The 144,179-nt window shown below is 47.7% G+C and overlaps 1 protein-coding gene across 4 annotated transcripts; it reads right to left on the bottom strand.

The window, feature by feature from the left end:
• Positions 1–68,169: 68,169 nt before the first annotated feature.
• UAP1 (UDP-N-acetylglucosamine pyrophosphorylase 1) lies at positions 68,170–96,826 on the bottom strand. 4 transcript variants are annotated; one of them, XM_063940032.1, is made up of 11 exons: positions 96,641–96,825; positions 95,783–96,079; positions 94,378–94,582; positions 91,739–91,914; positions 91,473–91,645; positions 91,060–91,253; positions 90,806–90,946; positions 89,117–89,305; positions 82,181–82,228; positions 81,227–81,293; positions 68,170–68,642 (listed from the first exon to the last, which is right to left on the bottom strand). In XM_063940032.1, the coding sequence occupies exons 2-11, from the start codon at positions 96,060–96,062 to the stop codon at positions 68,544–68,546; spliced, it is 1,572 nt and encodes a 523-aa protein (XP_063796102.1). In that variant the 5' UTR covers positions 96,063–96,079; positions 96,641–96,825; the 3' UTR covers positions 68,170–68,543. The 4 variants fall into 4 exon arrangements, with proteins under 4 accessions (XP_063796102.1, XP_063796103.1, XP_063796104.1 ...); XM_063940033.1 differs by lacking the exon at positions 96,641–96,825 and adding an exon at positions 96,451–96,634; XM_063940034.1 differs by lacking the exon at positions 82,181–82,228 and having other exon boundaries at positions 96,641–96,824.
• Positions 96,827–144,179: the final 47,353 nt, after the last annotated feature.

Genomic DNA, 144,179 nt, shown 5'->3' with positions numbered 1-144,179 from the left:
ACACGTGAAGTTTGGTAGGGTTCGGTTCTCGGAGAACCGAACCCGCTCATCTCTAATTAGTACAGTCAAAAGACTTATCATAACACACTAATAAGTATTTTTTTATGCCACTCACAAATACCAGACACCCATTCTTTTTATCAGCGACATCATCAGCTTTTATTTATAAAAGATAAAGTACCGACATATTATGTATCAGTCTACATAGAGGGGATTATGACAAACATTACATACAGTGACACAACACATAAGGCAACGATAGCCCTAGCCAAATAAGCTTACAATCTAAGAGTTGTGAGAAACATTTGATACATAAGGCTGCAACTGCAGCTGGTGGTATGTTATTGTAAGACAGCAGCACTATGTGCCACCAATAATGGAGCAGTCTGTGGCAACTGACCTTTCTGCGTAGCAACCACTGATATAGTATAGTTGGAAAGAGGTGAGACAATAGAAGGTGCTGACATTACCCAGTCACTGCATACATCTAAAAGACAGGCATCCGCTGTCAATAATAGGTGTCCCCATTTATTTTACCTAGTCTGCTTTCCCATTCTGGCCCTAGAAAAAGGGATTTTGCCTTCATTCTGCACAGGTACGCTCGTGGTTATCCGCCAGCTTGGAATTGCCAAGACAGTTCACCATATCCATCAGCTGCTGTGACCAAAGAGGATGCAGAGATCACCAGAGGAGGGATAGATATGGCATCAACAATGAAGGCTGAACTCCCTTTGTCCAGTAACTGAACTGGTAGCAGCAGCTGTTCTAATCACCGGCACTGGTGCGATGACACCACGATCCCGACACTTCCCACTGCCTTTACCTTTGTGTGAAAATCATGACGTGGAAGATAAGGACAGATCTCATCAACAGTAGAATTATCACCAACTGCCATCCAGGAAATCCGATGGGTACCGCACCTGTGTGTATATACACGTGTTTGCAAACTTTTACACACTAAATCACACATTTACCAACAGATGATGGACTTTTTTTTTAAAAATGTAAACAATGTCAAAAATCACCTGTTGGTAAATGTGTAATTTAGACCCTGAAACACAAATCAACCAGTCCAACATCGACCAAAAAACGAGAATTATGGTAAGAACTTACCGTTGTTAAATCTCTTTCTGCGAGGTACACTAGGCTCCACAGGGAATGACATTGGGGGTGTAGCGTAGGATCTTGATCCAAGACACCAATAGGCTCAAAGCTTTGACTGTTCCCAGAATGCATAGCGCCGCCTCCTCTATAACCCCGCCTCCATGCACAGGAGCTCAGTTTTTGTTAACCAGTCCAATGCAGTAGCAGGCAAAAGAGACGACAACTGTTAGTAGCCACATACACCACATTCTCACAACAGGAGAAAGTGTCAGCGGCTAATGCCAAACCCTCTCGGCGTCCCAGGTGACTTGGCCGCGCCAAACCTCTTTTTTGCTCAAAATGTGCATCTTATTCACACAAATAAAACAACTGAAAGTGACAAAACTACTTTACTAGATTGCACTGATCCATTTAATGGGATACGTCTGATTTGCTGGCTGACAGGATGCCGGCTGTCATGATCCAGACTGCGGGATCCCATCCGCTAGAATTCCAGCAGTGGGGTGAGCACTCGCTGCGCTCGCCACAGGTTATATTCTCCCGCTATGGGTGTTGTGGAAACCCACATAGGGAGAATAGCCTGTGTCGCCAGTATTCCAGCAGCGGCAATTCACCCGTCGGGATTCAGGTGTCGGTATTGTGACCGCCGGGATCCCGACTGGCGGTATTTTAACCGCTTCCCCATTTAATATGTGACATTTGTACAGATGAGTACAACCAAGTCTGACTCTGTGTACGTGCTATGAGTTGGTGGTGTGGTTTGAAGGAGCTTGGGAAGAAGGGATTTCGTTGTCAGTGGACTGCTTCTGCTGTCACCCAAAGTTTTTGAACTTGTCAATGACTTCTGATGAATGCGCTCCAGGTGACGTATAAGGGAGGATGTTCCTAGGTGGTTAACGACCTTACCCCTACTTATTACAGCCTGACAAAGGCAACACACGACACCAGTTGTCCACATTTCTGTTTAAATAATTCCACACCGAAGAGGTGATTTTTTTTTTTTTGTATTTTGACCAGGCATGTCAATGGCCTTATACATCCCACGGACAACAGGTGTCTCCCCGGGTGCCTGACTTAAACAAACCACCTCTCCATCAGAATCCTCCTCGTCAATTTCCTCCTCAGCGCCAGCAACACCCATGTCCTCATCCTGGTGTACTTCAACAGTGACATCTTCAATTTGAATATCAGGAACTGGACTGTGGGTGCTCCTTCCAGCACTTGCAGGGAGCGTGCAAATGGTGGAAGGAGCCACCTCTTCCCGTCCAGTGTTGGGAAGGTCAGGCATCGCAACCGACACAATTGGACTCTCCTTGGGGATTTGTGATTTAGAAGAACGCACAGTTCTTTACTGTGCTTTTGCCAGCTTAACTCTTTTCATTTTTCTAGCGGGAGGATGAGTGCTTCCATCGTGATGTGAAGCTGAACCACTAGTCATGAGGAACATAGGAGAGGGCCTTAGCCGTTCCTTGCCACTCCGGGTTGTAAATGGCATATTGGCAAGTTTACGCTTCTCCTCAGACGATTTTAATTTAGATTTTTGGGTCATTTTACTAAACCTTTTGCTTTGTGGATTTTACATGCTCTCTACTATGACATTGGGCATCAGCCTTGGCAGACGATGTTGATGGCATTTCATCGTCTCTGCCATGACTAGTGGCAGCAGCTTCAGCACTAGGTTGAAGTGGATCTTGAGCTTTCCCTATTTTACCCTCCAAATTTTTTGTTCTCCATTTTTTAATGTGTGGAATTATATGCCAGTAATATATCAGGAATAAGACGTCAGTAATGTCTGGAATTAGATACCACTAGAAAGATACCAGATACCACTGTGACTGGAATGATGATGACCTATGCACAGTGACAGGACACTACCACAGCACCCTACAGCAGAAAGATGCAGCACAAGACACTGTACTAGTATTAGTAATGTAGTATTACTGAGCAGCACAAGACAATGAGCAGTGTTACTGAGCACTGATGATACTACGGAGTACTGACACTGAGCAGCACGATTAGCACAAGACACTGTACTAGTATTGGTAATGTAGTATTACTGAGCACCACAAGACAATGAGCAGTGATACTGAGCACTGATGATACTACGGAGTACTGACACTGAGCAGCACGATTAGCACAAGACACTGTACTAGTATTGGTAATGTAGTATTACTGAGCACCACAAGACAATGAGCAGTGATACTGAGCACTGATGATACTGAGCACTGATGATACTACGAAGAACTGACACTGAGCAGCACAAGACACTGTACTAGTATTAGTAATGTAGTATTACTGAGCACCACAAGACAATGAGCAGTGATACTGAGCACTGATGATACTGAGCACTGATGATACTACGGAGAACTGACACTGAGCAGCACGATTAGCACAAGACACTGTACTAGTATTAGTAATGTAGTATTACTGAGCACCACAAGACAATGAGCAGTGATACTGAGCACTGATGATACTACGGAGAACTGACACTGAGCAGCACAAGACACTGTACTAGTATTACTGAGCAGCTCAAAAGCACTCTGGAATTGTCACCCCCCTCCCCCAGATACCACTGTGACTGGAATGATGATGACCGATGCAGTCACAGGACACTACTACCGCAGCACCCTACAGCAGCAAGATGCAGCACAAGAGAGACACTGTACTAGTATTACTGAGTAGCAATTAGCACTGATACTGAGATTTGACACTGAGAGAACGTAGCCACGTCCTCTCTGTACCCTCTACAATGCACGAGTGAAAATGGCGGCGACGCGCAGCTCTTTATATGGAATCCGAACATCGCGAGAATCCGACAGCGGGATGATGACGTTTTGCCTTGTTCGGGTTTTCCGAGTCAGGCTGCAACAACCGAGCCTGGCTCGGACCCGTGTTTGACACGTGAAGTTTGGTAGGGTTCGGTTCTCGGAGAACCGAACCCGCTCATCTGTAATTAGTACAGTCAAAAGACTTATTATAACACACTAAAATGTATTCTTTTATGCCACTCACAAATACCCGACACCCATTCTTTTTATCAGCGACATCATCAGATTTTATTTATAAAAGATAAAGTACCGAAATATTATGTATCAGTCTACATAGAGGGGATTATGACAAACATTACATACAGTGACAACACAGAAGGTAACGATAGCCCTAGCCAAATAAGCTTACAATCTAAGAGTTGTGGTAAACATTTGATACATAAGGCTGCAACTGCAGCTGGTGGTATGTTATTGTAAGACAGCAGCATTATGTGCCACCAATAATGGAGCAGTCTGTGGCAACTGACCTTTCTGCGTAGCAACCACCAGGGGCGGATCCAGGAAAAAATGACAGGGGGGGCACCTTGTGCATGCCGAAGGTGTGCGGTCCCATGAAGGTGTGCGTGGCCTCACAACAAGGGCATGACCTAGCAACAAGGGTCATGGCCTCTAAGGGAACGTCGTATTCGTAAAACGGGAAGAAGGTGACACTTTGGAGAGGCAGCGGGTGACAGGAGAGAGAGGGTGATGGGTTTATAGTGACACAGGGGAGAGTCAGTGGATGAAGGAGACATAGTGGGAGACGGAGAGGCAGTGGGTGACAGAGAGAGGGTGACAGTGAGAGGCAGAGTGGGTAACACTAGGGAAAGGGTGACAAGGAAAAAGTGGGTGATGCCAGGGGGAGGTGGCAGTGGCTAACAAGGAGAGGGGGTCAGGGAGAGGCAGTGGGTACCTAAGGTCTCTGTAGGAGTAGGAGGGAGTATTGCACTTTCATTATTGCTGCATGCAGTTGTCACAAGGAAACATTAAATCATGGGGCATAACCAGGCAGCACAGAATGTACCGGCCAGGTAGGCAGCTGACAGGCGAGTGAATGTAGGATGCACCGATGTATATGCTATGACACAGCACATGCAGGAAGGAACTTAATGTAAAGCAATGTGATATTTCCTGATAATGCAGAAGCAAAATGTGTGGTAAGACGATAACGTCTGCAGCCTGCAACCCCAAACTAGGCAGGTAGGTAGGCAGGTAGCTGGGTGTGTTTTATATATATTACTACAATTTATAAGGCACAACAAATTTACTAAGCGATATACATAGCAAAAGATAGAGTAAGAAAAGTAACTAATATATTTACATCATTGCTAGTGTAAGTATAGTTACAGTGGTGTGCAGTATATATATATCTGCAGACATATGTTTCTGTAGTTAGACACACAGCTGTACATGACTCTACTCTGTGGAAACATATACCAATAAAGAGAAGCCAACTCCTGGTGCCCAGGCATGGCCACCTGGCATCTTACATGAATTAGGGGCAATGCCACCCGCACAGACATCAGAAACAGCTGTTAGGTCCCCGTCGGACTTCCAGGTGGAAATAGTGCCCCCCACCCACAGAGAGAGCCGTGACGCGTACGCTGCAGGCAGCAGTGATACAGCGCTGCCGGCTCTATCGTGGCCAGAGCACACTCTGCGACTACGAGTGGAGGAGAGAAGGGGAATGCCTCTCCTCCGAGTCTTCCGGCTTTACTACAGCGGCTGCAGCGCACTGTAATGAGTCAGTCTGACTCATTAGTACTAGAGATGAGCGGGTTCGGTTTCTCCGAATCCGAACCCGCCAGAACTTCATGTTTTTTTTCACGGGTCCGAGCGACTCGGATCTTCCCGCCTTGCTCGGTTAACCCGAGCGCGCCCGAACGTCATCATGACGCTGTCGGATTCTCGCGAGGCTCGGATTCTATCGCGAGACTCGGATTCTATATAAGGAGCCGCGCGTCGCCGCCATTTTCTCACGTGCATTGAGATTGATAGGGAGAGGACGTGGCTGGCGTCCTCTCCGTTTAGAATTAGAATAGATTAGAGAGACACTTGATTTACTAATTTTGGGGAGCATTAGGAGTACTCAGTAGTGTACAGTGCAGAGTTTTGCTGATAGTGACCAGTGACCACCACTTTTATTTATAATCCGTTCTCTGCCTGAAAAAAGCGATACACAGCACACAGTGACTCAGTCACATACCATATCTGTGTGCACTGCTCAGGCTCAGGCCAGTGTGCTGCATCATCTATTATCTATATATAATATTATATATATCTGTCTGACTGCTCAGCTCACACAGCTTATAATTGTGGGGGAGACTGGGGAGCACTACTGCAGTGCCAGTTATAGGTTATAGCAGGAGCCAGGAGTACATAATATATTATATAGTGAGTGACCACCAGACACACAGTGCAGTTTATTTAATATATCCGTTCTCTGCCTGAAAAAAGCGATACACACAGTGACTCAGTCAGTCACATACCATATCTGTGTGCACTGCTCAGGCTCAGGCCAGTGTGCTGCATCATCTATATATATATTATATATCTGTCTGACTGCTCAGCTCACACAGCTTATAATTGTGGGGGAGACTGGGGAGCACTACTGCAGTGCCAGTTATAGGTTATAGCAGGAGCCAGGAGTACATAATATTATATTAAAATTAAACAGTGCACACTTTTGCTGCAGGAGTGCCACTGCCAGTGTGACTAGTGACCAGTGACCTGACCACCAGTATATAATATTAGTAGTATACTATCTCTTTATCAACCAGTCTATATTAGCAGCAGACACAGTACAGTGCGGTAGTTCACGGCTGTGGCTACCTCTGTGTCGGCACTCGGCAGCCCGTCCATAATTGTATATACCACCTAACCGTGGTTTTTTTTTCTTTCTTTATACATACATACTAGTTACGAGTATACTATCTCTTTATCAACCAGTCTATATATTAGCAGCAGACACAGTACAGTGCGGTAGTTCACGGCTGTGGCTACCTCTGTGTCGGCACTCGGCAGCCCGTCCATAATTGTATATACCACCTAACCGTGGTTTTTTTTTCTTTCTTTATACATACATACTAGTTACGAGTATACTATCTCTTTATCAACCAGTCTATATTAGCAGCAGACACAGTACAGTGCGGTAGTTCACGGCTGTGGCTACCTCTGTGTCGGCACTCGGCAGCCCGTCCATAATTGTATATACCACCTAACCGTGGTTTTTTTTTCTTTCTTTATACATACATACTAGTTACGAGTATACTATCTCTTTATCAACCAGTCTATATATTAGCAGCAGACACAGTACAGTGCGGTAGTTCACGGCTGTGGCTACCTCTGTGTCGGCACTCGGCAGCCCGTCCATAATTGTATATACCACCTAACCGTGGTTTTTTTTTCTTTCTTTATACATACATACTAGTTACGAGTATACTATCTCTTTATCAACCAGTCTATATTAGCAGCAGACACAGTACAGTGCGGTAGTTCACGGCTGTGGCTACCTCTGTGTCGGCACTCGGCAGCCCGTCCATAATTGTATATACCACCTAACCGTGGTTTTTTTTTCTTTCTTTATACATACATACTAGTTACGAGTATACTATCTCTTTTTCTTTGCGTCATGTGCTGTTTGGGGAGGGTTTTTTGGAAGGGACATCCTACGTGACACTGCAGTGCCACTCCTAAATGGGCCCGGTGTTTGTGTCGGCCACTACGGTCGCTAATCTTACTCACACAGCTACCTCATTGCGCCTCTTTTTTTCTTTGCGTCATGTGCTGTTTGGGGAGGGTTTTTTGGAAGGGACATCCTACGTGACACTGCAGTGCCACTCCTAGATGGGCCCGGTGTTTGTGTCGGCCACTAGGGTCGCTAATCTTACTCACACAGCTACCTCATTGCGCCTCTTTTTTTCTTTGCGTCATGTGCTGTTTGGGGAGGGTTTTTTGGAAGGGCCATCCTGCGTGACACTGCAGTGCCACTCCTAGATGGGCCCGGTGTTTGTGTCGGCCACTAGGGTCGCTAATCTTACTCACACAGCTACCTCATTGCGCCTCTTTTTTTCTTTGCGTCATGTGCTGTTTGGGGAGGGTTTTTTGGAAGGGACATCCTGCGTGACACTGCAGTGCCACTCCTAGATGGGCCCGGTGTTTGTGTCGGCCACTAGGGTCGCTAATCTTACTCACACAGCTACCTCATTGCGCCTCTTTTTTTCTTTGCGTCATGTGCTGTTTGGGGAGTGTTTTTTGGAAGGGACATCCTGCGTGACACTGCAGTGCCACTCCTAGATGGGCCCGGTGTTTGTGTCGGCCACTAGGGTCGCTTATCTTACTCACACAGCGACCTCGGTGCAAATTTTAGGACTAAAAATAATATTGTGAGGTGTGAGGTATTCAGAATAGACTGAAAATGAGTGTAAATTATGGTTTTTGAGGTTAATAATACTTTGGGATCAAAATGACCCCCAAATTCTATGATTTAAGCTGTTTTTTAGTGTTTTTTGAAAAAAACACCCGAATCCAAAACACACCCGAATCCGACAAAAAAAATTCGGTGAGGTTTTGCCAAAACGCGGTCGAACCCAAAACACGGCCGCGGAACCGAACCCAAAACCAAAACACAAAACCCGAAAAATTTCAGGCGCTCATCTCTAATTAGTACTGCTGCCGCCGTAACGAGATCCTTCATCGCGGCGGGCGCCGTCTGCACCGCCGCTTCTTTTTTAAAGGGACTGCTGTGTGTTGTTCTTTTTTTAAAGTGCCAGACATGACAGGAAGAGGGGCATGATATAGTATAGTTGGAAAGAGGCAAGACAATAGAAGGTGCTGACATTACCCAGTCACTGCATACATCTAAAAGACAGGCATCCGCTGTCAATAAGTGTCCCCATTTATTTTACCTAGTCTGCTTTCCCATTCTGGCCCTCGAAAAAGGGATTTTACCTTCATTCTGCACAGGTACGCTTGTGGTTATTCGCCAGCTTGGAATTGCCAAGACAGTTCACCATATCCATCAGCTGCTGTGACCAAAGAGGATGCAGAGATCACCAGAGGAGGGATAGATATGGCATCAACAATGACGGCTGAACTCCCTTTGTCCAGTAACTGAACTGGTAGCAGCAGCTGTTCTAATCACCGGCACTGGTGCGATGACATCACGATCCCGACACTTCCCATTGCCTTTACCTTTGTGTGAAAATCATGACATGGAAGATAAGGACAGATCTCATCAACAGTAGAATTATCACCAACTGCCATCCAGGAAATCCGATGGGTACCGCACCTGTGTGTATATACACGTGTTTGCAAACTTTTACACACTAAATCACACATTTACCAACAGATGATGGATTTTTATTTTATTTTTTAAACAATGTCAAAAATCACCTGTTGGTAAATGTGTGATTTAGACCCTGAAACAAAAATCAACCAGTCCAACATCGACCCAAAAAACGAGAATTATGGTAAGAACTTACCGTTGTTAAATCTCTTTCTGCGAGGTACACTAGGCTCCACAGGGAATTACATTGGAGGTGTAGAGTAGGATCTTGGTCCAAGACACCAATAGGCTCAAAGCTTTGACTGTTCCCAGAATGCATAGCGCCGCCTCCTCTATAACCCCGCCTCCATGCACAGGAGCTCAGTTTTTGTTAACCAGTCCAATGCAGTAGCAGGCAAAAGAGACGACAACTGTTAGTAGCCACATACACCACATTCTCACAACAGGAGAAAGTGTCAGCGGCTAATGCCAAACCCTCTCGGCGTCCCAGGTGACTTGGCCGCGCCAAACCTCTTTTTTGCTCAAAATGTGCATCTTATTCACACAAATAAAACAACTGAAAGTGACAAAACTACTTTACTAGATTGCACTGATCCATTTAATGGGATACGTCTGATTTGCTGGCTGACAGGATGCCGGCTGTCATGATCCAGACTGCGGGATCCCATCCGCTAGAATTCCAGCAGTGGGGTGAGCACTCGCTGCGCTCGCCACAGGTTATATTCTCCCGCTATGGGTGTTGTGGAAACTCACATAGGGAGAATAGCCTGTGTCGCCAGTATTCCAGCAGCGGCAATTCACCAGTCAGGATTCAGGTGTCGGTATTGTGACCGCCGGGATCCCGACTGGCGATATTTTAACCGCTTCCCCATTTAATATGTGACATTTGTACATGTGAGTCCAACCAAGTCTGAATCTGTGTATGTGCTATGATGCAGCGGCCACAGCTTTTATCACTCCAAGTTCACTTGGCTTCCTCTTTGACATCAAATTTAAAACTACAGTAATTCCTGTGCAGTTACTGCCGCAGCCCAGCATCTGTAGTACACTGTGAGAGATGTTTTGCTGTGTCTGAGATGCGAATAAGATGCAAAATGTAAAGAAAAAGATGATACGCTGTATCTCTCGGAGCAACTGAATCTCATCTGGCATCTCATACCATATGTCGTATTTAGGCTAGGTGTATGAGGACACACCTGTATTTCTCAACGACTGCTCACCACCGCTGTAACAAATGGATTACAGTAATTTATGTTGGCTTCCAAGTAATCAGACATTTTGGCTACATATAATCTTGTCCCCGATTTGTTGACATAGGGGTTTGTTCAGGCCTGCTAGCAAACCAAAAAAAGTACATAACTGTGCAAAACCATGTTGCACTGCAGTTGGGGAAGATGTAACATGTGCAGAGAGTGTTAGATTTGGGCGGGGTGTGTTCAAACTGAAATCTAATTGCAATGTAAAAATTAAGCATGCCCCACCTACAGTGCAACATGGTTTTGCCTAGTTGTGTGCTTTTTTGGTTTGCTAACAACTCTGACTAATCCCCACAATCAACTTCTCCCTGACCTTAATAGGTCTTTAAAATTAAATTGAATATAAAAAGGTCCAAACTGGCTCCATACATTAATTACAGCTAAAAAGCCAAACATATATGTAGCCTCCTGTCACTGTGTATGTGGTCTGAGGTAAATGGGAGGACAGATCACCTCATCTCTGACACTTGCCTCTGCCCTGACCATGGGGTCCACACGCCTGCAGGTTTTACATTGAGTCTTACAAGTGTGGTCACAGGCTTTGTTACTTGATGACGTAGTGTTGCACAATGGATCTGAATAAGTTATACACCAGACTTTCTCTTTTTCAACATATAAAGGAGATTTATGGTAGACTTACCATGGTTAAATATCTTTCTGCGAGGTTCACTGGATTCCACAGGGAATACATCGAGGTGTAGAGTTGGATCGTGATCCGAGGCACCAACAGGCTAAAGCTTTGACTGTTCCCAGGATGCATTGCACCACCTCCTCTATAACCCTGTCTCCAGGCACTGGAGCTCAGTTTTGTTAACCAGTCCAATGCAGTAGCAGGTAAAAGAGACGGTAGATGTTAGTCACATAGAACCACATTCTCACGACAGGAGAAGGGACTAGCGGCTAATGCCATACAAACCCAAAGAAACTAAGTGCGTCAGGGTGGGCATCCTGTGGAATCCAGTGTACCTTGCAGAAAGAGATTTAACCATGGTAAGTTTACCATAAATCTCCTTTTCTGCAACGGGGTACACTGGGATTCCACAGGGAATACATCGGGGATGTCCTAAAGCAGTTCCTCATGGAAGGGAATGCACCGTATCGGGCACAGGAACCCGGCGTCCAAAGGAAGCATCCTGGGAGGCGGAAGTATCAAAGGCATAGAACCTGATGAAAGTGTTCACTGAGGACCACGTAGCCGCCTTGCACAACTGTTAAGCAGACCTGCCTCGGCGGGCCGCCTAAGAAGGTCCAACAGACCAAGTAGTATGGGCTTTAATAGCAGCAGGAGCTGGAAGACCAGCCTGTGCATTGACTTGTGCAATCACCATTCTAATCCATCTGGCCAAGATTTGCTTATTCGCAGGCCAGCCATGTTTGTGAAAACCAAAAAGTACAAAAAGGGTATCTGAACTCCTGAGGGAGGCAGTCCTCTCTACGTAAATACGGAGAGCCCGTACCACATCCAAAGACCGCTCTTTGGAGGACAAACCAGAAGAGATAAAGGCGGGAACCACAATCTCTTGGTTAAGATGAAAAGATGATACCACCTTAGGTAGATAACCAGGGCGAGTTCGAAGAACTGCCCGGTCCCGGTGAAAATCCAGAAAGGGTGGACGACAGGACAAAGCGCCTAAGTCCAACACCCTCCTAGCAGAGGCAATAGCCAGTAAAAACACGACCTTAAGCGTAAGACATTTAAGGTCCACAGACTCAAGAGGTTCAAATTGAGTGAGGCCAGACGAAGGCCTAAATCTAGGCCTTGTTGCAGAAAAGCCAAAAGCCTAGAAGTTCTGAACGAATAGGCATCATAATTCTTAGCAGCACATCATGTAAAGTAAGAGTTCCAGACCCTGTAATAAATCCATGCAGAATCCGGTTTGCGGGCCTTCAACATAGTTTGAATAACCGCCTCAGAGAATCCCTTGGCCCTCAGAAGTGAAGCTTCAAGATCCAAGCCATCAAAGCCAGTCTGGACAGGTCTGGATAGACACAAGGGCCCTGAACGAGGAGCGTTGAGGAAGTAGAAGAGGATGCTCTATTGATAGACCCTGCAGGTCTGAGAAACAATGCCATCTTTCTTGTTTGAACTTCCGTAGTACCCTGGAAGGAACACGTAGGGCAGCCAAAAGTTCCATGGAATTGCCAGTGCGTCCACAAATGCTGCTTGAGGATCCCTTGTTCTTGATCCGAAGACCGGAATCTTGTGATTGTGTCGATACGCCATCAGGTCTACATCTGGTAGGCCCCACTTGTCCACTAGGAGTTGAAAGACTTCCGGATGAAGACTCTACTCTCCGGCATGAACGTCCGGACGACTGAGGAAATCTGCTTCCCAGTTGAGGACTCCGGGGATGAACACTGCTGATACTGCTGGCAGACGGCGTTCCGCCCAACTGAGGATTTTTGATACTTCCAGCAATGCCATGTGGCTTCGAGTGCCGCCTTGATGATTTATGTACGCCACCGTGGTACGTACATAAATACGTACTTGAACAAGCCTGTTCTGTACGAAAGGCAGGGCCAGTGTCAACGCACTGAACACCGCTCGCAATTCAAGAATGTTTATCGGGAGGAGAGACTCCTCCTTGGTCCACAGACCCGGAGAGAGTGTTGCTCCAACACCGTGCCCTAATCCCTCAGACTGGCATCCGTAGTCAGGAGGACACAGTTGGAGATCCAGAAGGGACGGCCCCTGCTCAATTGTTGGTCCTGTAGCCACCAGCTCAGTGACAGACGAACCTCCGGAGTCAAGGAGATCATTTAAGACCTGATCCAATGAGGCAGGCCGTCCCACTTGGAAAGGATTAACTTCTGCACAGGGCGGGAATGAAATTGAGCGTACTCTACCATGTCGAAATCTGACACCATGAGGCCTAGTACTTGCATCGCTGAGTGTATCGACACTCTTGGGCGAGAGAGGAAATATCTGATCCTGTCCTGACGTTTCAATACTTTCTCTGGAGACAAAAACAATCGTTGGCTGTGTGTCCAGTAGTGCCCCCAGGTGCACCATGCTCCGAGCAGTGACCAGTGAGGACTTTTTCCAGTTGATGAGCCACCCGTGGGCTTGTAGGAATTGGACCATCAGTTCCAGATGACTGAGGAGAACTTCTTGGGAGTACGCCAGGATCAGCAAGTCGTCCAGATACAGCAGGATCCTGATTCCCTGACGGCGGAGAAGAGCCGTCATCATGGCCATGACCTTGGTGAAGATCCGAGGGGCCGTGGCGAATCCAAAAGGCAGTGCCTGGAATTGATAATGTAGGTTGCCAATAGCAAACCGCAGATATTGCTGATGCGACATGGCAATAGGTATGTGCAGATAAGCATTCTGTATGTCCAGGGATACCATATAGTCTTCGGGTTCCATGGCCAGCACTATAGAGCAAAGAGTTTCCATACGGAATTTGGATACTCTCACAAACTTGTTCAATGATTTGACGTTGAGTATAGGCCGGAAGGACCCATTTGGCTTCGGAACTAGAAACAGGGTCGAATAGTATCCCCTGCCTCTCTGAGACAGAGGTACCGGCACTACCACTCCTGTATCCAGGAGGGATTGCACAACCAAGTGTAGAGCTTGCGCTTTTAACGGATCCGCAGGGATAACCATTGTGCAAAACTGGCGAGGGGGACGTCTCTTGAAAGAGATTGCGTACCCGTGAGAGACAACTTCCGGCACCCAGGCATCTGAAGTGGTCTTTATCCAGGCCTGGGCGAACTGTAGAAGTCGGCCTCCCACCCTGGGATCCCCCAGGGGGAGGCCCGCCCCGTCATGCGGCAGGCTTGTCTTGTTTGGAAGCATGCTGACGGGCGGCCCAGGAATGTTTAGATTTAGGATTAGTGGTTTTTGAAGCACGAGCTTGTTGCGAATACGCCTGACCCTTTGCTTTCCCTTTAGGTCGAAAGGAATGAAAGATGGTACTCTTAGCCTTCGGAGCAGAAGGATTAGTATTTGGGAGAAACGCAGTCTTAGCAGTAGCCAAGTCAGTTACAATCTTGTTCTGGTCCTCCCCAAATAGGATGTCTCCCTTAAAAGGGAGCACCTCCAAGGTCTTTTTGGAGTCCAGGTCCACCTTCCAGGGCCTCAACCGCATAATTCGACGAGCCAGGATAGACGTAGTAGATGCATCGGCCGCCATTACACCTGCATCAGAGGCCGCCTCCTGAATATAGTGGGAGGCTGTGGTAATATAAGACAGATATTGTCTGGCAGTGTCAGAAAAATCCTGAGGCAGCTCATCCTCAATTGCCTGAACCCATGCTTCAATTCCTTTTGCAGCCCAGGAGGCTGCCATAGTGGGTCTATGTACCGCACCAGTAAGAGAGTAAAGAGACTTCAGGCATCCCTCCACATGCTTATGCGTCGGTTCCTTCAGTGAGGTGACAGTGGTGACAGGCAGAGTAGATGACACCACAATACAGGTGACATGAGACTCCACCAGCGGTGGAGTTTCCCACTCAACTCCGCAGGGATAGGATAACGAGCTAGCATCTTTTTACACTGGGAAAAAATCTTTCCTGGCGATGACCAGGATTCCTGACGTATGTCAATTAAGTGGTCAGAATATGGTAAGACTACCAGTAGTGGATCTTGCCATGGGCAAGCAGGACTTTTGCCCGGGGCGCCACCCTTCGGAGGGCGCCGGGCAAGATTCGCTACTGCTGTGCCCCCCGCTGCCCACTGTGTCCCCCTGGTTCCCCGCTGTGAAGGGAACTAGACGCTATGCATCTAGTTTCCCTTTGTGGAGAGGACCTTTGCTGTGCGGTGCGCGATGACACACAGCATTGTGGGACTGACAGACGCTAGGGGTCATAATTGACTTCTAGTGTGTCTATGGCAGATCCGAGGAGAGGAGCGGCGCCGGCGGAGGTCTGCAGCGGTCAGGAGCGGAGATAGTAAGTTTTCTTTTATTTATTTTTTCATTTTCTGCGGCGTTACTCTACTGTACAGGGGGCGTAACTGACCACGCCCCCTGTATGAAGCCATGCCCCTATTTTCCGCTCGGGGCGCCAAAAGGGCAAGAACCGACCCTGAAGACTACTTTAGCAACCTTCTCACGTTTGAACTTATCAGGTTTCTTAGACACAGTAGTAGGCTCAATGTCATCATCTATTTGAAGAATTAGCTTAATAGCCTCCATTAGGTCAGGAACATCAACCTGAGTTGTAGATTCCTCATCAGAAGCAACTGTATTAGTGTCTGACGGATCAGTATATTACCCATCCTCATCGGAAGAATTATCTGAAATATTAGTGGATTGTGAGGAAGAAATGGCCCGTTTAGATGACCCCTTAGCCCCAGAGGGGCATGGGGTAGACTTTTGTCTAACCAAGGATTAACTACAGGGCCAATATGTGGCTGCAATGGCATTGGAGGTCCCACAGGGGGCGTAAGATGTGTCACAAGTGTACTCAGCATACTTGAGAATGCTGCCCAAGGTTGGTCCTGATTGGCCACAGGCGCTGCAGGTTAACTGGTTGTATGGCACTCAGCGCCTGAGGCAGCAGCTAAAACTTCTCCCTCAGGTAAATCCGTGGCACCAGTACTGCAGGATGCAGGAAGCGTCCGCGGATTTCCCGCCCTGTGTGGCAGACATTATAAGGAATGTAGCCTTAGGGCGTAACAGTACAATATAGCCAGACAAATACGATACCTGCAAAAAACCCCTATGTTATGTGACAGTAAACACAGGACACAATATATAATAAGAATTTACTTACCGATAATTCTATTTCTCATAGTCCGTAGTGGATGCTGGGGACTCCGTAAGGACCATGGGGAATAGCGGCTCCGCAGGAGACTGGGCACAAAAGTAAAGCTTTAGAACTACCTGGTGTGCACTGGCTCCTCCCACTATGACCCTCCTCCAAGCCTCAGTTAGGATACTGTGCCCGGACGAGCGTACACAATAAGGAAGGATTTTGAATCCCGGGTAAGACTCATACCAGCCACACCAATCACACCATATAACTTGTGATCTAAACCCAGTTAATAGCATGATAACAGAGGAGCCTCTAGAAAAGATGGCTCACTACAGCAATAACCCGATTTTTCTGGTAACAATAACTATGTACAAGTATTGCGGACAATCCGCACTTGGGATGGGCGCCCAGCATCCACTACGGACTATGAGAAATAGAATTATCGGTAAGTAAATTCTTATTTTCTCTGACGTCCTAGTGGATGCTGGGGACTCCGTAAGGACCATGGGGATTATACCAAAGCTCCCAAACGGGCGGGAGAGTGCGGATGACTCTGCAGCACCAAATGAGAGAACTCCAGGTCCTCCTCAGCCAGGGTATCAATTTTGTAGAATTTTACAAACGTATTTGCTCCTGACCAAGTAGCTGCTCGGCAAAGTTGTAAAGCCGAGACCCCTCGGGCAGCCGCCCTAGATGAGCCCACCTTACTTGTGGAATGGGCTTTTACAGATTTTTGGCTGTGGCAGGCCCGCCACAGAATGTGCAAGCTGAATTGTACTACAAATCCAACGAGCAATAGTCTGCATAGAAGCAGGAGCACCCAGCTTGTTGGGTGCATACAGAATAAACAACGAGTCAGATTTTCTGACTCCAGCCGTCTTGGAAACCTATATTTCCAGGGCTCTGACAACGTCTAGCAACTTGGAGTCCTCCAAGTCCCTAGTAGCCGCAGGCACCACAATAGGTTGATTCAGGTGAAACGCTGAAAACCACCTTAGGGAGAAACTGAGGACAAGTCCTCAATTCCGCCCTGTCCGAATGGAAAATCAGATGAGGGCTTTTACAGGATAAAGCCGCCAATTCTGACACGCACCTGGCCCAGGCCAGGGCCAACAGCATGACCACTTTCCATGTGAGATATTTTAACTCCACATATTTAAGTGGTTCAAACCAATGTGACTTTTGGAACCCAAAAACTACATTTAGATCCCAAGGTGCCACTGGAGGCACAAAAGGAGGCTGTATATACAGTACCCCTTTCACAAACGTCTGAACTTCAGGGACTGAAGCTAGTTCTTTTTGGAAGAAAATTGACAGGGCCGAAATTTGAACCTTAATGGACCCCCATTTCAGGCCCATAGACACTCCTGTTTGCAGGAAATGTAGGAATCGACCTAGCTGAAAATTCCTCCGTCGGGGCCTTACTGGCCTCGCACCCCGCAACATATTTTCGCCAAATGCGGTGATAATGTTTTGCGGTTATATCTTTCCTGGCTTTGATCAGGATAGGAATGACTTCATCCGGAATGCCTTTCTCCTTCAGGATCCGGCGTTCAACCGCCATGCCGTCAACCGCAGCCGCGGTAAGTCTTGGAACAGACAGGGTCCTTGCTGGAGCAGGTCCCTTCTTAGAGGTAGAGGCCACGGATCCTCCGTGAGCATCTCTTGAAGTTCCGGTTACCAAGTCCATCTTGGCCAATCCATCTTATAATTCTCAGTACCTTGGTATGAGAGGCAGAGGAGGGAACACATACACTGACTGGTACACCCACTGTGTTACCAGAGCGTCTACAGCTATTGCCTGAGGGTCCCTTGACCTGGCGCAATACTTGTCGAGTTTTATAAACTTGTGGAAGACTTCTGGGTGAAGTCCCCACTCTCCCGGGTGGAGGTCGTGTCTGCTGAGGAAGTCTGCTTCCCAGTTGTCCACTCCCGGAATGAATACTGCTGACAGTGCTATCACATGATTTTCCGCCCAGCGAAGAATCCTTGCAGCTTCTGCCATTGCCCTCCTGCTTCTTGTGTCACCCTGTCTGTTTACGTGGGTGACTGCCGTGATGTTGTCCGAATGGATCAACTCCGGGTGACCTTGAAGCAGAGGTCTTGCTGAGCTTAGAGCATTGTAAATGGCCCTTAGCTTCAGGATATTTATGTGAAGTGATGTCTCCAGGCTTGACCATAAGCTCTGGAAATTCCTTCCCTGTGTGACTGCTCCCCAGCCTCGCAGGCTGGCATCCGTGGTCACCAGGACCCAGTCCTGAATATGCGGCCCTCTAGAAGATGAGCACTCTGCAACCACCACAGGAGAGACACCCTTGTGCTTGGTGACAGGGTTATCCGCTGATGCATCTGAAGATGCGACCCGGACCATTTGTCCAGCAGGTCCCACTGGAAAATTCTTGCGTGGAATCTGCCGAATGGGATTGCTTCGTAGGAAGCCACCATTTTTCCCAGAACCATTTTATTGATGTACTGAGACTTGGCTCGGTTATAGGAGGTTCCCGACTAGCTCGGATAACTCCCTGACTTTCTCCTCCGGGAGAAACACCTTTTTCTGGACTGTGTCCACGATCATCCCTAGGAACAGAAGACGAGTCGTCGGAATCAGCTGCGATTTTGGAATATTGAGAATCCAATCGTGCTGCCGCAACACTACCTGAGATAGTGCTACACCGACCTCCAACTGTTCCCTGGATCTTACCCTTATCAGGGAATCGTCCAAGTAAGGGATAACTAAAATTCCCTTCCTTCGAAGGAGTATCATCATTTCGGCCATTACCTTGGTAAAGACCCGGGGTGCCGTGGACCATCCATACGGCAGCGTCTGAAACTGATAGTGACAGTTCTGTACCATAAACCTGAGGTACCCTTGGTGAGAAGGGTAAATTGGGACATGAAGGTAAGCATCCTTGATGTCCCGAGACATCATGTAGTCCCCTTCTTCCAGGTTCGCAATCACTGCTCTGAGTGACTCAATCTTGAATTTGAACCTCCGTATGTAAGTGTTCAAGATTTTAGATTTAGAATCGGTCTCACCGAGCCGTCCGGCTTCGGTACCCCAACAGTGTGGAATAATACCCCGTTCCCTGTTGCAGGAGGGGTACCTTGATTATCACCTGCTGGGAATACAGCTTGTGAATGGCTTCCAAAACTGCCTCCCTGTCAGAAGGAGACATCGGTAAAGCCGACTTTAGGAAACGGCGAGGGGGAGACGTCTCAAATTTCAATTTGTACCCCTGAGATATCACCTGAAGGATCCAGGGGTCTACTTGCGAGTGAGCCCACTGCGCGCTGAAATTCATTGAGACGGGCCCCCACCGTGCCTGATTCTGCTTGTAAAGCCCCAGCGTCATACTGAGGGCTTGGCAGAGGCGGGAGAGGGCTTCTGTTCCTGGGAACTGGCTGATTTCTGCAGCCTTTTTTCCTCTCCCTCTGTCACGGGGCAGAAATGAGGAACCTTTTGCCCGCTTGCCCACGAAAAGACTGCGCCTGATAATACGGCGTCTTCTTATGTTGAGAGGCGACCTGGGGTACAAACGTGGATTTCCCAGCTGTTGCCGTGGCCACCAGGTCTGAAAGACCGACCCCAAATAACTCCTCCCCTTAATAAGGCAATACTTCCAAATGCCGTTTGGAATCCGCATCACCTGACCACTGTCGTGTCCATAACCCTCTACTGGTAGAAATGGACAACGCACTTAGACTTGATGCCAGTCAGCAAATATTCCGCTGTGCATCACGCATATATAGAAATGCATCTTTTAAATGCTCTATAGGCAATAATATACTGTCCCTATCTAGGGTATCAATATTTTCAGTCAGGGAATCCGACCACGCCAACCCAGCACTGCACATCCAGGCTGAGGCGATTGCTGGTCGCAGTATAACACCAGTATGTGTGTAAATACATTTTAGGATACCCTCCTGCTTTCTATCAGCAGGATCCTTAAGGGCGGCCATCTCAGGAGAGGGTAGAGCCCTTGTTCTTACAAGCGTGTGAGCGCTTTATCCACCCTAGGGGGTGTTTCCCAACGCACCCTAACCTCTGGCGGGAAAGGATATAATGCCAATAACATTTTAGAAATTATCAGTTGTTATCGGGGGAAACCCACGCTTCATCACACACCTCATTTAATTTCTCAGATTCAGGAAAAACTACAGGTAGTTTTTCCTCACCGAACATAATACCCCTTTTTGGTGGTACTCGTATTATCAGAAATGTGTAAAACATTTTTCATTGCCTCAATCATGTAAAGTGTGGCCCTACTGGAAGTCACATTTGTCTCTTCACCGTCGACACTGGAGTCAGTATCCGTGTCGGCGTCTATATCTGCCATCTGAGGTAACGGGCGCTTTAGAGCCCCTGGCGGCCTATGAGACGTCTGGACAGGCACAAGCTGAGTAGCCGGCTGTCTCATGTCAACCACTGTCTTTTATACAGAGCTGACACTCCTTCCAACAGTTCATCCACTCAGGTGTCGACCCCCTAGGGGGTGACATCACTATTACAGGCAATCTGCTCCGTCTCCACATCATTTTTCTCCTCATACATGTCGACACAAACGTACCGACATACAGCACACACACAGGGAATGCTCTGATAGAGGTCAGGACCCCACTAGCCCTTTGGGGAGACAGAGGGAGAGTTTACCAGCACACACCAGAGCGCTATATATATACAGGGATAACCTTATATAAGTGTTTTTCCCCTTATAGCTGCTGTATCTTTTAATACTGCGCGTAATTAGTGCCCCCCTCTCTTTTTTAACCCTTTCTGTAGTGTAGTGACTGCAGGGGAGAGCCAGGGAGCTTCCCTCCAACGGAGCTGTGAGGGAAAATGGCGCCAGTGTGCTGAGGAGATAGGCTCCGCCCCCTTATCGGCGGCCTTATCTCCCGTTTTTCTATGTATTCTGGCAGGGGTTAAATTCATCCATATAGCCCAGGAGCTATATGTGATGCATTTTTTGCCATCCAAGGTGTTTTTATTGCGTCTCAGGGCGCCCCCCCCCAGCGCCCTGCACCCTCAGTGACCGGAGTGTGAAGTGTGCTGAGAGCAATGGCGCACAGCTGCAGTGCTGTGCGCTACCTTGTTGAAGACAGGACGTCTTCTGCCGCCAATTTTCTGGACCTCTTCTGTCTTCTAGCTCTGTAAGGGGGCCGGCGGCGCGGCTCTGGGACCCATCCATGGCTGGGCCTGTGATCGTCCCTCTGGAGCTAATGTCCAGTAGCCTAAGAAGCCCAATCCACTCTGCACGCAGGTGAGTTCGCTTCTTCTCCCCTTAGTCCCTCGATGCAGTGAGCCTGTTGCCAGCAGGTCTCACTGAAAATAAAAAACCTAAAACTAAACTTTTCACTAAGCAGCTCAGGAGAGCCACCTAGTGTGCACCCTTCTCGTTCGGGCACAAAAATCTAACTAACTGAGGCTTGGAGGAGGGTCATAGGGGGAGGAGCCAGTGCACACCAGGTAGTTCTAAAGCTTTACTTTTGTGCCCAGTCTCCTGCGGAGCCGCTATTCCCCATGGTCCTTACGGAGTCCCCAGCATCCACTAGGACGTCAGAGAATATATATATATATATATATATATATATATATATATATATATATATATATATATGGGACCCTGACGCACCTAGCCCCTCAAGGTACAGATTATAGTGATAGCGATAGGTGAAACAGGAGAATGGAATCCCACACAACACCTAGAGGCACACTCAGTCCAGGGCCGGATCTTGCCCTTGTGGCGCCCCGGGCAAAAATGGGGGCGTGGCTTCATATGGGGGCGTGGTCAGTTACGCCCCCTTTTGTGCCCCCTGTAGCGCAGCTGGAAAAAAATAAAAAATAAATAAAAGTATACTTACAATCCCCGCTCCTGATTCCAGACCTCCTCCTCCGCCGGCGCCGCTCTTCTCCTGGACTCGGATGGTTGTGTCTGTCCTCGGATCTATGGGAGAGACGTCATTACGTCTCTCCCATAGCACAGCATAGACACTAGAGGTCAATTATGACCCCTAGTGTCTCTGCCACTATGCTGTGAGGTGCGCAATGACGTCATCGCGCACCGCACAGCAAAGGTCCTCTCCATGAAGGGAAACTAGACGCTTCGTCTAGTTTCCCTTCATGGAGAGGACCTTTGCTGTGCGGTGCGCGATGACGTCATCGCGCACCGCACAGCACAGTCCTCTCCATGAAGGGAAACTAGACGCTTAGCGTCTGGTTCCCTTCAAAGCGGGGGACCAGCGGCGGGCACAGCGGGGGGCACTGCAGAGGGCATAGTGGCGGATCTTGCCATGGTGCGGCGCCCTCCGGAGGGCGCCGGCGCCCTCCGGAAGGCGGCGCCCCGGGCAAAAGTACTGCTTGCCCGTGGCAAGATCCGGTACTGACTCAGTCACATGTACAATGCAGGAGTTATTACATATAAACAATAAAACTGCACTGGACTAGTAAATTTACAATATAAATATGTATGAGTATAGATATAACAATGCACAGTAGATACTAGGGATGTGCACTTGAAATTTTTCGGGTTTTGGGTTCGGTTCCGCGGCCGTGTTTTGGGTTCGACCGCGTTTTGGCAAAACCTCACCGAATTTTTTTTGTCGGATTCGGGTGTGTTTTGGATTCGGGTGTTTTTTTCAAAAAACCCTAAAAAACAGCTTAAATCATAGAATTTGGGGGTCATTTTGATCCCAAAGTATTATTAACCTCAAAAACCATAATTTCCACTCATTTTCAGTCTATTCTGAATACCTCACACCTCACAATATTATTTTTAGTCCTAAAATTTGCACCAAGGTCGCTGGATGACTAAGCTAAGCGACCCTAGTGGCCGACACAAACACCTGGCCCATCTAGGAGTGGCACTGCAGTGTCACGCAGGATGGCCCTTCCAAAAAACACTCCCCAAACAGCACATGACGCAAAGAAGAAAAAAAGAGGCGCAATGAGGTAGCTGTGTGAGTAAGCTAAGCGACCCTAGTGGCCGACACAAACACCTGGCCCATCTAGGAGTGGCACTGCAGTGTCACGCAGGATGGCCCTTCCAAAAAACACTCCCCAAACAGCACATGACGCAAAGAAGAAAAAAAGAGGCGCAATGAGGTAGCTGTGTGAGTAAGCTAAGCGACCCTAGTGGCCGACACAAACACCTGGCCCATCTAGGAGTGGCACTGCAGTGTCACGCAGGATGGCCCTTCCAAAAAACACTCCCCAAACAGCACATGACGCAAAGAAGAAAAAAAGAGGCGCAATGAGGTAGCTGTGTGAGTAAGATAAGCGACCCTAGTGGCCGACACAAACACCTGGCCCATCTAGGAGTGGCACTGCAGTGTCACGCAGGATGGCCCTTCCAAAAAACACTCCCCAAACAGCACATGACGCAAAGTAGAAAAAAAGAGGCGCAATGAGGTAGCTGTGTGAGTAAGCTAAGCGACCCTAGTGGCCGACACAAACACCTGGCCCATCTAGGAGTGGCACTGCAGTGTCACGCAGGATGGCCCTTCCAAAAAACACTCCCCAAACAGCACATGATGCAAAGAAGAAAAAAAGAGGCGCAATGAGGTAGCTGTGTGAGTAAGATAAGCGACCCTAGTGGTCGACACAAACACCTGGCCCATCTAGGAGTGGCACTGCAGTGTCACGCAGGATGGCCCTTCCAAAAAACACTCCCCAAACAGCACATGACGCAAAGAAGAAAAAAAGAGGCGCAATGAGGTAGCTGTGTGAGTAAGCTAAGCGACCCTAGTGGCTGACACAAACACCTGGCCCATCTAGGAGTGGCACTGCAGTGTCACGCAGGATGGCCCTTCCAAAAAACACTCCCCAAACAGCACATGACGCAAAGAAGAAAAAAAGAGGCGCAATGAGGTAGCTGTGTGAGTAAGATAAGCGACCCTAGTGGCCGACACAAACACCTGGCCCATCTAGGAGTGGCACTGCAGTGTCACGCAGGATGGCCCTTCCAAAAAACACTCCCCAAACAGCACATGACGCAAAGAAGAAAAAAAGAGGCGCAATGAGGTAGCTGTGTGAGTAAGCTAAGCGACCCTAGTGGCCGACACAAACACCTGGCCCATCTAGGAGTGGCACTGCAGTGTCACGCAGGATGGCCCTTCCAAAAAACACTGCCCAAACAGCACATGACGCAAATAAAAATGAAAGAAAAAAGAGGTGCAAGATTGAATTGTCCTTGGGCCCTCCCACCCACCCTTATGTTGTATAAACAGGACATGCACACTTTAACCAACCCATCATTTCAGTGACAGGGTCTGCCACACGACTGTGACTGAAATGACGGGTTGGTTTGGACCCCTACCGAAAAAGAAGCAATTAATCTCTCCTTGCACAAACTGGCTCTACAGAGGCAAGATGTCCACCTCATCATCATCCTCCGATATATCACCGTGTACATCCCGCTCCTCACAGATTATCAATTCGTCCCCACTGGAATCCACCATCTCAGCTCCCTGTGTACTTTGTGGAGGCAATTGCTGCTGGTCAATGTCTCCACGGAGGAATTGATTATAATTCATTTTAATGAACATCATCTTCTCCACATTTTCTGGAAGTAACCTCGTACGCAGATTGCTGACAAGGTGAGCGGCGGCACTAAACACTCTTTCGGAGTACACACTTGTGGGAGGGCAACTTAGGTAGAATAAAGCAAGTTTGTGCAAGGGCCTCCAAATTGCCTCTTTTTCCTGCCAGTATAAGTACGGACTGTCTGACGTGCCTACTTGGATGCGGTCACTCATATAATCCTCCACCATTCTTTCAATGGTGAGAGAATCATATGCAGTGACAGTAGACGACATGTCCGTAATCGTTGTCAGGTCCTTCAGTCCGGACCAGATGTCAGCATCAGCAGTCGCTCCAGACTGCCCTGCATCACCGCCAGCGGGTGGGCTCGGAATTCTGAGCCTTTTCCTCGCACCCCCAGTTGCGGGAGAATGTGAAGGAGGAGATGTTGACAGGTCGCGTTCCGCTTGACTTGACAATTTTCTCACCAGCAGGTCTTTGAACCCCAGCAGACTTGTGTCTGCCGGAAAGAGAGATCCAAGGTAGGTTTTAAATCTAGGATCGAGCACGGTGGCCAAAATGTAGTGCTCTGATTTCAACAGATTGACCACCCGTGAATCCTTGTTAAGCGAATTAAGGGCTCCATCCACAAGTCCCACATGCCTAGCGGAATCGCTCCCTTTTAGCTCCTCCTTCAATGCCTCCAGCTTCTTCTGCAAAAGCCTGATGAGGGGAATGACCTGACTCAGGCTGGCAGTGTCTGAACTGACTTCATGTGTGGCAAGTTCAAAAGGTTGCAGAACCTTGCACAACGTTGAAATCATTCTCCACTGCGCTTGAGACAGGTACATTCCACCTCCTATATCGTGCTCAATTGTATAGGCTTGAATGGCCTTTTGCTGCTCCTCCAACCTCTGAAGCATATAGAGGGTTGAATTCCACCTCGTTACCACTTCTTGCTTCAGATGATGGCAGGGTAGGTTCAGGCGTTTTTGGTGGTGCTCCAGTCTTCTGTACGTGGTGCCTGTACGCCGAAAGTGTCCCGCAATTCTTCTGGCCACCGACAGCATCTCTTGCACGCCCCTGTCGTTTTTTAAAAAATTCTGCACCACCAAATTCAAGGTATGTGCAAAACATGGGACGTGCTGGAATTTGCCCATATTTAATGCACACACAATATTGCTGGCGTTGTCCGATGCCACAAATCCACAGGAGAGTCCAATTGGGGTAAGCCATTCCGCGATGATCTTCCTCAGTTGCCGTAAGAGGTTTTCAGCTGTGTGCGTATTCTGGAAACAGGTGATACAAAGCGTAGCCTGCCTAGGAAAGAGTTGGCGTTTGCGAGATGCTGCTACTGGTGCCGCCGCTGCTGTTCTTGCGGCGGGAGTCCATACATCTACCCAGTGGGCTGTCACAGTCATATAGTCCTGACCCTGCCCTGCTCCACTTGTCCACATGTCCGTGGTTAAGTGGACATTGGGTACAACTGCATTTTTTAGGACACTGGTGAGTCTTTTTCTGAAGTCTGTGTACATTCTCGGTATCGCCTGCCTAGAGAAGTGGAACCTAGATGGTATTTGGTAACGGGGGCACACTGCCTCAAGAAATTGTCTAGTTCCCTGTGAACTAACGGCGGATACCGGACGCACATCTAACACCAACATAGTTGTCAAGGCCTCAGTTATCCGCTTTGCAACAGGATGACTGCTGTGATATTTCATCTTCCTCGCAAAGGACTGTTGGACAGTCAATTGCTTGGTGGAAGTAGTAAAAGTGGGCTTACGACTTCCCCTCTGGGATGACCATCGACTCCCAGCAGCAACAACAGCAGCGCCAGCAGCAGTAGGCGTTACACGCAAGGATGCATCGGAGGAATCCCAGGCAGGAGAGGACTCGTCAGAATTGCCAGTGACATGGCATGCAGGACTATTGGCATTCCTGGGGAAGGAGGAAATTGACACTGAGGGAGTTGGTGGGGTGGTTTGCGTGAGCTTGGTTACAAGAGGAAGGGATTTACTGGTCAGTGGACTGCTTCCGCTGTCGCCCAAAGTTTTTGAACTTGTCACTGACTTATTATGAATGCGCTGCAGGTGACATATAAGGGAGGATGTTCCGAGGTGGTTAACGTCCTTACCCCTACTTATTACAGCTTGACAAAGGCAACACACGGCTTGACAAATGTTGTCCGCATTTCTGGTGAAATACTTCCACACCGAAGAGCTGATTTTTTTGGTATTTTCACCAGGCATGTCAACGGCCCTATTCCTCCCACGGACAACAGGTGTCTCCCCGGGTGCCTGACTTAAACAAACCACCTCACCATCAGAATCCTCCTTGTCAATTTCCTCCCCAGCGCCAGCAACACCCATATCCTCCTCATCCTGGTGTACTTCAACACTGACATCTTCAATCTGACTATCAGGAACTGGACTGCGGGTGCTCCTTCCAGCACTTGCAGGGGGCGTGCAAATGGTGGAAGGCGCATGCTCTTCACGTCCAGTGTTGGGAAGGTCAGGCATCGCAACCGACACAATTGGACTCTCCTTGTGGATTTGGAATTTGAAGAACGCACAGTTCTTTGCGGTGCTTTTGCCAGCTTGAGTCTTTTCAGTTTTCTAGCGAGAGGCTGAGTGCTTCCATCCTCATGTGAAGCTGAACCACTAGCCATGAACATAGGCCAGGGCCTCAGCCGTTCCTTGCCACTCCGTGTGGTAAATGGCATATTGGCAAGTTTACGCTTCTCCTCCGACAATTTTATTTTAGATTTTGGAGTCCTTTTTTTACTGATATTTGGTGTTTTGGATTTTACATGCTCTGTACTATGACATTGGGCATCGGCCTTGGCAGACGACGTTGCTGGCATTTCATCGTCTCGGCCATGACTAGTGGCAGCAGCTTCAGCACGAGGTGGAAGTGGATCTTGATCTTTCCCTAATTTTGGAACCTCAACATTTTTGTTCTCCATATTTTAATAGGCACAACTAAAAGGCACCTCAGGTAAACAATGGAGATGGATGGATACTAGTATACTTATGGATGGACGAGCGACTGCCGACACAGAGGTAGCTACAGCCGTGGACTACCGTACTGTGTCTGCTGCTAATATAGACTGGATGATAATGAGATGAAATCAATATATATATATATATAATATCACTAGTACTGCAGCCGGACAGGTATATATATTTATTATGTAATGACTGATGACGGACCTGCTGGACACTGTCAGCTCAGCAGCACCGCAGATTGCTACAGTAAGCTACTATAGTAGTATGTATAAAGAAGAAAAAAAAAAAAACCACGGGTAGGTGGTATACAATTATGGATGGACGAGCGACTGCCGACACAGAGGTAGCTACAGCCGTGGACTACCGTACTATGTCTGCTGCTAATATAGACTGGATGATAATGAGATGAAATCAATATATATATATATATATATATATAATATCACTAGTACTGCAGCCGGACAGGTATATATATTTATTATGTAATGACTGATGACGGACCTGCTGGACACTGTCAGCTCAGCAGCACCGCAGACTGCTACAGTAAGCTACTATAGTAGTATGTATAAAGAAGAAAGAAAAAAAAAACCACGGGTAGGTGGTATACAATTATGGATGGACGAGCGACTGCCAACACAGAGGTAGCTACAGCCGTGGACTACCGTACTGTGTCTGCTGCCAATATAGACTGGATGATAATGAGATGAAATCAATATATATATATATATAATATCACTAGTACTGCAGCCGGACAGGTATATATATTTATTATGTAATGACTGATGACGGACCTGCTGGACACTGTCAGCTCAGCAGCACCGCAGACTGCTACAGTAAGCTGCTATAGTAGTATGTATAAAGAAGAAAAAAAAAAAAAAAAACACGGGTAGGTGGTATACAATTATGGATGGACGAGCGACTGCCGACACAGAGGTAGCTACAGCCGTGGACTACCGTACTGTGTCTGCTGCTAATATAGACTGGATGATAATGAGATGAAATCAATATATATATATATATAATATCACTAGTACTGCAGCCGGACAGGTATATATATTTATTATGTAATGACTGATGACGGACCTGCTGGACACTGTCAGCTCAGCAGCACCGCAGACTGCTACAGTAAGCTACTATAGTAGTATGTATAAAGAAGAAAGAAAAAAAAAACCACGGGTAGGTGGTATACAATTATGGATGGACGAGCGACTGCCGACACAGAGGTAGCTACAGCTGTGGACTACCGTACTGTGTCTGCTGCTAATATAGACTGGATGATAATGAGATGAAATCAATATATATATATATATATATATATAATATCACTAGTACTGCAGCCGGACAGGTATATATATTTATTATGTAATGACTGATGACGGACCTGCTGGACACTGTCAGCTCAGCAGCACCGCAGACTGCTACAGTAAGCTACTATAGTAGTATGTATAAAGAAGAAAAAAAAAAAAAACACGGGTAGGTGGTATACAATTATGGATGGACGAGCGACTGCCGACACAGAGGTAGCTACAGCCGTGGACTACCGTACTGTGTCTGCTGCTAATATAGACTGGATGATAATGAGATGAAATCAATATATATTATATCACACTAGTACTGCAGCCGGACAGGTAGATATATTTATTATGTAATGACTGATGACGGACCTGCTGGACACTGTCAGCTCAGCAGCACCGCAGACTGCTACAGTAAGCTACTATAGTAGTATGTATAAAGAAGAAAAAAGAAAAAAAAAACCACGGGTAGGTGGTATACAATTATGGATGGACGAGCGACTGCCGACACAGAGGTAGCTACAGCCGTGGACTACCGTACTGTGTCTGCTGCTAATATAGACTGGATGATAATGAGATGAAATCAATATATATATATATAATATCACTAGTACTGCAGCCGGACAGGTATATATATTTATTATGTAATGACTGATGACGGACCTGCTGGACACTGTCAGCTCAGCAGCACCGCAGACTGCTACAGTAAGCTACTATAGTAGTATGTATAAAGAAGAAAGAAAAAAAAAAAACACGGGTAGGTGGTATACAATTATGGATGGACGAGCGACTGCCGACACAGAGGTAGCTACAGCCGTGGACTACCGTACTGTGTCTGCTGCTAATATAGACTGGATGATAATGAGATGAAATCAATATATATATATATATAATATCACTAGTACTGCAGCCGGACAGGTATATATATTTATTATGTAATGACTGATGACGGACCTGCTGGACACAGTCAGCTCAGCAGCACCGCAGACTGCTACAGTAAGCTACTATAGTAGTATGTATAAAGAAGAAAGAAAAAAAAAAACACGGGTAGGTGGTATACAATATTATATATATATTATATACAATTATATATATATATATATATATATATATATATATATATTAAACTGGTGGTGACTGGTGGTCAGGACACTGGTCACACTATCAGCAACTTGCAAGTAGTACTCCTAAGCAGACAATCACAATATATATTATACTGGTGGTCAGTGTGGTCACAATGGCAGTGTGGCACTCTGGCAGCAAAAGTGTGCACTGTACGTTATATGTACTCCTGAGTCCTGCTCTCAGACTCTAACTGCTCCCCACTGTCAGTGTCTCCCCCACAAGTCAGATAATATACAGTCAAACTATCTATCACTTCAGCAAGTAACTAGTACTCCTCCTAATGCTCCCCAAAATTACTACTGTGTCTCTCTCTACTGTCTCAGTCTCTTCTCTATAAACGGAGAGGACGCCAGCCACGTCCTCTCATTATGAATCTCAATGCACGTGTGAAAATGGCGGCGACGCGCGGCTCCTTATATAGAATCCGAGTCTCGCGATAGAATCCGAGCCTCGCGAGAATCCGACAGCGGGATGATGACGTTCGGGCGCGCTCGGGTTAACCGAGCAAGGCGGGAAGATCCGAGTCGCTCGGCCCCGTGTAAAAAAACATGAAGTTCGGGCGGGTTCGGATTCCGAGGAACCGAACCCGCTCATCCCTAGTAGATACTGGATGTATATCACAGAATACTTGAACTAAATATTCAGATAGCAGTACACTTGTTCTTAACTAACACTGCCTAAAATGATATGTAGAATACTTAAGTGCCTGTAAATGCACAGCGCTGATGAGACAGGCGGCTTTACAGAGAAGACAGAGCCCTGCAGTCCCGGAGATTAGTCCAGCTAGCCGTGCCAAAATCTCTGTCAGGGAATGAGGGAGAGTGACATGCAGCTCCAGGGTGGGAACACCAGCAGTAGATGGCGCCCGGAGCTGGTGTAGAGGCTACATGTCAGCGCCTTATCCCCTATGCCGGTCCTCCCCACCGGGTACTGTGGAGCCTATATAAAATGGATTTTAGTAAATCCGACCTGTGCTCCCTTGCCCTGGTGGGGTCCCTATGCAGCACAGTGTTCACGCCAGCGGTGCGGTCCATCTGCTGGGACCGCGATTAACTGGCAGGTCCCCACCTGGGGGACCGTCGTACCTCCTCCCTGATGTGCAGCCACGCGATCCCGGAGAGTAGTGTGCCTGATGAACGGTGCGCCTCCGCTGCAAGTACCCAGGATCCCAGCCGCGGTAGTATGCAGCGCTGCTGGAGATGTGACGGAGCCGCAGCACAGAATGTCAGACTGACATAAGCAGCGTGCACCGTAGAGTCTGACACCTCAGTTCAGAGGGAGCAGACCGAGAAGCGGCTGTGGGAGAGATTAGCGCTGGAGGCAGCGCCGGCACCGAAGCTTGGAAGCGGTGTGTGGTCCGGGGGAGAGGATGAGGTGAGCACTTCATTATATACCTCATACAAATGGAATTATTGCTGCACAGCTCTCCCATTACCAAGTAAAACCATCACTTGCATAAAAAAGGAAAATTGTGCCTCCCCTGCACCTTAACAAATAAGAGACTGCCTTATAGTGAACTATACTGGGTATATTAATATTCAGTTTGAGTATTGCACACAAGACAGCTCATTATCTGAATATACCTCATTTCCAGATAGGTCCGCATTAAAAGGAACTGCTACCAGCGGACGGGAAGAGGGACTATTATCATTGAGCTGGGTATATACATCGGTGCAATAGATCTCAAGTGCCTCGATATTTGTCTGCTATAAAGGACATTCTGACAAATAATTTTTTTTTTTTTTATATAGGAATGAATTTGTTTTATATTTTAAGGATTGTATAAATCATGTAATGCATTTCAATATACTTACCGGCCGGTATTAATATAAATAATCGTTTTTATTGCTTAAAATAAAATATTATTAATTATATATATTGTCATAGTACGTGTGTATTAATAATATTCTCATATCAGCGCCTCTACCCTCTTTCCACTTGTGGAAAGAAATTTTCTAGTTTTTTTGTCATTTTGTGGGAAGAGCATACCCACTTTAGAGGCTGCAGATATTGGAATATTATCAGCTTGCGCTGGGTTATCTTTCTTTTTGACATAAATAGTGCTGCGGCCCTTGAGTTCTTCTTAAAAAGCTCTTTTCAGGGCTGCCTAGTGCATCCCCACCTGTTAGTGACCTGCACTGCAGGCACAAACTGAGCTCCAGTGCCTGGTGGCGGGGTTATAGAGGAGGCGGTGCAATGCATCCTGGGAACAGTCAAAGCTTTAGCCTGTTGGTGCCTCGGATCAAGATCCAACTCTACACCCCAATGTATTCCATGTGGAATCCCAGTGTACCCTGTATACTATATACGCAAATCCTCCAGCTCATTTTGTGGCTACAAAATGACAAAGCCAGCCGATGGTGTCAGAGATGATCCGATACTGCGTCCTAGGATATAGCTCAGATCAAGTAATGCATGCAGAAAGCCTCCTGCTGAATTATCATATTAGAGCTATTGCTGCTGCTTCTATATAAACAACAGCTATAGCAACTCCAACCACATCTGAATGAGAGATAATAATAATAATAATAATAATAATAATAATAATGAGTTTTATGGTAAGAACTTACCTTTGTTAAAACTCTTTCTGCGAGGTACACTGGGCTCCACAAGGAATGGACAATGGGGTGTAGAGTAGGATCTTGATCCGAGGCACCAACAAGCTTAAAGCTTTGACTGTTCCCAGAATGCATAGCGCCGCCTCCTATATCACCCCGCCTCCCTGCACAGGATCTCAGTTTTTAGTTAACCAGTCCAATGCAGTAGCAGGAAAAGAGACGACAACGGTTAGTAGCCACAACACCGCATTCTCACGACAGGAGACGTGTCAGCGGCTAATGCCATACCAACCCAAAGAAGCTAAGTGCATCAGGGTGGGCGCCTTGTGGAGCCCAGTGTACCTCGCAGAAAGAGTTTTAACAAAGGTAAGTTCTTACCATAAAACTCGTTTTCTGCTGCGGGGTACACTGGGCTCCACAAGGAATGGACAGTGGGGATGTCCTAAAGCAGTTTCTTATGGGAGGGGATGCACTGTAGCGGGCACAAGAACCCGGCGTCCAAAGGAAGCATCCTGGGAAGCGGCAGTATCGAAGGCATAGAACCTTATGAACGTGTTCACAGAGGACCACGTAGCCGGCCTTGCACAATTGTTCAAGGGTCGCACCACGTTGGGCCGCTCAAGAAGGTCCAACAGACCGAGTAGAATGGGCCTTAATGTGATCAGGAGCAGAGAGACCAGCCTTCACATAAGCATGTGCAATCACCATTCTAATCCATCTGGCCAGAGTTTGCTTGTGAGCAGGCCAGCCACGTTTGTGAAACCCAAACACAACAAAAAGAGAATCAGATTTCCTAATAGGAGCAGTTCTCTTCACATATATACAGAGAGCCCCGTACCACACCCAAAGACCGCTCTTTGGGAGACAGATCAGGAGAAACAAGTGCCGGAACTACAATCTCCTGATTAAGGTGGAACGAAGAAACCACCTTAGGTAGATAGCCGGGACGAGTCCTAAGAACTGCCCGGTCACGGTGAAATATCAGATATGGGGAACTACAGGACAAGGCACCCAAATCCGACACTCTTCTAGCTGAAGCAATAGCTAGCAGAAACACCACCTTAAGGGAAAGCCACTTAAGGTCAGCTGAACCAAGAGGTTCAAACGGAGACTCTTGTAACGCCTCCAAAACCACTGACAAGTCCCAAGGAGCCACAGGGGAGGTTGGATACGCAACACACCCTGAGTAAAGGTATGCACATCCGGTAAGGTCGCAATTTTTCTCTGAAACCACACCGACAAGGCAGATATTTGAACCTTCAGGGAGGCCAGACGCAGGCCTAAGTCCAGGCCCTGCTGAAGAAAAGCCAACAACTTGGCTATACTAAACTTGGAAGCGTCATAATCGTTAGATGCGCACCAAACAAAGTAAGAATGTCAGACCCTATAGTAAATCCAAGCCGAAGCCGGATTCCGGGCCCGCAACATAGTTTGAATGACCGCCTCAGAAAACCCTTTAGCCCTTAAGACGGAAGCTTCAAGAGCCACGCCGTCAAAGACAGCCGGGCTAGGTCCTGGTAGACACAGGGGCCCTGAACGAGGAGGTCTGGGTGTTGTGGAAGTAGAATTGGACACTCTGACGATAGGCCTTGCTGGTCTGAGAACCAGTGCCGTCTGGGCCACGCTGGAGCTATGAGAAGCAGAATTCTTTTTTCTTGCTTGAACTTCCGAATTACCCTGGGCAGGAGTGACACCGGAGGGAACACGTACGGCAGCCGAAACCTCCACGGTACCGTCAGCGCATCCATGAATGCTGCTTGAGGATCCCTTGTCCTTGCTCCGAAGACCGGAACCTTGTGATTGTGTTGAGACGCCATCAGATCTACGTCTGGAAGGCCCCACCTTTCCATGAGGAGTTGAAACACTTCTGGATGGAGGCCCCACTCGCCGGCATGCACGTCCTGACGACTGAGAAAGTCCGCTTCCCAATTCAGGACTCCCGGAATGAATATTGCCGATATGGCCGGTAGATGGCGTTCTGCCCACTGTAGAATCCGTGAGACTTCCTTCATTGCTAGGCGGCTTCGAGTGCCGCCTTGATGATTTATGTAAGCCACTGTGGTGGCGTTGTCCGACTGTACTTGAACAGGACGGTTCTGAATTAAATGCTGGGCTAGGTTCAAGGCATGGAAGACCGCCCGCAACTCCAGAATATTGATCGAGAGGACGGACTCCTCCTTGGTCCACTGCCCCTGAAGGGAGTGTAGCTCCAGCACCGCGCCCCAACCTCTTAGACTGGCATCTGTCGTCAACAGGACCCAGTCGGATATCCAGAACGGACGGCCCCTGCACAGTTGTTGGTGCCGGAGCCACCAGAGCAGCGACAGACGGACCATTCGGAGTCAATGAGATCATTTGAGACCTGATCCGGTGAGGCAGGCCGTCCCATTTGGCTAGAATCAGCCTCTGGAGAGGGCGAGAGTGAAATTGAGCGTACTCCACCATGTCGAATGCTGACACCATGAGGCCCAGCACCTGCATCCCCGAATGTATCGACACTTGCGGACGAGATAGGAAGCAACGAATCCTGTATGAAGTTTCAGGACTTTCTCCTGAGACAGGAACAACCGCTGGTTGTGAGTGTCCAATAGTGCTCCCAGATGCACCATGCTCTGAGCAGGAATCAGGGATGACTTCTTCCAGTTGATGAGCCACCCGTGGGCTTGCAGAAACCGGACCGTCACATCTAGATGACGCAGGAGAAGTTCTGGGGAATTTGCAAGGATTAACAAGTTGTCCAAATATGGCAGTATCCTGACCCCTTGACGGCGGAGTACCACCGTCATTACCGCCATGACTTTTGTAAAGACTCACGGAGCCGTTGTTAAACCAAAAGGAAACGCCCAAAACTGGTAATGGCAGTTGCCAATCGCAAATCTCAGGTATTGCTGATGAGACACTGCCTTAGGAATATGCAGGTAAGCATCCTGTATATCCAGGAAGACCATGTAGTCCCCAGGTTCCAAGGCCAGAACTATAGAGCGAAGGGTTTCCATCCAGAACTTGGAAACCTTCACAAACCTGTTCAATGCCTTGAGGTTGAGAATGGGCCGGGAGGACCCATTCGGTTTCGGGACTAGAAACAGCGGAGAATAGTACCCCCGGCCCCTCTGCGCAAGAGGCACCTGTACTACGACTCTTGTATCCAGGAGGGTCTGTACCACCGAATGTAGAGTGTTTGCCTTTGTCTTGTCCAACGGGACATCTGTCTGGCAAAATCGATGAGGGGGTCGGTTTTTGAAGGCTATGGCGTAACCTCGAGTGACGACTTCCCGTACCCAGGCATCTGAAGTGGTCTTCAACCATTCCTGGGTATACCCTAGAAGCCGGCCCCCCACCCTGGGATCCCCCAGAGGGAGGCCCGCCCCGTCATGCAGCAGGCTTATCTTTCTTGGAAGCTGGCAAACGGGCCGCCCAGGCTCTTTTGGGCTTTGGCTTACCAGGTTTGGAAGTGCGGGCCTGCTTGTTGTACGCCTGACCTTTTGCTTTACCTGAAGGACGAAAGGGGCGAAAGGAAGTACCTTTAGCCTTCGACACAGAAGGAGCAGTACTTGGCAGACAGGCAGTTTTGGCAGTAGCCAAGTCAGCCACAATCTTATTTAAATCCTCCTCAAACAGAATATCTCCCTTAAAGGGGAGTACCTCCAGGGTTTTTCTAGAGTCCAGATCCACAGACCAGGATCTCAGCCACAGTATCCGGCGAGCCAGGACTGACGTAGTAGAGGCCTTGGCTGCCAGGATACCGGCATCAGAAGCCGCCTCTTTAATATAACGAGAAGCTGTGACAATATAAGACAAGCATTGTCTAGCATGGTCAGGGGAGATTTCAGCATCTAACTCCAAGGCCCATGCTTCAATGGCCTCTGCAGCCCAAGTAGCTGCAATAGTGGGCCTCTGTGCAGCACCCGTGAGGGTGTAAATCGCTTTCAGACAACCCTCCACACGTTTATCCGTAGGCTCTTTTAGAGACGTGACGGTGGTGACCGGCAGAGCTGAGGAAACCACCATCCTAGCCGCATGTGAGTCCACTGGAGGAGGCGTTTCCCAATTCTTAGACAGCTCCGGCGCGAGGGGATAGCGAGCCAGCATCTTCTTTTGAGGCACAAACTTCGTACCCGAGTTTTCCCAGGGTTCCTGACGTATATCAATTAGGTGGTCAGAGTGAGGTAAAACTTGTTTAATCACCTTCTGATGCTTGAACCTATCTGGTTTCTTAGGAGGAACGGATGGCTCGGGATCATCCGTAATCTGTAAAATTAACTTAATAGCCTCCAAAAGATCAGGAACATCCACATGTGAACCACCCTCCCCATCAACCGTATCTGAGTCAGAACCTGTGGGGTCAGTGTAAGTGCCATCTTCATCCTACAACGTGTCAGTGACAGCAGTGGATTGTGAGTAGACAAGCGCTCGCTTAGCGGACCCCTTGGACGTAGGCGAGCGACGGTCAGACTTTTTAGTAGTCAGGGACTGGTTCAACTTCTTTATTTGAGCAGATACAAATTGTCCGCCCACGGCGGGTTAGCTGCAGGGACCACAAACTGTTGTACCGGCTTTGGGGGTCCCATAGGGGGTGTTAGTTTATGAACTAGCGTATGCAGAAGCGTGGAAAAAGCGGCCCACGGCGGGTCATTATTTGCCTCCGTTACCACCGTCCCACTGGGGGGCAAGGAGCCCCCAGAACCAGAGCCCAAAGCTGCTATATTCTCTTCATAGGTATCTGCGGCTTCACCAACACCGGCAGTGTGTTCAGCCCCAGAACCGTTACCCTCAGAAGCAGACATGATATATCTTGCAGTATCAGGTAACACAGTACAGTTTGTCAGCAGCACAATACCTCTAGCCCAAACCCCTGCGCAGTGTAGTCAGTACCAGCAGAGATAAAGGAGAGATATGGTGACTAAATCACAAAGAAAAATACGTAATACAGTATATCTTTGTGAAAAACCTATATAGATAAAACCTGACGCACCAAGCCCCCTCAGGTTATAGAATAAAGGGATAGCAGGTTGAGTGAAAGACACGAAAGGGATACCACCCAGCTATCAAATGCACACACAAATAGTCACAGTTTGAACAATGCAGAGGTTATTACTAACAATGTTTTAAAGTCAGAAAAATATCATGCTACACGTTGCCATATATTCACCTCATGCGCTTGCCCGCTGCACATGCACTTTCTCTGGCGTGCGTGCACATATTCGCAAGTTGCGTGACGGCGCCCCTACGGGCGTGCGCTTGAGCGCATGGTATGTGCATTTACGGTAGAGTTTGTGTGCGTCTAGCGGGCGACTCAATCATTTAATAATAAAACCAAATAGTATGTTTTATAGATAATGTTCCCCTTAGTGATAACTGTAAGTTTGTTTAATTGACTTGTTCACGGACTTGGGAATCCCTCTTTACGTGGTACAAAGGGTCTGATTAAGGTTGAACAGTGGTGTCTGGTACCTAACCGAAGAGTATTTTAATAGCAATAATCCGGTGTTGGTTAGGTAAAGATTAATCGCTCCTGCGTGTAGTTATGGCCATTAGTAGTTTCTGGACATTTCATATATTTGCAGTTCATTATCCATGCGGCGGGAATCCGGCGATTCCCTCCCACCTGAGCAGTTTGTAATAGCCACAGCCCACCTGTTCAAATCCACCTATGACCTTTTGTTACAGTGCAGAGAGACATTCCTGTGTCCAATGAACAATAAGATTGTAGGGCCCTTTGTAGTACACTGTATGTTGTGTATATAAGGGTCACTGTCCCCAGACCGGCCAGTACTCTCACTCTTCAACATTTATCTCAGATAATTGGAGGACTGGATTCCGGTTGCGCTTGCGAGTGTTCCCCGTATGGTATGTTTCTCTGTGGCCACTTTGTTACCCGTTTAAATGTTAGTCATTCATTCTTATTTGTTGTATTAGTGTTTGCGATCGTTCGCTATTGTGTATATTTCTGTTTAGTTATTCTGTTAGATTTTAATGTTAGCCTGTAGTGTATGAACTGTTCACGGTTTTCTTTTCCCATTTACTTAGTTAAATATTGTTAGTAAAGGTGTTGGAACCTTAGCCAGGTATTGTGTGTTTATTACATTACTGAGGGTAATCGGAGCATCTCAATCGCTCAAACAACTAGCTTACAAACCAAGGTTAAACAGCATTATATCATTACAGTATCTAACACTAAGATTTACAGTATAAGCATACTCTGTGTAAGGTATAAAAGGTTATTATCTGTGTGTACGCTAGCTGTGTGTTCAGTACACCCAGCGCAGCGTGTGTACGTGACTTGCGTACCACGTGCAAGGTATTCTTACGCAAATAGCGTACGGAGTGCGTAGCATGTGCACGAGGTTCAGTGGCCATTACGGCTTCACGGTATAGATTTAATAGCTTGTGTTGTAGAGTATAAGAATCAGCTTTATCAATTGGGGGCTCGTCCGTCCTCCACATATCCGCACTAACGAAAACAAACGTTATCTGCCAGCAAGGGCGGGAAGGCAGTAGTGCTGGATAGATAAGCGTCTGTTTCGCTACGTTGTAGGAGTGCTGGTGGAATCCGGAACCGGAGGTAAGAACAATACGCTATTATCTTTTAAAACTGTTCATTTCTGTTTTTTGCGTACGCACACACGCACGCACGCACACACCTGCATTGTTGCGGCTCACTCTCTTGTTGCCATTAGAAACGTGCTGAGGAAATCTGGTGCTATTTAGTTGAGATTATAAAGGATAATTTTTTTAAGGAAATAATTGTAAAGGACACGCACACAGCATAGCAAATACTGTGTGGTGTACGGTAAGCGATTACAGTTGAACATCGTTTACATTGATAGAAACGTGATGGTTGCGTTGCTGTGAGCATATCTGGACTTTGTGCATACGTGTCTCGGGCAACGTGCGAGATTACATACGCAACACAAAGGCATACGCACGTGGCGTGTTTACGCAGCGGAGCGTACGGATACGCCCACCGAGACTCAAATCACACGATAACATTGTTTTAGTGGGGGCGGTATAGTATAGCCACCTGAATAATAGCACAGGTTTGTTCAGTTTTCCAAAAAAGCTTAGTTAAAAGAGAACCTTTTTCCATTGCAATACTCAGGGATTGAACTACTGCCTGTATGAAAGGAATTTCTGTACAGAAAGATCAGTGTGTATATGAGTGAGTAGGAGTGAGTGTGGAAATAAAGGTATTATTTTCTGTGAACCCACAAATCGAGATCCCGTCGGAGACCACATCAGGTGAGTGGACACTTGGTGGCGTGGGACTGGCTTGCCCGCGTTAACATTATTCAAGGTAAAAGGAGCAAGTAGTATCCGCAGACAAAACGACTGCGAAGGTTTAAGCGCAGCCCGGGGGGTTTTGCGTATTACCCATATAGATTGAGCTCCGGCTGAAGGTTTTGCAGCCTAAACAACTGATTCCGTTGGTCGTACAGCGTATAAATATTAAGTTACTTATGCGCAGTGCGACTGGACCGCACGTAATTGTGTGCATTAGTTTGTTACCTTGATACCCTTTAAAATTTACTGTGGGATCATAAACGCTATTTGTACATTCTAACGTGATTTGTGTAGGTTTTTGTTATTTTAAGGGAGTTTCGCTGTTCACTCAGGAAATCTCCAACAACCAATACTTACTGGGGAGGGTAGCATACTCCCACGCGCCCCAGTAAATAGAGGTTACAAAAGATCCCACGGATTGGATTGGCCAATTGGGGCGCAGAGTGAGTGAAGGCACTAGTGGAACTTTCACCGTCGCCTTACCGCGGGCAACTTGGTTTGTTTTGTAAGAATTTGCTGAGACAGCAATATCTGCAAACAATGGGGGCCAGTTGTTCAAAGAAGGGACGTCCAACAAGGGTTCACGTTGGTAGTTGTTGGCCCAAAGGGTCAGCACGGTATATAATGTGTGAAAAATACGGATCACATACACAGGTATTTTGCAAAGAATGGGAACGAATGACAGAGGATGATGGGGAGCAGTTTCCCCGGGTAGGCAGTTTGAACCCTGAGGTATTGCAGAATCTAAGAAAAAGGATAGGTCTAATAAAATCTGCAAAGCAGAGGATTAGACATTATGATTGCTTACAGGTATGGCAACAGGAAAGTGAAATACAACAGGAATTAGCTCAGAAAGCAAATTCAAATCCTGGTAGGAGTCTGATAGCAACGGCACCACCACCGTATATAGTAGGGGACAAAGTGGCTGCAGAGAATGACATGCGGGTGTACGACAAGGGTGCACTTAACCAATGTAGTAATGATAAGAGTAAAATGAAAGTTAATGCAAATGTTGAGACTAACGCTAACCCATGCAAGTTGTATCCCATTTTAAACCTCCCCCAGGAATACAACCAGGAAGATGAGCCCACTACGATTTCAGCTCTCTCTTTAGCGGCCACCATAAACGATACTTCAGTGGGCATCACCCAACCAGTAAGATTGGTATCAAAGGCACATAGTTCAGGGACAGGTGAGGTTGTATCTAAAGGTAAGTACGGCACTGTACAATATGCTGAAACTGTTGCACCACCCACTGTAGAATCAACCCAGAGTGAAGTAATTAATATTAATCCTGTTAGAGTGATAGCGGTCCCCAATGGGAAGACCGACACAAATGGGGTCACACCCATCAGGAATATTGCAATGCACTGTCCCTGGTCCCGAGCAGAATTAAGAACAATTTTGTCTGAATTTCCTGATCCCAGAAAAGATTTAGCCGCATGTCAGAGGTTCATTAAGGACCTGGGTAACTCCACTGAACCAAATAACAAATATTGGCGGACACTACTGAGGGCATGCCTGCCCTCTAGTATTGACCCTGTGAAATTTTTAGCTGACTGTAAATTAGATGAAGAAGTACCCCTTACGGATGAGTATAATCAAGATAATGTAACCAGGATCAATCTGCAGCTGGGAGTATACTTCCCAGCTGTGGTAAAATGGAACAAAATCTTCTCCATCAAACAAATGGAAGGAGAAACTGCCGCTGACTATTTCCACCGGGCACTGGAGGAAATAGCTAAATATACTGGGATCGTGGAAATTGAGGCAAATGTACACCATAGAGAGGTAGCGGTGTCCGTCTTGATGGACGGTTTAAAGGAGGTATTAAGGAATAGGGTACAAACCACTCAACCTAACTGGAGAGGTATGTCGGTGGCCGCCTTAAGAGAGACTGCTGTTGGGCACGACAGGAACATCACAAGACGCAGGGAGTCACAGAGTGATAAACTGATGGCTATAAGTATCCAAGCCCTTACAACAAGGCAGCCTCAGTCTAAATCTCAGACCCCTGGTGGTAAGTTACATACGGTAAAATGTTACAATTGTAATAGGGAAGGTCATTTTGCACGTAACTGCACCAGTAATCCACACAATGCATATAAAAACCCTAGACAACGACATGACATACGAGATTGGGATCAAGGACCGCAGAGTTGGAGTTATGAGACACACGCAGGGGAAACAAGAAGGTATCCCCCAAGAAGAGACTGGCAAGTCTCTGATAATTCCCATTTACCTCCTTCACAGGTAATAGCTGCCAGTGTGATGCAGGGAGGTCACCACGCACCATAGGGGCGGGGCCACACCTGTAGTCTGCAGCCAGTGAAATTAATTGCGAGCCTTGGAAGCGAACCCGAGGTCACAATTGATGTAGCTGGTAAATCTCTAAATTTCCTTGTAGATACGGGGGCGGCCAAGTCAGTGATAAATTCGACCGTGGGCATGAGAACCACTGGTAAAACCATTCCAGCCATGGGAGTAACAGGAGTAGTGCGACAATACCCTTTAAGCAAACCAACAGAGGTTACGATAGGGCCTTTGCAGACCAAGCATTCTTTTCTGCTGGCTGCATCGGCTCCGACTAATCTCTTAGGGAGAGATTTACTGTGCAAAATGGGATGCGTCATATACTGTACTCCTGAAGGTGTGTTCTTGGACATACCCGAAAACCACGCTCAGGAAGCGCAGGATATGCTAGACTCCCCAACAAGATTAATGTCACACACTGTTGTTGTAAATAGGTGTCCGTCCAAGGTAGAGGAAGTGATTTCCCAGATACCGGAATCACTTTGGACCAAGGATGGACAAGACACTGGATTGATGGCAAACGTAGCCCCAGTAGTTGTGCAAGTAAAAGAGGGTAGGATAGCTCCAAAAATCCCACAATATCCTCTGAAGCCAGAGGTGGAGTTAGGAGTTTTCCCTGTAATAGAGCGCTTGCTACAACAGGGCATTCTGGTAAGAACGTCCAGCACTGCCAATAGTCCCATCTTCCCTGTTAAAAAGAGTGGGGGGAGGGGTTACAGATTAGTGCAGGATCTAAGAGGGATCAACAAAATAGTTGAGAGTCAATTCCCCGTAGTACCAAATCCAGCTGTCATCCTTATGCAAATCCCTCCCACTGCTCCGCTTTCTTCTCGGTACCTCTGCACCCTGACAGTCAATACTTATTCGCATTCACATACAGAGGAGTTCAATACACATGGACTCGCTTACCACAAGGTTTCATAGACAGTCCAAGTATTTTCTCACAAGCCCTGCATGATTGTTTACAGTCTTTCCAACCAGAGAGTGGATCAGTATTGATCCAGTACATGGACGATTTACTACTGTGTTCAGATTCACTGGAAGCGTCCCTGAGAGATACGAAACAACTCCTGTTTCATCTTTCAGACACAGGACATAAAGTTTCCAAAGATAAATTACAATTATGCCAGGCCCGGGTGAAGTATTTGGGACACTGTCTGACACAAGGACTGAGACACCTCACCGCTGATAGAATTCAAGCAATTCGTGACATGACTCTGCCACAAACCCAGCAACAGATTAGAACATTTTTAGGAATGTGTGGGTATTGCCGTAACTGGATCCCAGGTTTTTCCATACTGGCCTTACCTTTGCAGGAAATGGTTTCATCAAGTAAACCTGATCGGATTTTGCATACAGACGAATCTGAGATGGCATTTGAGAAACTTAAACAGTGCCTAACGCAGGCACCGGCATTGGGTATGCCAGACTATGGGAAACCCTTTGAGCTGTACGGAACAGAGAGTGCTGGGTGCGCAGCAGGTGTCTTAACCCAGAAGCATGGTGATGCCAGCAGGCCGGTAGCCTACTATAGCGCTCAGCTAGATACGGTAGCGCGATCCCTCCCCACATGCTTGCGAAGCGTTGCAGCAATAGCACTGCTAGTTACAAAAAGCGAAGATGTAGTGCTAGGACACAACCTCACAATTCATACACCACATGCAGTGTCAGCCTTACTGAATTCTGCCCAAACCAGACACGTCTCATCAGCGCGGTTTACAGGATGGGAATTGGCATTGATGGCCCCCGTAAACATCACCATAAGGAGATGCAGCGCATTAAATCCTGCAACGTATCTCCCAGGTGTGCCTGGACAGGCACAAAGGGTGGAGGATGAGAGTGATGGTGAAGGAGGATTTAAATACAGGGGATGACACGCATGATTGTATGGAATATTTGACCCAAAATTTCACGGCAAGGCCTGACATCAGTGACAACCCACTGGAAGATGTAGATTTTACTTTCTACACTGACGGTAGTTGTCACAGACAGACGGACTCGGGAGACTTGTGTACTGGATACGCAGTCGTAGATGACCAAGGTACCATAGAAGCAGAACCGCTAGGCCCACCACACTCAGCACAAGTTGCTGAACTGGTTGCCCTAACCAGAGCATGTGAATTGGCTAAGGGCAAATCAGCCAACATTTACACAGATTCTAGGTACGCCTTCGGAGTAGTCCATGATTTCGGAGCCCTATGGCGCCTCAGAAATTTCATGACGGCAGCTGGCACACCCGTAGCGCATGCAGCCCACATCAAAAGACTTCTAACAGCGATACAGGAACCCGACAGAGTGGCTGTTATCAAGTGTAAAGCTCACACATATAGCCAAGACCCGGTATCACTTGGTAACAGCCGAGCAGACGAAGCTGCTAAATCAGCAGCCGGTAACCCCATACAAACAGATAGTACACGACTGATGGTATTTAATACTGTAAACACACAGAAATTGTGTGAAATGCAAAATTTGTGTTCCCCACAGGAAAAGGCAGTCTGGAGGTCAAAAGGATATGGCCAGGAGTCCTCAGGACTCTGGACAGATGGACAGGGTAAACCAGTGGCACCCAGAGCATACCTTCCAAGTCTAGCGGAAGCAGCACATGGGCTGACTCATCTAGGCAAAGAAGGGATGTGTAAGCTAGTAAGAGCTTATTGGTGCGCCCCAGGATTTTCCTCCCATGCGGGTAAAAGAGCAATGACATGTCTCACCTGCTTGAGGAAGAATATCGGAAAGGCAATACCGACAGAGCCATCCCATATCCCTCCGACAGATGGTCCTTTCCAGGTAATACAGATTGACTTCATACAATTGCCACCTTGTAGAAATTTAAAATATGTATTGGTCTGTATTGATGTGTTCTCAAATTGGGTTGAAGCATTTCCCGCGGCCACAAATACCGCTGTATTTACTGCAAAGAAAATTGTGCAGGAATTTGTGTGTAGGTACGGTATCCCTAGAATAATTGAAAGTGATAGGGGTACCCATTTCACAGGTGAAGTCTTTCAAACAATGTGTAAGTTGATGGGAATTAATAGTAAGCTGCATACTCCGTACCGCCCCCAGGCGAGCGCGAAGGTGGAAAGAGAAAACAGCACTATTAAAAATAAATTGAGCAAGGTAATGACTGAAACAGGACTGTTATGGCCTGAAGCTTTGCCAATCGTACTATACAGCATCAGAACCACACCCAGGTCCCCTCTAAATCTGTCTCCTTTTGAAATTCTGTTTGGTCGACAACCCCATGTTATGATTAACCCCCAGGATGATTTGAAATGTAACAATGAAGTAACCGTAAAGTACTTGGTTAAGATGAGTAAACAATTGAGAAATCAGAATGATAATCTAAAGTTGGTGATTCCTGATTTGCCAGACAGTAATTGTCATGACATTGAACCTGGGGATTATGTAATGATACGGAATTTTCTACGCTCAGGTTGCCTTATTGATAGATGGGAAGGACCATATCAAGTCTTATTAACCAGCACAACAGCATTGAAGGTTGCCGAGAGAGAGACTTGGGTCCATTCGTCTCATTGTAAAAAGGTCACTGACCCAGAGAGGTCCCGTGATAAAGAACAGACGGTAGAGGTTGTATCACTAGAGTGTCTGTTCAGGGAGGATTGAGACGACACCTGAGCGCTGAGAATAACAAGACCGGAAGCTTGTCGAGCCAGATTTCTTTTTCCCATTTGTTATTTTCTCCAGTTCCCACCTCCCTCCTATTTCCTTTCCCCCTTCTTATTTTTCTCCTTTTACTCCTCTAAGATGGACTTGCCCCAAGAGACTGTGATCCGGATTTTCCTGTTGACCATGATGTTGACCAGAGCAGTCTGTTTCGGTGAGAGTACCATGGAGGTCGAGAAAGGATCGGGAATGGGTTCTGATGACCAGGATGCAGGCGTAGATTTCCAAGAACAACATAATCTCCGAGTAAAGGCGAGTATCAGAAAACGATCTGGTAGCATTGACAATAGAAGGAATTGTGAAGGATTGTTAGCTGAAGAGAACTGCATCTGTAGGCATTGTGACAATATAGTTGAGGATGGGTGCATAAAGAAATGTCAGTCCAGTTTTAATGTCCACATGGACCGGCATCCATTGAGTGACTATCACTCCTTAGTGGGTAAAGTGTTAAATCAGACAGACTGTTGGGTATGCTCTCAAGTACCTCAAGGCCATAGCAAATCAGGACTAGTACCATTCCCATTAACTGTAGGAGAGGTACTTGAGCTAAGTGGTGGGAGGCCGGTGGACAAGAGGTTTAATATCTCTAGTCCTCCTAGTTTGAAGCTCCACCAATATCATGTGGATAGGTCTTTAGTATGCTTTAACATTTCCAATCCCCGAAAGCCAAGAAATTGGGAAGTGTCATGGAGTAATCAAACCATGACCTTTTCATACAGACCCGACAGAATGCCCATAGACACAGAACTTATACGCCAGATAGCCGACCATAGGAAATTTTTCCGGTATAGGTACACCTTAGGAAGTAGGACCATGCGAGTTGGAGAGGTATCACCAGGATACTGTGCACAGATAGTACAAACTGATACGTGTACTAGACAGATGGGAGAATTAGGGTTAGGAGATTTCACATGGAAAATTTGTAACATGATAATGTCATACTCTGTCCCATATGTTCTCCCCGATGATGCATATTTCATATGCGGGAGGAAGGCGTATAAGTGGCTTGCCCCAAACTCAGAGGGATTGTGCTATATTGGAAAAGTACTGCCTGAAGTAATAACTGTAACCCATAACAAAATGAAAGATATTCACCGCAGTGCCCAAGCTCCTTATACTCACACTCATTACGAGCACATCGTTAAACGGCACATGATAGAAAGAACAGAGCATTCGGCCTCTGACCTGATCCATGAATCCACCGGGATTCAATTCCTACTCGCGTTAGATATCACTCGTACCGCCAGAGGAGTGATAAATTACAAATATATATCTGCGCTTGCAAATTTATTAGACAATATCACCGAAATGTATGACGACACATTCAGGTACACTGGGAAAGAGTTACAAGCCTACAAACGGAACTGGTTCAGCATAGGATGATTCTCAATTACCTCACAGCTGTGACAGGCGGGTATTGTGTTACCCTGGCAACTCAATATGGAATCAAGTGCTGTACGTACATTACAAACAGCACGGAGGACCAAGCCGAGGTCATAGACCAAAAGATGGATGACATTTTACAATTAAAATGGTAGTTTCGAAGGAAACACAATCTCACACTCGCTACTGTGGGTAATGAGCTGACCAGTTGGGTGTCATGGTTGAACCCACGAAATTGGTTCTCGGGTTTAGGAGAATGGGCCCAAGATATTATTATGGATGTAGGGAAATTTCTTTTGTGTATTCTGGGGGTCGTCATATTGGTTGGCCTGATATTTAGATGCGTTCGGGTTTTAGCGAAGCGTAAAAGCAGTACCAGGGTGATGAGTTTAAGGAGCGAGGACACTGTACTAACAACAACTAATTTGATTTATGACCCAACGATAGAGACAATGTTGTGATGAAAATGTGATTCCACGGTCCGTTTCTTTCACCCGTTTCTCCTTTGTTTTCCTCCAAGGTACAAAGACATCCGCTTGGAAGAAGAATTTGACAACCTTTTACACAGACCACTGATGGACAATGCCATAGACCCCCAATATCCCTAGTGACTTTAACTTTTACGATAGCCCAATACTTTAAAGATTGGAAGTCTATGGACATTGAGAAAGCTTTTTGTTCAGCATTTATAGCAAAAGCATCGGGAGACTACAGTCAACATGTACATCGAGACAAGACATCAGACAAGACCTCAATCAGCAAATGTATATTAAACTCACATAGTTTATGACTGCATTTACCATAATTGCTTCTTATCTTCATTTCTACAACCTTCAGGTAATGACACACATAGTCGATAGGGAATATAGACACAGGTATCAGCACTCACATATCCCCTCATTCATGTATCATCAACTAAATGTGCTCCCCCATTTGTTGCAACCAAAAGCCGAAAAGAGCTCGGTAAAGTTTGACAGCCCATCCACAGACCCGTACTACGGGATAAGAAGGAATTCAAATGTATACTTCGCAATACCTCAAAGCTTTATTTAAAACACGTACGGCACGATGATACATGACCCCTCAAACATGGATTCATACACACATGCTTCTACTATCTCACTAGGTCATACCTTTTTCCCACCTTCCTCTCTTCTCTCTTACCCAACCATAGAAATGTATTTACACATGACATATATTTTTCTCTTTTTGAACTGTTTTAGGAAGTGGCAGTTATTGATGACTGCCAAAGGGTGGACTGTCAAAGTCAGAAAAATATCATGCTACACGTTGTCATATATTCACCTCATGCGCTTGCCCGCTGCACATGCACTTTCTCTGGCGTGCGTGCACATATTCGCAAGTTGCGTGACGGCGCCCCTACGGGCGTGCGCTTGAGCGCATGGTATGTGCATTTACGGTAGAGTTTGTGTGCGTCTAGCGGGCGACTCAATCATTTAATAATAAAACCAAATAGTATGTTTTATAGATAATGTTCCCCTTAGTGATAACTGTAAGTTTGTTTAATGTGACTTGTTCATGGACTTGGGAATCCCTCTTTACGTGGTACAAAGGGTCTGATTAAGGTTGAACAGTGGTGTCTGGTACCTAACCGAAGAGTATTTTAATAGCAATAATCCGGTGTTGGTTAGGTAAAGATTAATCGCTCCTGCGTGTAGTTATGGCCATTAGTAGTTTCTGGACATTTCATATATTTGCAGTTCATTATCCATGCGGCGGGAATCCGGCGATTCCCTCCCACCTGAGCAGTTTGTAATAGCCACAGCCCACCTGTTCAAATCCACCTATGACCTTTTGTTACAGTGCAGAGAGACATTCCTGTGTCCAATGAACAATAAGATTGTAGGGCCCTTTGTAGTACACTGTATGTTGTGTATATAAGGGTCACTGTCCCCAGACCGGCCAGTACTCTCACTCTTCAACATTTATCTAAGATAATTGGAGGACTGGATTCCGGTTGCGCTTGCGAGTGTTTCCCGTATGGTATGTTTCTCTGTGGCCACTTTGTTACCCGTTTAAATGTTAGTCATTCATTCTTATTTGTTGTATTAGTGTTTGCGATCGTTCGCTATTGTGTATATTTCTGTTTAGTTATTCTGTTAGATTTTAATGTTAGCCTGTAGTGTATGAACTGTTCACGGTTTTCTTTTCCCATTTACTTAGTTAAATATTGTTAGTAAAGGTGTTGGAACCTTAGCCAGGTATTGTGTGTTTATTACATTACTGAGGGTAATCGGAGCATCTCAATCGCTCAAACAACTAGCTTACAAACCAAGGTTAAACAGCATTATATCATTACAGTATCTAACACTAAGATTTACAGTATAAGCATACTCTGTGTAAGGTATAAAAGGTTATTATCTGTGTGTACGCTAGCTGTGTGTTCAGTACACCCAGCGCAGCGTGTGTACATGACTTGCGTACCACGTGCAAGGTATTCTTACGCAAATAGCGTACGGAGTGCGTAGCACGTGCACGAGGTTCAGCGGCCATTACGGCTTCACGGTATAGATTTAATAGCTTGTGTTGTAGAGTTTAAGAATCAGCTTTATCAAATAATACTGCACTGGACTAGCTTACACAGCTATATAACAATAGATATAACAGTACACAGTAAGAACTGGATGTATAGCACAGGGTAATTGTACTAGGAAACCCTGATTAAATGCACTCTTTCTTAACTAACACTGACTAAAAAAGGCAGGTAGAATACTTAAGTGTCTCGTAAAGTCACAGCACTGACAACCAGGCGGCTTTACATAGGAGGATTTGCCCAAGCATTCCCAGGAACAGTGAGCTGAGGGATAATGGCGCTGCAGACACTGCCAGGGAGTTAGGGAGAGACAGATATGCAGCTCCAGGGCGGGAACATTTGCAGAAAATGGCACCCTGGGGCTGGGGCTTCAGGTCCAAGCTCTATCCCCCTGCTGGCAAAACCACCGGGTACTGCGGGCTCTAATAAAACGGTTTATAGAGAAAACCTGACCTGTCCCATGCCCTGGTGATCTAGTGGGATCGCCTGTACTGCCACAGTGTCCACCGCCAGCGCGCGCGGTCCGCCTCCCACTGACCACGCCGGATCGCGATAAAGACCAGGTCCCGCAAGCGGGTCCCACTTACCACCTCCTGAAGCGTGGCCACGCGATCCCGGAGAGCCCCGTCGTGTGTGCCTGACAAGAAGAAAACCGGAGCCACCTGCTGTAGTTACCCGGCAACCAGGGCTCGGGAGTGCACAGCGCCACTGGGGAGAGCCGGAGCTGCAGCCATGAATGTCCACTGACATGTAACACTGCTGCTGCCCTTGAAGTCTTCACTTTTTTCCTCAGAAAAAAAAGCTCTTTTTAGGGCTGCCTGGAGCAGCCCCTCTGTTAAGTGCCTGCTACTGCAGCACCAACTACAAAACTGAGATCCTGTGCAGGGAGGCGGGGTGATATAGGAGGCGGCGCTATGCATTCTGGGAACAGTCAAAGCTTTGAGCCTGTTGGTGCCTCGGATCAAGATCCTACTCTACACCCCATTGTCCATTCCTTGTGGAGCCCAGTGTACCCTGCAGCAGAAAATAATAATAATAATAATAATATGCATTAATTCTGGATGCCAGCCGGCAAATATCCCTCTGTGCATCCTTCATATATAAGAAGACGTCTTTAATATGCTCTATGTTAGCAAAATATTATCCCTGTCTAGGGTATTAATATTATCTGACAGGGTATCAGACCACGCTGCAGCAGCACTATTTATGCTGAGGCAATTGCAGGTCTCAGTATAGAACCTGAGTGTGTATATACAGACTTCAGGATAGCCTCCTGCTTTTTATCAGCAGGCTCCTACAAGGTGGCCGTATCCTAAGACGGCAGTGCCACCTTTTTTGACAAACATGTGAGCGCCTTATCCACCCAAGGGGATATCTCCCAACGTGACCTATCCTCTGGCGGGAAAGGGTACGCCATCAGTAACTTTTTAGAAATTACCAGTTTCTTATCGGGGGAACCCACGCTTCTTTACACACTTCATTCACTGATGGGGGAACAAAACACTGGCTGCTTTTTCTCCCCAAAAATAAAACCCCTTTTATGTGGTATTTGGGTTCCTGTCAGAAATGAGTAACACATTTTTTCATTGCCGAGATCATGTAACGGATGTTCCTAGTGGATTGTGTATATATATCTCAACCTCGTCGACACTGGAGTCAGACTCCGTGTCGACATCTGTGTCTGCCATCTGAGGTAACGGGCGTTTATTGAGCCCCTGATGGCCTTTGAGACGCCTGGGCAGGCGCGGGCTGAGAAGCCGGCTGTCCCACAGCTGTTACGTCATCCAGCCTTTTATGTAAGGAGTTGACATTGTCGGTTAATACCTTCCACCTATCCATCCATTTCTTTCTTGGAGCTCAGGAAAGCCCCTAGTGTGCATCCAGCTCAGCCGGGCACAAGATTCTAACTGAGGTCTGGAGGAGGGTCATAGTGGGAGGAGCCAGTGCACACCAGGTAGTCCTAAAGCTTTCTTTAGTTGTGCCCAGTCTCCTGCGGAGCCGCTATTCCCCATGGTCCTTACGGAGTCCCAGCATCCACTTAGGACGTCAGAGAAATAATAATAATAGTATCTTGTGTAAATAGACACCTCCTGATAGCTTCTGTTAACAGCTGCTGTGTCCAAAGACACAGCATCGGATCATCTGTATAAACAATGGTCATCTCAGTAACACTCAGGCTACTCAGGATGGCTGGGATATTCATGCTGCTGGAGCCTGTGAAGCAATATCCCGACAGCTGCATCCCACCTGCCAGAATGCCGACAGTGGGGCGAGCCCCTTTGCAGGCACGCTGCGCTTGCCAAAGGATCTATTCCCACGCTATGGGTGTTGTGGACACCCACGAGTGGGAATAGCCCTTGTGCTTCGGGAATCCAGCTGGCGGCATTTTCAGCGTTGGTATCCTAAAGGTCGGTATCCCAAGAGCCGGCATTGTAACTGCATCTCCTTTTTCCATAAGAAATGGCTTAATGCAGTCCAGTCTGGCATTGTTTCATCATAGTGTACCAAATAAATATTAAGGGGTTCAGTATATTAGATCAACAATTATCATGTTGGCATGGCGATAGTCAGTATGTCAACACTGACCCTGTTGACATTCAGCATGTCAACAATGATGAAACGTCAACAATGTGTGGTTTTCAGGTGAATCTACTGCTAACAACTAACCCCAACCCTCAATCTTATCCTAATCTCGACATTCTGTCCATGTCGACACCATTCTGAATGTTGATAATCCGACGGCATACTGACCTTACAGTATCTCATGCATGGAACACATTGTTAAAAACACATTGCGCAAAATATAAAAGCATTATGACAGCTCTTCCTATAGAACCAAAGACACATGCCAGCAATTCCTCACCTCTTCCTTGGCCCCATTTGAAACAAAACCTTTACCCTACATTTCCATTATAGAACACATGGTTCTCATTAGGTTAATGTAATGTGTATAGATACTAACAACTGGTTTATTCACTACCTCCTAGTTGTACTGTACAAGTCTGCTAAATAAGGCTAAATTGGTAGCAGTAAGGGAGAAGTCTTGTACTGAGTGGTGAATATCAGAATTGAGGAACAGGTCAAAGGCAGATATACAGATTATGGGGGATATTCAGTATGAGATGCGATCGTATCTCCCGGTCTTCCCCGAGCACTGCGCAGCGCGGGCCGGGAAGAAGCGATCATATCTCACTGATGTGAACGCCTCTGCCTGATTGACAAGAAGAGGCGTTTGCTGGGCGGTACGTGGAGGTGTTGCGGGGGCAGTGATGCGGCATTGGGAGGGTGCGACATCAGAAATGGGGGTGGGTTTTAGGCAGCCGTGTAACGTCACACGCGGCCAATGCGACCCAGAAAATTGCCACTTTTCGCCTGCCTTCGCAGTCTGGCTGCAGAGGAAGGGGGCATCCACAAGTCAGTGGTCGCAATTTAATTGCGATCGCATCTCTGCCGGCCATTTGCATGCTGGGCAGCCCCTTTGCTGCAGTATCATCAAACAGCCCCTCTTGGCACACCAGGTTGCACAAGACTCTTCTAGCGTTGGGCTTCTTTGCCTAAAATGTGTCTTAGTCGCAACGCAATGTGACTAGAACGCATGAGGAGACTGTCCTGATTCATTTGTTATGACACTTGTATATCTGTGTGCAACTGAGTCTCTGAATCTGTAAACAATGTGCTACAATGTAGCAGCTGCAGCTTTTTTCCAATACAAGTTCTGTTCTGCTCCATATACAGACTTATGGGCTCTACACACTGGACGATATCTTTGAACGATCTAGTTCAGAAATGAACGGTATATCGTTCATATCGTTTAGTGTGGATGCTCCGACGATGAACGATAAGCGCCCCCACAGTCATTCATCGTTGGTTTTTCCATCATTTTCCAATGCAAGCCAATTCTGACGATATCGATCATCATTCAAATCGCACTAATTGTCCAGTGTTTAGGACCCATTAGTCATGCACAATATACAAGTGTCATATCTAATTAATCAGAGATGCACGGGACCTGGCAGCTTACTCTCACTATTGAGGCTAGATCACTATTCAGGACACATCTCTATGCATAAAACAAAGGCAGGGGTGAATTTAGGGGTGAGTATGCCCTTCGGCACAACAGTGCCCCGTTCCCTTCCTAATTTTATTATTTTTATTGATTTATTATAAGCCCTTATTTGATAATAGGCGATTTAATTTTATAATTAAAAATCCAGCAACTATGATTTTAATTTTTTAATTATGTATATACATATTTACTAAGTAGGACAGCTTACACGGGCAATATGTACATGTCCTACCCATTTACACTCCATTCAAGATGGCATATGGTACAGTACACTGGAAATATTTTGCAGTTAATGGTACCGCCCCCAATCATGTGCCTTAAGTGCCTAATGAAAAAGCCGCCACTGCATAAAGGAGAGTATTTTAAGATGTATGAAGGTTTGTTACGTGGTATGTAGGTAAAGAGAAGAAATAGTAATTGAGTATATGGGCAGCCGGGTGTGGTATGGTATGCCGGCGGTCGGGCTCCCGGCGAGCAGCATACCGGCGCCGGGAGCCCGACCGCCGGCTTACTGATAGTGTGGCGAGCGTAAATGAGCCCCTTGCCGGCTCGCTGCGCTCGCCACGCTGGGGGCACGGTGGCACGCTATTTTATTCTCCCTCCAGGTGGGTCGTGGACCCCACGAGGGAGAATAAGCGTCGGTATGCCAGCTGTCGGGATTCCGGCGCCGGTATACTGTGCGCCGGGATCCCGACAGCCGGCATACTGAAGACCACCCAGGCAGCCAGTGTACGGCTATACATGGGGCAGCATTTAGATTAAAGTGGGGTTAGGTGGGCAAAAGGAATGGCAAATAAGAGAAGATTACAGTCTTTATAATTATAAAATTATATTGTAATGCTACAGATGGAGCGACGCTAATCGTGGCTCAGCCTGTGACTAGGCGCGTCCGGACACTGTAAGCATCTCCATCTGGTCGGGCGCGCCCTTGACAGAGACGCACCCTATTCACTTAAACGGAGAGCGTCTCCGTCCAAGAGGGCTCGCACGCCCAAACAGAGACGCTCAGAATGGGAATAGTCTCTGTGCACTCCCGCAATGACTAGGCAGACGGATCGCCTAGTCACGCCGGGAGTGCACGTTTGCCATGGAGCTGCTATAGATAAGAGCGGCTCCATCTGTAGTCTGCTTTCACACTGCACTCACTTCTAGGATTGTAGGCACTAGTTATGATTATGTTACTCAAAGTTATTAAAGGGTCTTGTAGGCTACACAGAAATCCTCTTACATTTGTTAATACTGTAACACCCTCTAGGAGATGGTAATAGAATAACATCACTGTTAAATACAGCTGCCTATTGCATATACTGCTTGTTTGAGTACCTGAGAAGGTTTTGCAGGAAAAGGGGGCATGGCCATGCAGATGAGGATCTACATCAGTGGTTCCCAAACTTGGTCCTCAAGAACCCCCAACAGCTCACACTTTCCAGGTCTCATCAGAGAATCACAAGTGAAATAAATAGCTCCACCTGTGGCTCTTTTATAATGTTTCAGTGAGTAATGAATACACCTGTGCACCTGCTATGTGACATGGAAAACATGAACTCTTGGGGATCCTTGATAACAGAGTTTGAGAACCACTGACCTAGAGGCAGAGTGAAACCTAGTCTTTAAAGGGGACAGGTATTTCTGCTTTTGGGAGAGTCATCTTGGAGCTGTAAAGCATGGTAGAAGGGTGTTCTGCCATGATGCTCACCTAAGGTCCAAGGAATAGAGACTTCTGGAGAGAGAACAGAGAAATATCTGTAAGCCTGCAGTGTGAGCAACCCAGTGAGGTCTCCCATCATGCAGCACCCATGAGTAGGTAAGAACAGCAGAGGCATTGCAGAGACAGGGAAGAGTAGTTTCCCAAAGCTTTATTGTTAAGAGGGGAAGAGGAGTCCCCAAGGCAAAAAAAAAGCCCCTCAGCAGACATTAGAGGAGGGGTCACTGTTGGAGCAGTGTGGCTAGCGGAGCCATTCCTATAGTAGAGGGGTGGGTGCAGCTGACAGTATCGGGATCCGTTCTACTGCTGTCCCACGTGAAGGAGAAGAGGTGGGGGGTAGGGTTCGGGGAGAGAGATGTGTATGTGACTATCTGTATATTGTTGGGAGGAGCAGGGAGAGGCAGACTGGGTGTGAGGCATTCTGTACATTGTCTGCAGAGAGGCAGATTGCAGTAGCACATAAGGGAAGTAAAAAGGCATTTGCATACAGTGTGTCCTGCAGAGGAATGTGTCTGAGGTGGGAGGAGTTGCACATTCTACAATCCAGGGACTGGAGTATGTGATTGAGGTAGTCGGCACTGATTAATCTACAGAATAGGCAAGTGGATTATCAAGAGCATGGGTATCTGCTCAAGAGGAAGCCGAGAAGATCCAGGGCTGTAATGTTCTGTGCTCTGTTTGCAGTTGAGAAAATGTAAGATAGCGGGAATCCAAGAAATCTGCAAGACCAGGCATTATCTAGCTTTAATATGGCCGGTTCATTTACAGGCACAGAGCAGTGAATCAGCAATGTACAACATAGTTGTTAGAGGGACAGTCAGACAATGCCAACTCAAGTCTGGTGAGGTGATTTGTACTAGCATCAATGTTATTTCTGCAGTCATGTATTAGTACAGTCAAAAGACTAATCATAACACGCTAAAAATAGGATTTTAGTTACCTACCGGTAAATCCTTTTCTCGTAGTCCGTAGAGGATGCTGGGGTACACATTACTACCATGGGGTATAGATGGGTCCACCAGGAGCCATTGGCACTTTAAGAGTTTGAGAATGTGGGCTGGCTCCTCCCTCTATGCCCCTCCTACCAGACTCAGTCTAGGAATTGTGCCCGAGGAGACGGACATCTTCGAGAGAAGGATTATACACAGATAGTGGCGAGATTCATACCAGCTCACACATACAAGGCACGTCAAGCTAACTTAGCTTGAACACTCAGCAACTGCTGAAACATTACTTACCAAGTAACAATGCAGTACTCAACTAAAACTAAGTTGTACTGAACCAAATAATGTTTGCAGGAAAACTAAGCCATGTCTATTTGGGGTACTACTCCCGGAATGAAGATGGCTGACAGCGCCAACGCATGTTTTTCTGTCCAGAGGAGTATTCTCGTCACCTCTGACGTTGCCGCTCTGCTCTTCGTTCCGCCCTGTCTGTTTATGTAAGCCACTGTTGTTACGTTGTCCGACGGCACTTGAATGGCCTGATTTCTTAGAAGTGGGGCCGCCTGAAGAAGACCATTGTAGACGGCTCTTAGTTCCAGGATGTTGATGGGTAGGCCGGCTTCCAGGCTTGACCACCGTCCTTGGAAGGTTACTCCTTGAGTGACTGCTCCCCAGCCCCGAAGGCTCGCATCCATGGTTAGAAGGACCCATTCCTGAATCCCGAACCTGCAGCGTTCCAGAAGGTGAGGTAATTGTAACCGCCAGAGAAGCGAAATCCTGGCCCTCGGCAATAGACAAATTCTCTGGTGCATGTAGAGATGAGATCCCGACCACTTGTCCAGGAGATCCAGTAGGAAGGTCCGAGCGTGGAACCTCCCCTACTGGAGAGCCTCGTAAGAGGCCACCATCTTTCCCAACAGGCGAATGCATTGATGAACCGACACCCGGGCTGGCTTCAGGACATCCCGGACCATCATTTGTATCACCAACGCCTTTTCCTGCAGAAAAAACACCTTTTGCACTTGTGTCCAGGATCATTCCCAAAAAGGACAACCTCTGGGTTGGTTCCAAAAGTGACTTTGGAAGGTTCAGAATCCAACCATGACTCTTGAGGAGACGTGTTGTGAGAACAATTGACTGCAGCAGCTTCTCCTTGGACGATGCCTTTATCAGCAGATCGTCCAGATATGGAATGATGTTCACCCCTTGTTTGCGGAGGAGAACCATAATTTCTGCCATCACCTTGGTAAACACCCTTGGTGTTGTGGAGAGGCCGAATGGCAGGGCCTGGAACTGGAAATGACAGTCCAGCAATGAGATGAGCCTGATGCGGCAGCCAGATTGGAATGTGGAGGTACGCATCCTTGATATCCAGGGACACCTGGAATTCCCCCTCTTCCAGACCCGATATCACCACCCTGAGAGACTCCATCTTGAACTAGAACTCCTTTAGAAAGGGGTTCAATGATTTTAGGTTCCGAATGGGCCTGACCGAACCATCCGGTTTCGGTACCACAAAAAGGTCCGAAGAGTATACTGTGGCCTGCGCAGGAGGAGGAACTGGCACAATGACCTGTGCCTCCACCAGCTTTTGGACAGCTTCTTGTAGAATAGTGCTATCTGCCAACAGAGTTGGTAAGCCTGATTTGAAAAAACGATGGAGACTTTGAAATTCCAGCCTGTATCCCTGGGATACTATATCTATCCCCCAGGGATCCAGGCCAGACTATACCCAGATGTGACTGAAGTGTCTGAGTCTCGCTCCCACCGGCCCCACCTCCAGGCGCACGGTCCACTGTCATGCGGAGGACTTTGGCGTACCTGAAGCAGGCTTTTGTTCCTGGGAACCTGAAGCGGCAGGTTTCTTGGACTTGACTCGACCTCCCCTAAAGAAGGTATTTGACGATCTGGCCTTTCTAGGCTTGTTAGGCCGAAAGGACTGTGTTGCAGATGAAGAGAAGGATTTCTTCGGAGCAGGTGCTGCTGAGGGAAGAAACGGAGACTTACCCGCTGTAGCAGTGGATATCCACGCGTCTAGAGCTTCCCCAAAGAGAGCCTGACCAGTATAGGGTAGGGACTCCACAATTTTTCTGGATTCCATGTCGGCCGACCACTGGCGCAGCCACAGTCCCCGACGAGCTGAAACAGACATGGAAGAGATTCCCGCAGCCATGGAACCCAGGTCTTTCATGGATTCTATCATAAAACCCGCTGAATCATGTAGGTTTCGTAAATATAATGCAACATCATCCCTATCCATCGTATCTCAAGTAAGGTAGCCGACCACTTTACTATAGCCTTTGCAATCCATGTACTAGCAATAGTGGAACGTAATATGGCCCCTGAAGCAGTGTACATTGATTTAAGTGTGTTATCAATTTTTTTTTATCAGCCACCTCCTTTAAGGTGGTAGATCCTGGAACAGGCAAAACCACCTTCTTTGATGCGTCAACAATCGGCGGGTTTTCCCATTTCTTCCTTTCTTCCTCAGGGAAAGGAAACGCCACCTGTACCCTTTTAGGTACCTGGAATTTTCTCAGGGTTTTCCCATGCTTTCTCAAATATAGCATTCAATTCCTTTGACGCAGGGAAGGTTAGCGAGGCTTTTTTATTTTCAGTGAAAAAGGCCTCCTCACTCTGCTCGGGTGTGGCATCATTAACACTCAATTGCACCCCTTTTGCAAGAGATGCGGACCCCCGCAACGGGTGGTCTTCAGGTTGTCAGCTGTCGGGATCCCGGTCCACGACCCCCCTGAAGGGAGAATAAATAGCGTAGCGTGCCCGCAGCGTGGTGAGCGCAGTGAGCCCGCAAGGGGCTCATTTGCGCTCGCCACGCTTTCAGTATGCTGGTTGCCGGGAGCCCAGCTGCCGGCATACAATACTAGACCCCCCCGCAACACATCCCCAGCACAGTCACAGTCTGTGGTGTCAGAATCGGTATCAGTGTCATCTTGTGTGACATGCACAAGCGCACGCTTATGGGGGTATATAGTGGAGCATCCCGAGGTACCAGAAACCGGCCATACTGCCATAGAGCTCTGTAATACCTGGGTTGCAGATTTACTCTCGCCACCGATTCTTCAGCTCTGCAAGGGGGTGGCGGCATGCTGCTGGGTCGAGCGGTCCCCTGTGGCGGAGAACGATCAGACCCCTCTGGAGCTCAGTATCCAGACAGTGGCTCAGGCCCCGCAGGGTGGACACTGCTCCCCCCCTCAGTCCCTCGCTGCAGGAAGGCTGGTGCCAGCAGCCTCCCTGTAAAACTCTAAAAAATAACTTTTTCTAGGAAAACTCAGGAGAGCTCCCCTAGTTGTGACCTCCGGGCACATTTTCTAAACTAAGTCTGGTAGGAGGGGCATAGAGGGAGGAGCCAGCCCACTCTCAAACTCTTAAAGTGCCAATGGCTCCAGGTGGACCCGTCTATACCCCATGGTACTAATGTGGACCCCAGCATCCTCTAGGACGTAAGAGAAAATAGGATTTTAATACCTACCGGTAAATTCTTTTCTCTTAGTCCGTAGAGGATGGGGTATAGACGGGATCCGTAGGAGACATGGGCACTTTAAGACTTTAATAGGGGTGTGAACTGGCTCCTCCCTCTATGCCCCTCCTCCAGACTCCAGTTATAGGAACTGTGCCCAGGGAGACGGACATTTCGAGGAAAAAGTATTTAATTTGATTTAAACTAAGGTGAGATACATACCAGCTCACACCTCAAGCATGCCGTACAACATGGCATTCAACCCAACGCATGCAACGGCATGAATAACGACAGCAACAGGCTGACTATAAACGCAACACAACACGTGTGTAACCATAACCAATATCTGCAGATACAGTACACACTGGGACGCGCGCCCAGCATCCTCTACGGACTAAGAGAAAAGGATTTACCGGTAGGTATTAAAATCCTATTTTCTCCTACGTCCTAGAGGATGCTGGGGACACTTCAAGAACCATGGGGTTTATACCAAAGCTCAAGGACGGGCGGGAGAGTGCGGATGACTCTGCAGCACCGCTTGACCAAACAAGAGGTCCTCCTTAGCCAGGGTAACAAACTTGTAAAACTTTGCAAAAGTGTTTGAACCCGACCAAGTAGCTGCTCGGCAAAGCTGTAACGCCGAGACCCCACCGGGCAGCTACCCAGGATGAGCCAACCTTTCTGGTAGAATGGGCCTTCACCGATTTCGGTAACGGCAATCCAGCCGTTGAATGAGCTTGCTGAACCGTATTACAGATCCAGCGTGCAATAGTCTGCTTGGAAGCAGGAGCCCCAATCTTGTTGGGATCATACAGGACAAACAGAGCCTCCGTTTTCCTAAGCCGAGCCGTTCTGGCTACATAAATTTTCAAAGCTCTGACCACATCTAGAGACTTCGATTCCGCTAAGGCGTCAGTAGCCACTGGCACCACAATAGGTTGGTTCATGTGAAACGATGACACCACTTTTGGCAGAAATTGCTGACGAGTTCTCAACTCCGCTCTATCTTCATGGAAGATCAAATAGGGGCTCGTGAGACAAAGCCGCCAATTCAGGCACCCGCCTTGCAGAGGCCAAGGCCAACAGCATGATCACTTTCCAAGTGACGAATTTCAACTCTACCTTACGTAAAGGTTCAAACCAATGAGATTGCAGGAACTGCAACACCACGTTAAGATCCCATGGTGCCACCGGGGGCACAAAGGGAGGTTGGATGTGCAGCACGCCTTTCACGAAAGTCTGAACTTCCGGAAGGGAGGCCAATTTTTTTTAAAGAAAATTGACAAGGCCGAAATTTGTACTTTAAATTGAGCCTATCTTTAGGCCCGCATCCACACCTGCTTGCAGAAAATGGAGAAAACGGCCCAGCTGAAATTCTTCCGTAGGAGCTTTCTTGGATTCACACCAAGACACATATTTTCTCCAAATACGGTGATAATGTTTCGCCGTTACTTCTTTTCTAGCCTGAAGAAGTGTGGGAATGACTTCACTGGGAATACCCTTTTGGGCTAGGATCCAGCGTACAACCTCCAAGCCGTCAAACGAAGCCACGGTAAGTCTTGGTACACGCACGGCCCCTGCTGTAAAATATTTTCTCGTAGAGGAAGAGGCCAGGGATCTCCTATGAGCAATTCCTGAAGATCTGGATACCAGGCCCTCCTTGGCCAGTCTGGAACAATGAGGATTGCATGAACCCTTGTTCTTCTTATGATCTTTATCACTTTTGGAATGAGTGGAATCGGAAGGAACACATATACTGACTGAAACACCCATGGTGTCACTGGGGCGTCCACCGCTATTGCTTGAGGGTCCCTCGACCTGGAACAATATCTCGGAAGTTTCTTGTTGATGCGAGACGCCATCATGTCAATTGAGGAATTCCCCAACGTCTTGTCACTTCTGCTAAGACCTCTTGATGAAGACCCCACTCTCCTGGAAGGAGATCGTGTCTGCTGAGGAAGTCTGCTTCCCAGTTGTCCACACCTGGAATGAAGACCGCTGACAGAGCGCTTACATGTCTTTCCACCCAGCGGAAAACTTTTGTGGCCTCTGCCATTGCCGCTCTGCTCTTCGTTCCGCCCTGGCGGTTTATGTACGCCACTACTGTTATGTTGTCCGACTGAATCAAGACAGGCAGATCGCAAAGAAGATGTTCCGCTTGTGGAAGGCCATTGTAAATGGCCCTTAATTCCAGAATGTTTATGTGTAGACCAGCTTCCTGGCTTGACCATTCTCCCTGGAAATTTCCCCCCTGTGTGACTGCACCCCAGCCTCGGAGACTCACATCCGTGGTCACCAGGATCCCGAACCTGCGTCCCCCTAGGAGGTGAGAGCTGTGCAGCCACCACAGGAGTGAGATTCTGGTCTTGGAAGACAGGATTATCTGTCGGTGCATGTGCAGATGGGATCCGGATCACTTGTCCAACAGATCCCACTGAAACACTCTGGCATGGAACCTGCCAAACTGAATGGCCTCGTAGGCCGCCACCATCTTCCCCAGCAATCAAGTACATTGATGGATTGACACTCTCGCTGGCTTCAGAATTTGTTTGACCAGACTCTGAATTTCCAGAGCCTTCTCTTCTGGAAGAAAAACTCTGTAATTCGGTGTCCAGAATCATTCCCAAAAACGACAGTCGTTTCGTCGGACTCAACTGTGACTTTGGCAAGTTCAGGAGCCAACCATGTTGTTGCAGAACTGTCAGGGAAATCGTAATGCTCTGCAGTAATCGGTCCCTGGATCTCGCCTTTATCAGGAGATTGTCCAAGTATGGGATAATTGTGACTCCTTGCTTGCGCAGGAGAACCATCATTTCCGCCATAACTTTGGTCTATCCACGGCTCCGAGGGTTTTCACCAAACGGCAACGTCTGAAATTGGTAATGACAATCCTGAATCGCAAACCTCGGGTAAGCCTGATGCGGAGGATATATGGGGACGTGTAAGTAGGCATCCTTTATGTCGACCGACACCATAAAATCCCCTTTCTCCAGACTGGAGATCACTGCTCGGAGAGATTCCATCTTGAATTTGAATTTTCTCAGATAGAAATTGAGGGATTTTAGGTTCAGAATTGGCCTGACCGAGCCTCCTGGCTTCGGGACCACAAAGAGGCTTGAGTAAAAACCTTTTCACTGTTGTGACAGGGGCACCTTGCCAATGACTTGATTTTGACACAGCTTTTGTATCGCATCGCATACTACCTCCCTGTCCGGAAGAGAAGCTGGTAAGGCTGATTTGAAAAATCGCCGAGGGGAAAAGTCTTGAAACTCCAGTTTGTACCCTTGGGACACTATTTCTAACACCCATGGGTCTAGGGCCGAATGAACACAGAACTAACTGAAGAGTTGGAAACGTGCCCCCACCGGTGCGGACTCCCGCAGAGGAGTCCCAGCGTCATACGGTGGATCTGGCAGAAGCCGGAGAGGACTTCTGCTCTTGGGAAACTGCCACAGCTGGTGACCTTTTTCCCTTTCCTCTTGAAGCAAGGAAGGAAGACCCTAGTCCTTTTTTGTATTTATTAAGCCGAAAGGACTGCATCTGATAGTGGTGCATTTTCTTTTGTTCTGCAGGAACAAAAGGTAAAAATTATGACTTACCCGCGGTAGCCGTAGATACCAGGTCAGCGAGGCAGTCACCAAACAAGACACCACCTTTATACGGCAGATACTCCATAGCCTTCTTAGAGTCAGCATCAGCATTCCATTGATGAATCCACAATGCTCTTCTAGCAGAGACTGCCATGGCATTGGCCCTTGATCCCTAAAGGCCAATGTCTCTCGCAGCTTCCTTTAGGTAGGCTGCAGCGTCCTTGATATAACCCAGTGTCAAAGCTATCCCTATCCAGGGTATCTATCTCAGATGACAAGTTATCTGCCCACTTTTTAATAGCGCTACTCACCCATGCCGAAGCAACGGCAGGTCTGAGCAGCGTACCTGTAGTGACATAAATGGATTTCAATGTATTTTCCTGCTTACGATCCGCAGGTTCCTTTAGGGCTGCCGTGTCAGGGGACGGAAGCGCCACCTTTTTGGACAGTCGTGACAGAGCCTTGTCTACAGTGGGGGGTGACTCCCACTTTTCCCTATCCCCAGAGGGGAACGGATATGCCACCGGAATTCTCTTGGGAATTTGAAACTTCTTGTCAGGATTTTCCCAAACCTTTTCAAAAAGAAAGTTCAGTTCATGAGAGGGAGGAAACGTTACCTCAGGTTTGTTTCCTTTATACATACAGACCCTTGTATCAGGAACAGCAGGATCCTCCGTGATACTTAACACGTCTTTTATCGCCACAATCATGTACTAAATGCTCTTAGCCAGTTTAGGATTTAATCTGGCATCATTATAGTCGACACTGGAGTCAGAGTCCGTGTCGGTATCTGTATCTGCTATCTGGGTAAATGAACGCTTTTGTGACCCCAAGGGGGTCTGGACCTGTGACAAAACATCCTCCACGGATTTTTTCCATGCCTGGTTCTGAGACTCAGATTTATCCAATCTCTTATTTAATAGAGCCATATTTGCATTCAAAGCACTCAAAACATTTACCCAATCAGGAGTCGGTGGTGCCGACATGGTAACTCCCACAGCAGTTTGTCCCTAATCATGCCTCCTCCTGAGAAGAACACTCAGACATGCCGACACAAGTGTACCGACACCCACACTGGGCATATAGGGGACAGACCCACAGTAAAGCCTGTCAGAGAAACACAGAGGGAGTTTGCTAGCTCACAACCCAGCGCTTATCCCGGTTCTGAAACCCTTATACAAAGCCTCAGACCTGTTAGCGCTTTTATAAATACATATATAGCACCAAAATAACTGCGCCCACCCCCTGCTTTGCACCCTGTTACTTGATACAGCAGTGTAGAGGAAGGACCAGTGTCTCTGCAGCTCTGTGAAGAGAAAATGGCGCTGATGAGAGCTGTGAGGGCTAAGCCCCGCCCCCTTAATGGCACGCTTCAGCCCCGCTATTTTTTAAAATATTTATACTGGCGGGGGTTCGGATTTAGTGCCTTGGCACTTAAAAACCACCTTGCCAGTCTTATATGAGGTTTTTAATGCTGCCCAGGGTGTCTGTCTGCCCCCCCCCCCCCCCCCACGCCCTGTAGTGCCGCTGTGTGTGGGAGCACTACATCTCTCTTCTCACCTCACCTGTCTTCGGACTTCTGGCTCTGCAAGGGGGGTGACGGCAGGCTCTGGGAACGAGCATCTAGGTGTACCTAGCGTTCAGACCCTCAGGAGCTAATGGTGTCCTGTAGCCAAAGAAGCAGAGCCTTGAAACTCACATTAGTAGGTCTGCTTCTCTCCCCTCAGTCCCACGAAGCAGGGAGCCTGTTGCCAGCAGGTCTCCCTGAAAATAATAAACCTAACAAAAGTCTTTTTCAGAGCTCCTCAGGAGAGCTCCTCAGTGTGCATCCAGTCTCACTGGGCACCGATTCTAAACTGGAGTCTGGAGGAGGGGCATAGAGGGAGGAGCCAGTTCACACCCCTTTTAAAGTCTTAAAGTGCCCATGTCTCCTGCGGATCCCGTCTATACCCCATGGTTCTTGAAGTGTCCGCAGCATCTTCTAGGACGTAGGAGACATTTATTTATTTATGCCACTCACAAATACCCGACACCCATTCTTTTTATCAGCGACATCATCAGCTTTTATTTATAAAAGATAAAGTACTGACATATTATGTATCAGTCTACATAGAGAGGATTATGACAAACATTACATACAGTGACACAACACATAAGGCAACGATAGCCCTAGCCAAATAAGCTTACAATCTAAGAGTTGTGGGAAACATTTGATACATAAGGCTGCAACTGCAGCTGGTGGTATGTTATTGTAAGACAGCAACATTATGTGCCACAAATAATGAAGAAGTCTGTGGCAACTGACCTTTCTGCGTAGCAACCACTGATATAGTATAGTTGGAAAGAGTCGAGACAATAGAAGGTGCTGACATTACCCAGTCACTGCATACATCTAAAAGACAGGCATCCGCTGTCAATAAGTGTCCCCATTTATTTTACCTAGTCTGCTTTCCCATTCTGGCCCTAGAAAAAGGGATTTTGCCTTCATTCTGCACAGGTACGCTTGTGGTTATCCACCAGCTTGGAATTGCCAAGACAGTCCACCATATCCATCAGCTGCTGTGACCAAAGAGGACGCAGAGATCACCAGAGGAGGGATAGATATGGCATCAACAATGACGGCTGAACTCCCTTTGTCCAGTAACTGAACTGGTAGCAGTAGCTGTTCTAATCACCGGCACTGGTGCGATGACACCACGATCCCGACACTTCCCACTGCCTTTACCTTTGTGTGAAAATCATGACGTGGAAGATAAGGACAGATCTCATCAACAGTAGAATTATCACCAACTGCCATCCAGGAAATCCGATGGGTACCGCACCTGTGTGTATATACACGCGTTTGCAAACTTTTACACACTAAATCACACATTTACCAACAGATGATGGATTTATTTTTTTTTATTATATAAACAATGTAAAAAGTCATCTGTTGGTAAATGTGTGATTTAGACCCTGAAACACAAATCAACCAGCCCAACATCGACCAAAAAAAAACGAGATTTATGGTAAGAACTTACCGTTGTTAAATCTTTCTGCGAGGTACACTGGGCTCCACAGGGAATGACATTGAGGGTGTAGAGTAGGATCTTGATCCGAGGCACCAACAGGCTCAAAGCTTTGACTGTTCCCAGAATGCATAGCACCGCCTCCTCTCTAACCCCGCCTCCGTGCACAGGAGCTCCGTTTTTGTTAACCAGTCCAATGCAGTAGCAGGCAAAAGAGACAGCTGTTAGTAGCCACAAACCTCACATTCTCACGACAGGAGAAAGTGTCAGATATGGTGACTTACAGGACAAAGCACCCAAATCAGACACCCTTCTGGCAGAGGCAATAGCCAGCAGAAACACCTTAAGAGAAAGCCATTTAAGGTCTGCCGATTCAAGAGGCTCAAACGGAGACCCTTGCAACGCCTCCAGAACCACCAACAAGTCCCAAGGGGCCACCAGCGGGACGTAAGTAGGGTGAATCCGCAACACACCCTGGGTAAATGTATGAACATCAGTTAAAGTTGCAATTTTTCTCTGGAACCAAACACAACAAGGCAGAAATATGAACCTTGATGGGGGCCAGACGAAGGCCCAAGTACAGGCCCTGTTGTAGAAAGGCCAAAAGTTTGGCCGTACTAAACTTGTAAGCGTCATGATTGTTAGATGCGCACCAAGCAAAGTAAGAATTCCAGACCCTATGGTAAATCAGAGCAGAAGCCGGTTTCCGGGCCTTCAACATGGTTTGGATGACCGCCTCAGGAAATCCTTTGGCCCTTAAGACGGAAGCTTCAAGAGAACACGCCGTCAAAGCCAATTGGGCTAAGTCCGGATATACACAGGGGCCCTGAATGAGGAGATCTGGACGCTGCGGATGCAGAAGGGGACGCTCTATCGAGAGACCATTGCATCACTTGAATATAGCAGCAGGGGGCAGACTTTCCATTGAAGGGACAATTTCACCAAGGACCTCGCCAATGCAGAAATGGTAACCAAGGGATTTTAAAGACTTTCTATTGACTGTTGAACTGGTTTCAATATGTTAGTATATACAGTGGTGGGCAAAATTGCGGACCCTTTTTGAAATTAATATTTTTCAACTTTGAATGCTTATAAAAACTTTCACTTCACGCAGTGCAATGATTCATATATCAAACATTGGTTGGCTCAATGCCACGTTAATGTGCTGCGGTCTTGAAAAATAAAGGATACCCAACAAAATACTGATAGGACAGTGACATAAGTACACAGGGATTTTCACCTAAGTGGTTTTAATGCATAACTTCTCTTATAATGCAAATATTTCACCTCTGTTTATTGTGTTGAATTCAGCATTAAATTTCCTTTCATTTGATATTTTAATCATTGCACTGCATGAAGTGTAACAGTTTTTATAAACATTTGAAGTTGAAAAACATTCACATTTCAAAAAGTGTCCGCAATTTTGTCCATCACTGTATAATAATTTATTTTTAGAATTAGCTACAACGTAAATGCTCACATTCCGCAAAGGACCTTTCCAATCACTCTTCAACTTCAAAAGTTTATTTTATTTTGGGGGAAAGAAAAATTCCTCTCAATTAAATACACAAAATAAAATAAAGACAGAGTAAAAGCTTGTACCGTACCATTAAAATAAAACGTACAAGAGCTATGTACAAATTTAAAAAATAGTTAATATTTACCTTCATATAGAGTCTGCTATAAATACAGTATTCTCATTTATTATACATTTGGCATTTAAAATGTAAAGCTAAAATGTTCAGTCCTGTACTGGCAGAGATGGAGCGGGAAGACCCATGTGATTCGTATTTTAACAAGTACCATTGAAATCCACATAGTCCCCCACCATAAATATGAGGCCAACTGTACATGAGACTTCTGTTCGTAGCAGCTTCTAGAGAGAGATGCCGTTCTTCATGGACTGGTGAACGCCGTTTTCATCTATTGTAAGTGGAGAATGGAACTCCTGATTTCGGATGTAAAGCTCCAGTCCCTGAACAAGAGAAGGAAACAAAATGACTTGTCAAGTATTGATCAAAAGGCAATATAGCCATTATTATGCTCCCAACTAAAAATGGAGACATCAGGAACAGCACAGAGTTGCTTACAAATTCATTATGGGGAAGGATCACATTTTATTTCCAGCGCTATGCATGCTACAGTACTTAGCTGTGCGCATGCATCTATGGAGCGATGCCAAGTCATACACAACTCCGTTACATCTCCATTTGCTGTTGAATAATCATAACGGTCTGATAACAGGGTATCTGCATATAGACCCAATTTAAATGAAAGCATGTCATTGAATTTGCGGGATATGCCAAGTTGTGCGTACAACAATCAATCTGATTTCAGATTGATCTCTTGCACTAGGTATACAGGACTGGAGCAGTGTGGCTGCATGCATAAGTACAACATACAGGCAAATATCCACATTTAGGGCCTGCTTCAGATTGGCAAGTAAAGAAAAAAAAAAAAAAAAGAAAGTAACTTAGTGTCTGGATCAAACCATGTTGCCATGCAAGGGGAGCAAATACATTTATTTTGTTTCTGTGCAGGGTAAATACTGGCTGCTTTATTTTTACACTGCAGTTTAGATTTCAGTTTGTACACACTCCACACAAATCTAAATCTCTCTGCACGCTACATCTGCCCCATCTGCAGTGCAACATGGTTTTGCCCATTTTTTGTGTGCTTTGCTTGCAAATAAGAATCAGGCGCTTAGTTCCTTAAAAAGCTATGGCAGCGCGAGGGACTTTCATGCAACTCCGAATCGGCCCCATTGTGAGAAACCTGAATGAAATGGGGCTGCACACCTGTGGGTATATTTACTAAGGTGCAGGTTTTTAGAAGTGGAGATGTTGCCAAAAGCAAAACAATCATAGTCTACTTATCATTTATCTATCACCTTCTAGAAGAGAATATCTAGATTCTGATTGGTTGCTATGGACAACATCTCCACTCTAAAAACCCGCTCTTTTGTAAATATACCCCCTGGTGTCAGAGTGGGATATGTAGGACCCATCAGTACCTCACTTTACAATGGGGCACTGTATGGACAAATATCGTTCAACACACACACCATAAATACACTAGTTAAAATTTAAACCATTTTACGATTTAAAATAAGATTTTAAACCTACCGGTAAATCTTTTTCTCCTAGTCCGTAGAGGATGCTGGGGACTCCGTAAGGACCATGGGGTATATACGGGCTCCGCAGGAGACATGGGCACTATAAAGAACTTTAGATGGGTGTGCACTGGATCCTCCCTCTATGCCCCTCCTCCAGACCTCAGTTAGAGAAACTGTGCCCAGAGGAGACGGACAGTACGAGGAAAGGATTTTTGTTAATCTAAGGGCAAGATTCATACCAGCCCACACCATCCACACCGTATAACATGGAATATACGCAACCAGTTAACAGTATGAACAAAACAGCATCAGCCAAACACTGATCTTAACTGTAACATAACCCTTATATAAGCAATAACTATATACAAGCCTTGCAGAAATGTGTCCGCACTGGGACGGGCACCCTGCATCCTCTAAGGACTAGGAGAAAAAGATTTACCGGTAGGTTTAAAATCTTATTTTCTCTTACGTCCTAGAGGATGCTGGGGACTCCGTAAGGACCATGGGGATTATACCAAAGCTCCAGACCGGGCGGGAGAGTGCGGATGACTCTGCAGCACCGATTGAGCAAACATGAGGTCCTCCTCAGCCAAGGTATCAAACTTGTAGAATTTAGCAAAAGTGTTTGAACCCAACCAAGTCGCCGCTCGGCAAAGCTGTAATGCCGAGACGCCTCGGGCAGCCGCCCAAGAAGAGCCCACCTTCCTAGTGGAATGGGCCTTTACCGAATTTGGTAACGGCAATCCAGCCGTAGAATGAGCCTGCTGAATCGTGTTACAGATCCAGCGAGCAATAGTCTGCTTAGAAGAAGGAGCACCAACCTTGTTGGCTGCATACAGGACAAACCGTGCCTCTGTTTTCCTAACCCGAGCCGTCCTGGCTACATAAATTTTTAAGGCCCTGACTACATCAATGGACTTGGAATCCTCCAAGACATTCGTAGCCACAGGTACCACAATAGGTTGGTTCATATGAAATGATGAAACTACCTTAGGCAAAAATTGGGGACAAGTCCTTAATTCTGCTCTATCCACATGGAAAATCAGATAGGGGCTTTTGTGAGACAAAGCTGCCAATTCAGACACCCGCCTTGCAGATGCCAAGGCCAACAACATGACCACCTTCCAAGTGAGAAATTTTAATTCAACCGTTTGAAGAGGTTCAAACCAGTGAGATTTTAGGAACTGTAACACCACGTTAAGTTCCCATGGTGCCACTGGAGGCACAAAAGGAGGCTGTATGTGCAACACTCCCTTTAAAAAAGTCTGGACTTCTGGGAGAGAAGCCAATTCCTTCTGAAAGAAAATTGATAGGGCCAAAATCTGTACCTTAATGGAGCCTAATTTTAGGCCCATATTGACTCCTGTCTGTAGAAAGTGGAGAAAACGGCCCAGATGGAAAACTTCAGTAGGAGCATTCTTGGATTCACACCAAGATACATACTTTCTCCAGATACGGTGATAATGTTTCGCCGTCACCTCCTTTCTAGCCTTTATCAGAGTAGGGATGACTTCTTCCGGAATGCCTTTCCCAGCTAGGATTCAGTGTTCAACCGCCATGCCATCAAACGTAACCACGGTAAGTCTTGGAACACGCAGGGCCCCTGTTGCAACAGGTCCTCTGAGAGGAAGAGGCCACGGTTCTTCTGCGAGCATTTCCTGAAGATCGGAATACCAGGCCCTTCAAGGCCAATTTGGAACAATGAGTATTGTCTGCACCCTTTTTAGTCTTAGGATTCTCAATATCTTTGAGATGAGTGGAAGAGGAGGGAACACATAGACCAACTGAAACACCCACGGTGTCACCAGGGCGTCCACTGCTACTGCCCGAGGGTTCCTTGACCTGGCACAATACCTCCGAAGCTTCTTGTTGAGGCGTGACGCCATCATGTCTATTTGAGGAAGTCCCCAATGACTTGTTATCTCTGCAAAAACTTCTTGATGAAGTCCCCACTCTCCTGGATGGAGATCGTGTCTGCTGAGGAAGTCTGCTTCCCAGTTGTCCACTCCCGGAATGAAGACTGCTGCCAAAGCGCTTATGTGATTTTCTGCCCAGCGCAGAATCCTGGTGTCTTCCGCCATTGCCACTCTGCTCCTTGTTCCGCCTTGGCGGTTTACATGAGCCACGGCTGTGACTTTGTCCGATTGAAGGTCACGAAGAAGATTCTCCGCTTGACGTAGGCCGTTGTATATGGCCCTCAATTCCAGTACGTTGATGTGTAGACAAGCCTCCTGGCTTGACCATATCCCCTGAAAATTTCTTCCTTGTGTGACTGCTCCCCATCCTCGGAGGCTCACGTCCGTGATCACCAGAACCCAGTCTTGAATGCCGAACCTGCGACTCTCTAGAAGGTGAGCACTCTGCAGCCACCACAAGAGAGAGAGACACCCTGGCCCTGGGGGACAGGCTTATTTTCTGATGAATTTGAAGATGGGACCCGGACCACTTGTCCAGAAGGTCCCACTGAAACGTCCTCGCATGAAACCTGCCGAAGGGGATGGCCTCGTAGGTCGCCACCATTTTTCCCAGTACTCTAGTTCATTGATGGACTGACTCTTTTCGGTTTCAACAGGTCTCTGACCATGTTCTGGAGTTCCTGGGCTTTTTCTTTTGGGAGAAAAACCCTCTTTTGTTCCGTGTCCAGAATCATGCCTAAGAAAGATAGCAGAGTTGTTGGAACCAACTGTGACTTTGGTAAATTCAGAATCCAGCCATGTTGCTGCAGCACTCTCAGGGAGAGCGCCACGCTTTTCAGCAACTGATCTCTCGATCTCGCCTTTATCAGGAGATCGTCCAAGTACGGGATAATTGTGACTCCCTGCCGGCGCAGGAGCACCATCATTTCCGCCATTACCTTGGTGAAAATCCTTGGGGCCGTGGAAAGCCCAAACGGCAACGTCTGAAACTGGTAATGACAGTCCTGTACAGCGAATCTCAGGTACGCCTGATGAGGGGGATATATGGGGCCATGAAGGTATGCGTCCTTTATGTCCAGTGACACCATAAATTGCCCCCCTTCCAGGCTGGAGATAACTGGCCGGAGCAATTCCATCTTGAATTTGAACTTTTTCAAGTACAGGTTTACAGATTTTAAATTTAGAATGGGTCTGACCGAGCCATCCGGTTTCGGGACCACAAATAGGGTTGAATAGTACCCCTTCCCCTGTTGAACTAGGGGAACCTCGACAACCACTTGTTGTTGACACAGTTTTTGAATTGCAGCTAAAACTATCTCCCTCCCTGGGGGAGAAGCTGGTAGAGCAGATTTGAAAAGTCTTAGAATTCCAGCTTGTAACCCTGGGATACAATTTCCCTTGCCCAAGGATCCACGTCTGACTGAACCCAGACGTGGCTGAAGAGTCGAAGACGTGCCCCCACCGGCGCAGACTCCCTCAGTGGAGCCCCAGTGTCTGCGATCAGCAGGATCCTTGAGGGCTGCCTTGTCTGGAGACTGTAGCGCCACCTTTTTGGACAAGCGCGTTAACGCCTTGTCCACCCTGGGTGAGGATTCCCACCGTAACCTGTCCTGCGCAGGGAAAGGATACGCCATAAGAATTCTTTTGGGAATCTGCAGTTTCTTGTCTGGAGTTTCCCAAGCCTTTTCAAATAACGCGTTCAGCTCATGAGATGAGGGAAAGGTTACCTCAGGTTTCTTTTCCTTAAACATGTGTACCCTCTTGTCAGTGACAGAGGGGTCATCTGTGATATGTAAAACATCCTTTATTGCAATAATCATATAATTAATACTTTTGGCCACCCTTGGGTGTAACCTCGCATCATCGTAGTCGACACTGGAGTCAGAATTCGTGTCGGTATCAGTGTCTGCTACTTGGGACAGGGGACGTTTCTGAGACCCTGAAGGGCCCTGTGACACAGTCAAAGCCATGGATTGACTCCCTGTTCTATCCCTGGACTCTGCTTTGTCCAACCTCTGATGTAATAAAGACACATTTGCATGTAAAACATTCAGCATATCCAACCAATCAGGTGTCGGCGTTGCCGACGGAGACACCACAATCATTTGCTCCACCTCCTCCTTAAATGAGCCTTCCGCTTCAGACATGCAGACACACGCGTACCGACTCCCCCACACACTCAGGGATATATCTATATGGAGACAGTTCCCCAATAAGGCCCTTTGCAGAGACAGAGAGAGAGTGTATACCAGCACACACCCAGCGCCAACTGACACTGGAAACAAAATTTATATATATATATATATATATATATATATATATATATATATATATATATATACACACACACATATATATACACACACATATACACACACACATACATATATACACACACACACACACACACTGCGCCAATTAAAAGTGCCCCCCCCCCCTTTTTTTTTTGCCCTCTGTCACAGTGTTCAGCAGGGGAGAGTCCGGGGAGCCAGCTTCTCTGCAGTGTGCTGTGGAGAAAATGGCGCTGGTTAGTGCTGGAGGATCAAGCTCCGCCCCCTCAGCGGCGGGCTTCGGTCCCGCTCAAATTTCCAATACTGGCGGGGGATTATAGAATATACTGCCTCCGCAGCCTATATACATGTTAGCCTGTCCCTAGAGGTTTATTATTGCTGCCCAGGGCGCCACCCCTGCGCCCTGCACCATTCAGTGCCCGCTGTGTGTGTTAGCAATGCGCATTACCTCAGAAGATCTGAAGTCTTCTTTCTTCTTATACTCACCCGGCTTCTATCTTCCGGCTCTGTGAGGAGGACGGCGGCGCGGCTCCGGGACGAACGGCGAGGGTGAGAACTGCGTTCCGACCCTCTGGAGCTAATGGTGTCCAGTAGCCTAAGAAGCAGAGCCTATCATTTAAGTAGGTCTGCTTCTCTCCCCTCAGTCCCACGATGCAGGGAGCCTGTTGCCAGCAGTGCTCCCTGAAAATAAAAAACCTAACAAATATTTTTCAGAGAAACTCAGGAGAGCTCCCCTGTAGTGCACCCAGTCTCCTCTGGGCACAGGATCTAACTGAGGTCTGGAGGAGGGGCATAGGAGGGAGTAGCCAGTGCACACCCATCTAAAGTTCTTTATAGTGCCCATGTCTCCTGCGGAGCCAGTCTATACCCCATGGTCCTTACGGAGTCCCCAGCATCCTCTAGGACGTAAGAGAAAAGTAGAATAGACCAATGTTCGGTGTTTGCCACTATAGCATATATTATACAGGAAATTAGGCTTGCATTCCACAAGCAAATTCTGCAGTAGCGTTCATGGAAGCCCAAGTCTGTCTGTCACACAAAGGTATACTACAGTCTTGCGGCCCGCTTCCGAGTTGCATACAGCCGCATCAGTGCCTGAGTTACGATGGTCGCATGTCAGCGACTATACGCAGAGGTTGCTACAAAGCCATTCTCGTGTGTCCGAATGATCAGTGACTGAGATGCCCACGTTTAGGGATGGATATGCGCCGAAATACGGCTTGGTGCATCATTAGACATACCATCGGTTGTACCAGATGTACTGTGTGGCAGGTGCAGATTCTCCGTATGAATATAGCCTCCTGTGAGCAATTCTGCATCCCTGTACAAAACCACTATCAGCAACATTCCCAGAACATGCCCATTAGACAGACCATCGCCATGTGTCACTTGCCAAACTTTGACAGAAAATAAGATTTTACTCACCGGTAAATCTATTTCTCGTAGTCCGTAGTGGATGCTGGGAACTCCGAAAGGACCATGGGGAATAGCGGGCTCCGAAGGAGGCTGGGCACTCTAGAAAGATTTATGACCACCTGGTGTGCACTGGCTCCTCCCACTATGACCCTCCTCCAAGCCTCAGTTAGGACACTGTGCCCGGACGAGCTGACATAAGGAAGGATTTTGAATCCCAGGTAAGACTCATACCAGCCACACCAATCACACCGTACAACTCGTGATACTATATCCAGTTTGACAGTATGAAAACAACTGAGCCTCTCAGATGGCTCAACAATAACCCTTTAGTTAGCAATAACTATTTACAAGTATTGCAGACAATCCGCACTTGGGATGGGCGCCCAGCATCCACTACGGACTACGAGAAATAGATTTACCGGTGAGTAAAATCTTATTTTCTCTAACGTCCTAGTGGATGCTGGGAACTCCGAAAGGACCATAAGGATTATACCAAAGCTCCCAAACGGGCGGGAGAGTGCGGATGACTCTGCAGCACCGAATGAATGAGAGAACTCAAGGTCCTCCTCAGCCAGGGTATCAAATTTGTAGAATTTTGCAAACGTGTTTGCCCCTGACCAAGTAACAGCTCGGCAAAGTTGTAAAGCCGAGACCTCTCGGGCAGCCGCCCAAGATGAGCCCACCTTCCCTGTGGAATGGGCTTTCACTGATTTAGGATGCGGCAGTCCAGCCGCAGAATGCGCCTGCTGAATCGTGTCACAGATCCAGCGAGCGATAGTCTGTTTAGAAGCAGGAGCACCCAGCCTGTTGGGTACATACAGGATAAATAGCGAGTCAATTTTCTGGACTCTAGCCGTCCTGGAAACATAATTTTTCAAGGCCCTGACTACGTCCAGTAACTTGGAATCCTCCAAGTCCCTAGTAGCCGCAGGCACCACAATAGGTTGGTTCAAGTGAAAAACTGATACCACCTTAGGGAGAAACTGGGGACGAGTCCTCAATTCTGCCCTCTCCATATGGAAAATCAGATAAGGACTTTTATATGACAATCCGCCAATTCTGATACACGCCTGGCCGAAGCCAAGGTCAATAACATGACCACTTTCCGCGTGAGATATTTTAGATCCACGGTTTTTAGTGGTTCAAACCAATGTGATTTTAAGAAACTCAACACCACGTTGAGATCCCAAGGTGCCACTGGAGGCACAACCGGGGGCTGAATATGCAGCACTCCTTTTAGAATGTCTGAACTTCAGGTACTGAAGTTAATTCTTTCTGGAAGAAAATCGACAGAGCCGAGATCTGTATCTTAATGGAGCCTAATTTTAGGCCCATAGACACTCCTGCTTGTAGGAAATGCAGAAATCGACCTAGTTGAAATTCCTCTGTTGGGGCCTTTTGTGGCCTCACACCAAGCAACATTATTTCCGCCATATGCGGTGATAATGTTTTGCAGTTACATCTTTCCTGGCTTGAATCAGCGTAGGAATGACTTCCTCCGGAATGCCCTTTTCCTTTAGGATCCGGCGTTCAACCGCCATGCCATCAAAACGTAGCCGCGGTAAGTCTTGGAACAGACAGGGCCCCTGCTGCAGCAGGTCCTGTCTGAGCGGCAGAGGCCATGGGTCCTCTGATATAATTTTTTGAAGTTCTGGGTACCAGGCTCTTCTTGGCCAATCCGGAACCACAAGTATCGTTCTTACTCCTCGCCTTCTTATTATTCTCAGTACCTTTGGTATGAGAGGCAGAGGGGGGGGGGGGGAACACATAAACCGACTTGTACACCCACGGTGTTACCAGAGCGTCCACAGCTATCGCCTGAAGGTCCCTTGACCTGGCGCAATATCTTTTATAGCTTTTTGTTGAGGCGGGACGCCTTCATGTCCACCTGTGGCCTTTCCCAATGGTGTACAATCCTTTGGAAGACTTCTGGATGAAGTCCCCACTCTCTCGGGTGGAAGTCATGTCTGCTGAGAAGATCTGCTTCCCAGTTGTCCACTCCGAGAATGAACACTGCTGACAGTGCTAACACATGATTTTCCGCCCATCGGAGAATCCTTGTGGCTTCTGCCATCGCCATCCTGCTTCTTGTGCCGCCCTGTTGGTTTACATGGGCGACTGCCGTGATGTTGTCCGATTGGATCAGGACCGGCCTTTTGAAGCAGAGGCCTTGCCTGACTCAGGGCATTGTAAATGGCCCTCAGTTCCAGAATATTTATGTAGGGAAGTCACCTGACTTGACCAAAGTCCCTGGAAGCTTCTTCCCTGTGTGACTGCCCCCCAGCCTCCAAGGCTGGCATCCATGGTCACTAGGACCTAGTCCTGTATGTCGAACCTGCGGCCCTCTTGAAGATGGGCACTCTGCAGCCACTACAGTAGAGATAACCCTGTCTCCAAGGACCAGGGTATCAGCCGATGCATCTGAAGATGTGATCCGGACCACTTGTCTAACAGGTCCCCCTGAAAAGTTCTTGCATGGAACCTGCCGAATGGGATTGCTTCGTAGGAAGCTATCATTTTTCCCAGGACTCGCGTGCAATGATGCACCAATAACTGTTTTGGCTTCAGGAGGTCTCTGACTAGAGATGACAGCTCCATGGCTTTCTCCTCCGGGAAAAACACTTATTTCTGGTCTGTGTCCAGAACCATCCCCAGGAACAGTAGACGTGTCGTAGGAAACAGCTGTGTCTTTGGACTGTTTAGAATCCAACCGTGCTGTTGTAGCACTTTTCAAAATAGTGCTACCCCGACTAGCAACTGCTCCTTGGACCTCGCCCTTATAAGGAGATTGTCCAAGTACGGGATCATTAAAAACTCCCCTTTTTCGAAGGAGTATCATCATTCCGGCCATTACCTTGGTAACACCCTCGGTGCCATGTACAGTCCAAACGGCAGAGTCTGGACTTGGTAATGGTAATCCTGTACCACAAATCTGAGGTACTCCTGGCGAGGATAGTAAATGGGGACATGCAGGTAAGCATCCTTGATGTCCCGGGATACCATGTAATCCCCCTCGTCCAGGCTTGCAATAACCGCCCTGGGCGATTCCATCTTGAACTTGAATTTTTTTATGTATGTGTTCAAGGATTTTAAATATAAAAAAGGGTCACACCGAACCATGCGGTTTCGGTACCCCAAACCGTGTGGAATAGTAACCCCGTCCATGTTGAAGTAGGGGCACCTTAAGTATTACCTGATGGGAATACAGCTCATTAATTGCCTCTAGCACAGCCTCCCTGCCTGAGGGAGTGGTCGGCAAGGCATCTCGAATTCCAGCTTGTACCCTTGAAATACTACTTGAATGAAACAGGGATCCACCTGTGAGCGAGCCCACTGATCGCTGAAATTTTTGAGACGGCCCCCCCACCGTACCTGGCTACACCTGTGGAGCCCCCGCGTCATGCTGTGGACTCAGAGGAAGCGAGAGAAGAATTATGATTCTGGGAACAGGCTGACTAGTGCAGCTTTTTCCCTCTTCCTTTGTCTCTGTACAGAAAGGAAGCGCCTTTGACCCGCTTGCTTTTCTGAAGCCGAAAGGACTGTACCTGATAATACAGTGCTTTCTTAGTCTGTGAGGAAAACGGAGGTAAAAATATTTCTTCCCAGCTGTTGCTGCGGATACGAGGTCCCAGAGACCATCCCCAAATAATTCCTCACCCTTATAAGGCAGAATCTCTATGCGCCTTTTAAAGTCAGCATCACCTGTCCAGTGACAGGTCTCTAATACCCTCCTGACAGAATGGACATTACATTCATTTTGGATGCCAGCCGGCAAAATATCCCTCTGTGCATCCCTCATATATAAGACGACGTCTTTAATATGTTCTCATGTTAGCAAACTAGTATGTTTGACAGGGTCACCGACCACGCTGCAGCAGCACGCTCTGCAGGTTTCAGTCTAGTACCCGAGTGTGTAAAAACAGACTTCAGGATAGCCTCCTGCTTTTTATCAACAGGTACCTTCAAAGTGGCCGTTCCTAAAACGGTAGTGCCACCTATTTTGACAACCGTGTGAGCGCCTTATCCACCCTAGGGGATATCTCCCAGCGTAACTTATCCTCTGGCGGGAAAAGGTACGCCATCAGTAACTTTTTTGAAATTACCAGTTTCTTATCAGGGGGAACCCACGCTTCTCACACACTTCATTCATTCATCTGATGGGGGAACAAAACACTGCCTGCTTTTTCTCCCCAAACATAAAAACCCATTTTTTGAGGTTAATGTCAGAAATGTGTAACACATTTTTTATTGCCGGGATCAAGTCACGGATGTTCCTAGTGGATTGTGTATATGTCTCAACCTTGACGACACTGGAGTCAGACTCCGTGTCGACATCTGTGTCTGCCATCTGAATGAGCGGGCGTTTTTGAGCCCCTGATGGCCTTTGAGACGCCTGGGCAGGCGCGGGCTGAGAAGCCTGCTGTCCCACAGCTGTTACCGCATCCACCCTTTTATGTAAGGAGTTGACACTGTCGGTTAATACCTTTCACCTAACCATCCACTCTGGTGTCGGCCCCACAGGGGGCGACATCACATTTATCGGCATCTGCTCCGTCACTATATAAGCCTCCTCCTCAAACATGTCGACACAGCTGTACCGACACCGCACACACACAGGGAATGCTCTGACTGAGGACAGGACCCCACAAAGCCCTTTGGGGAGACAGAGAGAGAGTATGCCAGCACACACCAGAGCGCTATATAATGTGGGGATTAACACTATAACTGAGTGAATTTTCCCCAATAGCTGCTTGTATATACAATATTGCGCCTAAATTTAGTGCCCCCCCTCTCTTTTTAACCCTTTGAGCCTGAAAACTACAGGGGAGAGCCTGGGGAGCTTTTTCTTCCAGCTGCACTGTGAAGAGAAAATGGCGCCAGTGTCTCTGAGGGAGATGGCTCCGCCCCTTTTCCGCGGCCTAGTCTCCCGCTTTTTTATGGATTCTGGCAGGGGTATTTATCACATATATAGCCTCTGGGGCTATATATTGTGATTGTTTTGCCAGCCAAGGTGTTTTTATTGCTGCTCGGGGCGCCCCCCCCCCCCAGCGCCCTGCACCCTCAGTGACCGGAGTGTGAAGTGTGCATGAGGAGCAATGGCGCACAGCTGCAGTGCTGTGCGCTACCTTGGTGAAGACTGATGTCTTCTGCCGCCGATTTTCCGGACCTCTTCTTGCTTCTGGCTCTGTAAGGGGGACGGCGGCGCGGCTCCGGGACCGAACACCAAGGACTGGGCCTGCGGTCGATCCCTCTGGAGCTAATGGTGTCCAGTAGCCTAAGAAGCCCAATCCGGCTGCAAGCAGGCGAGTTCGCTTCTTCTCCCCTTAGTCCCTCGCTGCAGTGAGCCTGTTGCCAGCAGGTCTCACTGAAAATAAAAAACCTAATTCTATACTTTCTTTCTAGAGGCTCAGGAGAGCCCCTAGTGTGCATCCAACCTCGGCCGGGCACAAGATCTAACTGAGGCTTGGAGGAGGGTCATAGTGGGAGGAGCCAGTGCACACCAGGTGGTCATAAATCTTTCTAGAGTGCCCAGCCTCCTTCGGAGCCCGCTATTCCCCATGGTCCTTTCGGAGTTCCCAGCATCCACTAGGACGTTAGAGAAATTAAGTTTTATGAATCTCCTTGTGATAGTACAGCCAGCTCAAAATATTGTCCATAATTCAAATAACGGAAAAGTACAGCTGCTTTGATATCAATGCCCACATTCTTCTATCATGTGACCACTACAGATAATAACGTCACACTGAACACAGTACAAATAAGCCACAAACAGGTAATTGGTTCCAGAAACATGAAAGTAGACTCCAGGAGCAGTACTTACCTCTCCAGCATAAGAGACCAATGGAGATATTTCACACTGAATGGGTAGGTCACCAACATCCTTCATGCTAAAATGAATAAAAATAAGTGTGTGGTGTCAGCATGGGCAGCTATGACTGCAGACATGTTACATAGTGTTTGGCAGTATTTGCAAGAGGAGATAGGGTCCATTCCGCAGCCAGAATGTGGAAGACAGAACTATAAGAAATAAGGCAAAGGAAAAAGAGATCATGCATACTGTCATATTAGTAACCAGGTAGTTCACTGAAAGGCCTACAGAGAAGCTGAACAAAAACTTTTAAAGACCATTTACCTACAGGTTAGCAGTCCAGACTGCTTGGCTTTGGGCAGTTGACCATTAGTCATCTGCAGTCAAACTGGATGATACTGTAGGTCAGTCAGTGAAGTTTAACTGCAGCATTTGGTAAAAAGTCTCCAGCTATACAAGTAGAAGACCTGTAGTAGGCCAATACCCCTGTGGATAGACCAGGGGAGAAGACTTGTAATAATGAAGCCTAATGGCTTTGATAAAGATCATTAAACAAGGAGATTGGCCCACTTCAGGTTTAAACTTACAGACAGATAAATTTTATGTTGTGGGTGAATTACTTACAGTGTGTAAAGTCCAAACCAGAGAACTGTACCCATGCTTGTAACCGCTAGCAAGTAGGCTTTTTGATTTGGGAAGGTGAAAGTCTACTAGCCACTGAGAGTTACTACCATGAAGCCATGACCTTGTCTTAGGTTTGCATTTTACAATATGACTGTACATCACCCTTGTACAATACCCCTGAAGATTACAGCTAACCGTACACATGCAAAGAATACTCTGTCTGGTTCCATCATTCAAGTGAGTGAACGAGTAGAGAGGAAAGATGGAGTAACGGTGATATTAATTCCCTTCACCATGAAGCAAATGCTCCTGTTAGTAGCAAGACCCTGCACCCATAGTTACTTGTTCTGTGAGTGGTCCTGCGTGGTTCCGCTCTCTTGTCTGGGGTGGCTGTTTTAAAGATAAACATGTGAAAATACTGGATTGTATCTTTCTTTGGAACTCATGGAATGTGCCAGGAGTGTCAGGTGGAAAGCAAGGAAAAAACGTTGCTATTGAAAAATACAGATCAAGCCAAACCAAAAGGTGTACCAAAGACAAGCCGTAACAGAAGTTTAGTCAACGTAACTCTACAACCACGGAGATGGAAATAAAATTCTGTCTCTGTATTATTTTACCAGTAAAAGGGGTATTGGTATATTATTTCTGCAAGTCATAGAAGAGTAGATATTTACCACTAAGTTGTGTAATTCTGGCAGAGAACAGAATGATCGTAGCTCAGAATAGGTCACATCAAACTGGTGTAACTTAGTGTAAACATATATAGGGCGGAATTAATGCTGCACAGATTCGTTCAGCCAAAATCACATAACATCCACAGCGTTTTATGGTGGCAGGATCTGCCTCAAAAGTGTATGCTACTTCATAAGGTTAAGAGAACTTTTGAGCGAATAGGGGGGGGGGCCGTGGCAATGGTCACTCGCCCCCTCAGCCAGTGACTAAATTCTCCTTTAATGTGTGTGGGCTGGATTTTGAAACTCTATTTGGTTGAGACTAGAGCTATAGCAACAATACTGGTACAGCCATAGGTCAGCACTTCATGTCAATAGTCTTCTAGCAGTGTCCACAAGGAATGCACATCTAGGATGAAATGTAATAGGGCGTGAGCATCATGAAAATAAGAATTTACTTACCGATAATTCTATTTCTCATAGTCCGTAGTGGATGCTGGGACTCCGTCAGGACCATGGGGAATAGCGGGCTCCGCAGGAGACAGGGCACATCTAAAAAAGCTTTTAGGTCACATGGTGCGTACTGGCTCCTCCCCCTATGACCCTCCTCCAAGCCTCAGTTAGGTACTGTGCCCGGACGAGCGTACACAATAAGGAAGGATCTTGAATCCCGGGTAAGACTCATACCAGCCACACCAATCACACCGTACAACTTGTGATCTGAACCCAGTAACAGTATGATAACACAAACGAAGTAGCCTCTGAACAGATGGCTCACAACAACAGTAATAACCCGATTTTTGTAACAATAACTATGTGCAAGCATTGCAGACAATCCGCACTTGGGATGGGCGCCCAGCATCCACTACGGACTATGAGAAATAGAATTATCGGTAAGTAAATTCTTATTTTCTCTAACGTCCTAGTGGATGCTGGGACTCCGTCAGGACCATGGGGATTATACCAAAGCTCCCAAACGGGCGGGAGAGTGCGGATGACTCTGCAGCACCGAATGAGAGAACTCCAGGTCCTCTTTAGCCAGAGTATCAAATTTGTAAAATTTTACAAACGTGTTCTCCCCTGACCACGTAGCTGCTCGGCAAAGTTGTAATGCCGAGACTCCTCGGGCAGCCGCCCAGGATGAGCCCACTTTCCTTGTGGAATGGGCCTTTACAGATTTAGGCTGTGGCAGGCCTGCCACAGAATGTGCAAGTTGGATTGTACTACATATCCAACGTGCAATCGTCTGTTTAGACGCAGGAGCACCCAACTTGTTGGGTGCATACAATGTAAACAACGAGTCAGATTTTCTGACTCCAGCTGTCCTTGAAATATATATTTTTAATGCTCTGACAACGTCCAGTAACTTGGAGTCCTCCAAGTCGCTAGTAGCCGCAGGCACCACAATAGGCTGGTTCAAGTGAAATGCCGAAACCACCTTAGGGAGAAATTGAGGATGTGTCCTCAATTCTGCCCTGTCCGAATGGAATATCAGATATGGGCTTTTGTATGACAAAGCTGCCAACTCCGAAACTCTCCTGGCTGAAGCCAGGGCCAACAGCATGGTTACCTTCCATGTAAGGTATTTTAAATCTACCGATTTTAAAGGCTCAAACCAATGAGATTTGAGAAAATTTAGAACCACGTTCAAATCCCACGGTGCCACTGGAGGCACTATTGGGGGTTGTATATGTAGTACACCTTTGACAAAAGTTTGTACTTCAGGCACTGACGCCAATTCCTTCTGGAAGAAAATTGATAAGGCCGAAATTTGAACTTTAATGGACCCCAATTTGAGGCCCATAGACAATCCTGCTTGCAGGAAATGTAAGAATCGACCCAATTGAAATTCTTCCGTTGGAGCCTTCTTGGCCTCACACCACGCAACATATTTTCTCCAAATGCGGTGATAATGTTGTGCGGTCACTTCTTTCCTGGCTTTAATTAAAGTAGGAATAACTTCCTCAGGAATGCCCTTCTCTTTTAGAATCCGGCGTTCAACCGCCATGCCGTCAAACGCAGCCGCGGTAAGTCTTGGAACATACAAGGTCCCTGCTGAAGCAGATCCCTTCTTAGAGGTAGAGGCCACGGATCCTCCGTGAGCATCTCTTGAAGTTCCGGATACCAAGTTCTTCTTGGCCAGTCCGGAGCTACCAGTATTGTTCTTACTCCTCTTTTCCGTATAATTCTCAGTACCTTTGGTATGAGAGGCAGAGGAGGGAACACATACACTGACTGGTACACCCACGGTGTTACCAGAGCGTCCACAGCTATTGCCTGAGGGTCTCTTGACCTGGCGCAATACCTGTCCAATTTTTTGTTGAGGCGAGACGCCATCATGTCCACCTTTGGTTTTTCCCAACGGTTTACAATCATGTGGAAAACTTCTGGATGAAGTCCCCACTCTCCCGGGTGAAGGTCGTGTCTGCTGAGGAAATCTGCTTCCCAGTTGTCCACTCCCGGGATGAACACTGCTGACAGTGCTACGACATGATTCTCCGCCCAGCGCAGAATCCTTGCAGCTTCTGCCATTGCACTCCTGCTTCTCGTGCCGCCTTGTCGGTTTACGTGGGCGACTGCAGTGATGTTGTCGGACTGGATCAACACCGGCTGACCCTGAAGCAGCGATTTTGCCAGGCTTAGAGCATTGTAGATCGCTCTTAGCTCCAGTATATTTATGTGAAGAGATGTCTCCAGGTTTGACCACACGCCCTGGAAGTTTCTTCCCTTTGTGACTGCTCCCCAACCTCGTAGGCTGGCATCCGTAGTCACCAGGACCCAGTCCTGTATGCCGAATCTGCGGCCCACTAACAGATGGGCAGTCTGCAACCACCACAGGAGAGACAACCTTGTTCTCGGTGACAGTGTTATCCGCTGATGCATGTGCAGATGCGATCCGGACCATTTGTCCAGCAGATCCCACTGAAATGTTCGTGCATGGAATCTGCCGAATGGAATCGCTTCGTACGAAGCCACCATCTTTCCCAGGACTCTTGTGCATTGATGTACTGACACAGTTCCTGGTTTTAGGAGGTTCTTGACAAGTTCGGATAACTCCCTTGCTTTCTCTTCCGGGAGAAATACCTTTTTCTGAACCGTGTCCAGAATCATGCCCAGGAACAGCAGATGTGTTGTCGGGGTCAATTGAGATTTTGGAAGATTTAGAATCCACCCGTGTTGCTGAAGCACTACTTGTGTTAGCGCTACACCGACTTCCAGCTGTTCTCTGGACTTTGCCCTTATCAGGAGATCGTCCAAGTAAGGGATAATTAATACGCCTTTTCTTCGTAGAAGAACCATCATTTCGGTCATTACCTTGGTAAAGACCCGAGGGGCCGTGGACAACCCAAACGGCAGCGTTTGAAACTGATAATGACAGTCTTGTATCACGAACCTGAGATACCCTTGGTGTGAGGGGTAAATCGGGACATGTAGATAAGCATCTTTTATGTCCAAGGACACCATGAAGTCTCCTTCTTCCAGATTCGCTATCACTGCTCTGAGTGACTCCATCTTGAACTTGAATTTCTTTATGTACAGGTTCAAGGATTTCAGATTTAGAATAGGCCTTACCGAACCGTCCGGTTTCGGTACCACAAATAGTGTGGAATAATACCCCTTTCCCTGTTGTAGGAGGGGTACCTTGACTATCACCTGCTGAGAATACAGCTTGTGAATGGCTTCCAAAACCGACGTCCTTTCTGAGGGAGACGTTGGTAAAGCAGACTTTAGGAACCGGCGAGGGGGAGACCTTTCGAACTCCAGCATGTAACCCTGAGATACTATCTGCAGGACCCACGGGTCCACTTGTGAGTGAACCCATTGATTGCTGAAAATCTTGAGTCGACCCCCCACCGTTCCTGAGTCCGCTTGTAAAGCCCCAGCGTCATGCTGATGGCTTTGTAGAAGCCGGGGCGGGCTTCTGTTCCTGGGCAGGGGCTGCTTGCTGCCCTTTCTTACCCTTTCCTCTGCCTCGCGGCAGATAAGACTGTCCTTTTGGTCGCTTTTTATAGGAGCGAAAGGACTGCGGCTGAAAAGACGGTGTCTTTTTCTGTTGGGAGGGGGTCTGAGGTAAAAAAGTGGATTTGCCGGCAGTTGCCGTGGCCACCAGGTCCGAAAGACCGACCCCAAACAATTCCTCTCCTTTATATGGCAATACTTCCATATGCCTCTTGGAATCCGCATCACCTGACCACTGTCGCGTCCATAAACTTCTTCTGGCAGATATGGACATCGCGCTTACTCTTGATGCTAGAGTACAAACATCCCTCTGAGCATCTCGCATATAAAGGAAAGCATCCTTTAATTGCTCTAGAGTCAATAAAATACTGTCCCTATCCAGGGTATCAATATTTTCAGTCAGAGAATCCAACCACACTACCCCAGCACTGCACATCCAGGCTGAGGCTATTGCCGGTCGCAGTATAACACCAGTATGTGTGTATATACTCTTCAGTGTAGTTTCCAGCCTCCTATCTGCTGGATCCTTGAGGGCGGCCGTATCAGGAGACGGCAACGCCACTTGCTTTGATAAACGTGTGAGCGCCTTATCCACCCTAGGGGGTGTTTCCCAGCGCGCCCTAACCTCTGGTGGGAAAGGGTATAATGCCAATAACTTCTTGGAAATTAGCAGTTTTCTATCGGGGTTAACCCACGCTTCATCACACACGTCATTCAATTCCTCTGATTCTGGAAAAAATACAGGTAGTTTTTTCACCCCCCACATAATACCCCTTTTTGAGGTACCAGCAGTATCAGAGATCTGCAAAGCCTCCTTCATTGCCGTGATCATATAACGTGTGGCCCTATTGGAAAATACGTTTGTTTCTTCACCGTCGACACTAGATTCATCTGTGTCGGTACCCGTGTCGACTGACTGAGGTAAAGGACGTTTTACAGCCCCTGACGGTGTCTGAGACGCCTGAACCGGTACTAACTGGTTTTCCGGGCGTCTTATTTCGTCAACTGACTTTTGTAATGTGCTGACATTATCACGTAATTCCATAACTAAAGCCATCCATTCCGGTGTCGACTCCCTAGGGGGTGACATTACCATCATCGGCAATTGCTCTGCCTCCACACCAACATCGTCCTCATACATGTCGACACACACGTACCGACACACAGCAGCCACACAGGGAATGCTCTAATCGAAGACAGGACCCCCTAGCCCTTTGGGGAGACAGAGGGAGAGTTTGCCAGCACACACCAAAAGCGCTATAAATGTATATAAACAACCCTAGAAGGTGTTGTTTACTATATATGCGCTCTTAATATATAAATATCGCCAATTTATGCCCCCCTTCTCTTTGTTACCCTGTTTCTGTAGTGCAGTGCAGGGGAGAGACCTGGGAGCCTTCCTCACCAGCGGAGCTGAGCAGGAAAATGGCGCTGAGTGCTGAGGAGAATAAGCTCCGCCCCTTTTTCGGCGGGCTTTTCCCCGGTTTTTAAGAAACTGGCCTGGGTTAAAATACATACATATAGCCTTAATGGCTATATGTGATGTATTTATTTTGCCACTAAAGGTAATTATATTGCTGCCCAGGGCGCCCCCAGCAGCGCCCTGCACCCTCCGTGACTGAGTCAGTGAGCCGTGTGACAACAATGGCGCACAGCTGCCGTGCTGTGCGCTACCTTCAAGAAGACTGAGGAGTCTTCTGCCGCCTGCTTTCCGGACCTCCGTTCTGCCGTCTCTTCAGCGTCTGTAAGGGGGATCGGCGGCGCGGCTCCGGGACGAACCCCAGGCTGACCTGTGTTCCGACTCCCTCTGGAGCTAAGTGTCCAGTAGCCTAAGACTCCAATCCATCCTGCACGCAGGCGAGTTGGAAATCTCTCCCCTAAGTCCCTCGATGCAGTGATCCTGTTGCCAGCAGGAATCACTGAGATTGAAACCTAAAAAAAAAACTTTTCTAAACAGCTCTTTAGGAGAGCCACCTAGATTGCACCCTCTCGGACGGGCACAAAAACCTAACTGAGGCTTGGAGGAGGGTCATAGGGGGAGGAGCCAGTACGCACCATGTGACCTAAAAGCTTTTTTAGATGTGCCCTGTCTCCTGCGGAGCCCGCTATTCCCCATGGTCCTGACGGAGTCCCAGCATCCACTAGGACGTTAGAGAAATAAGAGATTGTGAGAGATTTGTTTTAAGTGCCAATCGTTTCCAGGGAAAACCAGGTTGATTTTGCCCACTATATATAAAAAAATAAAAATACAACAACACCCCCACCCCAGGTAAACTCACAAAATCTCACTACCCGATTCCAACACCCCATTACAACCCCTTCCCCCACACCTAGTCTACGCAGACATGAATAAATGGAGCAAAGTCAGTATCATTGATCTTAAAACCAGTATGTCCATAAGCACATACTGTATGTAGGGTATTACAGAAAAGTATGCTTCTGTATACAGATTCTTACTATTGTAAATAGTCTTTGTGAGGGAGAGAAGGGAGAGTGAAGGGCACTCCTTACTCAATTAAAAATACAGCATCCACAATCTACACAGTAGATTGTCTGTCACCCCTAGCTAGTTTATTAGAGATTAATTTAATGTTGAGACAATGTAAAATGTACATTCAGTCGCCTTTTCTGCAATGTTGATACTCACAGGGGGATTGCTGGAATTCGACTGCCGTTCTCATCCACAAAGTGCCCCCCAGCATTGAGGACCCAGCAGTGATGTAGAGACAGGAGGGCATGGCGGGCAGTACTTGGGTTGTCCTTTCCATTTTGGCTATCTGCGTTTTTCAAAGGCGAGAACTCCTCCTCACGAAGCACCTCAAACACCACAAACTTTCTAAGCATGAGAGACATGAGGATTATAAAGACTCATTCAATATCAGCCCAACGTGCCCACCTAATGGCCAGAGGAACAAGATGAATAATTGGTGTACAGAGTATGCACTTCAACTACATACAGTGGTGCTTGAAAGTTTTTGAAGCCTTCAGAATTTTCTATATTTCTGCTAAAATTTGGCCTTAAACTACCTCAGATTTTTACATAAGTCCTAAAAGCAGATAAGAGAACCGAATCAAACAAATGAGACAAATGTAGAAGTTTTAATTTTTTTTTTTTTTTTTTTTAAATCGAAGAAAATTATCAAATATCATATATCACAAAAGCATGGAACCTTTGCTTTCAGTATCTGGGATGACCCCCTTGTGCAGCAATAACTGCATGTAAATGTTTCTGGTAATTGTGGATTAGTCCTGAACATCGACTTGGAGGAATTTTACCCCATTCTTCTGTACAAAACAGCTTCAACTCTGTTATGTTGGTGGGTTTCCTCCCATGAACTGCTCGCTTCAGGTCCTTCCACAACAATTCAATTGGATTAAGTTCAGGACTTTGACCTAGCCATTCCAAAAACTTTGCACTTATTCTTCTTTAACCATTCTATGGTCGAATGACGTGTACTTTGGGTCGTACCAGATACTGAAGGCAAAGGTTCCATACTTTTGCCACTCAGATATGTGAGATATATATATTTTTTGTCTCATTTGGTTCTCTTTACCTACTTTTAGGACTTGTGTGAAAATCTGAGGTAGTTTTAGGTAAAATTTCAGCAGAAATATAGAATATTCTGAAGGGTTCAAAAACAGTCAAGCACCACTGTGTGCGTATAATGTATTGATAGAGTAACAACTCATAATAAAAGCACCCAGGGCAAAAATGATGAAGTGTGTAAGTGTGTGTGGGGGTAGGTGGGTGTTACGTGTACCTTGGGCAGACAATTATACACAGGAAAATCTTTTCATGGTCACAGGTCTCTCAGGGGGTTCACTACGGCTGGCCGGCGGTCGAGCTCCCGGCGACCAGCATCCCGGCGCCGGGAGCCCGACCGCCGGCTTACCGACAGCTTGGCGAGCGCAAATGAGCCCCTTGCGGGCTCGCTGCGCTCGCCACGCTACGGGCACGGTGGCGCGCCACACTATTTTATTCTCCCTCTATGGGGGTCGTGGACCCCCACGAGGGAAAATAATTGTCGGTATTCCGGCTGTCGGGCTCCCGGCATACTGAGCGCCGGGAGCCCGACCGCCGGCAAACAGAAGACCACCCCTCTCAGGGTCTATGGAATTCTTCATCACTGGTTTCATGTTGGCATTTATCTTATCTGTAGTATGCCTGACCCGTTTCCCCCACTGTCTGACAATGTAGAACACATACATATAAACAATATGTGTTGGAGGCCTTTGTCCACCTATAAAATGATATCACTGACACGTCTACCTCCAGCAGAATGACACTATAGAGAGGCTCCTAATACAGAGGTATTTAGCTTTCCGATGCACTCACTTGGTAAACTGGAAGATATCAAAGACAAATTTCTCCATCTTTATTCCATTGGGTTTTTCTGGGTGAACCAGCAAACCCTGTGTGTCCACATGAGGGATTTTCTTCACCGCAACATGATGTTGCAGCTGAGGTTCATGGACCCTGCACATTATTTTGAAGACAAGTTATTAGACCACAACTTTTTACATTTGCAAGCATCCAACATTCGTTACTTGCTCTGTCTGTACACAGACATACGTTATTAAGTCACTTACTCCACCACTTGCTGTAGGAAACGCCTGGTGAAAAAATGATTAGCAATATTGCCAGCATTATACAGAAGTCTTCCATCCGCACTCCTTTTTTGTGCTGTGGCCAGTGTGATCTCACTGTATTCCACTACTTGGTACACACCATCGACACGACAAACCACACCTACTGGCTCAGTGGGATTCATCTTCTCCACCACCTAAGATCGTAGAGGGAGTGAAAGTTCACACTGAATGTTTTAGAACTCACGTTATGTTTGGCAGCAAAAAAAATACAACTGTACGTTTCTTCTCACTAGGTTTTTAAATATGCTTACAGGCTCTGTGTTAATAAAATATGGCTCTCCCATAATGCATCTGGAGATGTACAGAGTCTAACTGAAAAGTCTGACCAGGTTTCACTGTAGTCATTTCCATACCTTTGCCCCACAATCTGCCTCCTTCGCCACACAAAATCCAATAAACACGGGATCTGCCACCTTCACCAAGATATTGTCTACACAATATACATGTATGTACTCTATTCCTCGCCTCTCCATATCTTCCAGCACTCCATGTGCACCTAATGCTCTATACAGTCCTCCATTACCATCTGCATACAAGAGAAGGCAGTTTGTTACATAAATCGCCTATCCTGGATCTATATCCAGCTACGGCTTATGTGAATGCCAACTGACAATCTTACCTGGAGCCATGGAAAGCTTGCCCTTTTCTTCCATGAGCAGCTTTCCTTCAAGGCTCATGGCTGGCAGCATTCCTTGCTGAAAAAGTATTATATTTTCTTCTTTTAACCCAAAATAGTGATGTTTCTGAAAGAAATGCCGCGTGGACTCCATAGTCCGGCCACTAGTCATGATGTACCTGTAACACACAAAGAATAAGCTTGGAATTTAGTGGTCAAAGAAGTACCATCTTCAGAACACATTAAGCATCAAGTTCATGATATATCAAGTGTTATACCTAGAGGTCAAATAAGCCTGGAGCCAACATATCCTGAAAATGCAGAAGTAGAGTGCTACCAGTGCAGCCCCATACACAGGGAGAGGTGTGCTGAGCGAGCTCTCTTCCCCCCCCTGCTTAGCACAGCACAAGGTGTGCTGAGCGAGGGGGCACTCATTTCACCCAGCAGTGAAAAGAGCGATGTGCTAGATTGTGCCTGCATGCAGGCTAATCTAGTAACGGCAATAGCGAAGCGCATCGCTATCGCTGTGGGGCATACACACGGAGAGATCCGTGCTTAACTAACCAATCTAGTCAGATTGCTTAGAATTTAAGCACTGATCTCTCAGTGTGTACCCCCCTTACCACAGACTTTAAATCAGCATATAGAAAACCCACATGATCTGAATTAGTGTATTTACTAAAAACAAATAACCATGGACATGTATGTGACCTCCGCAGAAATCTTCTGCCATGAAACACAAATCTACACATTAATCCTGAGCTACTCTGAATCAACTTCACACATTTAGATTTATCCCATTTGTTTAGGTTGATATGGAAGAAATGTTTGTTAAAACAAAGTTCTCATTATCATTCCACTAAAGAGTGTTTTCTTATTAGAGCTAATTAGATCAAAGCTTCTACAATGAAGATCAGATCAGGTCAATAAAATCCCTAGTTAAGGTTAACAATACAGGGTTGAAATGACAAACATACTTTAATTGAATTATAAAAAGAAGGAGGGGGGAGGACTATCACAGACCGCTCTGCCCACATCTCTCCCCCCGCTCAGCCCAGCACTATGTGTGCTGAGCGAGGGGGTACGGGGAGGGGGGGTGCTCACTTCATACAGCGCAGAAGTGAGCGACCTGCTAGATTGGGTCTGCATGCTCAATTTAGCCCTGGCGATAGACCCGCGTATCGCTATCGCTGAAGGCATACACACGACAGATTCGTGCTTAACTTTCTTTACAATCTAGTCAGATTGCTTAGATTTTAAGTACGGATCTCTCCGTGTGTACCCCCTTAAGGAAAGATTCTGAGCATTACAGAGAGTTAAATATACTCTTGACCATACCATAAGGAGCTTACCTATGATATTACTTTGGCAGCATTTTGTATTACTAAGGGGCCAATTGTCTCTGCGGGTGATCAATAATACATGGTGGCAGTATAATAAAATAATGCAGTGCAATTCCGTCCAGTAATATAGTGTCCAGATAGCACTGAATATGTAATTAATGATAAAACAGACCCCTAAAAAACTAGTTCTAAAATACTTACCAATTCAATATTATATAGAGTTCAATGGAAGAGAGAGTTACAATTCATGAATACATTATTCTTTTTCCAATTTCCGAAGGTAAAGATAAAAAATAAAATAAAAAAAATAAAATAAAAAGGAGGAGAGGACTGTGCAGGCAAGGCAATTTTGACTATACGGTGTACAAAAGTATACTCAAAAACAGCCAGTCAAAATCGCACAAAGCCAAAATCGCACCATGTGTATAGACAATATCGGTGCTTCTGTGCTCCGGGGAAGTTCAAGGGAAATCACACAGTCAAAATCGGGTATAGCCAATATCTCACCGTGTATATGCACCTTTACAGTGCCAGTCCCTGATGTCAAGCTTCTCTTCTGTTAAGGGGGGTACTCACGGGAGAGATGTGTGCTGAGCGATCTTAACACAGACCGCTCAGCACACATCTCTCACCCCGCTCAGCACAGCGCGATGTGCTGAGCGAGGGGGAAAGCCGACGGGGGGCCGCTCACTTCACACAACGGTGAAGTGAGCGACCCGCTAGATTGAGCCTGCATGCAGGCTCAATCTAGCACCGGCGATAGCGATGCGCCGCTGGAGGGCATACACACGGCAGATCCGTGCTTAAAATCTAAGCAATCTAGCAAGATTGCTTAGATTTTAAGCACGGATCTCTCCGTGTGTACCCCCCTTTACAAAGCACAGAAGTCTCGAATAGGAAGAAGGCTGTGAAAGTTATATCTGTGAAACTTCTAGAGTATCCGTGCTTTGAATAGCAGAACCAGATGGCTCATGGAATTTAATATTTCAGCCATGATTTTTCCTAGATACCTTAACTTCCATTAAGAGGAACTACAGGGCAGTCAGAACAAAATAAGTTTCTGGAAGCCTTTGAAGGCTGTAAATATTGCAAAAGACTCCATAATCAGGTAAGGCCCATAGCAGCCTCTATTCATGTTGCACATGGAGCATCATCCAACACAATAGCAGGACAAAAAAATAAATAAGACTTGTGGTTTATAGCAGACAAATAAAATGGTCTTCTGGATCTATACCAGATGTTTACAGGGTTCCAACTCTTGCAGGTACAGACAGATACAAGCAGAGAATACCAACTTACCAAGGAATTATGCAGTCTTTACCATGTTGCTCCTTTGCCAGTCTCTGTAGCTTTAAGATGCGTTCTGCTTGTATCTGGAAGAGACTTTTGGAGGAAGGTAGGCCCACATCATACATGCCCTTTGGGTAGGACACCCCCAAGCGGGTTCCCTGCCCACCAGCCAGCAGCAGGACAGCAACTTTACCATGCGCAATCTGACTGAAACCTGGAGAAATAAACCTTTTACCATTTACAGTTTAATTTAAGAAAACAAATACATTAATACAAGTACAGGCGGTCAGACCACTGACCAGAAAGACTATTTAAAAGTGTAATGCACTAGAATATTGTGTGTAAATGTTAGAAGCTGGAGACCTGAAGGCATTGGGCAGTTCCTAGACCTAGAAAGTCTGCCAGAAGTTTTAGAGGGGCAATCATTTAAAGGCAAAACCAAGTTAATTTTTGCCTTTTAATGATTGTCCCTTTAAAACACTGGGCAGACTCACCATGAGCTCAAAGGCAATTACATTTACTCGTGGGTGTTTAGGGGAAAATGTATCAAACCTTTTGAGAGAGAAAGTGGAGAAGCTGCCCATAGCAAATGGTCATTCTATAGACTGTGCTAGATAAATACTAGCTAGAAACAGATTGATAAGGGGAAATTCTCCAATTTAGGACTCTTGAGGTTTGATACATCTCCCCTGTAGTGTCTTGTACACTTTACATGCCTTAATAAGCCCCAGTGTACAGAATAAACAAACATCTTACACATATCACACGATCATATTCTGCAATCAGCGAGAATTGGATACATCATAAAAATGGGATCCGGTCTCTAGGTCGACAATGTCTAGGTTGACAGGGACTAGGTCGACATGAGTTTAACATTGGGTTGTTGTTTTTTTTTTACTTTTTCATACTTTACAATCCACAGGGACTACAATTGGGAACGGTAACCTGCCCAAAGCATGGCGAGCGAAGAGAGCCATGCGAGGTAACTCTACAAAGAAAACGACACCTAGAGTCCCTGTCGACCTAAGTCTAGTCTATCTAACATATCACGCCCCATAAAAATATAGTATAGATAAAAATGAAGGTGACAGGATCATACACTATGGCAGAGAGACGTAAAGATGGATACACACCTATGCAATTATTGGGCCAATCACTCAATATCGGCTGGCCTGTCAGATAATTGCATAGATGTGTATGCAGGAGTGTTAGCCGATAATATGCTATTCCTACATATACTGATGAGATCATTTTTTGGTGTCACAAATATGATATGTTTACTCCCTAAATATGTTTTTTCAACAAGCCTCACCCCAAAAACACGAGATCACATGCCCGTAAGCACCACGTACAGGTCACTTGGTATTAATAACATTGAAGTCTAAATGCTATAAGAAACAAGCCATGTGATTACCTTCAGCTTCCCAGTCTTTAAGATGCTCTCTATCACGTGTGACACTGCCAAGGACCTCTCGGGGCACAGCCTCCATTCTGGCATCCACTTTTTCTTGTGCTGAAGAAACAGAATATGCATCCATAGCTCTATGGAAGAAGCCATTTAGCTCTAGAAAGTCCAAGCCCTGTAATTCCCCCAGTAAGTGAGAACGCTGATGCTCGGACAACTCATCCCAAAATTGCAACACATGGCTCTGACCAGCCTCACCCAGGCACTGACGTAGAGTATCCACATCCATATCTCAGACCCCAAAGGCTGCAGGGATAAAAGAATATTCTTAATATTAATAATACACACATCAAACATTACCAAAACACGTAAGCATCCTACACTGTGACCTCCCACTCATTGGATAACAACCCCTCTGCTAACATTACTTCATCAGATGCTAGATTTTAACTATCCCTAGGGCATAAGTGAATTTGATTACATTGTTATAAAACCACCATTGTCCACATACAGCACCATGACACCTCGGACACCCCACTCCTCCATATCTTCCACTCAGACACTTACAGACCACAGCACACACATATCACTCCTTCCATACCAATGACACTACCCAACACCCCCCAGATGCCACCAGAGGGTACCAACACCTACCCAGTTACAGAATGCCCACTCACCTTTCCTTTCCTTGTCAATCTCTTATTCAAGTCCAATACAACTTCACTGACTGTAACCCACTCACAGCTGTCCTTTAAGCACTTGAAGACCCCTCTCATGTACCCCTGATGTACTTGCTGGGTGGAAGCAATGCCACATTGGAATCTATGACGCGTGTCTGCACTGATTATACCAGAAGCATACACTCACCTCCTAAACCGGATTCTTCTCCTACACCCTCACACCCCCTCCACGCCCTGTGACCTTTTTATATATATTGATGAGCCTCGCCCACAGGCTGCTAGCGGCTTGTGTCTCCATGGCACTGTGTGACGTTGGGAGCCATCTTGTGATTGGCGCCGTCCCTGCCTCTGTGCTACACCAAGGGGCCGTGTCATACGCAGGCCCTGTGGTTGGCGGCCGAGATGTGACGTCAGGTAGGTGCGTCCAATAACCACTTCGCTGCTCTTCTTTCCACGCCCGCTCTGCAGCGTGGCATATTATGACGATGCTTAGAAGATAGCCGCGCCATATGGGCGGGAGCAGAATCCTGCCCCTCCTTTAATGTGACCAGTGTGGGCGAACAGCGACGTCTGCTGAAGCAGCTCACACCCATGTAGCCACATCCCAGACGGTAGATGCTAGGATTTAGAACTAACCCATCCCAGACCCGCATACTACCACATAGATTAGCACACAGTGCTCTTGTCCTGCGTCATTAACATCTACAATAAGTATTAACCATCTGTGATCTGTCTCTAATTTCCAGAGGCTGCTTTCACTGCTCTTGTTCTTAGGGTCCATACACACTTAACGATATAATGAGCGACGTCGCTCATTTTCCCCCTCCTTGAGCGACGTCGCTCATTTTATCATTAAGTGTGTATGCCGCCAGCGACGACCGATGCGCGGCCCCGCAGGTCGGCAACGATCGTCGCTGTCGGTAGGGCATGCATGAAGGATGTGGACAGTCGTCCACAACCTTCATGCAGGGCTGGCGGGGGCGTGACGTCACTGAGCGATATGAGCGGTCATATCGCTCAGTGCGTACAGGCGGCCGCCGACCGGCCGGCCCGGGAGGGGGAAACGTTATAGGCCCTACACATTGGCCGATCCGCCGCCGAGCTGCCCGACGGCGGATACGGGCGACCCGGCGGCGGGGGGGCAGTGACGGGGGGAGTGAAGTTTCTTCACTCCCCCGTCACGCGGCTCCATTGAAGTGCAGGCAAATATGGACGAGATCGTCCATATTGGCCTGCATGCACAGCCGACGGGGGACCAGCGATGAACGAGCGCGGGGCCGCGCATCGTTCATCACTGGAGCCTCCACACTGAAAGATATGAACGAGTTCTCGTTCATTTATGAACGAGATCGTTCATATCTTTAACACAAATCGGCATGTGTGTAGGGCCCTTTAGACGATGTCGCTCACAGAGCGACATCGTCTAATGCAGTGGTGGCCAACGCGTGGCTCTTGAGCCACATGCGGCTCTTTCTTCATTCAAATGTGGCTCCCAACATTCAAAGTCACGTGACCACAAAAGATCTGTAAACCGCTGCACTCCAGCCAGACATGCAGCAGCACTACGTAGACTGAGAACTGATGGAGCCAAATACACACGGGGGAGCTGGCTGGAGTGACACATGGGGGAACTGAAGTATATTATATGAATCTGGCTTTTCAATATATTTTATGCGGATCTGGCTTTTTCAATTATTTGATGTAGAAGTGACATTTTCATTGTATTTTATGTAGGATCTGGCTTTTTCAATGTGTTTTATACCAGGGGCGTGGCCTAGCAGGCACGAGGTCACACCCCATTTTTGCAAGTGCGCCTTCGGCACCAAGTCGGCTCTTTGATGTACCTAACAAGATTTTTTGGCTCTTTGTTTCTGACTGGTTGGCCACCCCTGGTCTAATGTATATGGGCCTTAAGACTTGTCCCGAATATTTATTTCTCTTACGTCCTAGAGCAAGCATGTCCAAACTGCAGCCCTCCAGCTGTTGTGAAACTACATATACCAGCATGCCTTGACACAGTTTTGCTGTCAGAGAATGCTGAAGCTGTGTCAGGGCATGCTGGGATGTGTAGTTTCTCAACAGCTGGAGGGCCGCAGTTTGGACATGACTGTGACCTAGAGGGTCCACATTAGTACCATGGTTGATTCTATATCGGAGTGGGAGAAAGGTACTGACGTACCTAGGGGAGGAGGCTGGTCACCAGGGGGAGGAGCTATGGCCGAACAGGGTACCCGAAAAGTACCCTCGCGCAGAGGCGGAACTACCGCCAGTGCAACCAGTGCGTTGCACTGGGGCCCGCCACTGTCCAGGGGCCCAAAGCATGTAATGAGTCAAACTGACTTATTACATGCCGCTGTGTGCTGAGGGCAACCGCTGCCCGCAGCACACAGCTGTACGGACAGGAGAGAAGAACAGCGCAGCGGCACGGGGGGGGGGGGGGGGAGGTGGAGGAGGGAGCCGCAGCAGCGCTTTGTTACTGGTTGAGGCGCTGCTGCTGCTGTCCCTCTGCTTCACTATAGGCTGTCTTCCGAGAACAGCCAATAGTGAAGCAGAGGGACAGCAGCAGCAGCGCCTCCACCAATAACACAGCGCTGCTGTGGCTCCCTCCTCCTCCTTCTCTCCTGCCCGGAAATCGTGACCAGAAGCTGCACCGAGGAGCCTGAGCCAGCGGAGAGGGTAAGTATAATTAATTCTTTCTTTCTTTCTTTCTTTCTTTCTTTCTTTCTTTCTTTCTTTCTTTCTTTCTTTCTTTCTTTCTACAAAAAGGGGGACTGCCTGCCGCAATGTGTAAAAATGGGGGACTGCCTGCCGCAATGTGTAAAAATGGGGGACTGCCTGCCGCAATGTGTAAAAAGGGGACGCTGTCTGCCGCAATGTGTAAAATGGGGGAATCTGCTTGCCGCAATGTGTAAAAAGGGGGAATCTGCCTGCCGCATTGTGTAAAAAGGGGGAATCTGCCTGCCGCAATGTGTAAAAAGGGGGAATCTGTCTGCCGCAATGTGTAAAAAGGGGGAATCTGCCTGCCGCAATGTGTAAAAAGGGGGAATCTGCCAGCCGCAATGTGTAAAAAGGGGGAATCTGCCTGCCGCAATATGTAAAATGGGGGAATCTGCTTGCCGCAATGTGTAAAAAGGGGGAATCTGCCTGCCGCAATGTGTAAAATGGGGGAATCTGCTTGCCGTAATGTGTAAAAAGGGGGAATCTGCCTGCCGCAATGTGTAAAAAGGGGGAATCTGCCTGCCGTAATGTGTTAAAAGGGGGAATCTGCCTGCCGTAATGTGTTAAAAGGGGGAATCTGCCTGCCGCAATGTGTAAAAAGGGGGATGCTGTCTGCCGTAATGTGTAACAAGGGGACGCTGTCTGCCGTTATGTGTAAAAAGTGCACGCTGTCTGCCGTTATGTGCAAAAAGGGGGACGCTGTCTGCCGTAATGTGTAAAAAGGGGACGCTGTATGCTGTAATGTGTAAAAAGAGGAATCTGTCCGCCGTAAGATGTAAAAGGGGCTCTACCTGGTGTAGTGGTGCTACTGTGCGGCGTAATTTTAATAATGGAGACTACTGTGCACCGTTTTATGAATTGGTATTATTTTGTGGCCACACCCCTTCCCCATGAAGCCACACCATTATGTATTTTTGCGCGCGCCTACGGCGCGCACTGCCCCTGTTTTGCATGCAGGGGTGGGACTCCGATGCCGTTTCTTGCACACAGTGCTAAAATGTCTAGTTACGGCACTGTTGCTAGGTATCCATTTCTCTGGCACTGAGCAGGTCCCCCTCACCAGATCCTCTCCAGGAGTGAGGGGGTGGACTTGGATGGGACGGGGGGCCCAAAGCATTTTGTCACACCTGGGCCCACCGCTCGCTAGTTCCGCCACTGCCCTCGCGGGCTCGCTTCGCTCGCCACGCTTCGGGCTCGGTGGCTCGCTCCGCTTCGCTCGCCACCTGATTACTAAAGGTAATAGTTGGTGGCGTGGATATTAGAGGAACTATCCCGCTGGCATAGCTCCTCCTCCTTGTGTCGTGACTCCTCTCCCTGACGGAAAAGGTCCCTTAGCCCACTTGGATCTAGCTTCAACCTTAGTACCATGGGGTATAGACCACGAGTCCACCTGGAGCCATTGGCAGTTTGAGAGTGTGGGCTGGCTCCTCCCTCTATGCCCCTCCTACCAGACTCAGTTTAGAAAATGTGCTCGGAGGAGTCGGTCACAGCTAGGAGAGCTCCATAGGAGTTTCTCTGTTTTTTTATTTATTATTATTTTAATAGAGTTTAGGTACAGGGAGGCTGCTGGCAACAGCCTCCCTGCTTCGTGGGACTTTGGGGGGGAGTAGTGTCCACCCTAACGGGTCTGAGCCACTATCTCCGCTGACAGGACACTGAGCTCCTGAGTGGAATGAACGTTCGCCGCCACAGGTGATCGCTCACCCCCGCAGCATGCCGCCGCCATCTTACAGAGCCAGAAGACTTCAGTGGTGAGTGAGTCACCGGTCCCCTGGCAAGTGGGGAGTCGGTGTGAAGATGGCGGCAACAGGGTAGGGAGCGCAGTACTAACTGCGTTCCGGGTCACAGCGGTACATTGTGCGGCGCTGTGAGGGGCGTACTGAGCCAGCGCCTACACCCTACATTGGTCAGAAGCCTGTCAGGGACCCCAGATCACTGCCAGCAGATACTCCTCAGGCCAGTATAAAGAACTAGAGAGCGGGAAGCAGGGCCATGGAAGGGGGCGGAGCTTCTAATCAGAGCAGACCCAGCAGTGGTCAGCGCCATTTTTCCTGCATGCAGAGACGCCGACAGGGAGAGCTGTTCCTCCTCATCAGCTCCAGCTATCTTGTACGGTACCAGGGGGTTGTCGAAGGGGTGTATGTACTGTGTAGCCCAGTGTTTCCCAATCTCGGTCCTCAAGGCACACTAACAGTCCTGGTTTTAGTGATATCCAGGCTTCAGCACAGGTGACTTAATTAGTACCTCAGTTATTCTAATTTAATCATCTGTGCTGAAGCCTGGATATCACTAAAACCTGGACTGTTGGTGTGCCTTGAGGACCGCGGTTGGGAATGCCTGGTGTAGCCTATTAAGGTGCACAGTAAGCGCTAGATAGTGGTTTTCCTATATCTAAAAAGCACTGTGTGTGGGTTGGCTCCAATCTCTGTGGCTCTCTTGGCATTCTTGGGGGGAAACTCTGTCTGCCTTTTCCGTGTGTGTGTGGAGAGTGTGTGTGTGTGTGGAATGTTTGTTGTCCCCAACTGGCCATGTTTAGGGACTCTGTGTCATATGCTGCAGAGGATATGTCCTCTCAGAATGACCCTATTCCATGTAATCAGGATTGCACTGTTTTAGCACAGACTCCTGCTAAGGAGCCTGAGTGGTTAGCCTCTCTTAAGGGTATGATCTCTCAGATTTCTACTAGGGTAGCGCAAACTGAGACAGCAACTCAGGTTTTACAAAAATATGGCTGTATGGTCCATTTCTGTTCCAGGGCCCCCTAGCATACACTCTCAAAAACGTGCTGTTGCCCAGATTATGCACGATGACACGGATACCGATTCTGACACGGCAGACAGTGAGGGGGATGCTGAGGGGAGCGGCATCTCTTGCAAGAGGGGTGCAGTTGATGATTGAAGCCATTAGAGATGTGTTGAATATTACTGACGCAACACCTGAGCAGGTTGAGGAGGCTTACTTCACGGATAATAAGAAAGCCTCGCTAACCTTCCCTGCGTCTAAAGAATGAAATGCTATATTTGAGAAATCCTGGGAAAAGTAAACCCGGAGAAAAAATTCCAGATCCCCAGAAAGGTTCTGGTTGCTTCTCCCTTTCCTAAGGAGAATAGAAAGAAATGGGAAAACCCACCCATAGTTGATGCATCTGTTTCCAGACTGTCAAAGAAGGTGGTTTTACCTGTCCCGGGATCTACCGCATTAAAAGAACTGGCTGATCGCAAAATTGACACTACGCTGAAATCCATATACACGGCTTCGGAGGCGATATTGCAACCTACTATTGCCTGTGCATGGATCTCTAAAGCTACAGTAAAGTGGTCAGGCATGTTACTTGAGGAATTGGATTCAATGGATAAAAGTGACGTTGAATTGTTTTTACGTAACATACATGGAAGGCTGTCACTTTGTTGGCCTTAGCTTCTGCTAGACGTGTGTCGGAGCTGGGGGCTTTGTCTTGTAAGAGTCCCTACTTGATCTTCCATGAAGATAGAGCTGAGCTCCGGACACGTCAGCAGTTCCTCCCGAAAGTTGTGTCGGCATTTCATGTCGACCTACCTATTGTGGTGCCAGTTGCTACTGACTCCTCAATTTCATCAAAGTCCTTGGATGTTGTAAGGGCTCTGAAAATCTATGTGAAGAGGACTACTCGTCACAGAAATCGGACTCTCTGTTTGTCCTGTATGATCCCAAGAAACTTGGGTGTCCTGCTTCTAAGCAGACGATCTCTCGCTGGATCAGGTTCACTATCCAGCATGCGTATTCTACGGCAGGATTGCCGTGTCCCACGTCAGTTAAGGCCCACTCTACTCGTAAGGTGGGTTCTTCCTGGGCGGCTGCCCGGGTGTCTCGGCTTTGCAGCTTTGCTGAGCGGCTACTTGGTCGGGGTCGAACACGTTTGCAAAGTTCTTCAAGTTCGATACCTTGGCCGCCAAGGACCTGAAGTTTGGTCAATCAGTTCTGCAGGAGCCTTCGCGCTCTCCCTCCCGTTCTGGGAGCTTTGGTACATCCCTATGGTACTAATGTGGACCCCAGCATCCTCCAGGACGTAAGAGAAAATAGGATTTTAATTACCTACCGGTAAATCCTTTCTCATACGTCCTAGAGGATGCTGGGGACTCCAAAAGGACCATGGAGTATAGACGGGATCCGCAGGAGACATGGGCACTTTAAGACTTTAAAAGGGGTGTGAACTGTCTCCCTCTATGCCCCTCCTCCAGACTCCAGTTAGATTCTGTGCCGGGAGAGACTGGTCACACACTGAGGAGCACTCCTGACTTTATGTTAGGTTTATTATTTTCAGGGAGCACTGCTGGCAACAGGCTCCCTGCTTCGTGGGACTGAGGGGAGAGAAGCAGACCTACTTCTGTGAGTTTAAAGGCTCTGCTTCTTAGGCAGCTGGACACCATTGGCTCCAGAGGGTCTGATCACTTGGTATAGCCTAGCTGCTCGTTCCCGGAGCCGCACCGTCGTCCCCCTCACAAAGCCAGAAGAATGAAGCCGGGTGAGTAACCGAAGTACAGAAGACTTCAGTAAAGATGGCAGAAGACTTCAGTCTCACAGGTACCGTGCAGCGGTCGCGCTGCGTCCACTGTTCCCACACACAAGCGGCACTACAAGGGTGCAGGGTGCAGGGGGGGGGGGGGGAACGCCCTGGGCAGCAATAAAACCTCAATATTAAGCCTGGCATAAGAGGTATACAGTGCATAGGCACTGTATACAGACCCCCGCCAGTATAACTACCTAAAAAATAGCGGGACTGAAGCGCGCCATTGACTGGGGCGTAGCTTCGCCCTCACGGCTAAAACCAGCGCTATTTTCTCCCCAGAAACGCTGGCCCTGCCAAAAACACTGCTGAACAAGATCACAGTGAAAAAAAGGGGGGGGGGCGGGGGGAACAGTGGTTTAGTGCAATACATGTTAAAAAAGCACAATATATAATGAGCAAAAGAGCTGGAGAGCGATTTTCTGTGTTTCCCTGACACAAAATAGTCAGTGTAATGTCGGTGGGTGGTTGGTACATGTGTGTCGGCATGTAGGAGGCTGAGTACACTGCCACAAACGGCTATGGGAATGTCTCAGTCGGCACCACGACTCCTGATGGTACTTGGTTCATGTAAATGTGTGTCAACATGGCAGTAAATGTATGTTTTTTCCAAAGAGAAAACTATATGGGAGACACAAACGTGTGTGGGTGATCCTGTCGGCACCAACAAATCTGACTGGGTAAAAACATTGACATGGTAATGTGATGCATTTCAATACCTGTATGTATATATATATATATATATATATATATATATATATATATATATGGTACGTTTGCATAGATCTGTGGCTAGATCACAGACGTAGTAAGGGTAATACTAATAATAATATATTTAGATTTCCCTCAGACCCCTCGGGTCGCATAAATGTTATTTCTCTTACGTCCTAGAGGATGCTGGGGACTCCGTAAGGACCATGGGGATAGACGGGCTCCGCAGGAGACATGGGCACTCTAAGAAAGACTTTAGATCTGGGTGTGCACTGGCTCCTCCCTCTATGCCCCTCCTCCAGACCTCAGTTTAATACTGTGCCCAGTGGAGACTGGGTGCTTACAGGGAGCTCTCCTGAGTTTCCTGTCAGAAAGTATATTTGTTAGGTTTTTTATGTTCAGGGAGCCTGCTGGCAACAGACTCCCTGCATCGAGGGACTGAGGGGAGAGAAGCAGACCTACTTCTGTGAGTTTCAAGGCTCTGCTTCTTAGGCTACTGGACACCATTAGTTCCAGAGGAACTCAGAACACAGGTCTCACCCTGGAGTTCGTCCCGGAGCCGCGCCGCCGTCCCCCTCGCAGAGCCGGAAGATAGAAGCCGGGTGAGTATGAGAAGAAAAGAAGACTTCAGAGGCGGCAGAAGACTTCATGATCTTCACTGAGGTAACACACAGCACTGCAGCTGTGCGTCATTGCTCCCAAACACCTCACACACGGCAGTCACTGTAAGGGTGCAGGGCGCAGGGGGGAGCGCCCTGGGTAGCATGTAAACCTCTTTTCTGGCAAAAAGAATATATATACAGCTAACCACTGTATATATAAAGAGCCCCCGCCAGTGTACAGTATATTTGAGCGGGACAGAAGCCCGCCGTCGAGGGGGCGGGGCTTCTCCCTCAGCACTCACCAGCGCCATTTTTTTCTCCACAGCATCGCTGAGAGAAGCTCACCGGACTCTCCCCTGCTTATACCACGGTAGAAAAGAGGGATGTAAAGAAGAGGGGGGCACATAATTCGGCGCATATAATATATAACAGCGCTACTGGGTAAAACATTAAATTACTGTGTTTTTTTCCTGGGTCATATAGCGCCGGGGTGTGTGCTGGCATACTCTCTCTCTGTCTCTCCAAAGGGCCTTGTGGGGGAACTGTCTTCAGATAAGAGGGTCCCCTGAGTGTGTGGTGTGTCGGTACGCGTGTGTCGACATGTCTGAGGTAAAAGGCTCTCCTAAGAAGGAGATGGAGCAAATGTGTGTGTGTGTGGTGTCTTCGTCGACAACGCCGACACCTGACTGGATATGTGGAATTAAGTGCTAAGGTAAATTTATTGCGCAAAAGATTAGAGAACAGACAGGGAATCTACTCATGTCTGTCCCTATGTCGCAGGGACCTTCAGAGTCTCAAAACGCCCACTATCCAAAATAATAGTGTTAGGCGCCGGGGTCCGCTCGTCGGTGCGGCCCGGCGCCTAGCAACCAGGGACGCCGTGCGTGTACAGCCGCCGGCTCCCTGGCAACGCTAGACGCCGGGCGCACGGAGCCGCACGGACCCTAGCAACGGGGACGCCACTGACGGACCGCGTTCCCCGTTGCTGGGTCCATTTTAATTAATAGGACACCTGTTTCCTGGCCATGCAGCTAGGCAGCTGTATGGCATCTAATCCAATCAGCCTCTAAACAGCTGATTGGAGGACTCCCTGTTAAATACACTTCCTGGGCTTCTCACAGACGCCGGTAATAGCTTCTTGCATGCTGTATCTGTTTGCTGAGAGTGTTTCCAGTCCTGCTGTATCCGGTCGTTCCTGTTCTCAGTTGTCCTGTACTCGGAAGTCGTCATCTGTTCCTGGAGTCCTGACTGAGCACCTTTGAACATCCAGTGGTGTTCGTGAGTCACGGCATAGCCGTGTGTTGCGGCTTGGCCGCTTTATCATTTATTATTTATTATTTGTGTTTCGGAGCTTTTGCGGAGGATTCCGCTCCCACAGATCCACTCTGGTATCAAGCGGTGCTGGGTAGGAGTAACGGACTAGTGGATTTTGGTTGTCCTTTTCCCTGGCGGGTTTCCGCACATACCTCAGCTTTTGTCAGTTAGCTTGTAGCCCCTGGCCTGGTTGTTTAGTCAGAGGGCCCCTTGTTATCACCCTGTCTCGGATTTCCCTTTGTCTCCCATTAAGACCTGAGGGGGCATCGGAGTTGGGCAGACATAATCCGCCCTTCAAACGCGGCTGCCATGGGCTCAAGCAACCATAGTCTCGCAGGGGATTTCTGACAGCACTGGCGAGACAACGGAGTTAGGGCGCCAGGGGCTACTTTCTATTCCCGCTTCCTTCCCCAGCATTACGTTCCAGTGCTCCGGTCCTTGCAATAGGACCTCCTCAGACCAGAGTGCTGGAATCATAACATTATTACCGGCCACACCCAAACTTAAAATTAAACAGGGTTTGATTTTTTCCTTATTCAGTTTTGTAAGATTTATCGGCCTCATGAATCCCACTGGTTTAGGGCCAAATCCTGGCCAGCTCCTAGTTAGCCAGATTCAAGAACTTACTCAGATGGTTCAGGATCTTTCCCTTCGGGTGAAGTCGCAGGAAGATCTTTTACGAACTTCCCCGAGGGTAGTCCCTGAACCAAAAATGCACTTGCCTGACCGCTTTTCTGGTGATAGGAAGGAGTTTTTTAATTTTAAAGAGTCCTGTAAACTTTATTTTCGTTTAAGACCAATCTCCTCAGGTACTGAATCTCAGCGGGTCGGAATTATTATTTCTTTGCTCCAGGGGGATCCTCAGACCTGGGCTTTTGGTTTAAAAGCAGAGGATCCGGCATTGTTGTCAGTAGACGCCTTTCTGGGGTCTTTAGGGCTTTTGTATGATGACCCTGATAGAGAGGCATCCGCTGAGAGTCAGTTACGCGCTCTCAGACAGGCAGACAGGGTAGAAATCCTGCAGAGGTTTATTCTACGGAGTTTCGCCGTTGGTCGAACGACTGTGGCTGGAATGACCCAGCCCTGCGCAGTCAGTTTCGCCTCGGCTTATCTGAGTCTATAAAAGACAGTCTCCTTCAGTATCCCGCTCCTGAGACTCTCGATAAACTCATGGAGCTTTCTATTAAGATTGATCGTCGTCTCAGAGAGCGGAGGGCTGAAAAAGGAGCACCTGTCAGGTCTACTCCATGTGTATTTTCCATTCCTGAGGACATAGAGGAGCCCATGCAGATGGGTCTCTCCCGGCTGTCTCCAGAAGAAAGAGCCAGAAGGCAAAACTCTGGTCTTTGTTTGTACTGTGGGGGTAAGGGACATTTTGCCCGTAATTGTCCGAATAAGTCGGGAAACGCCTCGACCAAGTGAATTGTGAGGGGGTTCACTTTGGTCTGCAGCTTATCTCCTCGAATAACTCCCTTTTAGTCCCAGCTAAAGTTTCCTTTGGCAGCCTCTGTTCTTCGGTGTCGGCTTTTGTTGACAGTGGAGCTGCAGGGAACTTTATGGACTTAACGTGGGCCAAGGCCTTGGGTATTCCTCAGTTAGCTTTGGGTAGGTGTATCACCATGCATGGTTTAGATGGGAGTCCCTTGTCCAATGGGGTTATTTCCCTCTGTACACCCCCTGTACTACTTACGGTAGGAGCTCTTCATTCCGAAAAAATTGAGTTTTTCCTTACCCATTGCCCAGCAGTTCCAGTGGTTCTGGGTCACCCTTGGCTGGCCTTTCATAATCCCATCATTGATTGGCAGTCGGGGGAAATCTCACAATGGGGTACCATCTGTAATAAGGAATGTATTACATTTCCCGTCAGAATAGCTGCTGCCATTCCCGAACCCATTCCCGTGGAATACCAGGACTTTGTTGATGTCTTTTCCAAGGGCAATGCGGACATTCTGCCTCCCCATCGGCCTTATGATTGTGCTATTGAGCTAATTCCTGGTGCCACATTGCCAAAGGGAAGGTTATATGCATTGTCCGGGCCAGAAACTGCGGCCATGAATGAGTATGTTAAGGAGAGCCTAGGGAAAGGATTTATCAGGCCATCTAAATCCCCTTTAAGTGCAGGCTTCTTCTTTGTGGAGAAGAAAGATGGATCACTCAGACCTTGCATTGACTTTAGAGCCCTGAATAAGATCTCAGTTAAAAATACTTACCCTCTGCCGCTGATTTCTGTCCTCTTTGATCAGCTGCGTTCGGCTGTGATTTTTTCTAAAATTGACCTGAGGGGGGCGTATAACCTCATCCGAATCAAGTCGGGAGATGAATGGAAGACGGCGTTCAGTACTCAGTCGGGACACTACGAGTATCTGGTGATGCCGTTCGGCTTGTCTAACGCTCCGGCAGTTTTCCAGGATCTCATTAACGATGTGCTCCGTGATTTTCTAGGAAGATTTGTGGTCGTTTACTTAGACGACATCCTGATCTATTCTGACTCTATTGAACAACATGTTACCCAGGTGCGTCAGGTTCTTAAAAAATTACGTGAAAATCACCTATATGCCAAGCTGGAGAAGTGTGAGTTTCATGTCACGGAGGTATCCTTTTTAGGGTACATTATTTCCCCTCGGGGATTCTGTATGGAACCTAAGAAGCTCCAAGCCATCCTTAGTTGGGCGCAACCCACCAACTTAAAAGCAATTCAGCGCTTTTTAGGGTTTGCGAATTATTATAGAAGATTTATTCATGCTTTTTCCGACCTGGTTGCTCCCATTGTGGCACTGACTAAGAAGGGAGCGGATCCTACCAACTGGTCACGTGAAGCTGAGTTATCCTTTCAGGCCTTGAAACAAGCTTTTGTCTCAGCCCCAGTCCTCAGACATCCCAACCCTGAATTGCCCTTCATTGTTGAGGTTGATGCCTCGGAGGTTGGAGTGGGGGCTATCCTATCTCAGAAGGATCCGGACTCTCTAGAACTACATCCTTGTGCCTTTATGTCCAGGAAATTCTCATCCGCTGAATCCAACTACGATGTTGGTAACCGGGAGTTACTGGCTATTAAATGGGCTTTCAAGGAGTGGAGGCATTGGCTTGAGGGAGCAACACATACCATTTCAGTATTGACTGACCACAAAAATCTTCAGTACATCGAATCAGCTAAGCGGCTGAATGCCCGGCAGGCTCGTTGGGCTTTATTTTTTACTCGTTTCAAGTTCATTATCACCTTTAGGCCAGGTTCCAAGAATACCAAGGCGGATGCCCTGTCACGCAGTTTTCTTCCAGTTCATAATAACAGTCCTGTTACTTCCATACTTCCGTCTTCAGTCATTTGGGCAGGCCTCACACAAGATTTATTTACCCAGTTAAAGCAGCTTCAACATCAAGCTCCTGGAAATACTCCTGCTGGTCGTCTTTACGTCCCTGAGTTTTTGAGAGCTACTGTTTTGACTGAGTTTCATGATAGCAAAGTTGCCGGGCATCCGGGGATCTCTAAGACTTTGGAATTAGTCTCCCACTCAGTATGGTGGCCTGGTCTTTCTAAAGACATTAAGGAGTTTGTTTTTTCTTGTCAGGTCTGTGCACAGCATAAGGTTCCCCGTTCCTTGCCTATCGGGCAACTTATGCCCTTAAATGTTCCTCTCAGGCCATGGTCTCATATTTCCATGGATTTTGTGGTAGACCTCCCTCTGTCAGCCGGATTCCGAGTCATATGGGTGGTAGTGGACCGTTTTAGCAAGATGGCCCATTTCATTGCTCTTCCCCGACTGCCATCTGCCCAGGGATTGGCAGTTTTGTTTCTCCGCCATGTTTTCAGACTTCATGGGTTGCCCACTGATATTGTTTCTGATCGGGGTCCACAATTCATTGCACAATTCTGGAAGTCTTTTTGTGCCTCATTAAAGATGAAATTGTCTTTAACATCCGGCTACCATCCCCAATCCAACGGGCAGACCGAGCGAGTTAATCAATCATTAAAACAGTATTTGCGTTTGTACTCAGCCAAACTCCAGAATGATTGGTCCGAGTTTCTTCCTTTGGCGGAGTTTGCTTACAACAATTCTTGTCATTCCTCCACTAATGTGTCTCCATTCTTTTCAGTTTTTGGTTTTCACCCCAGAGCTAATTCTTTTTTTCAACATTCCTCTGTTTCCTCGCTAACCTTAACCTCTCATCTCAGAGTCATTTGGAAAAAAGTGCACCTTGCTCTCAGAAAAGCGGCATTTCGAGAGAAAAATTTTTCTGACAAGCTCCGGCGTCCTTGCACTTTTAAGGTGGGAGATAGGGTATGGTTGTCGACTCGTAACATTAAACTTCGACAAACCTCAGCTAGATTGGGCCCCAAATTTATTGGACCATTTCATATTATTAAAAAAAATCAATCCAGTTGCTTTCCGGTTACGTTTACCAAGAGCTCTCCGGATCGGAAATACGTTCCATTGCTCCCTGTTGAAACCATACGTTTCTTCCAGTAGATTTCCTCGGAAGATCTCTCAGGGGAAATCACCAGTAGATGTACAGGGTCATCAGGAGTTCTTGGTGGAGAAGGTTCTTGATTCCAAATTGTCCCGGGGTCGGCTTTATTTTCTGGTGCACTGGAGAGGCTATGGTCCAGAGGAAAGGTCTTGGGTCCTGGATAAGGATCTCCATGCCCCGAGGCTCAAGAGGGCATTTTTTCGGGAATTTCCTCGGAAACCTGGCTTTAGGGGTTCCTTGACCCCTCCTCAAGGGGGGGGTACTGTTAGGCGCCGGGGTCCGCTCGTCAGTGCGGCCCGGCGCCTAGCAACCAGGGACGCCGTGCGTGTACAGCCGCCGGCTCCCTGGCAACGCTAGACGCCGGGCGCACGGAGCCGCACGGACCCTAGCAACGGGGACGCCACTGACGGACCGCGTTCCCCGTTGCTGGGTCCATTTTAATTAATAGGACACCTGTTTCCTGGCCATGCAGCTAGGCAGCTGTATGGCATCTAATCCAATCAGCCTCTAAATAGCTGATTGGAGGACTCCCTGTTAAATACACTTCCTGGGCTTCTCACAGACGCCGGTAATAGCTTCTTGCATGCTGTATCTGTTTGCTGAGAGTGTTTCCAGTCCTGCTGTATTCGGTCGTTCCTGTTCTCAGTTGTCCTGTACTCGGAAGTCGTCATCTGTTCCTGGAGTCCTGACTGAGCACCTTTGAACATCCAGTGGTGTTCGTGAGTCACGGCATAGCCGTGTGTTGCGGCTTGGCCGCTTTATCATTTATTATTTATTATTTGTGTTTCGGAGCTTTTGCGGAGGATTCCGCTCCCACAGATCCACTCTGGTATCCAGCGGTGCTGGGTAGGAGTAACGGACTAGTGGATTTTGGTTGTCCTTTTCCCTGGCGGGTTTCCGCACATACCTCAGCTTTTGTCAGTTAGCTTGTAGCCCCTGGCCTGGTTGTTTAGTCAGAGGGCCCCTTGTTATCACCCTGTCTCGGATTTCCCTTTGTCTCCCATTAAGACCTGAGGGGGCATCGGAGTTGGGCAGACATAATCCGCCCTTCAAACGCGGCTGCCATGGGCTCAAGCAACCATAGTCTCGCAGGGGATTTCTGACAGCACGGGCAAGACAACGGAGTTAGGGCGCCAGGGGCTACTTTCTATTCCCGCTTCCTTCCCCAGCATTACGTTCCAGTGCTCCGGTCCTTGCAATAGGACCTCCTCAGACCAGAGTGCTGGAATCATAACAAATAGATACTGATACCGACACGGAGTCTGACTCCAGTGTCGACTACGATAATGCAAAGTTACAGCCAAAACTGGCAGAAAAGTATTCAATATATGATTATTGTAATAAAAGATGTTTTGCATATCACTGATGACTCATCTGTCCCTGACACATGTTTAAGGGGAAGAAAGCTGAGGTAAATTTCCCCCCTCTCATGAAGAAAAAGAGCGGGAATCTCCAGACAAGAAACTGCAGATTCCCAAAAAGAATTCTCAGGGCGTATCCTTTCCCTGCTAGGGCCAGGATACGATGGGAATCTTCCCCTAGGGTGGACAAGGCATTGACACGTTTACCCAAAAGGCAGCGCTGTCTTAACAGCTATCCTCAGGGATCCTGCAGATAGCATGCAGTAAAAGTACTTTGAAGTCCATTTACACACATTCTGGTACACTACTCAGACCGGCGATTGTGTCGGCATGGGTTTATAGCGCTGTAGCAGTGTGGACAGATACCTTATCAGCGGAGATTGACACCCTAGATAAGGATACCATGTTATTGACCCTAGGATATATATATATATATATATATTCATAAAGGCAGTCCACACTCTGGCCTTATCCATATATGCTGGGGTGACTTCCAAATAATAATGAATCCTCAAAGATCCATTAGTGCAAATATATCCAGTCAAAGAATAGGAGCACTCACCAGTCTTCTCATTATTCTCATTGTTTATTAGCAGCAAAGCATCAATAGAGGAGTGTAATCACACCCCTCTATTGATGCTTTGCTGCTAATAAACAATGAGAATAATGAGAAGACTGGTGAGTGCTCCTATTCTTTGACTGGATATATATATATATATATATATATATAAAAGATGCGGCCTTATATATAAGACATGCCCAAAGAGACATTGGTCTACTGGGTTCTAGAGTCAACGCTATGTCGATTTCTGCTAGACGTGTCCTGTGGAACATGCAATGGACAGGTGATGCCGACTAAAAGAGGCATATGGAGGTTTTACCTTACAAGGCTGAGGAATTGTGTGGAGAAGGGCTCTCGGACCTGGTCTCCACAGCTATAGCTGGTAATTCTGATCTTTTGCCTTATATTCCCTCACAGCCTAAGAAAGCACGACATTATCAAATGCAGTCCTTTCGGTCGCAGAAAAACAAGAAAGTACGAGGTGCGTCCTTTCTTACCAGAGGTAAGGGCACAGGGCACAGCTAGTTCCCAGGAACAGAAGTCCTCCCCGGGCCTCTATTAAATCCACCGCATGACGCTGGGGCTCCGCTAAGGGAGTCCGCCCCAGTGGGAGCGCGTCTTCGACTCTTCAGCCACATCTGAGTTCACTCACAGGTGGATCCCTGGGCAATAAAAATTGGTTCTCAGGGTTACGAGCTGGAATTCGAAGAGGTGCCTCCTCGCCGGTTTTCCTTATCGGACATACCGGCTTCTACCCCAGAAAGCGAGGTAATATTAAATACAATTCACACATTGTATCTCCAACAGGTGGTGCTCAAGGTTCCCCTCCTGCAACAAGGAAGGGGATATTACTCAACCTTGGCTGTAGTCCCGAAACCGGACGGTTCGGTCAGACCTATTTTAAAATTAAAATCTCTGAACCTATACTTGAAAAGGTTCAAATTAAAAATGGAATCGCTCAGAGCGATCATCGCCAGCCTGGAAGGGGGAGATTTTATGGTGTATCTAGACATAAAGGCTGCATACCTTCATGTTCACATTTATCCACCCCATCAGGCATACTTGAGAATTGCGGTACAGTATTGTCATTACCAATTTCAGGGTAATTGGTGGAAATGATGGTGCTCCTACGCAAGCAAGGAGTCACAATTATCCCATACTTGGACGATCTCCTAATAAGGGCGAGATCAAAAGAGCAGTTGTTGAACAGAGTGTCACTTTCGCTGAAGGTGTCACAGCAACACGGCTGGATTCTCAATATCCTGAAGTCACAGTTGGTTCCTATGACTCGTCTGCCCTTCTTGGGTATGATTCTGGATACGGACCAGAAATGGGTTTACCTTCAGATAGAGAAGGCCCAGGTACTCATGACTCTGGTCAGGAACCTGTTGAAACCAAGACAGGTGTCAGTGCATCACTGCACTCGAGTCCTGGAAAAGATGGTGGCATCATACGAGGCCATTCCCTTCGGCAGGTTCCATGCGAGGAGTTTCCAATGGGACCTACTGGACAAGTGGTCCGGGTCACATCTACAGATTCATCAGTTGATCAGCCTATCCCCCAGGGCCAGGGGGTTCCGGTATGAAAGATAGATATTGTCTAGTTAGATAGTCAATAGATAGACACCATGGGGTAAATTTACTAAGATTCGTGTTTTCCCGTTTGAGGTCAAAGTTCAAACACGAATGACATCGAAAGTGTAAAACTGCAACTTTTTGAATTGATTACGTCTAATTTACTAAGCTGCCGTATTTAGCCTTTTCGGGTTTTCCGATGTCGATGTCATTCGTTTTTTTTTTCTGTTTTTTACGGCAGTGATTAGCAAAACACTGCCGACTTTTTAAAAATGAATCTCGGCCGGATCTGTGTGATCCGTGCTGGGGTTCATTTTTTTTTTTTTTAAATTAAACAGTGTAAAATAAAAAAAAAAATTGCGTGGGGTCCCCCCTCCTAAGCATAACCAGCCTCGGGCTCTTTGAGCCGATCCTGGTTGCAGAAATATGTGGAAAAAAATGACAGGGGTTCCCCCATATTTAAGCAACCAGCATCGGGCTCTGCGCCTGGTCCTGGTTCCAAAAATACGGGGGACAAAAAGAGTAGGGGTCCCCCGTATTTTTAAAACCAGCACCGGGCTCCACTAGCTGGACAGATAATGCCACAGCCGGGGGTCACTTTTATATAGTGCCCTGCGGCCGTGGCATCAAAAATCCAACTAGTCACCCCTGGCCGGGGTACCCTGGGGGAGTGGGGACCCCTTCAATCAAGGGGTCCCCCCCCCATTCACCCAAGGGCCAGGGGTGAAGCCCGAGGCTGTCCCCCCCCATCCAATGGGCTGCGGATGGGGGGGCTGATAGCCTTTGTTGTAAATGAAAAGATATTGTTTTTAGTAGCAGTACTACAAGTCCCAGCAAGCCTCCCCCGCATGCTGGTATTTGGAGAACCACAAGTACCAGCATGCGGCGGAAAAACGGGCCCGCTGGTACCTGTAGTACTATTACTAAAAAAATACCCAAATAAACACAAGACACACACACCGTGAAAGTAAAGATTTATTACATACATCCACACAAACATACATACATACTTACCTTATGTTCACACGAGGGTCTGTCCTCTTCTCCAGTAGAATCCAAGGGGTACCTGTTGAATAAATTCTACTCACCAGATCCCGGGTCCCAGGGTCCTCGGGGCAACCATTTGTAATCCACGTACTTGAATAAAATAACAAAACGGAAAGCCGAGCCACGAACTGAAAGGGGACCCATGTTTTCACATGGGTCCCCTTTCCCCGAATGCCAGAAACCCACTCTGACTGATGTCTAAGTGGGTTTCTTCAGCCAATCAGGGAGCGCTACGTTGTAGCACCCTCCTGATCGGCTGTGTGCTCCTGTCCTGACTGACAGGCAGCACACGGCAGTGTTACAATGTAGCGCCTATGCGCTCCATTGTAACCAATGGTGGGAACTTTCTGCTCAGCGGTGAGGTCACTTTCGGTCAACCGCTGAGCAGAAAGTTCCCACCATTGGTTACAATAGAGCGCATAGGCGCTACATTGTAACACTGCCGTGTGCCGCCTGTCAGACAGTACAGGAGCACACAGCCGATCAGGAGGGTGCTACAACGTAGCGCTCCCTGATTGGCTGAAGAAACCCACTTAGACATCAGTCAGAGTGGGTTTCTGGCATTCGGGGAAAGGAGTCCCATGTGAAAACATGGGGCCCCTTTCAGTTCGTGGCTCGGCTTTCCGTTTTTTTATTTTATTCAAGTACCTGGATTACAAATGGTTGCCCCGAGGACCCTGGGACCCGGGATCTGGTGAGTAGAATTTATTCAACAGGTACCCCTTGGATTCTACTGGAGAAGAGGACAGACCCTCGTGTGAACATAAGGTAAGTATGTATGTATGTATGTATGTATGTTTGTGTGCATGTATGTAATAAATCTTTACTTTCACGGTGTGTGTGTCTTGTCTTTTTTTGGGTATTTTTTTAGTAGTAGTACTACAGGTACCAGCGGGCCCGTTTTTCCGCCGCATGCTGGTACTTGTGGTTCTCCAAGTACCAGCATGCGGGGGAGCCTTGCTGGGCCTTGTAGTACTGCTACTAAAAACAATATCTTTTCATTATCACAAAAGGCTATCAGCCCCCCCATCCGCAGCCCATTGGATGGGGGGGACAGCCTCGGGCTTCACCCCTGGCCCTTGGGTGGCTGGGGGGGGGGACCCCTTGATTGAAGGGGTCCCCACTCCCCCAGGGTACCCCGGCCAGGGGTGACTAGTTGGATATTTGATGCCACGGCCGCAGGGCACTATATAAAAGTGACCCCCGGCTGTGGCATTATCTGTCCAGCTAGTGGAGCCCGGTGCTGGTTTTAAAAATACGGGGGACCCCTACTCTTTTTGTCCCCCGTATTTTTGGAACCAGGACCAGGCACAGAGCCCGATGCTGGTTACTTAAATATGGGGGAACCCCTGTCAATTTTTTCCCCATATTTCTGCAACCAGGATCGGCTCAAAGAGCCCGAGGCTGGTTATGCTTAGGAGGGGGGACCCCACGCAATTTTTTTAAATAAAATAACCACTTTCCCACCCCTTCCCACTGATATACATGCACGGATCTCATGGATCCCTGCATGCCTATACAATCACGGATTAAAAAAGCAGGTCTGTTTTTTTTTAGCACTTTTTTACGAGTTGTAATTTTTCACGGCAGTGTTTGTTTTTTTTTTGCTTTGCACTTCTTAGTAAATTACCGAGATTCATACTTAAAACAGCCGCGTTTTGACCGATGGTGTATTCATTTGTATTTTTTTTGTTGGACTTCCAAAAAATTACGAATGCCCTCATCACTGCCGTGATTATTGCTTAGTAAATTCCCGAGATGACACTTTGATGAAAAAACGGCATCTCGGTCAAAATCGGGACCTTAGTAAATATACCCCCATATGTTAGATGGACATTAGGTCGACAGGGTCAAAAGGTCGACAGGGTCAAAAGGTCGACATGGAAAAGGTCGACAGGTCAAAACGTCGACAGTGTCAAAAGGTCGACATGAAAATGGTCGACATGAAAAAGGTAGACACCATGTTTTTTGCATTTTTGTGGTTTGTGTGGATAGTTTTGTCATCTGGGACCCCCAATTGTAGAAAGGCATACCCTCGCGGGGCTCGCTTCGCTCGCCACGCTTCGGGCACAGAGGCTCGCTGCGCTCGCCACAAGGTTTATAACCAACTCTATGCCGACATGGATAGAGAAAGTATGAAATAATCCAAAAACATGTTACATTTAAAAAAAAACATTTGTCTATCTTTTTTATGTCGACCATTTTCATGTCGACCTTTTGACCATGTTGACATTTTGACCTGTCGACCTTTTGACCTGTCGACCTTTTCCATATCGACCTTTTGACCCTGTCTACCTAATGTCTGTCTAATATATGGTGTCTATCTATTGACTGTCTAACTAGACACTGTCTCTCTATCAAATGGATAGGGGGCCAGGGTATATCTCCTGTGGTGGCTGCAGAGTGCTCACCTTCTAGAGGGCCGCAGGTTCGGCATTCAGGACTGGATCCTGGTGACCACGGACGCGAGCCTCCGAGGTTGGGGAGCAGTCACACAGGAAAGAAATTGCCAAGCTCTTTGGTCAAGTCAAGAGACTTGTCTTCACATCAACATCTTGGAACTAAGGGCCATATACAACGCCCTACGTCAAGCGGAGACCTTACTTCGCGACCAACCGGTTCTGATCCAGTCAGACGTCACCGCAGTAGCTCATGTAAACCGCCAAGGCGGCACAAGGAGCAGAGTGGCGATGGCGGAAGCCACCAGAATTCTTCGCTGGGCGGAGAATCATGTAAGCGCACTGTCAGCAGTGTTCATTCCGGGAGTGGACAACTTGGAAGCAGACTTCCTCAGCAGACACGACCTACATCCTGGAGAGTGGGGACTTCATCAGGAAGTCTTCGCACAGATTGCAAGTCGGTGGGGATTGCCACAGATAGAGATGATGGCGTCCCGCCTCAACAAAAAGCTACAGAGGTATTGCGCCAGGTCAAGAGACCCTCAGGCAGTAGCGGTAGACACCCTAGTGACACCGTGGGTGTTCCAGTCAGTCTATGTATTTCCTCCTCTTCCTCTCATACCCAAGGTGTTGAGAATAATAAGAAAAAGAGGAGTGAGAACAATCCTCATTGTTCCAGATTGGCCACGAAGGACCTGGTATCCGGATCTGCAGGAAATGCTTACAGAAGATCCGTGGCCTCTTCCTCTAAGACAGGACCTGTTGCAACAGTGGCCATGTCTGTTCCAAGACTTACCGCGGCTGCGTTTGATGGCATGGCGGTTGAACGCCGGATCCTAGCGAAAAAAAGGCATTCCGGATGAGTCATTCCTACTCTGATAAAGGCTAGGAAGGACGTGACGTCTAAACATTATCACCGTATATGGCGAAAATATGTCTCTTGGTGTGAGGCCAGGAATGCTCCTACGGAAGAATTCCATCTGGGCCGTTTCCTTCACTTCCTACAAACTGGAGTGAATTTGGGCCTAAAATTAGGCTCCATTAAGGTTCAGATTTCGGCCTTGTCCATTTTCTTTTAGAAGGAGTTGGCTTCTCTCCCTGAAGTACAAACGTTTGTGAAGGGAATACTGCATATTCAGCCTCCTTTTGTACCTCCGGTGGCGCCTTGGGACCTTAACGTGGTGTTAAGTTTCCTTAAGTCACACTGGTGTGAAGTGTGAACCACTTAAGACGGTGGAGTTGAAATATCTCACCTGGAAAGTGGTCATGTTATTAGCCTTGGCTTCGGCTAGGCGAGTGTCGGAATTAGTGGCTTTGTCACATAAAAGCCCCTATCTGGTTTTCCATATGGATAGAGAGGAATTGCGGACCCGTCCTCAGTTCCTGCCAAAAGTGGTTTCATCCTTTCATATGAACCAACCTATTGTGGTGCCTGTGGCTACACGTGACTTGGAGGATTCCGAGTCCCTTGATGTGGTCAGGGCTTTGAAAATTTATGTAGCCAGAACGGCTAAGGTCAGGAAAACAGAAGCACTGTTTGTCCTGTATGCAGCCAACAAGATTGGTGGCCCTGCTTCAAAGCAGACTATTGCTCGCTGGATCTGTAACACGATTCAGCAGGCGCATTCTACGGCAGGATTGCCGTTACCTATATCGGTCAAGGCCCATTCCACTAGGAAAGTGGGCTCTTTTTGGGCGGCTGCCCGAGGGGTCTCGGCTCTACAGCTGTGCCGAGCTGCTACTTGGTCGGGATCAAACACATTTGCAAAGTTCTATAAGTTTGATACCCTGGCTGAGGAGGATCTCCTGTTTGCTCAATCGGTGCTGCAGAGTCATCCGCACTCTCCCGCCCGTTTGGGAGCATTTGGAATAATCCCCATGGTCCTTACGGAGTCCCCAGCATCCTCTAGGACGTAAGAGAAAATAAGATTTTAAACCTACTGGTAAATCTTTTTCTCGTAGTCCGTAGAGGATGCTGGGCGCCCGTCCCAGTGCGGACAACATCCTGCAAGACTTGTATATAGTTTTGCTTACATAAGGGTTATGTTATAGTTTTCATCGGTCTTGGACCGATGCTATGTTGTTTTCATACTGTTAACTGGTTAGTATATCACAAGTTATACGGTGTGATTGGTGTGGCTGGTATGAATCTTGCCCTTGGATTAACAAAAATCCTTTCCTCGTTCTGTCCGTTTCCTCTGGGCACAGTTTCTCTAGCTGAGGTCTGGAGGAGGGGCATAGAGGGAGGAGCCAGTGCACACCCAGATCTAAAGTCTTTCTTAGAGTGCCCATGTCTCCTGCGGAGCCCTTCTATCCCCATGGTCCTTACGGAGTCCCCAGCATCCTCTACGGACTACGAGAAAAAGATTTACCGGTAGGTTTAAAATCGTATTTTTGCCCAGTTACTACTCCCTGTTATCGACACGGATACTATTTCTTATGTCGACCATAAGGTTTCCTGATTAGATCCACAATACAGGTTGAGTATCCCATATCCAAATATTCCGAAATACGGACTTTTTTGAGTGAGAGTGAGATAGTGAAATCTTTGTTTTCTGATGGCTCAATGTACACAAACTTTGTTTAATACACAAAGTTATTAAAAATATTGTATTAAATGACCTTTAGGCTGTGTGTATAAGGTGTATATGAAACATAAATGAATTGTGTGAATGTAGACACACTTTGTTTAATGCACAAAGTTATAAAAAATATTGTCTAAAATTACTTTCAGGCTGTGTGTATACGGTGTATATGTAACATAAATGCATTCTGTGCTTATATTTAGGTCCCATCACCATGATATAACATTATGGTATGCAATTATATCAAAATACGGAAAAATCCGATATCCAAAATACCTCTGGTCCCAAGCATTTTGGATAAGGGATACTCAACCTGTATCAGCATTCAGTACATGTTTCATACACATTAAGAACGTATTAACGTCACCAGGGACCCTGCTGTTCCGGACAAAAAAATATATATGAGATATATATATATATATATATATATATATATATATATATATATATTTATAGATATATGTGTGTATATGTGTATTTAAATGTGCATAATTATGTTTACATTTCTAATGAATGCTGAAGTAAAGTTGTTCCTTTTCATGTGCTGGTTGCTCTGTTGAAAAAACTCTAGGTCAGCCGTGACAAGATGGCTCAAATCCTCACGAGGGGGCCAAGTGTTTATTCTTTTCCCGCCGTGGGTAGAATAAACCGGGGCCCTGTCACAGAGGATCGTATACAGGAAGCTAAGTGATATTTTCATTATATACGTTGATTATACTTGCATGTCATGCGCATGGGGGAGTATTTGTATTCAGAAATGATCGGTTACCTTGTCGTCCGATATATTTACCCTGGGGAGAGATGGGATACTCCTTAAGTTGGGTCATATCTAGAACATTGTAGCATACTACCGTGCGACTACAAGGAATATGGAACTCTTGGGTTCGCGAGCCAAGTCCATGGCGGTCTCGGCTAGGAGGGCGTTGTGGATTAACCAAAGGGATGCTAATGCTGACTCCAAGAAGAAGTGGAGCCCCTTCCCTATGAAGGTGAAGCCTGGTTTGGTGATGACTTGGTTAATATGCTCGCAGCAGGTGCCACTGGTAGGTCTACCTTCTTGACCTAGGTTCCCTCACTAAGGCTGGTGACACATTATTGTAGGATGCAGTAATTTTGACTGAATAGATAAGGATTCCCCTTTCTTTGCAGGTAAAGGAAGGTAAAGAGATGAAGGAGGTCAGCTGCCTTTTTTCAACAGGAGCAGAAATCATCCTATGCTTTCTGCCACGTCCACCGCAGGACGGTGGGTCTATCTTGCGGGAACCCACACCGGTGGGACCACGTCTAAAACTCTTCAGTCAGCCCTGGAAAGGACATGGACCAGTGAGTTAAGGATAGAGTCCCTGGTGGGACATACAGGAGTTTTTTTCCAAACGTTTCCCCTCACTGATTTTTTCAAATAGACCTTACCGATTCTCCTCTGGACAGGGAGGTAGTATGTGGCGCAATACAAGAGTTGTGTCAGGATCAGGTCTTTGTCCTGCTGTCCCGGTCACAAAACAAAAAAAATAAAAATAAAGGGAAGAAGCTATCTTTCAAGCTTTTTCGTGCTTCCGAGGCCGGACGGCTCGGTCAGACAAAATCCTATACCTGAAATCTCAAATTTCCTTCTTAAAATCTAAGAGGGAATCTCTCATGACAGGTTTCTCTACTCTGAAAAAGGAGAAAGGAGGTCTAATTGCGATTTCTGTCGCATTAGACTTTCCTGAGGTTTGCGATTCAGGATTGTCATTACCAATTCACCAGAGTGATGACGGTATGATAGGTTTCCTCCGATAGTAAGGAAACAGAAGTATTCTGTACTGGATCGCTCTCCGGATTACGGAGAGTTTTTGAAGCCAGTTGGTGAAAAACGTTGTTTTCCCCCTGACAGTTCTTCGACAGCAGAACTTGCCGGAATCCCTGTTGGTCCCAACGACGCGGTGGTCGGCTTAAAAAATATTATTTGCTTCCAAAAAAAAATAAAATACTTTCAGTTATTGGAAAAGAGGGTTGCGGCCTACGAGGCCATTCAGTGGGCAGCTTGCATGCCAGAGTGTTAGCGGGACCTGTTGAACAAGTGGTCCGGTTCCCACTTGAGATATTCATGGTTTCAAGACCAGAATATCACTCCTGTGGTAGCGGCACAATTCTCACCGAGGACAAGTGTCAAGTTAGGATACTTGTCACCACATTAACGGCCTAGAGTTAAGGACTGTTTATAGCGGTTTTCTACAAACAAAGACCGGAGAAGAAATGGCAGAAGCCAGAAAGATTTGCCGCTGGGCGATGTAAACAATTATGTGCTCTGTCAGCGATGTTCGTTCTGTGAGTGTACAACTGGGAAGCAGACTTCCTCGGCAGACACGTTCTCCATCCAGGAGAGTGGAGTCTTCATCAAGCAGTTTTCACAGAAGTGACAAGTTTGGGGAATTCCACAAATAGACAAGATGGCGTCTCGCCTCGACAAGAAACTTCAGAGATATTGGTCCAGGTCGAGGGTCCCTAAAGCAATAGCGGTGGACGCCGTAGTGACACCGTGGGTGTTTTCGGTCGGTCTAGGTGTTCCCTCCACTTCCACTCTTTCCAAAAGATGCTAAAAGATCATAAGAAGAACAAAGGTTCAGGTGATCCTCATTCTTCCAGACTGGTCAAGGAGTGCTGGTATCCGGATCTTCAGGAATTACTCATAGGAGATCCCTGTTTTTTTCCTCTACGAGAGGATCTGTTACGGCAGGGGCCGTGTGTGTTCCAAGACTTACCGTGATTTCCATTGACGGCTTGGAGGTGGATCGCCGGATCCCAACCCAAAGGGATATTCCCAGTCATCCCTACTCTTCTTCAGGCAGAACAGAAGTAACGTTAAAACATTACAGCCATTTTTGGAGAAAGCATGTGTCTTGGTGTGAATCCAAGCAAGTTCCTACGGAAGAATTCCAGTTGGGTCGTTTTCTCCTTCTTTTCTTAAAAGATCGTGTGGATGCGGGTCTTAAGTTGGGCTCGATTAGGGTTCAGTTTCAGCCTTAACGGGTTTCTTCCAAAAACAATTGGCCTCCTTTCCAGCGGTTCAAATTTTCGTAGAAGGAGTGTTACACATCCACCCTCCCTGGTGCCCTGTGGCACCATGGGATCTTAATGTGGTGTTGCAGTTCCTGCAATCTCATTGGTTGAACTTTTTCAATAAGGTTGAGTGGAAATTCCTCACTTGGAAAGTGGTCATGTGGTTGGCTTTGGCATCCGCAAGGAGGGTGTCTGAATTAGCGGTTTTGTCTCACAAGAGCCCTGTTTGATCTTCCATGAAGATAGAGCAGAGTTGGGAACTCGTCAGCATTGTCTGCCAAAAGTAGTTTCAGCGTTTCACATGAACCAATCCTATTGTGGTCCGGTGGCTGCCGACGCCTGGGCGACGTCGAAGTTTCTCGATGTGGTCTAAGTTTTGAAAATCTATGTTGCCAGAATGGCTCAGATTAGGAAAACAGACGCTCTGCTTATCCTGTATGCTCCCAACAAGATTGGGGTTCCTGCTTCCAAGCAGACTATTGCACGCTGGATCTGTGATACGTTTCAGCAGGCTCATTCTACGGCTGGATTGCCGTTACCGAAACCGGTGAAGGCCCATTCTACCAGAAAGGTTGGCGCGTTACGGGCGGCTGCCCGAGGGGTTTTGGTATTACTGTTTTGCCAAGCGGCTACTTGGTCGAGTTCAAACACCTTTGAGAGGGTTATAAGTTTGATACCCTGGCTGATGAGGACCTCATGTTTGGTCAATCGGTGCTGCAGAGTCATCCGCACTCTCCCGCCCGTTCTGGAGCTTTGGTATAAGCCCCATGGTCCTTTTGGAGTCCCCAGCATCCTCTAGGACGTATGAGAAAATAGGATTTTAATACCTACCGGTAAATCCTTTTCTCTTAGTCCGTAGAGGATGCTGGGCGCCCGTCCCAGTGCGTGCTGTACCTGCAGTTATTAAGTTTGGTTATACACAGGCTGTGTTACTTTTCCGTCAGCCTGTGGCTGACGTTATTCATGCCGTGGTATGCGTTATGCTATTATTGGTTGTGTTTACACACAGGTTGTGTTACGTTTTCTGGCAGCATATTGCTGCATATTGTTCATGCCGTCAGCTGGTGTTCTGTTGAATGCCACGTTCTGCGGCATGCTGGAGGTGTGAGCTGGTTTGACGCTCACCGGGTTTAAATGGTAAATTCTTTCCTCGAAATGTCCGTCTCCCTGGGCACAGTTCTATAACTGGAGTCTGGAGGAGGGGCATAGAGGGAGGAGCCAGTTCACACCCCTTTTAAAGTCTTAAAGTGTCCATGTCTCCTGCGGATCCCGTCTATACCCCATGGTCCTTTTGGAGTCCCCAGCATCCTCTATGGACTAAGAGAAAAGGATTTACCGGTGGGTATTAAAATCCTATTTCTCTTACGTCCTAGAGGATGCTGGGTACTTCCGTAAGGACCATGGGAATAGACGGGCTCCACAGGAGACATGGTCACTAAAAAGAACTTTAGGTATGGGTGTGCACTGGCTCCTCCCTCTATGCCCCTCCTCCAGACCTCAGTTTAATACTGTGCCCAGAGGAGACTGGGTGCACTACAGGGAGCTCTCCTGAGCATCCTGAAAAGAAAGTATTTTGTTAGGTTTTTTATTTTCAGGGAGACCTGCTGGCAACAGACTCCCTGCATCGTGGGACTGAGGAGAGAGAAGCAGACCTTCTTAAATGCTAGGCTCTGCTTCTTAGGCTACTGGACACCATTAGCTCCATAGGGAGTCAGAACGCAGGTCTCCCCTAGCGGTTCGTCCCGGAGCCGCGCCGCTGTCCTCCTCACAGAGCCGGAAGATAGAAGCCGGGTGAGTATAGGAAGGCAGAAGACTTCAGATCTTCACTGAGGTAACGCGCAGCGGTAACGCGCAGCGGTAACGCTGCGCGCCATTGCTCCCACACAGAACACACACAGCGCACACTGTTGGGCGCGGGGGCGGAAGGGGGGGGGGGGGCGCCCTGGGCAGCAATGTATTCCTCTAGGACTGGCTGTAAGTAAATATACACTTATTTGTGTGTTTTGGTATCCCCGCCAGTTTGTTCAAAGAGCGGGACCGAAGCCCGCCACTGAGGGGCGGGGCTTCTCCCTCAGCACTCACCAGCGCCATTTTCTCCACAAGCACACGCTGACAAGCTGGCTCCCCGGACTCTCCCCTGCTGATCACCGGTGACTGAGGGTTTTGAAGAACGGGGGGGCACATAATTTGGCGCAGTGAATATACAAATAGCGCTGTATCTGGGTAATAGCGGTCCTTTATATGAGAGAGGTTCAGAGGGATGTAGGCATACTGGGGTCCAGAGCGAATGCTATGGCGATTTCTGCCAGGCGAGCACTGTGGACCCGACAGTGGACGGGTGATGCCGATTCAAAACGGCATATGGAGGTTTTACCTTACAAGGGTGAGGAACTGTTTGGGGAAGTTCTCGCAGACCTGGTTTCCACGGCTACTGCAGGTAAATCAACTTTTTTACCTTATGTTTCCTCACAGCCTAAGAAAGCGCCACATTATCAGATGCAGTCCTTTTGGTCGCATAAATCCAAGAGAGCTCGGGGATCTTCCTTTCTTGCCAGAGGTAAGGGCAAAGGGAAAAAGCTGCCAACTACAGCCAGTTCCCAGGAACAAAGGTCCTACCCGGCTTCTACTAAATCCACCGCATGACGCTGGGGCTCCGCGGGAGGAGTCAGCTCCTGTGGGGGCACGTCTTCGTCTGCTCAGCAAGGTCTGGGTTCTCTCTCAGGTGGATCCCTGGGCAATAGACATTGTTTCCCAGGGGTACAAGCTGGAATTCGAAGAGGTGCCTCCTCGCCGGTTTTTCAAATCGGCACTGCCGACTTCTTCCCCAGAGAGGGAGGTAGTTCTAGCAGCAATTCAAAAGTTGTGCCTTCAACAAGTGGTGGTCAAAGTTCCCCCGCTTCAGCAGGGGATGGGCTATTACTCAACCCTGTTTGTGGTCCCGAAACCGGACGGTTCGGTCAGACCCATTCTGAATTTAAAATCCTTAAACCTATACTTGAAGAGGTTCAAGTTCAAGATGGAAACGCTCACAGCGGTCATCGCAAGTCTGGAAGGGGGAGATTATATGGTGTCCCTGGACATAAAGGATGCATACCTTCATGTCCCCATTTATCTGTTAGGCGCCGAGGGTCCGCCCGTCAGTGCGGCCCGGCGCCTAGCAACTAGGGACGCCGCATGCGGACAGCCGCCGGCTCCCTAGCAACGTTAGACGCCGGGCGCACGGAGCCGCTCAGACCCTAGCAACGGGGACGCCACTGTCGGACCGCGTTCCCCGTTGCTGGGTCTAGATTAATCACCTCATTGGTATCCTGGCCGTGCAGCATGCAGCTGCACGGCATGATTGTTAATTACCCTGTCTGGCTCCTGATTGGAGAGCTCCCAGTTAAAAGCACTCTCTGGACTTCTCACAGACGCCGGTAATAGCTTCCTGTTTGCTGTGTCTGTTGCAGAGAGTTTTCCAGTCCTGTCTATCCGGTCGTTCTTGTCCTCAGTGGTCCAATACTCGGAAGTTGTCATCTTTTCCTGGAGTCCTGACCGAGCACCTTTAACATCCTGTGGTGTTCGTGAGTCGCGGCGTAGCCGTGTGTTGCGGCTTGACCGCTTACTATTTATTATTTGGTTATATTGTGTTTCGGAGCTTTTGCGGAGGATTCCGCTCCCACAAATCCACTCTGGTATCCAGCGGTGCTGGATAGGAGTAACGGATTCGTGGATTTTTGGTTGTCCTTTTCCCTGGCGGTTTGTCCGCACATACTTCTGGTTTAAGTTAGTTAGCTTGTAGCCCCTGGCCTGGTTGCTTAGTCAGAGGGCCCCTTGTTATCACCCTGTCTCGGATTTCCCTTTGTCTCCCATTAAGACCTGAGGGGGCATCGGAGTTGGGCAGACATAATCCGCCCTTCAAACGCGGCTGCCATGGGCTCAAGCAACCATAGTCTCGCAGGGGATTTCTGATAACACGGGCGAGACAACGGAGTTAGGGCGCCAGGGGTTACTAGGCTATCCTGCTCCCGTAACCAGCATTCCATTCCAGTACTCTGACCTCCGTCATAAGATCACCTCTGGTCAGACGTACTGGTATCATAACATTATCAACCTCATCAGGCGTTCCTGAGATTTGTGGTGCAGGATTGTCATTACCAATTTCAGACGTTGCCGTATGGGCTTACCACGGCCCCGAGGATTTTTACCAAATTAATGGCAGAGATGATGGTGCTCCTGCGCAAGCAGGGTGTCACAATTATCCAATACTTGGACGATCTCCTGATAAAAGCGAGATCGAGAGAACGATTGATGGACAGCGTATCACTCTCCCTGAGGGTGTTGCAACAACACGGTTGGATCCTAAACCTACCAAAGTCACAGTTAGTTCCAACGACCCGATTGCTTTTCTTAGGCATGATTCTGGACACGGAACAAAAGAGGGTTTTTCTTCCAAAAGAAAAGGCCCAGGAACTTCAGAGCTTGGTCAAGGACCTGTTGAAGCCAGACAGGGTGTTGGTACATCACTGCACTCGAGTGCTGGGAAAAATGGGGGCGTCTTACGAGCCCATTCCATTCGGCAGGTTCCATGCCAGGACTTTTCAGTGGGACCTTCTGGACAAGTGGTCCGGGTCACATCTACAGATTCATCAGATGATCCGCCTGTCCCCCAGGGCCAGGGTGTCTCTCCTGTGGTGGCTGCAGAGTACTCACCTTCTAGAGGGTCGCAGGTTCGGCATCCAGGACTGGGTTCTGGTGACCACGGACGCGAGCCTCCGAGGATGGGGAGCAGTCACACAGGGAAGAAACTTCCAGGGTCTGTGGTCAAGCCAGGAGGTTTGTCTACACATCAACATTCTGGAATTAAGGGCCATATACAACGGCCTTCGTCAGGCGCAGACCTTACTTCAAGGTCTACCGGTTCTGATTCAGTCAGACAACATCACAGTAGTGGCTCATGTAAACCGCCAAGGCGGCACAAGGAGCAGAGTGGCAATGGCAAAAGCCTCAAAGATTCTTCGATGAGCAGAGAGTCATGTAAGCGCTCTGACAGCAGTCTTCATTCCGGGAGTGGACAACTGGGAAGCAGACTTCCTCATCAGACACGATCTGCATCCAGGAGAGTGGGGACTTCATCAGGAAGTCTTCACAGAGATTGCAAGTCAGTGGGGACTGCCTCAAATAGACATGATGGCTTCACGTCTCAACAAGAAACTTCTGAGATATTGCGCCAGGTCAAGGGACCCTCAGGCGGTCGCAGTGGACGCACTGGTGACACCGTGGGTGTTTCAGTCGGTCTATGTGTTCCCTCCTCTTCCTCTCATCTCAAAAATACTGAGAATCATAAGACGAAGAGAGGTTCAGGCAATTCTCATTGTTCCAGATTGGCCTCGAAGGGCCTGGTATCCGGATCTGCAGGAAATGCTCACAGAAGATCCATGGCCTCTTCCTCTCAGGGAAGACCTGTTACAACAAGGGCCCTGTTTGTTCCAGGACTTACCGCAACTGCGTTTGACGGCATGGCGGTTGAACGCAGGATCCTAGCGGAGAAGGGCATTCCGGAGGAGGTCATTCCTACTCTGATTAAGGCTAGGAAGGAGGTGACATCGAAACATTATCACCGTATCTGGAGGAAGTATGTATCTTGGTGTGAAGCCAAGACTGCTCCTCCGGAAGAATTCCATCTGGGCCGTTTTCCCCACTTCCTGCAAACTGAAGTGAATTTGGGCCTAAAGTTAGGCTCCATTAAGGTTCAGATTTCGTCCCTATCCATTTTCTTTCAAAAAGAATTGGCTTCTCTTCCGGAAGTCCAGACTTTCGTGAAGGGGGTGCTGCATATCCAGCCTCCTTTTGTGCCTCCGGTGGCACCATGGGACCTTAACGTGGTGTTACGGTTTCTTAAGTCTCACTGGTTTGAACCGCTTCAAACAGTTGAGTTGAAGTATCTCATTTGGAAAGTGGTCATGTTATTGGCCTTGGCTTCGGCGCGGCGAGTGTCGGAGTTGGCGGCTTTGTCTCACAAAAGCCCTTATCTGATTTTCCATGTGGATAGAGCTGAGTTGCGGACTCGTCCTCAATTTTTGCCTAAGGTGGTTTCTTCTTTTCATATGAACCAACCTATTGTGGTGCCTGTGGCTACAAGGGACGTGGAGGATTCCGAGTCCCTGGATGTGGTCAGGGCATTGAAAATTTATGTGGCCAGAACGGCTCGGGTTAGGAAAACAGAGGCTCTGTTTATCCTGTATGAGGTCAACAAGGTTGGCGCTCCTGCGTCTAAGCAGACTATTGCTCGCTGGATCTGTAACACGATTCAGCGGGCTCATTCTACGGCTGGATTGCCGTTACAGAATTCGGTTAAGGCCCATTCCACTAGGAAGGTGGGCTCTTCTTGGGCAGCTGCCCGGGGCGTCTCGGCATTACAACTTTGCAGAGCAGCAACTTGGTCGGGTTCAAACACTTTTGCAAAATTCTACAAGTTTGATACCCTGGCTGATGAGGACCTAATGTGTGCTCATTCGGTGCTGCAGAGTCATCCGCACTCTCCCGCCTGTTTGGGAGCTTTGGTATAATCCCCATGGTCCTTACGGAGTCCCCAGCATCCTCTAGGACGTAAGAGAAAATAAGATTTTAAACCTACCGGTAAATCTTTTTCTCGTAGTCCGTAGAGGATGCTGGGCGCCCGTCCCAGTGCGGACAACATCCTGCAAGACTTGTATATAGTTGTTGCTTACATAAGGGTTATATTTTTCAGTTGGATCAGTTTTGGACTGATACTGGTTTTGTTTCATACTGTTGACTGGTTCGTATCTCCCATGTTTTACGGTGTGAATGGTGTGGCTGGTATGAATCTTGCCCTTGGATTTACAAAATCCTTTCCTCGTACTGTCCGTCTCCTCTGGGCACAGTTTCTCTAGCTGAGGTCTGGAGGAGGGGCATAGAGGGAGGAGCCAGTGCACACCCATACCTAAATTCTTTTTAGTGCCCATGTCTCCTGTGGAGCCCGTCTATTCCCATGGTCCTTACGGAGTCCCCAGCATCCTCTACGGACTATGAGAAAAAGATTTACCGGTAGGTTTAAAATCTTATTTTTCCTCGTAGTCCATAGAGGATTTGGGCGCCCGCCCAGCGCTTCGTGATCCTGCAGTGGTTACTTAGTTCAGTACTGCTTAGTTCTTGGTTTAGTACTGTTTTGTTACTTGGTTAAGTAATCTTGTTCAGCCGTTGCTGATGTTTCAAGCTAGTTAGCTTGGTTTGCCTTGTTTGAGTGAGCTGGTGTGAGTCTCGCCACTATCTGTGTAAAATCCTTCTCTCGAAGTTGTCCATCTCCTCGGGCACAGTTTCTAGATGGAGTCTCGTAGGAGGGGCATAGAGGGAGGAGCCAGCCCACACTCTCAAACTCTTAAAGTGCCAATGGCTCCTGGTGGACCCATCTATACCCCATGGTACTATTGTGGACCCAGCATCCTCTACGGACTACGAGACAAGGATTTACCGGTAGGTAATTAAAATCCTATTTTTTAGAGTATTCCAGTGGGACCTGTTGGACAAGTGGTCCGGATCCCACCTACACATACACCGGAAAATAATCCTGTCCCCCAAAGCCAGGATTTCGCTCCTGTGGTGGCTACACAGTTCTCACCTACTAGAGGGACGCAGGTTTGGGATTCACGACTGGGTCCTAATAACCACGGATGCAAGTCTCCGAGGCTGGAGAGCTGTCATACAGGGGGAAAGCTTCCAAGGAAAATGGTCAAGTCAGAAAGCCTGTTTTCACATAAACGTTCTGGAATTGAGAGCCATTTACAACGGCCTTCTACAAGCGGTATATCTTCTTCAAGATCCCGTGCAGATCCAGTCGGACAATGTAACAGCAGTCGAGTACATAAACAGGCAAGGCGGAACGAAAAGCAGAGCGGCAATGGCAGAGGTGACAAGGATTCTCCTCTGGGCAGAAAGACATGTTAGAGCTCTGTCAGCAATTTTCATTTCGGGAGTGGACAACTGGGAAGAAGACTTCCTCAGCAGACACGATCTCCATCCAGGAGAGTGGGGCCTCCACCAAGAAGTCTTCGCAGAGGTGACAAGTCTTTGGGGAGTTCCTCAAGTAGACATGATGGCATCTCGTCTAAACAAGAAGCTTCAGAGATATGTTTCCAGGTCGAGAGACCCTCAAGCAATAGCAGTGGATGCACTGGTGACCCAGTGGGTGTTTCGGTCGGTATATGTTTTCCCTCCACTTCCACTGATTCCAAAAGTTCTCAAAATAATAAGAAGAACAAGAGTTTGAGCAATCTTCATTGCCCCAGACTGGCCAAGGAGGGCTTGGTATCCAGATCTTCAGGAGTTGCTCATAGAAGATCCTCGGCCTCTTCATCCTCGAGAGGACCTACTACAGCAGGGGCCGTGTGTGTATCAAGACTTACCGCAGCTACATTTAACGGCATGGCTGTTGAGCGTCGGATCCTAACCCGAAAGGGTATTCCCAAAGAAGTCATCCCCACTCTTATTCAGGCCAGGAAAGGAGTAACGTCTAAACATTACCACCGTATTTGGAGAAAATATGTGTCTTGTTGTGAATCCAAGAAGGCTCCTATGGAAGAGTTTGAGTTGGGACGTTTTCGTCATTTTCTGCAGGCTGGTGTGGATGCGGGCCTTAGATTGGGGTCAATCAAGGTCCAGATTTCGGAATTTATCAGTTTTCTTTCAAAAACAATTGGCCTCCTTTCCAGAAGTTCAGACGTTCGTGAAAGGGGTTCTGCACATCCAGCCTCCATTTGTGCCTCCAGTGGCACCATGGGACCTTAATGTAGTGTTGCAGATCCTTCAATCGTGTTGGTTTGAGCCTCTACAAAAAAAATAAGAATTTACTCACCAGTAATTCTATTTCTCGTAGTCCGTAGTGGATGCTGGGTACTCCGTAAGGACCATGGGAATAGACGGGCTCCGCAGGAGACTGGGCACTCTTAAAAGAAAGATTAGGTACTATATCTGGTGTGCACTGGCTCCTTCCTCTATGCCCCTCCTCCAGACCTCAGTTAGGGAAACTGTGCCCGGAAGAGCTGACATTACTAGGAAAGGATTTGGAATCCAGGGTAAGACTCATACCAGCCACACCAATCACACTGTACAACTTGTGATAACTATACCCAGTTAACAGTATGAACAACAACTGAGCCTCAGTCAACAGATGGCTCATAACAATAACCCTTTAGTTAAGCAATAACTATATACATGTATTGCAGAGAGTCCGCACTTTTGGACGGGCTCCCAGCATCCACTACGGACTACGAGAAATAGAATTACCGGTGAGTAAATTCTTATTTTCTCTGACGTCCTAGTGGATGCTGGGTACTCCGTAAGGACCATGGGGATTATACCAAAGCTCCCAAACGGGCGGGAGAGTGCAGATGACTCTGCAGCACCGAATGAGCAAACTCAAGGTCCTCCTCAGCCAGGGTATCAAACTTGTAGAATTTTGCAAAAGAGTTTGAACCCGACCAAGTAGCAGCTCGGCAAAGTTGTAAAGCCGAGACCCCTCGGGCAGCCGCCCAAGAAGAGCCCACCTTCCTCGTGGAATGGGCTTTTACTGATTTAGGATGCTGCAGTCCAGCCGCAGAATGCGCAAGCTGAATCGTGCTACAGATCCAGCGAGCAATAGTCTGCTTTGAAGCAGGAGCACCCAGCTTGTTGGGTGCATGCAGGATAAATAGCGAGTCAGTAGTTCTGACTCTAGCCGTCCTGGAAACGTAGATTTTCAGGGCCCGGACTACGTCCAGCAACTTGGAATCCTCCAAGTCCCGAGTAGCCGCAGGCACCACAATAGGTTGGTTCAAATGAAACGCTGACACCACCTTTGGGAGAAATTGTGGACGAGTCCTCAATTCTGCCCTGTCCATATGGAAAATCAGATATGGGCTTTTACATGACAAAGCTGCCAATTCTGACACACGCTTAGCTGAGGCCAAGGCCAACAGCATGACTACCTTCCACGTGAGATACTTCAACTCCACGGTCTTAAGTGGCTCAAACCAATGTGATTTCAGGAAATCCAACACAACGTTTAGATCCCAAGGTGCCACTGGAGGCACAAAAGGGGGCTGCATATGCAGCACTCCCTTAACAAACGTCTGAACTTCAGGCAGTGAAGCCAGTTCTTTTTGAAAGAAAATAGACAGGGCCGAAATCTGGACTTTAATGGATCCCAATTTTAGGCCCATAGTCACTCTTGACTGTAGGAAGTGCAGAAATCGACCCAGCTGGAATTCCTCTGTTGGGGCCTTCCTGGCCTCACACCAAGCAACATATTTTCGCCATATGCGGTGATAATGTTTTGCTGTCACATCCTTCCTAGCTTTTATCAGCGTAGGAATCACTTCATCTGGAATGCCCTTTTCCGTTAGGATCCAGCGTTCAACCGCCATGCCGTCAAACGCAGCCGCGGTAAGTCTTGGAACAGACAGGGCCCCTGCTGCAGCAGGTCCTGTCGGAGCGGCAGAGGCCATGGGTCCTCTGAGATCACTTCTTGTAGTTCTGGGTACCAAGTTCTTCTTGGCCAATCCGGAACGATGAGTATAGTTCTTACTCCTCTCTTTCTTATTATCCTCAGTACCTTGGGTATGAGAGGAAGAGGAGGGAACACATAAACCGACTGGTACACCCACGGTGTCACCAGGGCATCCACAGCTATCGCCTGAGGGCCCCTTGACCTGGCGCAATATCTTTTTAGCTTTTTGTTGAGGCGGGACGCCATCATGTCTACCTGTGGCCGTTCCCAACGATTTACAATCAGCGTGAAGACTTCTGGATGAAGTCCCCACTCTCCTGGGTGGAGGTCGTGCCTGCTGAGGAAGTCTGCTTCCCAGTTGTCCACTCCCGGAATGAACACTGCTGACAGTGCTAGCACGTGATTCTCCACCCATCGAAGAATCCTTGTGGCTTCTGCCATTGCCATCCTGCTTCTTGTGCCGCCCTGGCGGTTTACATGGGCGACCGCCGTGATGTTGTCTGACTTAATCAGCACCGGTTGGTTTTGAAGCAGGGGTTCTGCTTGACTCAGGGCGTTGTAAATGGCCCTTAGTTCCAGAATATTTATGTGAAGGGAAGTCTCCTGACTTGACCACTGTCCTTGGAAGTTCCTTCCCTGAGTGACTGCCTCCCAACCTCGGAGGCTTGCATCCGTGGTCACCAGGACCCAGTCCTGTATGCCGAATCTGCGGCCCTCGAGAAGATGAGCACTCTGCAGCCACCACAGCAGAGACACCCTGGCCCTAGGGGACAGGGTGATCAGCCGATGCATCTGAAGATGCGATCCGGACCACTTGTCTAACAGATCCCACTGAAAGATCCTTGCATGGAACCTGCCAAAGGGAATTGCTTCGTAAGAAGCTACCATCTTTCCCAGGTCTCGCGTACAGTGATGCACCGACACCTGTTTTGGTTTCAGGAGGTCCCTGACCAGAGATGACAATTCCTGGGCCTTCTCCACCGGGAGAAACACCTTCTTCTGTTCTGTGTCCAGAATCATGCCCAAGAACAGCAGACGCGTCGTAGGAATCAGCTGCGACTTTGGGATATTCAGAATCCAGCCGTGCTGTTGCAGCACTTCCCGAGATACTGCTACGTTGACTAACAACTGCTCCTTGGACCTCGCCTTTATAAGGAGATCGTCCAAGTACGCGATAATTATAACTCCCTTCTTCCGAAGGAGTATCATCATTTCGGCCATTACCTTGGTAAATACCCTCGGTGCCGTGGACAGACCAAACGGCAACGTCTGGAATTGGTAATGACAGTCCTGTACCACAAACCTGAGGTACTCCTGGTGAGGTGGGTAAATGGGGACATGCAGATAAGCGTCCTTGATGTCCAGCGACACCATAAAATCCCCCTCTTCCAGGCTTGCAATAACCGCCCTGAGCGATTCCATTTTGAACTTGAACTTCCTTACATAAGTGTTCAAGGATTTTAAATTTAGAATGGGTCTCACCGAACCGTCTGGTTTCGGTACCACAAACATTGTGGAATAGTAACCCCGTCCCTGTTGAAGGAGGGGAACCTTGATTATCACCTGCTGAAGGTACAGCTTGTGAATAGCCGCCAGTACTACCTCCCTTTCCCTGGGAGCCGCTGGCAAGGCTGATTTGAGGTAACGGCGAGGGGGAGTCGCCTCGAACTCCACCTTGTATCCCTGAGATATCACTTGTAGAACCCAGAGATCCACCTGTGAGCGAACCCACTGGTCGCTGAAGTTCCGGAGACGCGCCCCCACCGCACCTGGCTCCACCTGTGGAGCCCCCAGCGTCATGCGGTGGACTTAGTGGAAGTAGGGGAGGATTTTTGTTCCTGGGAACTGGCTGTCTGGTGCAGCTTTTTTCCTCTACCCCTGCCTCTGGGCAGAAAGGATGCGCCTCTGACCCGCTTGCCTTTCTGAGGCCGAAAGGACTGTACTTGATACTACGGTGCTTTCTTAGGCTGTGAGGGAACCTGAGGTAAAAAAGTCGACTTCCCAGCTGTTGCTGTGGATACGAGGTCCGAGAGACCGTCCCCAAACAATTCCTCACCCTTATAAGGCAAAACCTCCATGTGCCTTTTAGAATCAGCATCACCTGTCCACTGCCGAGTCCATAATACTCTCCTGGTAGAAATGGACATTGCATTAATTCTAGATGCCAGCCGGCAAATGTCCCTCTGTGCATCCCTCATATACAAGACAACGTCCTTTATATGCTCTATGGTTAGCAAAATAGCATCCCTGTCGGGGGTATCAATGTTGTCTGACAGGGTATCAGACCATGCTGCTGCAGCACTACACATCCATGCTGAAGCAATAGCAGGTCTCAGTATAGTACCTGAGTGTGTATATACAGACTTCAGGATAGCCTCCTGCTTTCTATCTGCAGGCTCCTTTAGGGCGGCCGTATCCTGAGACGGCAGTGCCACCCTTTTAGATAATCGTGTGAGCGCCTTGTCCACCCTAGGAGATGTCTCCCAGCGTAACCTATCCGTTGGCGGGAAAGGGTACGCCATCAGTAACCTCTTAGAAATCACTAGTTTCTTATCCGGGGAACACCACGCTTCTTCACACAATTCATTTAATTCATCAGATGGGGGAAAAGTCACTGGCTGCTTTTTCTCCCCAAACATAATACCCTTTTTAGTGGTAACCGGGTTAATGTCAGAAATGTGCAACACATTTTTCATTGCCGTAATCATGCATCGGATGGCCCTTGTGGACTGTACATTTGTCTCATCCTCGTCTACACTGGAGTCAGACTCCGTGTCGACATCTGTGTCTGCCATCTGAGCTAGCGGGCGTTTTTGAGCCCCTGATGGCCTCTGAGACGCCTGGGCAGGCGCGGGCTGAGATGCCGGCTGTCCCAAGGCTGTTACGTCATCGAACCTTTTATGTAAAGAGTTGACACTGTCGGTTAATACCTTCCACATATCCATCCACTCGGTGTCGGCTCCGTAGGGGGCGACATCACACTTATCGGCTCCTGCTCCGCCTCCACGTAGCCCTCCTCATCAAACATGTCGACACAGCCGTACCGACACACCGCACACACACAGGGAATGCTCTGACTGAGGACAGGACCCCACAAAGTCCTTTGGGGAGACAGAGAGAGAGAGTATGCCAGCACACACCACAGCGCTATATAACACAGGGATTTTCACTATACTGAGTGATTTTTCCCAATAGCTGCTTATTAACACAAATTGCGCCTAAATTTATGTGCCCCCCCTCTCTTTTTTACCCTTGTTGTACTGGATACTGCAGGGGAGAGCCTGGGGAGCGTCCTTCCAGCGGAGCTGTGAAGAGAAAATGGCGCTGGCTGTGCTGAGGAAGATAGCCCCGCCCCCTCAGCGGCGGGCTTCTCCCACGTTTTATAATGTTAATGGCGGGTTTTTTGCACATATACAGTGTTATACACTGTATTATGTGCTATTTGTGCTAAAAAGGTAAACTAATTGCTGCCCAGGGCGCCCTGCACACAACAGTGACCGGAGTGTGTGGTGTGCTATGGGAGCAATGGCGCACAGCTGCAGTGCTGTGCGCTACCTTAATGAAGACAGGAGTCTTCAGCCGCCGTTTTTCATCTTTATCTTCCGTCTTCTGGCTCTGCAAGGGGGACGGCGGCGCGGCTCCGGGAACGGACGATCGAGGTCGGGCCCTGTGTTCGATCCCTCTGGAGCTAATGGTGTCCAGTAGCCTTAGAAGCACAAGCTAGCTGCAAGCAGGTAGGTTTGCTTCTCTCCCCTCAGTCCCTCGTAGCAGTGAGTCTGTTGCCAGCAGATCTCACTGAAAATAAAAAACCTAACAAATACTTTCTTTTCTAGTGAGCTCAGGAGAGCCCACTAGGTGCATCCAGCTCTGGCCGGGCACAGATTCTAACTGAGGTCTGGAGGAGGAGCATAGAGGGAGGAGCCAGTGCACACCAGATATAGTACCTAATCTTTCTTTTAAGAGTGCCCAGTCTCCTGCGGAGCCCGTCTATTCCCATGGTCCTTACGGAGTACCCAGCATCCACTAGGACGTCAGAGAAATAGAGTTGAAGTTTCTCACTTGGAAAGTGGTGATGCTTTTGGCGTTGGCATCTGCAAGGCGGATGTCTGAATTGGGGGCCTTGTCCCACAAGAGCCCTTACCTGATCTTCCATGAAGATAGGGCAGAGTTGAGAACTCGTCAACATTTTCTTTCAAAGGTGGTTTCCTCTTTCCACATAAACTAACCTATTGTGGTGCCAGTTGCTACTGACACGTTCGCTGAGTCAAAGTCTCTAGATGTGGTTAGAGCTTTGAAGATGTATAGCGCTAGAACATCTCGAATACGGAAAACAGAGGTTTTGTTTGTCCTGTATGCTCCCAACAAGATTGGGTGTCCTGCTTCCAAGCAGACTATTGTGCGCTGGATCAGAGGTACGATTCAGCAAGCTCATTCTACGGCTGGATTGCCCATTCTACTAGGAAGGTGGGCTCCTCCTGGGCGGCTGCCCTGGGGGCCTCGGCATTACAACTTTGCCGAGCAGCTACTTGGTCAGGGTCACACACATTTGCAAAATTCTACACGTTTGACACCTTGGCCGATGAGGACCTCAAGTTCGGTCAATCAGTGCTGCAGGGTCATCCGCACTCTCCCGCCCGTACTGGAGCTTTGGTATAGACCCCATGGTCTTAATGTCGTCCCCAGCATCCTCTGGGACGTATGACAAAATAGGATTTTGATAACCTACCGGTAAATCCTTTTCTCCTAGTCCATAGAGGATGCTGGGCGCCCGTCCCAGTGCGTACTTTACCTGCAGTTTAGTTATTACAGTTACACAAGTTGTGTTATCTTGGTTTCTGCTGCGGGGTACACTGGGCTCCACAAGGATAGATATTGGGGTGTAGAGTAGGATCTTGATCCGAAGCACCAACAGGCTCAAAAGCTTTGACCTTCTTCCCAAGATGCATAGCGCCGCCTCCTATATCACCCCGCCTCCGTGCACAGGAGCTCAGTTTGTAGTTGGTGCTTGCAGTGCAAGCATGTAACAGGAAGAGCTGCTCACAGCAGCTCTATAAAAGCTTTTTCTTAGGAAAAAAGAAGACTACAAGGGCTGCAGCAGAGGCACAGATTGTGCTGGATGTCAGTAGATATTGCCTGCTGCAGCTCCATCTCTCCCCCAGTGGCGCTGTACACTTCCTTGCCCTGGTTGCCGGGTACCTACAGCAGGAGGCTCCGGTTTTCTTCCAAGTTAGTCACACACGGCTGGGGCTCTCCGGGATCGCGTGGCCGCACTTCGGGAGGAGGTAAGTGGGTCCCGCTCGCGGGACCCGCACTTTATCACGATCCGGCTCGGCCGGTGGGAGGCGGGCCGCGCGCGTTGGCGGTGGACACTGTGGCAGTACAGGCGATCCCACTAGATCACCAGGGCATGGGTGCAGGTCAGGTTTTCTCTCTAAACCTTTTTTACAAGTAGCCCGCAGTACCCGGTGGTTTTGCCAGCAGAGGCAGTGCCAGATTAAGGTTCACATGGGCCTGGAGCTGAAATTTATGAAGGACCTATTTTATGGTGCCGCAGGCAATATGAAAACGCAGTGGGGATGTGACTAGTAATGTGGGGTGTGTGGTTGATGTTGTGAGGGTGTGGTCTGCACAGGGGGTGTGGCCTGTGCCATGTTGTGTGTGACTAATGCCTACCTTGAAAAACCTCAATCTCCCTACCTTCTTCACTTATATTAATAGTGTAATGAACAAAGGGAAACATCTCTTGTTAACATAACCGTAATATGAAAAATGACGCTTAGTGATGACGTCAATCTGAAACCTCTCAACGAAAGAAGCTACAGGTCCAGGTCGCATATTGATGTCAAATGTTAACTAATTCTGTATGTAAAAAAAATAAAGAAAAAGACTTTACTTTTTTTTAACATTAGCTGTACTGAGAAGATATATCAGGAATGGTAGTTAGAGGGGGTAGGGTTGGAGAGAGGGTGTTGTCTGGACAGGGTAGAACAGGGGTAACTCTAAGGTGACCCAGCATATAGCATACCTCTCAACTGTCCCTATTTTTGTGGACAGTCCCTTTTTTGGGGACCGTACCGCTGTCCCACCCGCAGGTCGCAGTATCCCGCAGTGGGGGGCAGTTGGGAGGCTCCTGTCACTCGCTGCTCTGCTTAGGTGAATAGACGCTGTGCGCATGCTAGAGCTGGACACCTTTTCACCTGCTCTTTGTGTTGGTGATGTCATTACTGATCTCTCGCACAGATGATGTGAAGAGACGCCTCTGCAGCTGCTGACTTACTGGCAGCTACGGAGGGAGGGAGACGTGGTGAAAATCTATTGGCCATAGCATAGAGCAGCATGTTAGTATAAGCTGCAGTGCATCGTGGGGTGATAGAGATTGGCCACAGTCACAGGCAGACAGTCACGCAGTGATTGGCGTATCTCCTGAGACCGTCTTGTTTTAAAAAGCAAATTCTCAATCCTAATTTCAGGGTAAAATACATGCTTATAATAAGATTTTAAACCTACCGGTAAATCTTTTTCTCATAGTCCGTAGAGGATGCTGGGGACTCCGTAAGGACCATGGGGGTATAGACGGGCTCCGCAGGAGACATGGGCACTCTAAAGAACTTTTAGTATGGGTGTGCACTGGTTCCTCCCTCTATGTCCCTCCTCCAGACCTCAGTTAGAGAACTGTGCCCAGAGGAGATGGACAATACGAGGAAAGGATTTTGTTAATCTAAGGGCAAGATTCATACCAGCCCACACCAATCATACCATATAACCTGGAATATACACAACCAGTTAACAGTATGAATAAATAACAGTATCAGTCAAAGACCGATTCCAACTGTAACATAACCCTTTTGTAAGCAATAACTATATACAAGTCTTGCAGAGTAAGTCCGCACTGGGACTGGCGCCCAGCATCCTCTACGGACTACGAGAAAAAGATTTACCGGTAGGTTTAAAATCTTATTTTCGCTTACGTCCTAGAGGATGCTGGGGACTCCGTAAGGACCATGGGGTTTATACCAAAGCTCCAGATCGGGCGGGAGAGTGCGGATGACTCTGTAGCACCGACTGAGCAATTGCGAGGTCCTCGTCAGCCAGGGTATCAAACTTGTAGAATTTTACAAAAGTGTTTGAACCCGACCAAGTAGCTGCTCGGCAAAGTTGTAATGCCGAGACCCCTCGGGCAGCCGCTCAAGAAGAGCCCACCTTCCTAGTGGAATGGGCCTTCACCGAATTTGGTAATGGCAATCCAGCCGTAGAATAAGCCTGCTGAATCGTGTTACAGATCCAGCGAGCAATAGTCTGCTTCGAAGTAGGTGCGCCAATCTTGTTGGCTGCATACAGGACAAACAGACCCTCTGTTTTCCTAACCCTAGCCGTTCTGGCTACATAAATCTTCAAGGCCCTGACTACATCCAAGGACTTGGACTCCTCCAAGTCACTCGTAGCCACCGGCACTACGATAGGTTGGTTCATATGAAATGAAGACACCACGTTAGGTAGAAATTGAGGACGAGTCCTCAATTCCGCTCTATCCACATGAAAAATCAAATAGGGGCTCTTGTGAGACAAGGCCGCCAATTCTGATACACGCCTTGCAGATGCCAAGGCCAATAACATGACCACCTTCCAGGTGAGAAATTTTAATTCAACCGTTTGAAGGGGCTCAAACCAGTGATATTTAAGGAACCGTTACACCACGTTAAGGTCCCAGGGTGCCACTGGGGACACAAAAGGAGGCTGGATGTGCAGCACTCCTTTCACAAAAGTCTGGATATCTGGTAAAGAAGCCAATTCCTTCTGAAAGAATATAGATAGGGCCGAAATCTGTACCTTAACAGAGCCTAACTTTAGGCCCATATCCACTCCTGTCTGTAGGAAGTGGAGAAAACGGCCCAGATGGAAATCTTCCATAGGAGCATTCTTGGTTTCACACCAAAAGACATATTTCCGCCAGATACGGTGATAATGTTTCGCCGTCACCTCCTTCCTAGCCTTTATCAGAGTAGGTATGACCTCCTTCGGAATACATTTTTCAGCTAGGATTCGGCGTTCAACCGCCATGCCGTCAACCGCAACCGCGGTAAATCTTGGAATATGCAGGGCCCCTGCTGCAACAGGTCCTCCCTGAGAGGCAGGGGCCAAGGATCTTCTGTGAGCATTTCCTGAAGATCTGAGTACCAGGCCCTTCGAGGCCAGCCTGGAACAATGAGTATCGACTGTACTCTTTTCTGTCTTTTAATCCTCAAAATCTTTGCGATGAGAAGAAGAGGAGGAAACACATAGACCGACTGAAACACCCATGGTGTCACCAGGGCGTCTACTGCTACTGCCTGAGGGTCCCGAGACCTGGCACAGTACCTCGGAAGCTTTTTGTTGAGGCGTGACGCCATCATGTCTATTTGAGGAATTCCCCAGAGACTCGTTATCTCTGCAAAGACTTCTTGATGAAGTCCCCACTCTCCTGGATGGAGATCGTGTCTGCTGAGGAAGTCCGCTTCCCAGTTGTCTACTCCAGGAATGAAGACAGCTGACAGAGCGCTTACGTGATTTTCCGTCCAGCGAAGAATCCTGGTGGCTTCTGCCATTGCGACTCTGCTCCTTGTCCCGCCTTGGCGGTTCACATGTGCCACTGCTGTGACATTGTCTGATTGAATCAGAACCGGTAGGTTGCGAAGAAGACCCTCCGCATGTCGAAGGCCGTTGTATATGGCCCTTAATTCCAGTACATTGATGTGCAGACAGGACTCCTGGTTTGACCATAGTCCCTGAAAATTTGTTCCTTGGGTGACTGCTCCCCATCCTTGGAGGCTCACGTCCGTGGTCACCAGAACCCAGTCTTGAATGCCGAATCTGCGACCATCTAGAAGGTGAGCACTTTGCAGCCACCATAGGAGAGACACCCTGGCCCTGAGGGACAGTGTTATTTTCTGAAATATTTGTTATTGGGACCAGGACCACTGGTCCAGAAGATCCCACTGAAATGGCCTTGCATGAAACCTGCCGAAAGGAATGGCCTCGTATGAGGCCACCATTTTTCCCAGAACTCGAGTGCATTGATGAACTGACACTGTTTTTGGCTTTAGCAGGTCTCTGACCATGTTCTGGAGGTCCTGGGCTTTTTCCGACGGTAGAAAAACCTACTTTCGTTCCGTATCCAGTATCATTCCTAGGAACGATAGTCGAGTCGTTGGAACCAATTGCGACTTTGGCAGATTAAGAATCCAACCGTGTTGTTGGAGCACCCTCAGGGAGAGCGACACGTTCTTCAGCAATTGATCTCTTGAACTCGCTTTTATCAGGAGATCGTCCAAGTATGGGATAATTGTGACACCTTGCCTACGCAGGATCACCATCATTTCCGCCATTACCTTGGTGAAAATCCTCGGGGCCGTGGAAAGCCCAAACGGCAACGTCTGAAACTGGTAATGACAATCCTGTACAGCGAATCTCAGGTACTGCTGATGAGTGGAATATATGGGGACATGAAGGTAAGCATCCTTTATGTCTAGCGACACCATAAAATCCCCTCCTTCCAGGCTGGAAATTACAGCTCTGAGCGATTCCATCTTGAATTTGAACCGTTTCAAGTACAGATTTAGGGATTTTAAATTTAAAATGGGTCTGACCGAACCATCCGGCTTCGGGACCACAAACAGGGTCGAATAATATCCTTTTCCCTGGTGGTGCAGGGGAACCCTGACAATCACTTGCTGTTGACACAGCGTTTGAATTGCAGCTAATACTACCTCCCTCTCTGGGGAGGAAGCTGGTATGGCCGACTTGAAAAACCGGTGTGGGGGCACTTCCTCAAATTCCAGCTTGTAGCCCTGGGAAACAATTTCCCTCGCCCAAGGGTCCACGTCCGACTGAACCCAGACTTGGCTGAAGAGTCGAAGGCGTGCCCCCACCGGTGCGGACTCCCGTAGGGGAGCCCCAGCGTCATGCGGTGGACTTAGCGGAAGCCGGGGAGGACTTCTGCTCTTGGGAACTAGCCGAAGCAGGTGTTCTCTTACCTCTACCCTTACCTCTGGCGAGGAAAGAGGAGCCCCGACCTCTTCTGGACTTGTGGAGGTTTCTTTTGCTGTTGGGGAACAAAAGGTAAAAAGGTAGATTTACCCGCGGTAGCTGTGGAAACCAGGTCCGCGAGACCGTCCCCAAACAATACATCACCCTTGTAAGGTAAGACCTCCATATGCTTTTTTGAGTCCGCATCACCCGTCCATTGGCGGATCCATGAGGATCTTCTCGCCGAAATAGCCATGGCATTGGCTCTTGAACCCAGTAATCCAATGTCTCTTTGAGCGTCCCTCATATATAAGACTGC

This window comes from Pseudophryne corroboree, chromosome 9 (assembly GCF_028390025.1).
Source record: "Pseudophryne corroboree isolate aPseCor3 chromosome 9, aPseCor3.hap2, whole genome shotgun sequence".
Lineage (NCBI taxonomy): Eukaryota > Metazoa > Chordata > Amphibia > Anura > Myobatrachidae > Pseudophryne > Pseudophryne corroboree.
The sequence above is the reverse complement of the archived record's forward strand: the minus strand, read 5'-3'. Positions and strand labels throughout refer to the sequence as shown.

Coding starts and splice junctions, on each gene's coding strand:
- UAP1 (XM_063940032.1), bottom strand. CDS start 96,062: ATGGATGTGGATACTCTACGTCAGTGCCTGGGTGAGGCTGGTCAGAGC. Junction 91,254..91,472: donor AGGCAGATTGTGGGGCAAAG/GTATGGAAATGA, acceptor CTACGATCTTAG/GTGGTGGAGAAGATGAATCC. Junction 81,294..82,180: donor CAGGACCACTCACAGAACAA/GTAACTATGGGT, acceptor TATTCATTTTAG/CATGAAGGATGTTGGTGACC.